Consider the following 144,179-nt stretch of genomic DNA (forward strand, 5'->3'; position numbering starts at 1 on the left):
AAATAATGCATAGTATAAGACTCGAAAATTTCGAAATCTGGATGAGCTGAGGAGGAGATGCAGGGAAGGAACAAAAGAGGGAGAAAGAAGGAAGAAGTTCAAGCCATTTGTTATCTGCAGGAATATTAGAAAGGCAGAATTATTTTTGTTAGCCTAACTGAAACATGGCTGCAAGAACAACTACATCTGTACATCTCGACATACATACAATATATATATATATATATATATATATATATATATATATATATAGATATTTGCTTTGAAATGATGTAGTGAGCTCTGGATTTTCCACATAATACATTTCCTGCCTGGAAGGAGAACACACCCTGAATAATAAGCTCCTTCTATTGCAGAAATGAATTTACAAGAGCAATTAGTCTCATCAATTACCATAGCAGCAAAAATTAATTAAGTTTGCCAGACTCAGATATTGATTTGCCTGTTCAAGCAATGAATGAATATGAGTGTTTTACCTTGTCAGAAAATATCATATTGTCACTTGTGGAATATTATTTTAAAGAAGTCAGAATAAACTAGAAGAAATTCCTTTAATCATCACTAGGATCTTTTGGAGCGATCAATAGGACCGGGACAAGAAGAATAACAAAAATTTAAATAGTTAACTGATATTTTTAATATAGAGTACACATTTACCATGACAAGATTCAAGTAACGGAAATTAATTTTTCTTCACAAGCCAGAATTCATAGCTCATGGGAGGCCTCTTGGGGGTACTTGACATGGGTGTGCATAGAGTCACTTATCCAGGGAATAAAAAAAAACACAAAATCAAAATGAGATGCAAAAAAGGCAAGGTGTAAAACACCACTAAGATACACATGATAGCAAGAAAGAGAGGCACACAATTCAACTTGAGACACAAAACAACCACAAAGAGATATTAATTGTCCAAAAAGATACATAAAATGGCAACAAAGCCATGCAAAATTAGCCAAATTAAAAGCCAATTACCAAAAAAAAGAGCTCAATGATGACCATAAAAACATACAAAAAGTTAAGATGCAAAACAACCAAAACTGGGACAAATGAACAGCAAAAAAAATGTAAAGTAATCCAAATTGGACATGCAATAACCAACATTAGACAATTCTGTCCATTAAGATATGGAAATTATTTTGCTTTGTGGACTCTCAGAAGCATCTTAGCGCAATAAACCGAGACTGCCATCTGCGGACAAGTTTGTGAAACTGCACCAATTCTACAAGGTTGAACCTGAATGTAAAATGAGCCGACATAAATAAAATGTTGTCATAATTCTTTAAAATATTACTTAAACTAATATGTCACGATCACGCTTTATGAACATTTTCAACAAGCAAGTTAGTGTGTGTGGGCAAGTCCGACGTGAGACGCGAGGTCAGTCGGCGTGATGTGCGTGCTCTCATTTCTGAGCCAATCCCATTTTAGATAAACACAGCATTGCGTCATTGTTTTTGTGGTAGTTGGAGCTTCAGCAGCTTACAGACATTTCGCCAACACTCAGGCCCCCAAAACTGTGAAACTACAGAATTGCATCCACTACAATGTCGCTTCAAAAGGACATTTCGTCTGACGAGAGTTTACAAGGTAAAGTATCAAGTATCAGAAAGCTTAGTCATGAAAACACGAGGTAACTAACGTTAACTCACCTAGCGTAACCCCGTTTAGCTCAACAGTTGAGGCTGTTTACTTCGATTAAAGCTTATGTTACTTCATAAATGTATTAACCAGAACTGTAAGAGGACACTTTCGTCGTAGTTACAGTTATTAAGCTTTTTTCTCCCCATTGTAAAAAAAAAAAAAAAAAAAAATCAAAACAAAGTCAAAGTCAGGGATGCCCCCTCCTACACCCCCACCCACCATTTGTTTATTGCTCTACTGTTTGCTTAGCCTGCGTGGCAGTTCTAGCCGATATACACCACTAATAATATCTCACTGGGTACCCGACCAGCATTCATATTTAAAGCATGTGCATTTAACTTAAGGTTCCTGGGTTGAGCTGCATTTCAATGGGACTGGCTCTCAAGGTACAAGCCACCGAGGAAGCCAGGAGCAAATCCCCACGTCCAGCTTAGAGGGCGACTTGGAGAAATTGCTGCTCGAAGCACAGCATGAGTCAGGCAGAAGTAGCACCAGAGGAAGCTCTCAGTGCAACAGGTTCGTGTGTAAAGGGGAAGAATATTTGTTGTGTAATACTTACTATTCAAGAAGTTATGCAAGGAGTACTTTGTCTATCTTACTTGTTGTCTTTTCAACAACAGTCCCCTTAGATCTCAGACCCCACTTCTTCTGTGGAGGGGCTCAGAGGGAAACAGCTCACAGGTACATATTTTTGGAACTATCAACCTTATCAAAATCGTATTATCATCATCTAACTGTTGTTTTCAGAATAGATACCTCTTTCACAACAGGTATTTTGACATGCTATAACAGGAAAGGGACAGGTGTAATAATAACTGCTGCATTCCTCTTAGGGGAGTTTCCTGCTTTTGTGTGTGCAGGGTTATGCAATACCACCATCATTAATATTTTTAATGCAAGCCTCACTTCTACTACTGTGACACATGAAACTGTGCCTAAAGAAAAGGTTATTACAGGTTATTTACACAGTGTTTTGCAGCCTTATGTTGTTTTTATCATTATTGATGGCCAAGCTTGTGCTCAGTGTTGTTTCGAACAGCACTTGATCATCCAAATTGTGTTTTCAGTCTGATGAAGACTTCCAAGAAAGGAGACGGGAAGTAGAAAACCTGATGAAGAAAAATGCTGACTGGATCTGGGACTGGTCCAGTCGACCTGAAAACAACCCACCAAAGTAAAGAGTTGTCTTTTGTTAACATAATCACTTCAAGATTAAAGTCAGGATTCTTCATTACTATGAGCTGATACAATGTGAAGGCACAATGACAGCAAGAAATATGACTGTGATTACCACAGAGGAAGTAAATAAGACTCAGGTTCTTCATGTCATGATTTGTAATTATGATTTGTATACTAGGGTAGTATCTGTTTGAGCAGAGGGGTGACATTAAACTGGAAGTCACTGGTTTTTAATCTCTTGAGAACAATGAAATATTAATGTGTTCCTCTGCAGGGAGTTCCTGCTGAAGCACCCAAAGCGCTCAGCCTCTCTCAGCATAAGGAACACCAGCGTCATGAAGAAGGGAGGCATTCTCTCTGCTGACTTTCTGAAGCTTTTCCTTCCCTCATTAATCATTTCCCACATACTTGCTGTTGGTTTCGGGTAAGCAACACAATCTAACGTCTAATTCTGGGAACGCTAATTTTAGACTGCATATTGCTACGGTATTTTTACATGAAGTACTTTGCCAAACAGATAAAAAAATGTGGATCTTTTAAATGACCACACCCAAAAAAAGGGACATTTTAGTTTAAATTGGCTTCATTAATTGGACGATTACAAAGTTAGTCGCTCCAATGCTACATGAATAATCAAGTGCTTGTTTCCTGTTTATTTAAGAGTAATTGATTTCAGTGTTTTTTTTTATTGTTTTTTTTTTTAATGTTTCCGCTGTTTTAAATTTTGTAGAAAAGGGAAGAACAGAACTAAAGTAGCAAAACGGTTAATAAACTAACAAAAACAGCTTTTGTCTTTCTTGTGTTTAGTATGTCAAATTTGACAAGTAATTTAGTACGCTTAGGGCTTTTTATCACTGTGTGTCTCAAGTAGTTTGTCCTAAAAACAAGAAGCTCTATGTTGAATCTATGGCATCGAAAGAAATTTGCTCGTAGAGATCTAGTTAATCATAAATGCCTAATTATGTCAACAGCTTTTTTTGTTTTCCACGTTCATGGTGAGTGAAAGATGTTTACCACCATCTTACATACTTAAACTGTTACTCTTCTTTTTTTTTTTTTTTTTTTTTCAGGATGTATATTGGGAAGCGTCTAACCTCCCATAACACCTACTAATTAGGTGGTGGTGTGTTGCGACACCTCCACACGACCATGCCTTAAGATGGGACTCACTGAAGATCAAGGGAGATGTGGCCATGTGACGTGGTTCAGTTTTGACTGAGTTTCGAGAGGATGTGTCATTGGTGTTTTCTGATGGTTTCCTATGAAAACAACGGTGACCAATCAACAGCTCCTTGCTGCTGTCCCTGTCCTGCAGATGACTGTTTTGCTGCTTAGTGCTCTATAATTCTGCATGTATTCTCCTTATTGCCTTTTTTTTTGATTGCAGTTATGTTTAAAATATTGTGCTGTGAGACTCTTTTTTTTTATTTTTTAGATCAGTGATTGAACAAGGGAATTGTCTGACGATTAATATTTTCTTTTTTGTGGGCACGTGTCCAAGGGATCATTAGCTTAGAGTTTGAGCGCATGCATTACTTTTTGCACACTTGTGCACATTTAAAATGTGACTAAGAAAATCAAATGTCAGCACGGTAAGCGGACGTGTGGTCTATGCATGTGGGACACAACATGTGTGACCCATATGGATTTACAAACCAGTGAAAGCACAAAGTAGAACACTTGACAAAGGAAAACAAAGCGTGCAGATGAACACAATTAAAATTTTATTGAACTTTGGTCAAAATAATAAGTGAATACATTGCCACCATGTTAGGAATCAATGGACAAAGACAATGCATTATTATGTGTGTTTTAACGTCATCAGTATATGTTTTGTGTAGCCAACCTTCATCTTATGTATTCACAACTACTGAGATAAGATCCACATTTGCAAATATGCGGTTCCAATTTGGGTGACATCCCTAATAAATGAGTAAGGGCACATGTATGAGGCCTGTCTTTATTTCCTACTTATTACATGACTCGGAGGCACTCTATTACATAAACTGTATGGTGTGCAATTTCCCTCCTTTTGTGTTTTCATAGACAGCCACATATAGCAGCAGTATATGAGGACATAACTCTATAAAATAGGATTTACAAATAATGCACATGAGGTTTGTAAAACGTTGGGGGACATAACTTGTAGCTGTCACTGATAGAAGTAGGTATTAAGGCTGCAGATTCCCTTTGTCCTGGACCCCATCTTGTGCCACTCAGTTTTCAGCCTGCACCCTAAGACATTGTCGAAAACCATAACTTAATCTCTTGACACAAACACATGATCAGCTGTTCCCAACAGTGGTTCTAAAACTGATAGCCCCAAATAGTATCTCCTTGACAAGATTGCTTGAGATCTGCTCAAAAGACAGTGGTGTGACTGGACATTTTTCCACCTCTCTACAACATAAAAACATGCAAAGCAATAAACATGTTTTAATACATACTTCTAAATTTAAAAACACATCTGTAGTTTTAGTTTCTTTTATTATGTGGATGACAAGGTGTACTTGAGTAGATACAGTCAGTGAAATTATGTCACCGTATTGACCGGGGTAAAATAAGAGAAGGGAAGGGAGGAAAAGAAACAAGTCCACTTTCCAAATTCATGGCCTTTTCCACCAGTAGTTTGGCCTGAATACATGGCCAACGGGGGAATGTTACAGTTAGGCTTATTGGCCATTAATCCGTGCTTCAGAGGGCCCAAAATCTTTGAAAGGTGGACACAACCTTGACAAGACGTCATTTTACGGACTTCCAAGAGTTCTGTCTTTAAATTGTGAAATGAAGGCTTAAAATGTCAACACAAACACCAACGTTCAAGAGTTTGACCTCTAGGGAGTGCCATTCCGTCAATTAGACCCAAAATGGGCTTTCTGGGTCATGGGGCATGTTGATTGCCCTGGTGCCAAAGGCAAAAAACAACCTAAGCTCATACTCAAAATAAAACAGGCCTATGGATCAACCTCCTGTGGCAAAAAAAGTAGACACGTGCTTTCGAATTCTTCACCAGGAGGACAACAAGGCTGTTTCTTCTTATACAGATAGACAAGTAGTAGGCTTAACTACACAGGTACGGTAAAAGCCCTATCCTCTGGAGACCCATATCTTCTAGTTGATTTTGTCCTGGAAAATGTACAAGTTGTTGGTGGCTGCCACAGCTATCACGTTATCTTTGGGGTGCCAGGCAGTGTGGAGGATCTTCTTGTTGAAGTCCAGGCTGTCCACGCTGATCTCATCCTTCTTCCTCTTGCCGCCGGTGGACACTTTACGTGGCTTGAGCGTAGCCCGCGGTTTGCTGCTCTCCCGGGAAGCCTCCAGTGTGATATCCCGCCTTGTGTTGCGGTCAAACATTCGGAAGAAGTTGTTGTAGGAGCCGGTCATGATGGCACTAACAGAGGGAGGAAAAGAAAAAGAAAAACATTGTATTAACTGTAAAGGGGAAAACCAAGAGTAGCAAAGCGACTGATGGATCTATGAACCAGGGAGACGGAGCAGAATTTTAAAACATATAGAGATGTAGCCAGTGAAACGCTTACCTGTCACTGCCATTCCAGCAGCACTCAAACTTGTCAAAGATGCAGTCGTTCTCATACAATGAGCAGAGTTTACTGCGAAGGTATTCATGGACCTGAAACAACACATCACAAAAACTAAATATCCACTTGAAAAATGTCTCCATCGGTTTAGATACCATGTAAGTATCAAAGAGTGCTTACAGTTTACACAATACTTGGTCTTCTGCCCATCAGCTCATGCTTTTTTTTTTAAAATCTCAGTGAATAGTGACATTTGTTTTTCTAATGAAAGTGCCCTCACATTACATGGCTGACAAACACCTTTGAGGCAGCAGTTTTTTTTTATCAGAGTCACAAGGAGCTTGCGTCTCATTCTTTTTATCACCCCCCTCAGTTTTTGAACTGCTTTGCTAGATTTAAGAAAGAGTTTTCATTCAGAAGATTCCAAATACACAACAAACAAAATTAACCAAAACTGATAAATGGGAATACAAATTGACTGGCACAGATGAGATGAGAGGGTTCACTGAGTTCTGCACAAGCCCCCAAAAAGATGTCTTGAATTAGTGAGCTTTTTTTTTAACTCAATGGATAATGTCAGTTATATCTGAAGACCTCAGTAATCCGTACACACCTGATACGTTTCCACTGGCCTGTTCTCCATGTTGAGGTCCCAAACTTTGACGGAGAGGTAGTCACGTGTCATCATGTAGCGTCCGCTGTGACTAAACTTCACGTCTGAGATGGAGGAGATGATCTCAGAGAAAAAGGACCTGCTGCTTGGGTCCTCAGGTTCCTCAAAAACTAAAAATACACACACACACACACAAAAAGTCCTTACATCTCTTCGTAGCCAGTCTCAGAGTCGCATATTAGTCCGTGCCGAAAGAATGATTTTTCGCAATATTTTCGATAAATTCAGTTCCTAAAATTTTCTGATGAACTCGCAGAACACCCGCAGAACTACAGTGGGGGTACTTACACTTTGAGTGCCTATCGCAGAGAGCCGCTGCTCGCATGTCACACAGGCGGATGGTGCCTTTGCTACTGCTGTACACAAATACATTGCATTGGTGTGGATGGCACTCAGCAGCTGTGATTACTTCTGTCAGTTCCTCCATGTTGGCGGGCTTGATGTCTACAATATCTGGGGAACGCACTGTTAAGGATCTAGCAGTCTCACGTTTCATTATGATTACACATTAGCACATTAACTTAAGCCACGTTGGCAACATCTGCTTCCTGATGATGAAAAAGGATACTAAAACTTCTGTCTGTGATTTCCAAGTGCCATAGATTTATTCTTAGGTCATCTGCCGAGAGGTAAGTTTCGTGATCACTATTTACAGAAATGGAATTAATGTGATAGGTGTGCGCATTTGCAAAGATCCTCCGGGGGCTTGCTTCTACCATAAGATCCATTGGCATCAGTACTGGTACCTGAAATGTACAAGGCATGCTCTTAAATGCAATTTTACAAATATCATCACTTGTCATATATATGTATGAGGCAGGTCTGAGGTGTGGTTGCACATACCCGTAAAGAGGTGATTCTAAAGGGGTCTCTGAGTCGTCCGTCTTCATCTTTCAGGTTGTAACCTTCCGCTCGTTTATCCCGTTCACTTATTTTCCACAATTTGATAGTTTTATCTGACGGGAATTCCAATGAAAAGGGAGCGTTAAGTCACGGTTTCAGATTCTTAAATGGACAATAAATCCGCGCAGGTTGAAAACTCTTACCATTTGTTGAAAGTAGAAAGTGAGCAGCGTTTTGTTGGGGTAGCCATCTTATTTTATTAATTTTTTCTTCGATTTCTAAACTTTTCAAATAGTCAAATTCTGGCTCATGACTCTGAAAAGTGCTATAGACGTTGTACTCCCCACGCAGGTGTGGACGATTCTTAGACTAGAAAAAAAAAGGAGATAGGAATACAGAAAACACGAGTCACCAGGCATACACACATTTAATGCAACGTGGGGCCAGTAAATCACCTCTGGCAAAACACTTCTCTAAATTGATCTTACCTCCTGTTCATGTTGAAATATCACTACTCTGCCTCCTTTGTCTCCAGTTGCAAGTAATTCTCCTGAATAGTTGAACTCAACCGTTGAGATTATGTCAGCTGAAAAAAAAGAAGACATGAATGAGAGTGAATCCTGATTAGCAGCAGTGAACTAAGCTAATGATTTCAACAATCAATAGCCAAGTTTGAGTAAATGGAATTGACGTTACAGAGACCAATGTCATTTGGGGTAGTTCCGATAGCTTAAAATAAATTTGGAAGATATTCGTAGCATCATTCTGGCTACTCAAAACAAGCAGAAATATTTGTGATTTATCCCAACTTGTCAAAATAATAACTACAGATGTCTCAAAGTTCACTGAGACTTGTCCAAGCTGTTTTGGGTTACATTGCTAATGGAAGATTTGCCCAGTAGAGGATTCGAACAGCACTGGCAGAAGCAATGAGGAGAGTATAGTTTTAAATGGCTAGGCTACAATCTCCTATCTTCTGACAGTCATCTGTAGTGTCATTTTGCAGAATCTAGACTCAATTCAAAACACCCATGTGTTATTAAAGCTGCAGTCTGCAAGATTTGTTGTTGTCATACGTAAAGTCCTACTTTTTGGCATTTTAACAGTTTACATGATCTATCAGAACGCTTGAAGTTGAAAACGGTGACCTCCGTAGTCGCAAAATGCAAGAAATGCTTATTTTTTAACCGAAAAATAAAAAGTTATTCAACTTCCTGTCCCGCCCCTTCAAAACACATGAGAACTTGTGCACGTAGACGTGCACGCCAGATGCGCCTACACGACTCCTCATTCATCAACTCACCTGTCATTTGCGATCATGGAAGACACAGTAAGTAGACTAGCCCGTAATGAAGTTCAATAGTCTAGATAAATAAGCGTGGGGACGAGCCTACCTTGTATCGCGCGTGCACAATCGGTGATTGACAGGCAACAGAGCCCAGCTCGTAAACCTGATTGGTTACCTTTTACCGGTCCGGTCTGCAATTTTGTAAACAAACCTGCTGGCTTTGGAGGGACCTAGCGGGACATATAGGGGACCTAGAGAACTCATTTTTTTTTGTATTGGGGTATTTAATATACTACTTTCAGAATCCCCGGACAGTTCCAGGCATTATGCTTGAAAAAGAGTTGCAGACTGCAGCTTTAAAAGCTAAAAGTTAGACTTCTGTAAGAATCAATGCGATAAGGCAGAAATATCCTTGAACACAACTATAGGTTTATTCTGACTAAAAAACTTTGACTTTAGGTACTTGAAATTTCAGGATGTAGATTTTCTGAACTGAGAAAAAAACATAAGACACCTTCAGGAATTAAAACAGTCACAATTCCACTGGACATAGCTGGGACTTTAATCTACAACAGGTTGTAATTAACTTCCAGACATCAGAAATAGGAAATGTAATCATTTCTGGCTGCTTTTGAACATCTACAAAAACCAAAAGTGTCCCCTTTTTAGGCTGCTGGGATCAATGTTTCCAAAATCACTAATAATTTGCACAGACGCGCTTAAAATCTAGTACACGTGAATGAAAAATGGGACAAATATTGCCCAGAACTAGTGAAATTGTGGACATCTAAAATGTGATTATTGACAAGATAGAATTGCATTGCAGGTGTATGCATCACACACCCGAGCTAGTTACTAAATACTGAAAGAGCTAGCCATCATTTTGGCACACCAACAGCGAAAGACACACGAAGTGTACATCCATCCAGGTATGAATGAAAACAAGCCATGATGTCACTCCACAATTTATGGACGCAGCACATTGACGTCATGGACACGGTCGCTCCCCTTTAATAGTTTAGCTGCCACCTAGCATACAGCTAGTTAGCGGCATTCAGCAATTTATAGGGTAAGGGCGTTTGCACAATTGATCCACAAACAGATTTACACCAATCACGACAGCCGTCTTTCACCAAAACCTCTGTGTAAATTTTGTCGATAGCCAGAGTGCATCTTCATGGGAAGCCCACAGGGCATCATCATCAGATCATCTAGCTAGCTGCCAACCATTTTAGCCTAGCCACCGAGCTAACGTTAGCTACATACCTTCCGCAACATCTTCATCTATGGCTCCTTTCACTTGAGAGAAACACCACTGAAAATCATTTCCTCCTGCAACTCCTGTAAAAAGAACACAGCGTTAGTTTGGATCAGGTTCACGTTTCGCTTGGCGATAAGATGACCTGACAGTTACACAGTTTGACAACTTAGCTTGCCAGGGCTACCGTTGGTTAGCCAACTTGCAGATTCAGGCCATCACACACACCAAGAGAGGTGGATCCTTTTCCTCCCTTCAAAAGTAGCTTACCCGCCATTGCTTCATTTAGCAGCTCTTGTTGTACGCAGCTTCCAATACCTAATCAACCAACGCGGCTTGCTCGGGGAAATAGATAGCATCCACAATCAGTGTGAAGACTCGGGTCCAGATCTGTCAAGACCACGGAAATTATCCGTGATTTTTTTTTTTTTCTTCCAAAATGGCGCACAGTACATGGAGAAATGACGTCATGCACACATGCCACATCCTGGCTCCATCCATCCATCCTCCTCCTGTGCATCACTTTCTTACATGTGCATTTCGTGTGCACCTTCCATAGACTCCACTTTATCTCTCTGAAATACATCGTCATACCATGGTATTGTATCATTTTGAAACCAACGTAGCCTTTTTCTGATGAATGAAACAAATGTTTTCCCAACGCTGTACAGCCCTACTGATTAAATCCAAAGCAAACAAAATCAAATTTGAATGAATAGCAAGCCTGGTCATTTTTCTGACCATGTGCTTAAAGAGCAGATATTTCACTGATGTCATTTTCACAGCAAGTAATATTCTAAATGCATAACACATGTCTACTTTCAGATGACACAATTTATGATAAGTAGAACAAGGTTGTTGTTGTTTTTTTTTCTAATTGTTTGTTAATTATCAAGTCATTTTTGAGTGCAATGTCACTTAAAAATATTAGACAGAATGAGGTACCCCCTGCTTTTATTGGATGGTCACTTAGTGACATCTAGTGGCAAAATGTAGACAATCCAGTTCAGTTTTGCTGGGTGTGTTGTGCCTTCAATCAAATGCCTGTTCACCTTCAAGGCATTTTATTTTGCGATGTGCTGTCATAATTTCTGTAAAATCTGAGAGGTCAAACAAGTTAGTGTTCATTTAAGTAGAAATAAACCATTGGGAATAAGGGTAAGGACATGACTTATAATCCTACCACATAGTTGCCACCCATACAGGAGTTAAGAGGGGTTGCAGCAGTTCTTGAATCTTTACCTCAAGTAGGCTTTCTTGTCATGAATAAATGACCGTTTTGTATAATCTAATGAAAAAAAAGACGAAAAAAAGTTTTTCTTTTTTTTCCAAAGAGTATGCAAACGGACCCAAACACGTCTCATTTTGTCTCATTCGGACATCACTTGGGACTACAGCAAGCTCATTTACTGCATCATATTTTGATGCGCATACTCACAGGATTTGGCTTACAGCTCACAGTCTTTTGCAGTTGATTTAGGAACATTCCAGACCCTGGCTGAAGAAATGCATGTGGGTGTGTTTCCAGCATAGATCATGTCCCCACATTTCCCAGAGCGTCCCTTCATCCTGCCTTCACTAAACATTTAGAGGGTTTTTTTCCCCTTACTGTTGCGTGTTATTCCCTTGACAGAGGTACTGTCCCTTACACATCTCATATCCTCTTTCACAATTAAATAAATTAAGTAAGACCTGTTAGGGTTGGTTAAAGGTTTAGGGGAAATATTAATTTCTTTATTTGTCAGCTATAGGAAAAACTTGAATGCACAGCCAGTACATTAGAACTCTTGTGGTTGACAATTTCCAACCTTATTAAACCTTTTTGACTCCAATATAACGGTTTCCAATCGACACCAACCAAGTTTTTGTTAATGGGACAATTTAAAAACAGCGTCGTTCAAAAGAAAAAAAGTGACAGTAACATATTTTGCACTGTCGTTGCAGAAGTAAATCATATGAATGTCAAACACTTATCCAGCAGAGACGCCATGATATGACTTTATGAATAAAAACAACCCAAGCTTGTATAATTTTCCAGACTTTTTGCAATTAGTTGTGGGCTACATTTCCTGTTTAATGGAGGTCCCATCAATCTGCTGCTATGTGAGATCACAATAATGAGAGCATGCAGTTTTATTATGTGATACAACAAGTGCTAGATAAAACAATTTTTTAATGTTCATTAGTAACACGAGGAAAAATAAAAGACAATATTGCTTTCATTATCTCCCATTTGACGCCATGTTCCACTCACCTTTAATTCATTCAACAATTATTTAATGTCCTATGATGTCATACCTGGGATGTTTGTATTACACTGTTTGGGACTCTTCAATAGTATTCAGTCTTCCAACTGAGCATTTTCATTTAACAAGAAGTGGGTTTTTCATATAAACAAAATTTTCAAGCTATGTTCAAAACTAGCCTAAATGAGTCCTGTATGTTTATTTTGTGATATTTCTTTTGTGTGTCCCTCAGCACAGTGGTGAAAAGTGAAAAAAAGGGGGAAAACAACAAACTTATAAACACACACAAACACACGAAAATAGTTGTTAGAGGTGTGGTGGTCATTTTTAGTTTCATACTTATTTCTCTGTGAGAAGCACTCTCTGTAGGATGGGTGTTGTCGTGAATTGGGAATAAAATGATTGCCCATTGGGGTTGAATTTGCTATAAAAAAGTCTCATTCCAAAAAATATGGGAAAAAAAGCTCATGGAGCGTGAGAATGTGTGATATCTAGGCCACATTTGGAGCAGATAAAATAGAATAAGCACAATTGTTCCTTTGAGTGCACCAGTTGATAGAAACACACCATTTATGTGCATACTAATATTTTCATTTAGCTGAAGATAAGGTCCTCTGTTTGCCTTATGCTCGATTTTTACTCTGCAGTAGCGGAGTGGCTTATGAAAAGGAATCATAAACAAAAAAAGAGTTTTGAAAAAGATCGTTTATCTTGTTTTATAAGCTTGCTGTCAATTAAGGCAAACTGTGATCTTGAGCTTGAAGTGTTACACGGGGATGATGCTGTATTGTGCCCATATGTTTTTGTTATGTGTTTTCTGTTTCTGCAGCTTGTCCTAGAGGTGTCAAGACAATAAACAAGAGTGCACTCTGGAAGACCTGCACCAAACCTGACCAAAACCTTCTCTCCAGTATCTCCCGAGCTACACATCTTTCTCATCAATCACACAGTATATCCCATGGGAAGAAGCAGAGCAGAGGCCTCGAGGTTAGGCACACATAAACACACACATTCATGCACACAGCTATCCTTATTTGGACAAAATCTCAACTCAAATCTCAAACCAAACTTTACCCATAGCCACCAGCGATAGATAGATAGATAGATAGATAGATAGATAGATAGATAGATAGATAGATAGATAGATAGATAGATAGATAGATAGATAGATAGATAGATAGATAGATAGATAGATAGACAGACAGATAGATCAAGAATGAAGAATACATGGTGAAATCCATGCATTTGATAATAAAATCTCCACTATATGTTTACCAACTCGTGTACTGTTTCCATTTGTAGTTATAGGAATATCAGTTCATATTATGCCATATTACAGGCACAGAAATTCTGCGATTCCCCGCTGTTTGTATGAGGAAGCGCTCAGATATTCAAAACTGGAACAGTGTACTTATTGATATTTAAGCCTAACCATGAATTATTTTAAAGGACAAACCCCAACCAATCACTACTGAGACAGCAGGTAGAAAAGGCAGGTTATTGGACAAAGTTGGGTCGAATGGAACTTGAGTCTGGTTCTTTCCTGAGTCCTCATCAGCCTTTTTGAGCATGCAACAGTTGTCCAATAATACATTTGTGATGGTATCGTGTGATGCAAAATGTAAACATGTCACAACTTGTAAAGGGAAATGTACGCCTGTAAATTCTTTGGAGCTTTGAAAATGTCATAACTTTCAAACATGTGAGCATGGGTGACGGCATCATGTAATACAAAACACAGATAATTACAATCATGACAAACAGACATAATGACATGATGATTTTGTTAACTACAAAATGTAGTAGTTTAATGAATTTTGAGCCCTTAGCGTCAAAGTGCTACATTTGGCACCGTGGGCCAAAGTAGCTATTGCACATTGTGGAGTGAAACTGCATTGAATGGGGGAGATAAGTTTTAGATTATCAGCAGATGGCTCAACAAAGTTCTGTTGAACAGTTAACACTTTAAGAACTCTACCCTCTAAAACACCTTTGACTTTTCTGCGCACCAAAAGCGTTTGTACTTTGCTGGCTTCAACTTCTGGTTAAATGGAGCACTGTGCATCCGTCTGCTCTTACTTGCCGAATAGAGAACAATCATGTCTTGATTTGAAAGCAATAGGAGTGTGGGTGCGTTATAGATATTCAACTTATGATCAAATTACAATTAGGGGTTTTAAAAGCTGCTTTTTGAATCCTAAAAAAAGTGTGTGTTTTTTTTCCTCACATTCATTTGAATTGGCTCGCGTTTGTCTTCACAACATGTTACAAATTAGAATGTATCAAATTGCGGTCTGAACTTGCACTCCATAATTTAAAAAAAAAGAAATGCCTTCTTTTCCCCAATCAGTGTGTTAAGGTAAAACGGTGGAATTAAGCCTAATTTGTGTTTTAATAAACTGCACAGCTTAATTGTTGTGTACATTAGATTTTTCACAATTGCACAGGTTCAGTGTTTTGGTTGTGATGATGTGTGTGTATTGCAGTGCCGTAGCTTCATCAGGTATAAGGAGAGGTGTTGACTTTATTCCGAGCCTCCAGTAACACCACGGACTCTGATAGTTCCCCATCCCTGTGGGAATTCATTATAAGACAGCTAGAGGCTGCTTGTGGATGGTTACTGTGCTGCCCGTATGTTAACTTGTCGCTATCGCGCAAGGCAAACATGTGGTGCAGCTGCTTTCTCTGGCTGTGGGCAACCTGGAGAGATTGATTGGTGAGCCTTCTGTTTTATCCAGGATCAGGGCCACATTCAGTAGACATGGTGCCTCCGGAGAAGCAGCCATTTTCCCCAGAAAATATGGCTCATTACCAGCACAGACAAAATGAAGGTATATTGACTTTTTAACATCTTACAACACACCTATTCCTGGGCCGTTTAACAACCAGCGTTTGTTTTTCCCTGGTAATCTTTACTCCATTGTATTGTGTGGCTGAACACAAAAGGGGGTCGAGATTTTAACACGAGCTAAGTTTCTTAAGACAAACCAAGCACAGCCACTGTACTCATCTGTTTTGGTTTACTGAACACCTTTTTGAGATACATTACAATAAATACCCATACACTTTCATATACAGCCAACACACACAAACGTAACCCTCCCCCACATGTGGTCCATCAGACAGTTTTTAACACAAACCATTGGCCAGTGGATGTGTCTACTCTGCTCAGGGGCATTAGCTCTGTCCAGACCCTCAGTCTTTACTCACACACACAAACACACACTCACATGTACCCACTCAAACAGTAAAGTCAAACACAATAAATTATTCAAGAGTCTTGTTTTGGCTCATGTGTTTTTTCTTATCATTTTGGTTTATTCTGTTGCTTCTGTGGCATATTCTGGAAACCTAACAGCCAGGAGGACATGTGAGGGAAATGTGAGGCCTCATGACTTGAGGTCTGTAAATGTCTTTGTAATTTAGATAGCAAAGTGTAATTTGCATGCACACCCTTCAACATTGTCTCATTGTCTGGGGGAGATTATTCTTGAGGCTCTCCACAACTGAGGGCTGTCAAAGACCTGGTTTGCCAAGCGGACCTTTGTCTCCTTGTTTATAGCCCTCCATGAGTTGGACATTTTAAGTGTGGTCATTTAGTATAGTTAAGCCTCGCATGGAAGTGCACAAGTGCTCAAAGCAAACTGCCCCTTACTTTCTTTATTTCTTTATCACTGGCGCAGCTCTTGTGCCTTCATGTATGTTTTCTAGTATGTTTAATACAGTTCACTTCACGGACATAGACTGTCATTCTTCAGTGTGCAAATTTGAGCACTAGATGGCACTATGGTACTTATTATTCTGTGCCAGTAGATTATTTCCATTTTGGAGGCTGAATTAATGTGTGTGAGTTTTACTGACACGAGTCGTGGTTACAAACAGCCTGTTTTCCTTAATCCGATGCTGGTAGTTTCATAAAGAACTCCATACCAACTCGTATTAATTAATCAACACTTGACCTATAAGCTCAAGGCAACTGTTATAATTTCAACTGCCCAAGTTTCATATGAAATATGGATTAGAATACTGAGCTGGACTAGTGTTGATCATTAAAGTTTTCATCTGAACTCCAACTCTGCTCTACCTTGACAGGTATTTTTTTAAAGGCTCAGCTGCACATCAAACAGAACACACTCTCCTGAATCAATGAAAACAGAAAAGAATTTCATTGTAGGGATGTATTAGATGTGAATCCGTGCAGTGATGATGTCCTTGTAACAGATCATATTGTAAATAAGATGGGTTAAATTGCACTTGTAGCTTCCCCTCAAACAGTCAAGCTGATTCTCTCCGGGGGGACAAGGGAGTGCTGCAGACTCTTCCTCTAATAACGCAAGACAATGAGATCCCAGCTCATAACATAGGCCTCCACTATATAGAACAAGTAGTGGGGGCTTAGCAGCTAATAAAGTGGCAAGTCTTCAAATCCATGTCAGAGGAGCAGAGTGCCACAGGGACCTTTCATAACACTTGTATGTGCAGGTTCCGTTGCAGTGTAAAGGTTACACATCCACATTGTACTGATCTAACTTGATGAATTGCCTTAAGCCTCACAAATTTCAAGGTTGTGTTTCTTATTTAAAGAAGCAGAACTGAATAATTCTCCCACTCTCTGAAAGATGACAGGCACAGACATGAGTGTGGAATAAATGTTTGAGATCCAGCAGGAACATCCACTGCGCAGGCTTCTCCGCTGAATGTGACAAATGTGAAACTCGGAGTTGAAAATGTAATTTAATTTTGCTTTTGTTTTTATATCTGATAAGCTTGTTTTGGCTCAATTTTCTGGAGGTAATTTTGCTTTTCTAAATTACAATACACGTCAATTTTGTCAGCTGAATCCCGCTGCCCTCTGAGTTCACAAACACACAGTCTCGGTAATTAGCCTTGATTGCCTGGTCTATGTTTGATAAATTGTCGCTCCCGCTTTCTCTCTAGTGAACCTGTCCTTCACTTGAGCACAGACACTCCTCCAGCATTTCCACCCACTTTGTTTGTGAGTCTTTGATCCACAGTATTCCAGTTAAAGTTACACCCATGTGCTGCAAGTTGAAACTTTCAGTATTGTTGCTCAGGGGAACCTTATACCCGTGGCGCCTTCTGCTTTTGTCCTTCCCTTTAGCAACAGAACTCTCCTATGGTCCTGGACAAAAGACTACTCACGACACCATTTTACTATCTCTGTGATGATACCGTTTCCTTCTCCCGCTCGCATGTTACCTCTGTCTGCCCATTTCAATCCACAATGTTATGTCAAAAAACATCATTAGGGGTTCTCCCTTGAGACAATTTTTGATTGGGAGGAAGGGGTGAGGGAGTGAAAAAAAAAAGAGAGGGACATATTTTATTCTGAGATGCAGCATGAAAACAATTCAAATCAGTGCTTTTTATGCAAAATAACACGAGACCATAAAAACAGATGCCAGCAAGTTTATAATTTAATCATGAAACACAAAACTTTATTTTTTCAATTATATTTATTTGCAGTATATCAGCAAGACGATACATATGAGCTTGCATACTGTTGATTGTTTTTGTGCACTTACTTGACATGCATATAAATTTGTTTCAGTGTCAAGTTATACATGCATGTTAGACATAATTGACACAGCATTAAAAACCCTTCTCTCTCGAACAACAACACAATCTGGTGTATAAAACACTTAAAGGCAAGACCAACAAATATAGTATATTGAAGCAGAGTGTAAAGTGCTGCGATGTTTTGCCTCTCCAGTTTGTCTAATCACTATGTGAGTGAAACATTCATGGTACACCAGATCAGTTCAATATTTAATTTCTCAACAAAGACTACATGATGGAACAGATGCTCAAACTTTGTATGTTTCTCAAGAGAGCAAAACTCACTTTCATGGAGCTATTGAGTACAGAGTCTCTGATTGTGTACAAGCTCTGTGTTGACTTCTTTGGGCTCATCACCTGCGTGCACTAAACATTCAGTCATGGATAAAAAAGATGGTCAAACATATACTAAGTGTGCACAGTGAGTCAGTGTTCAAACCATGTACTGAATTCATCAATTGTTTACATCCAGGGGCACTGAACACTCATATGTGGAACCACATTAATGATGCGCCAAGGTTGCCCTTTATGTCACATTTCAAGTGAAAATTTGACTTGGCATGTTTACATAGGATTTCTTCATCTTCCTATTTAAACCCCTATGGGCAAGCTGAAGGTGAGGGGAACTAAGATTATTATCCCCCATATCTCAGAGGAGCTTTTCTTCATGCACACCCTCACAGATGTCGACATTTGGTTAGGCGGTGTACATAGAAGCCCCAGATTATCTTGCGCTTCAGGAAGTCTGTTTAGCTGAAGTTAGGAGTGGTTACTTTGCTGCACCTTATTAATTTACTCTGGTGTTTTGTTACCTAGAGACTTGTGTGCTTAACAATACATCTGTGTCAGAAAGAGTATATGAGAAAAAATTTTAAGATTGAAAATTGCTTTCCACCCAAAACCAGATTTTACTTCTACTGATGTTCACACTGATAGACTCAACTTGTGCAGATGTAGACCTATACTCACAGGAAGCGCAACAGATGGTGTACTATATGTCATAATGCTATAAAATCCAACAAGAATTGACAATTGAAATCCCACCCTGGAGTTTGCCTCTTTTAGCTTTGGCATAATCTCCTCAGGATTTCAATTGCAAAGTCAAAGAGAATAGTCTAGCACATGGGGACTAGTTATCTGGGGCAAATGCGGTCTAAGGTTGACAATGCAAGGGCTATGTTTATGTGCATCACACTTGCTATACTGAATGTTTCCCAGAGTGCAAGAACATCCTCCCCTGAATTCTATTCCTCTTCCCACGTCCCAGTGCTGCCGTGGAAAGTAGGCCAAGTGAGCACCAGGGCGTTGCTTTTTTAAGATGATCAGTTTGTCAGTGTGTTTTTGTGTGTGCTCAGGACGGCTATTCATGTGGCTCGACTCGGTAGAACAAAGAGTAGCATTATACAATTTGCAGCACTTCCAACAGCAAGGAAAAGGGAGAGGTTGGAAAATAGGGACAGGACAAGTGTGGATGAAACAAAGACGAAATCTGGCTTGTACTCTAATTCATTTACTTCCTCTTTTCCACCTCTTTGTTGCAGCAAAAAGGTCCCTTGCCAGTAACACTCCTCTGCAGGTTCATACTGTACTCTGGCTGGCATGGATTATTTTTAGCTATTGCTATGCAGCTTTCACCTTGACTCTGTCTTGACATCATAATTAACATTTCTGTTAATAGTAGCACAGTTCAATATTAATAAGGATCTCTGACTAAAATCAAAATCAGTTGCAGAGTGCTGATGAATTGTGTGGCTTTGCTTCCCGTTGCTGTCAAAGGATGGTAGTCCCTGTAGAAATGAAATGGAGGCACTGATGCAACATGTTGCAAATATACATTTTGATGGGAGTAACTTGAGAATTGTTGGACTCTTGCAGGTGGGTCAGTATGACTGTAACTTGGCAACATGTCCATAACAGGGGTCAGCTGGTGAATTAAAGTTCTCCAGAGTGCTGAGGGAAAGGCTGCTGCCTGTTTGGTAAGGCACAGGTGTTCACAAAAATTAAAGAAAGCCACCAGGTTAAAGCTGATGCTTCCCGTTTAAGAGGCCAGATGCAACATGTGCCCATAACACACTTACTTATGAGAATTTTAAAGGGCTTTCAAAGTCAGGTTTATTTTTCACCTATTTTTCTGTCACAGACTGTTTGGCAGCAGGACTCCCGCATTATAAGCAAATATGGTCCCATTTAAGGCTGAATAATCAAATTTGCCTCACTTCCATCAACGCCAGCGAGAAATGTGAGACGGCGTTGACTTTTTTAAATAAGGAATTTTAGATAGGCCCACAAAACAGTGATGGACACAATCGAGACGGGGCTGCATACGAGCGAAGGTACCCAGGGTATTTGGTCATGTGTATTTTGGTCTAAATTTCCAGGGGATATTTTAGATGTTAATAGCCCTGAAGTGGTCTCGGTTTCTTATTTAATTTCTCTCGCCTTCTTTAAATGTAATTCGCCCACAGACTGCGCCGCGAGGCTCTAAACCGCGCAGAAACTCTCTCATCATTTCCACAGCAGAATGGAAATGCAAATTGTGCGCACGGGCAATGCCCTTGACAGAACTCACCACTGCACACAATTAACATGAGCACTCTGACAGAAGTTGGTGACGAAATGTGAGGTCACACCAGCAGTGAGTCAGAAAATGTGCTTGTATCTGTTCGAGACAATAACACAACAAACACCTAAAAAAAAAGCACAGAAGTAAACTCTGTAATAATAACAGTAATGGTCATAATAATAATGATAATATTTAATGACGTCTTTCTTCCCCATTGTTATTATTTTTTAGCTTTGCACGATCGTATTTTGATTTATTTTTAAATATATTAAAACAGTAGGCCTACACTATTGTCCTATTGTCAGCATTTTTAACATGAAATCTCTTGAAAAAAAAAAGAGAAACCCCCCCCTTTCACTATTGCGGCTGTTTGTCCTGCTCATAAAAGACATTTTGTGGTATTCGGGGGGCTGCAGGAGAAGGACCTGATGGATAAACCTACGCTGAGATTTAGCCATCTTGTCACTTCAGAACACAGCTGCCTCGTATCGACACAATAATCTCAAGTGTAACCAACGAGGGGCGCTGTCCGTCTATCAGCCATAACAACTTGACACGGATAGCCCTGCTATGATTGATCTCATCACTCGTGCCCATTTGTGTTTTACCGCTATAATTAAAAATAACGGGCAAACTGTATTTTAATATGATATTTGAATATGTCAAATCGAATTGCGGACGTGCATTTATCAGGCCTGTCTTTTCGCTGCTGGAGTTTTCAGCGAGGCTCTTATTCTAATGCAGAATTAATCTTCTTCTTTTTTTTTGGATCCTAAATGAATTAAAAAAATAAAAAACAAACAAACAAAAAAAACAAGCAGCGGTTAAATGTCTAATTTCTACCACGTGTGAGAAAATGTAAAAGCACAGAATTAAGCTTGAGCTCTGAACCACAAGCCACGAACAGATGATTAAAATAAAGGGTGCAGGTTATAGCCTTCATATATGGATTTTCTTGTGCGCCGTAACTTGCACCTAACATGTAAATAAAGACGTGAATAGATAAATATCGCAATTAGTGCATTTCGAGCTAAATAAAGTACACCTAAAAATGTGTGTTGAGTTGCTGTAAACAGTAAGTGGGCACACATTTGTTTCATTTGGAACGATGCGTAACTGTAGGCGGATTTGATTAATATTTAATCGAAAAGAAGATCACTTTAAAACAACCTGCGTGATAAAGCCGTGAGCGAGCTCGCTTGCTTGGTGGGTGCTAATAAGATTTCCGTCACCCTCCTCTTTTTGCCAATCAATCCATTAGGAAACAATGCAGGTGAGCATAATGAAAGTGTTGTCCCAATAAAGTGCATCGATGGACAGCTGGGCAGCGGCCGGCTGATTGACTTTGCCTTGACATCTGGGAGGCCCGCTGGCCCCTGGCACGCGTATAGGCTGATGTCGCCATTTACATGCAAATTTAAGGAGATCATGAGGGCCTCACCCCGTAAATTCACACAAAAAAAGAAGACGTCACCCTCAATACGGAGGAGGCTCGTCCCGTCGAGACGGGAGGTCTTCCAAGTCACCCCGTACATTTTTATAGGAGAGCACGCGTCCCGAGGAGTTTGGTTTTGATATCAGTGTTCGGGCTCAAATCTTTGGGGGTTCATTCATTGTGGTCACTGAATAGAAGAGAGAGAGATTACGGGCCCCCGTGTCATCAGCCGGTCATTTAAACGAGCATTCAGCCTGGCTCAGCGCAAAGATGCAAGATATGAGAAACAGTTTGCACTTGTTTCCTCTCTTGTCACCCATCACTTACCCCCAGCATGCTGTTGAGAAACAGGTTTTTTTTTAAATGTATTATTATTTATTTCTTTTTCGGGTGGAGTGATGAGAAAATGGGACAAAGATCCTATAATATCCGCGCCGGTGCAAAGTTTACAAGCATGCAAACATTAAAGCAAACGGGGATCAACACTTCTTTTATTTTGATGCTAACATTTCACCTAATGATGGAGAGCGCATTTTCCACGGTGTAAGCCCTCCACGCAGATGATCCCACAGAATGAGCTGAGACGGATTCAGGCTCCGCGCCTCAGTGTGTGCAGCAGCTGACTCCCTCTCTCCACGTCCAGATGGCTCCTGCACACAGATTTGCATTCATTTCCCTTTAATATCTTCTGAAATAGCGGGACAGCTGCATTTGTTGTCAAATACGGTTTAAAACTCCCTTTCAGGACAGCATCGTTACCTACGTGACGGGTGTGGAGATCCATTTTCCCTCTCCAGTCAACAGTATCAGATCTAAGAGGATTTGTCTCAAAGTCTCCTAATTTGATAATCAGATTTAAATCGCCTTGGTGCGTGTAATCAGGGGTTAAGTTCTAATAAGCGACTTGAAACTGTGCAAAAAAAAAAAAGCACCGTGAGTTCTGTGCAAGAAAAGATATTTGCAATCTCGGTGGAACAGACAAAACATTGACAACACGCGTGTCCTTCCAAGAGAACATCAGAATTATCAAAGAGCACCCTTTGAAATGTCCGTGAGACTTGGATTTCGTTTTTACAAATTATAACTTGTCTTGCTGTTTTTAGACTTAACAACCCCTAAAAAAAGTAAACAACAATAAAAGAAACACACCTTCATTTTGTGACTGTGAAATTTGGCAATAGATTTTGTAGAGGTGAAAGCAACAGCTTATAATTCACTTATCTTTGGCAGCAGCTATTAACCCTCAGCACCAGCTAGATAGATTGCTCAGGATATAGCACACATCTCTCTTCCTCGCACCCTCCCCTCTCGCCCTCCATCCTCTCCCCCTTTTCACCACTAATGAACCGGATTGCCTGCTTGTCCCTCTCGGACAGAGTCGGACATGGAGGCAGTTGGCTCTTTAAAAATGATTAAGATGTTTCTGATGATTACCGATTTTACGGGACGTGCGTGAAATGAGGAGGACACAGAACAACGGGCTCCCCGAAGTTTGTTTAATGCTGTGAGACACCGTTTGGCTCAGATCTTTGGTCCTTAAAAGAGGTCAGAGGATCTGACTTCATCTCCACTAAATAGAAAAAAGGCTGCTTTATCTCAGCGTAAAAAGCTATAGCTCACGAGTCATTTTCAAACTTTGTGCGTGTTTTATTCCCAGCGCAGAAAGTTAAGGAATTCTCTTGGCCACGCACAGCAAAAACAACTGAAAGTCAATTATCAGCTGTCTGAAAATTTTCAATGACAATTTAATGAAAATGAATAGATTCCTAATCACACGTGATCCTCTGCAATCAGTGTTACAATAATGACACATCAGCTATGATAAAATACCACCCAGCGTAAGGTTAAAGTGTACAAAAAGAAACACTTTTGTCAATTATATTAAGAAACACGAGTTGCCATTTGCTGATACATGATTTATGGCCTGTATTCTCAAAGATACTGAGATGCTTTCGATACATCAGTGAACAAACAACCCCATCAAGTCCGTTTGGAATAATGCAAGCAAGTCTAAACGAATAAATATATCAAAATCTATTCATTTTCTTCCCGCACAATAAAACTAATCACGGAAATTGTGATCATTAGGCCAGCTAGAAAAATAATAAGCAATGAATCCTGATCCCGAGTTATTATTATGCATTTTCTTTTATTATTTTTCTCCTCATTATGTTTGATGGTTACAACCGGTTGAATTTTCCATATCATTAAAAAAAATCAAACTCACCACATATAGGGCCTAAGCAAGAGGAAAAGTGGAGCGAATGAGTGTTCTCAGGCTGCTGCACTATAGGGCTGTACCCGTACAGTGGAGCGCCGCTGCCTGACAGGAACAGTCAGAGCTCCATATATGGTCAAAACCCCGCCCCTTCAGCGTCATATTCTGACAGCGCCTCTCCCGTGGGTCTAGAGTTTTGGCTCCCGGGAAAGATTTCAGTCCTCGGGGAAAGAGGGCTTAGTTTTGCATGTTCCCATCCATCCTGCACGACGCGAAAGGGCCCCTTATCCACCTCTCCTGTGTACAAGGAACACCTCCACTGGTGATCAGCCTTTGCCTGTGTTTGTCTTGTGGAGAAGCAGCAGCACCTTTTTCAGGAGTGGGTTTTTTATTCAACAAGAAGTCCTGAAGGTTTTGGATGCGGTGCTTCAGGGATGTGGGCACTTTGAGAGCAGCATCACCCACAAACACAAACAACTGCCATCGATTTTTCTGTGAATAGCACGAAAAAAAAAAGAAAAAGAAAAAAAGAAAAAAAACAGAGGAACAATAGCAACACCAAAAAATCTTGTCTATTGAACAATTCACTTTTCCAGTCTGTGGATACCGCTCTAACTAAGTACAGCACTTTGAGAATTGTTCACATCGGACGGACTGAAGAGGGAGGCAAGACCTGTGGACCGGGTTTTCCCTTGCAAGTCTGAATCGGCTCTCGCTACTTATCCCGAGAAGAAACCCTGAAGGATAACACGCTTGGACGTTTATTTCTTTAATTTCGCAGGAGGCTCTTTTTCACACAGATTGTCCTAAATGTTTGGGATTCAGGAAACTATACCGCGGGGTGGGACGACGATGAAGGAGGAACCGCTGGGTGGACTGAACTCGGTCCGCTCCTGGATGCACACAGCTGGGGTGGTGGATGCAAACACAGCCGCCCAAAGGTACGCATGCCAAAAGCATCTGATTTTTCTCACGCATTCCCTCCTCATCATATCGACCTCTCAATCCCCTGAATACTCTGTATCAATTACGGTCTCCCAATAAATGCCCCCCCTTCGGCTTTCCCTTCTTTCATTACATCAGATTACCCATTATTGTGACAAATCAAGAAATCTCCCCCGTACTCAAGCGTGCTTCTGCATCTTCAATGTTTCCATCAGCTTCTCCATCATCTAGTATCCCCGGTGTCCGCTGCTTAACCGAGATGGTTTCTTGTTTTCTCCCCGCAGCGGTGTCGGCTTGGCACGGGCACATTATGAAAAGCAGCCCCCTTCCAACCTCAGAAAATCCAATTTTTTCCATTTCGTCCTGGCGCTGTATGACAGACAGGGTCAGCCCGTGGAGATCGAAAGGACAGCTTTTGTGGACTTTGTGGAGAAAGAAAAAGTAAGCGCTGCGTTTTCGAGATAAAATGCAACCCTGCACATAATCAGCACATGTATCGAAATTATGTTCTTTGAAATGGCAATGGGTTACTAAGGGAAGTCACGTGCAATATTGATTTCTTTTTTTAAAAGAAAAAACTCAATTCGCTGATGACAGAGAGTCGTTTTAAAGACTGAAGCCGTTTCTCTTCTTTAGCGTAGAAAATGCACATATATAGATACAGACCGGTGGTTGTGGCGGGCAGTTGTTTTTATTGATGCTGATTTTCACAAACTGTTGTTTTCTGCAGGAACCAACCAGTGAAAAAACTAACAATGGGATACATTACAAACTACAGTTATTGTACAGTAATGGTGAGTGAAACTGTCATTAATATTTTGCAAACATGTGCAAAAGCAGCCAACATTAGTTGGGCTGTGTGCATAAAACCACTAATAATAGTAATAATAATAATAATAATAATAATAATAATAATAATAATAATGATAATAACAGAGCAGTCTACATGATTTTTTAATGAATTTTTATCACTATTTGAATTCTTTATATGCACCATGGAACTTTTGGGATTTTCTTCTCCCATTCATTGCCAACAATTCCTCAAAATTCACAACTGCTCCTCTTTTTTTTTCTCTCCCCAGGCGTCAGAACAGAACAGGATCTTTACATACGGCTAATCGATTCCATGACGAAGCAGGTAAGCTGCTGTTACACTTGTTTCCAACCTTGCACACATCCACTGGTGTAAAACCTTTACGCGCCGTGCAAATCGCCACCCCTGAGGTCCACACACCACTCTAAATCTGCCTGCAAAATCTGCAGCTTGTGGCACAGAATAAAATCAAATTACAGGAGTAATAAGGAGAGACAGCCTCCATTTTGACTGTTTACGTTTGACCCTATCATATTGCAAGACTCTAAAGTCAATTTCACTCCGAGTTGGACTCCTTTGTGGGCTGTTTGTCCAGCATTAAAGTTTAAACACCACCTCTGCTCCATGCGATCTGGTTTGTCTTTTCTTGCGAAGAGTCAGAGGTCACGCTCTAAATGTGTCTTAAAAATCTGCATGGAATTTTATATTTTGCGTAATTGAACATAGATGGCTTCGCATAGGTGCGTTTCAGTCATCTTCTTAAAAACAACAACAACATTTGGGTGACTCCTAGTCCGGAGTCCAGTTAAATCCAACGCAAATTATAATTAGTAAATATTATGATGAGAGAAATTAAAACACTCGCGTTGATTTTCCATCCATAAAATTTTTTGGAGGTTATTAAAGAGAGGGTTTAGGTAGGAGACTTTGGAATAGAGCCGTGAAGCCTGGACCACTGGTCACAGACAACATTCCTGTGTGACTGATCCGAGTCAATGACGCAGAACAAGCAATTTATGGATTTCTGTTGCTACAGCTGCAAATAGCGACATAAATCAAACCAATATAGATAATCGCCCGGTTTCCATAAAAAAGGGGAAAAAAAAGAAAAGAAAAAGAAAGGAGATACAAAGTACACGGAGGGAGAAAAAAAATCAGCAGGTCAAATAAGACAGCTTTTAAAAATAAGAGAGTGATGCGACCTGGTTCAGATATGTCACTTTTTCAAAGTCATTTTATCCTGCTGGCCTGAAGCGAAGTAGGGAAAATAAAATAGGGGTTAAAAAAAATAAAATTTACAACAACATTTATTAATGGCAACAGAACAAAATGATAAATTAAGAAAAAAAAAAGCACCACCCTCAAAAAAACAAACAAACATAACATATCTCCGTCATTATTTGTGGTGTTTTTATTCGTTTTATGATGTGCTGAATTTAGTCAATAACGCGGCGCTTTGCTCGCATTTCCACTTGGTGCCGGTTCAGTATGAGGGAGTAAAGTGTCTATCCTTAGAAATGGAGGAAGGAGGGAGGGATCGAGGGAGGGAGAGAAGAGCGGCAGAACTGATAGCTCCACGCCATCTGTTTCAGCCAATGCTCAAAAATTACTCAACCGTACCGCCAGACACCGCTTTTTATCCACAGAAAGATCATTGTTAGCGGCTCAAAATAAACAACAGATTGCCCATTAACACTTTCCCCCAAATATCCCCAGATTATAAGCATATTGATGACACTTCTATTGGATCTCTCCTTATGAAAATCTCTCTGTCTGTCTGTGGGAGCTACAGGATATTATCGAGATTAATACAAGAAAATACTGTTTAATATTATTTTTTATTATTTATATAATGAAACGATTAATCTCACAATTGGATTTCGTCACAACTGATGCTGCGAAAAAATGTTATCTTGTTTTGTATAATACAATATACCTATTCATATTTTTGGCAATTGTTTTTTTTTAAAATGATAGTGTATTGTATTATTGTTTATATAATTTTACATCTTCCATAATTGTCCTGGTAATAATATTAATCTTGTATCTTACTTTGCTCTCATCCTAACATATAACATCATGTATATTCATGTCCTGATTTATTTTTCTTTAGTGCAAAAGCAGAACTTGTGTTAGTCCACGTATCTGCCATTCACTCAAATGGATATGTGTTTAAGAGATGACTGTGTTTCCATCTTTTTTTTTCAAAAGGCCATAATTTATGAAGGTCAAGACAAGAATCCGGAAATGTGCAGAGTTCTTCTCACTCATGAAATTATGTGCAGGTAAGCAATATTCATTTTAATCTTTCTTTTTCACTTCTTACTATTGTTTCTTACTTTTCTTTATGTCCATTTTGCAGACCAATGCAAAAAGTAACCCCCTCCCCTCTCCCGCAATAAGTTTTGACACTCATGACACTCAGCAGTCCAAACTGTCTTCTGGTCCTACAGCAGCCACACACACACTCACACTCACACACACACAAGCGCACACACAAAGCTGCTGTCATTTTCAACTTTGATATGATGTGATTCAACTTTGATATGAATGTGACAGTGAAAATGAACTGACTGTCTTTGTCACTGAAGGGAAATTGAATGTATAATAAACAGCCAGTGACAAAGCACATAAGTCAGTCTTTTTTTTTTGTGTGTTTATTTATTTTGTGTATAAAAGAGCTGGATGCCAGTATTTAAGCCTGCCAGAGACAATGTGTTTTCTGTTATGCACAAACGCTGCATGCTATGTATGATTTTATTTTATTTTTTCACAGAGTCATTTCTCGGTTGATCCCACCTGTCAACACTGATCAGCGAGCCTTTTAGTGTCATTTAACCACATAAATCTCAACTGCTCATATTGCACTGCTATTCATCGGTGTCATTGATACTAAAAGGAAAAACGCCTTTTGTTGTTATTGTTGAGCTCAGCATGAGCTTTGTGAACATTGAATTTGGATACTGTCGGTTAACCTCTGCTTTGTTGCACCGGTGCATTGTTCAAGTTACTGCTTGAGAGCAAGAGCAGCATGAGAGCTGAGAATGATTTGTCTTTTTTCATGCATAAACTCATCACTCACGCTCAATTTATACACGCATCCATCACTTATTTGCGACATCCTGAATATGGTCGTGCTTGAGAGGTAATTTTTTTTCCCTTTTCTTTGTCAAGAGGAAGTGCATTTTGCTGTTGAATAAAATAACTATAAGAACTGCAGCTTATTACCACATACAGTACATACACAAAAAGACAACTCTTTTGATATGCAGTCTAATTCTGTTTTTTTTTCCAGGCTTGGAATACACTACTTCTTAATTCCATATTTTCTTTGATACTCTTCTGTTATAAAGCACATCCTTATTATTGCCTCCTATAACAAGGGGTATTCAGATAGCATGTGGTTGACTGATAGTAGCTCTGCATAGAATCTTTGTTTTTCTCTCTGCACCATATGGCATAAATCAATCTTATTCACATATGTTTTTATGTTTTCATTTCAAATGGAAGCTGGGATGATGTATTTTTTTATTTTTGCAGTTTTGATTTAAGTCCCAATCAAAGAAGTGAGAGGCAGCTAGCTATAGGCTTAGGGTGGAGATGGTTGAAACATGTGCTGGAAGATAGATTAGTGCTTTTGAGGCCATAATTGATAAATGCCCCGCAGAAATATTGGTTGAGGGTGGCACCTTGCATCTCCCTCAGAAATAGCAGCTTGGCAATTAGAGGTAAACAAAAGCTGAAGCTGTGAAAAGTGACTCCCCTGCCTCCTGGCCCAATCCCCACACCCCTCCCCTCCAACACTAAGCCAAACAACACAACATGTTGTTTTCACCATTTTTATCAGCCATCAGCATCAATGGAATTAGATAGATTGAAGGAAGTCTCATGGCAATTTTTTTCTCCCCTTAAAAATCAAAACCACTCAGATGCACTTAGTAAATGTAATTTCACTTCTTTTTAGCATAGTATTTCTTGCTTTTAAAAATACTTTTTTTTCTTTTCTCTCCGCAGCCGATGCTGTGACAAGAAAAGCTGTGGAAACAGGAACGAGACTCCGTCAGACCCGGTGATCATTGACAGGTAGGCTGTGTGCCGCATACTCTGAGTGTGTGTGAACAGGTAATGAGTAAGTGAATGAGTGAGTATCACGCTGACTAAACGGATGAGTGACTGAGTGGATGAGCAGGCGCATGGATGAGATAGTGAACAAATTAGATCCCTCCCCGTGTACCAGACAGCCCACTTGGGCTGACTTGCATCTTACAGCCCACTGTGTGGGAACTGTGGGTGATTCTGTGTGAGCGGCTGAGGGGCGTCTTTCCCAGGTACCTATGCTCCGAGGGGCGGTCACCACCTGGATAGGGTTTGTTCAATCACAGGTGGTTCAATCACCAGAGGATCATGCTGGGAATACATCTAATTAGCTTAGGCAACTTTGCATTTATTTGGCTGGCTTCCTGTCTTTGTTTATGACAGTGATGGTCTCGCTGTCGATAGTTGTTTTTCACTGACTGCTTCCTTTTTTCGAGTAAGCTGTGAGCTTGATGCCATTAAAGTTTTGTCTTAGAAGGAATAAACATTTTATGTCTGCTGTTTTGTTCTTCAGTTTAAGGGAAGTTGCAGCTGCCACGTTTATGTTACCTGCACTACTTTCGAAAGAGGGACAATAAATAGCCTTCGTTCAGGCATTGACATTTTTTATTATTCACAGCAACCAGAACTATAGGTGCTGGTCAGTGTGAATATGTTTGGGCAGGAAGATGAGGATGCATGTGTGCATGTTTGTGTGTGAGCGTGGTGGATATAGAGGTGAGGTAGGGGGTGTAGTTTGAGCTTCGATCTCAATGTTACTCTCACCACGTAGTAGGAGAAGCAGCAATGCTAATGTTTGACTAGCCGGAATCACTGTTTGCTTAGCGGAGAATGCCTGGTATCTGACAGAGGGGACAACTCTCTTATTAGTAATCAAATAGGGCTGAGCAGTTGTTGCTGCCACTCCACTCCAGCGGCTTCTCATGCATCAGGAAGTAGGAGCTGGCTGCCCTGGGAGCCTGGATGGATTACCAGAGCTACTGCTGTCTGAACTCAAACTCACACAGACACACATGAAGATAAACGCAGATACACACTCAGATGAGGACACAAAGGCAGACAGACAGACAGACACCTCCACACAAATGCATGTATACCATATGTATGTTGTTTATGCTGTTTCCGTGGTTAAATGTCTCTGGTGGTCTCAGTGCAGTGTAAAGAGAGAAGGAACCACATTGATTTTCAAATTTATTAGTCAGGTATATTATTAATGACGGGACGATACTGCAGATATCAACATAGAACTTGAGATGTCTTCTCTGTCGGATTTCCGCTGCTTTCATGTTTGCTTTGTGTTGCTCTGCTGCCTTTTTACTCTTTAGAGTTTTGCACACCATTGTTCTTCAATCTGCTGAACAAAACATGTAACTTAAGTACAATAAGCAAAATGAATGCATGTAGAATTAAAGTCAAGAAGAAGGGGTGGGAAAAAAAAAGAACGGGGAAAAAAGAAGCGGATAGATATTGTAAGCTCAACTGGCTCAGGGAGGGCTCGGATTTTCATTGTGACGAGTTTGAATAGGAGTAGAGTATCCCTTTCCTTGCACAATGAGCAGCTCTGTTGAAACACAAAAGCATATGTTCCTCATTAGACCCTCCCATTGTCTCCATGTCGTAACTATGAGCCCGTCAGCTCACCCTAACAGACCCACACAGGTTCCCAGTGACTGAGGGAGGCTTGCAGAGAGGGGTGCTTGTGAAAGGTTGCAGGGTTTAGCAAGAGTTACGGTCATGGCCAGAGCACACTGTAGGCTTACTTACTTTAAGATTATTTAGTGCAATTACTTGACTCTTCCTGCAGTGCATATGGTTAAGCTTTCACTTCAAGCTTCCATGTTTTACAGCCATTTCTGTTACATCTGTCATTTTCTCATGCACATCATTAGAGACACCTGTGCCGTGGTCGCTGCTGGCAGAAACTGATTATTTCCAATTGAGTAGAACATAGTTGAGTGACATAAACTTAGAGGAGAGGTTTGATTGTTGAATCAGGCACGTTTCATCTGTCTACAATTATAGCATGAAAACCAGCTAGCACTGCCACATTTTTCTAGAGAAACAGTAGCATGAGCGAACCTTAAGAAACAGATTTGGAGTGAATCATTGATGGCCTTCGTTCTCTGTAACATTTTCCCAGATGGTAAGAGGGGAAAGCACACACAGCTAGCTGGCATCTAGCAAGACATTAACTGGCGTTCCCATGGATCTGGCATATCCAACGGAGTTTGGGAAACTTATCATTCCAAATGTGTCCTATTTTCCTGCGGTCAAGCCAGACATCTGTTTACCCTATTTTCTCTCTGAGTTTTGATACAGATTTTCACTGAGATTTTTGAAGAGGAAGGATTCTCTTAAAAAGAAGAAGAAGAAAAAAAAGTCGGTTACATATAGGCCCAACAGCTGTCACAAAGTTTCAGCTCTGCTTGGTCTTTAAATATTTCAGCACATTACATTTGATGCCCTTGCATTATTCATAGTCATTTTTGGATGAAGAAAGGCCCTAGTTTTGTTGCATTTCAGTGGCTTTATACGCGCTTTGATTCAAGTTTTTAATATTTTTGAAAAAGCAAGTACACACTTTACTCAAAGAAAAAATCTGTTGTCTGTCAATAATGATAGTGACATTCTTTCCGCCAATGTCAAATGTAAAAACAACAAAAAAAGAATAAAATCAGTGGTTTGCACATCAAATGAAAGAAAAAGGAAATTAATTGACGGACTAATTGTAGCATTGTTGCCATGACCGCATCACTTTGCAGTTTGAATAAATCTAAGAGTGCTACAGATGTCACTTTTATAAGTTAATGGTGCTTTAAAGTAAGTGGGTGTGTAGGTTTATTAAGTCAGTAATTTGACTCTTTAGAGTTACAGTGATGAGGCACCCAATATCTGATTAGATGGTTTTCCCATTTACAGAACACAGAGTGTATATCCAAACATAACTCAATTTACGATGACTATCCTGTTCTAGTATTCACTCTTCTGCATATTGACTTTGTCTTCTCTTGTGTGAAAGATTAGATACATTGCTCAGGCTTACACATGGATTTTGTAATAAGACAGCACATGTTGTTGAAAGACGAGAGAAAATGACTCATTCTGCCTGTTGGGGTTCAGAGGTCACATTTTACTGAGAAGATTGGGCAATTTGAACACGTAGAACTGAGAGGACAGACGTGATGTTTGTGCGTGTGAGAATTCGGATTTTAATACATGTTCATAGAGTTTAACATCCTGTTTCAATTTATGCCACCATTCACAAATAGTTTGTGAAGTAGACCTAAACATGTCAGCTCCATTTATTCTAGTGGCCACGGCACTCCCTTTCGCTTCCTGTCACAAAGGTCAAAGAGCACTGACCTTTGGAGTGCAGCCCAGCCACTGAATAATTCATGACATTGACTTGTTTTTCCCCGTATTTTTTTCCCCTTGTCTCCTTCTTTTGGTGAGCACACATGGTTGTGCTGTGGGTGGCTTTTATTCATTTAGCTCATTTATAAAGGCCTCGCCGCACCTGTTCGTGTGTTAATGCAATTAAAAATTGGCCTAATGTAAATTTTGCTTAGCTTTCTGTTATGTCCCTCATTAGTGTGCCTGTATTTTCCAAATGACTTTGCGTTATCGTTCATTTGTGGAACACCTACGAGGTCATTTCCCAGAGTGCACTTGACTTGTTGTCAAGTTGTTTACCAGAAACAAAAGACCAGAGCCTTAGAACGCCTCACATCCGGTTCCCTCGGCCTTCTAAGAAACAAATCGGAAAATTTGCGTGCGCCCATCTGGTTTTTGCAAAACCGTGATTACCTCCAAAAGCTGAACAAATGCCAGTATTTATAAGGTCAGCCCTTTATGTGGAAATGTGATGTAAATGAGAATCAGCGAAAGGGGACATTAAACAAAATTAAATTCATTGTCTCCTTTAATGTCATTTACATTTTTGGCTAAGCCCTGGACTGTCAAAGAGGATTTCTAAAACCATTTTAATTGCACATCAGCTTTGGAAAAGGGGGTGTGTTTTCACTGAGCGGCTGTCTTGATAACCTGCAAAGAGAAGTGTGTTTATGAAGTACCTAAATGACATGTTTTCACTGCATCTACAGAGGGGCAATTAAGATGGCACTCAGTAGGTAGTGTTAATCTAGCTTTACGCTCCCACTATCTTTAATGAAAACAGTAATGTAGATAGGGTCACTGTTGTGATTCAGTTGATTGCGGCAGGTGCTTCTTTTTTTTTTTTGCATTTTTGCATTGTTCCATTAAGTTGCGGGATTTAGTCTGCAGGGTTTAATACGCTTTACAGTGAATCATTTAAACCTGCTAACTTGTATAGGAAATTACTTCTTATTATATTTACACATGCATGCAAACACCTGCTAACACCTAATAACTTGTGGCTTCATAATACATCCATCTTGGTGTTGTATTTATGGAGGTGTTCGGGATAATTCATGAGACAGATGTGAGTTTGACACCCGTTGAGAAATGCGAAAATAAACTGGCCACCCCTGCCTAAGTCGACGTGATGTTTGAGTGAAGCCTGTCTCCTCCCGAGCCAAAGTAGGAAGAGCAGGAAGTGTTGAGAGCGAAAGCTGTACTTGGCAGCTCTCCTTTGGCTTGCACTTGCCGAAAAATGAAACCCAGACCCTCTCTGCAGCCCCAGAGCCAGAACCTCCTTCCCAGTGCTCCAACATCCAGGATTGGGTAATACTGTTCACTAAGCAAAACATTACCTCAAATTATTCTCGCCCTGTTTTCTATTCCCTCCTCCCTAATGTCGGTTTTATCGCAGTTTGTAAATGTCAAGACACGTACAAAGACGCACAGTATAAATGATATTTTCCAAATTATGCTCACATGTTTGGGTTCACATGAGTGGCGGCTGAATGTAACGTGGTGCCTGATGTTCCCGAGGGACACCCACCTCACTAGGGTAGGATTCCCCAGTGGCATCAGCTAATGGCAAGACTTGACAACAGCAGAGAAGCCGGGGGTGTTGTGTTTTACTAGCGCTGAGCAGGGGTGATGACTTTAACATGTGTGCAGAGAGAAAGACGGAGATGTTTGTGAGCTCTGTGTGTGTGTTTCTGTGTGTGTGCTGCGCTAAAGAGAGAGGTGTGCAGTACGAAAGAGTGGCGCGGGCCAACAGAGCGACGGATTCGGCTCCAGCTTGACGGCAGTGAAAGACGAAACATGGTTCCACATGTGTTGAGAAAGAGCAGTCCATCTGTCCATGGAGACAACCCCTCCCCCCTTCACCACCCCCTTCTCTTTCCCTCTTTCCTTCTCTTCCTCTCCTTCTCCTGCTCCCCCCTCCTACTCTTTACTCCCCTGGTTCACTGCTGACAGAAACAAGGCCAGAGCTGGGGTGATGGGATGAATGCTGGGCCAAGAGTAACACTGGACCTTGTGTACACACAGTCCCACACATATACACAAGCTGAGGATAAGGAAGAAAAGGTTATCAGAGATGTATTTTTTGTGTATGTTTTATAAGTTGTTAAAGTTTAATATCTTTAGTTGCATTCGCTGACTTGGTTTACTGCTGTATTCATGTGTCTTAAATCCAGCTGTGGAGCAATGTAAGTAATCTATTTTGATATTATGAAAGAAAACATCTATTAAAATACATTCCGACACAGCGTTGCAGTAAGCCACCGTAGTGAAAATCTTACATTATTGAAATTAAATCTGAAGTAAATTAAACATGCCACACCTTTTCAAATATTTAGCAGCACTCTTTTATAATTAAACTTTGTAGCTGTTTTAAAGATGTTTGGTTTCTTATAGCGATAATGAAATGATGCAAGAGCTTTGTCAAACAACTCGTGATTCTGTAAATCACATTTATGTCACTCAAACCTATGTTTCTTTCCCCCATTTTTCTCTTTAAAAAAATGTCCCTTTTCTTTCTCTTGGCATGTTCTCACTCCCATTCAATCCTTATTAGGTTTCCCCTAATTGTCAAACAAACTGTTGGGTCAACCTCTGTCGTATCTGGCCGTAAAACAGCACATTAGGCCCTGGTGAGGGATATATGTGGTATTTCATCGGAGACGGAGTAATGCTGGGGTTTTATGGTTAAGTACCAGTTCACGCCCACGCCATTTGTTTCGCATTAGAGTGGAGGTTTTGTAAATCAGATCAATATGTTCGCTGAGATGTGATTCCATGTTGGGATCTCCTGAGTCGTTCTTTCCTCAAGTATTTTTCTTAGGGGACTGGTTGTCGATGCATACTCCTCCGTTACCCCTCCCTGCCCTTCCTTCCCTTTTCCCCCTACCTCTGTCAGTCCCTCCCTCCACCTCTACCTCAATCTATTTCCATTTTCTGAATGTAGCAATTTGTAGTGTGACACGGGCAAGATTAGGATGGGAAGCAGTCTGAAGATTTCATCGGACATGGTCCTGCTCCCGCTGGTGTGAGGTCACAGGACAAAGATGAGGGAATTCAGGGATAGGGTCATCAGTTACCTCGGGGAAACGAGATGGTCTGCTGGCTGCTCTGTGGCCCCAGGGGTGCCTGGGATGTATCGGAGGAGAAGCCCCAGAGAAAGAGCCCTGAACCAGTGTCATTTATTAAAAGTGACAAGTTATTTCTAACTATAGCTCTGTTTTTATTGTTTTACAATGCTGTCGTTTGGAACAGTGCCCCTCTGTTCAAGCATCACAAACAAGTGATGAATGAACCAGGTGACCAGCTTTTTTAACATACACATGCTCGATGCACTTTAGCAACACATGTGCGTTAAATCATATAATGTATCTTGTTGCTGTGTTAAATTAAACAAATGTGCAACTTTAATAAAGATCGGCCATATGATAAGTGTAGCAAAAATATTTCACCATTCACCAGTTTTTTCCCGGACATTTGTTCAGTAAATTAATAACAGCTTACAGTATGAATCTCGGGCTGACCTCGGCATAATCAGTACCAGAAGTTCCACAGAACATGACCACATTGTGTTGTGTGTGTGTGCACAGGGAGTTGAGATTGAGCTTGTACTATTTGACGTGGTTTCTTTTTTATTCTATGTAAAAAAAATCACGACATTCGCGTTAATAATGGAGGGTTTATTCAATGTTTGACCAAAGCTCTTCATTTAGGGTCACTGAGGTACTCTGCTCCCCCTCTTTTTTTTTACTGCTTGCCCCAACTGCGTTAATGATATATGACAGAAATTTCCTTGTGCTGGTTCAGTGGCAAGAAAGGTCCTGGCTAGTCTATATCAATCCATCTGACTTATGTTCCCATGTCTTGAATTACCGCTTGATGGAAACCTGCTGCGGGCTTCTCTTGCCAATTGAAATCAGATCTCCTCCACAGCCTGGTGTGATATTGATCCATATTCAACACCCAGGCTGCAGATCGATCAGTATTGATTTACAATAAAAAACACTCCTCTGCTTGTTCAGCACTGCAATCAATACTTTAAAGCAAAGGGGAAAAAAAAAAAAATTCAAAAAGAAGAAAAACAGGACTGTGCTTTTTTACCATGCAGGGTCCAGCTGGAATACATAAAAATGTGAGGAGATATTTCATTTCATTTCATTTGAGGAGCAAGAATTTAAGTGACCAAAGCTTGACCACACCAGTAACCGGCAACCATGAACAATGGTCCTCTCTTGCCATGTGAGACAAACCAATAAAAATGGTTTAACAGGATGACACTTCTGTAAGGACTCATTTATTGAAAAGGTGTGTCTGTTTCTGAATTAGTGGCACATCTACATTCCAATCGGGAGTGCTAAAGCCGTCATATCAAATCTAGCAGAGAATGGAAATGGAGTGTTAAAAGTGGTGGATCACTTTAGCTTGATTTTAGCGTGTTAACACAATGACATGATTTCCTGTGGTTTTGGTATTAATTCATTTCTCATTTTTTTACTCCACCCACACACACACACACACAAACGCTCGGGCCCTGCCTCCCACACAGTCATCATTAGGACTCGGTACAATACCGAACATGCTGAGCAAGACCAAGACGACCCATTGAGCTTCAGCCAGATCCACTTTCCTCCCTGTCACATCTTAGTCCTAATCTTTCGGACTTCCTCTCCTCTGCCAAATAACTGTTCCCATCCAGCAGGTCCTAGCATTGGCCCGGGCTGCCAACATCTGAAAGTTATTATCCCCAATCTCTGACATCCAGGAGTTTACAGTTATATAATGATGGGGGAAACCACATGTCCCCAGAGGCAGAGAACATTTTTGAGATGCCTCCCCATCTGTTTTGGGGGAGCTGCCCATTTTGGGCCAAACTCAGAATGGCAGGCAAGCAGATAGTTTTTGTAATCTTTATTTTCGACCACTGGAACAGGCCAGTCTGGGAGTCATTATATGGGGTGATAAAGCAAATCCAATTGGGTCAAGTTCCCCTCTGCACAGTGCTGGTGGCACCAGCTCTCCCTGCCTCACTGCTCGTCCCTGACTGTGTAAGTGGCGGTTGTTTGTTTGTCCTAGAGAGGCAGGGATGGGGGACTAATGCAAGCCCGGGGGCCAGCCAGGTCGGAGGCGACGCTAAACCTGAGCTGCCTGGTGTAGTTGCTCTCCCTTGCTGCTGGCTCGTCCTTGTTTGGACTGCAGCTCTGGTTTGCTTTCTTAGAGGGAAGTTGAGCCTCCGTAATCATTGAGCCTTTCGCTCGGGTGGGGAGTACAGCCAAGACCAGAGGGAGTGATGACATAGGTCCGTAGAGGCCTGGCCTGGTCCACCCCTGCTGCTCTTAGCATATTTATTTTCTCTTCTCATTGTATAGTTTAAGTCACACCATATTATGTTCGGACCTTATGCACGTGCATAGGCACTCAGATGTGATGAAGTGCATGGCTTAAGCTGTAGGCTTTGTTTTTACTAATAATGCTAGGGATTAGTGACTTGCTGACCTCAGTGTAATCTTTATTAGTCTGTTAACCACATAGTCTAGTTATGAAGGTCTTACTTGAGGTGGAAGCACTTATACAAACAGACTTCAGGTTAGTGGGAAACTAACAAAACCACACACCAAATTGACTCACTAAGTATGGAACTATTTTATGTGATGTCTTGAAAAATGAATGTTTAAACTGAAATGAGCTAAAAATCTAACTACTTTAGATCATTTATAATCCCATCTTGCCCCCCAAGGCACTCTTCAAAAATGTTTTATTCAGTATTACCACTCTGTTCTGTTTTGTTATGTTATTGAAATGGGTTGTCGATTCGAATAGAGTCAACCTGGTGGGCCAATCTCATTGTAGCCAGTGGAGAGTGAAAGCCATCTCGGCAGCATTGGCTCACCAGAACACACACTGAGATTGGACAAGGGGGGCAGTGAGAGCGAGGGTGCGCTCTCCAGATGGAGATCCCAGATATGGGGGAAAATGTCCGGGCCATTTTCCAGGGTTTCCATAATGGGAATCTACCCCTTGCTTGCTTATTAAGTTGTGCACACAAAGCGGAGGGACAAGAGAGATGGAGAGGAGAGGAGATAAGGGCAGGCGAGGCGAGAGATGGACAACCTGCGTGCCGTCACCTCTCTGTTCCGAGTGTCAAGCAGACCCTGTCGGAGAAATCACAGGTCATGTGGATAGATGATTGTCAAAGCTCTTTCTTTTTTTTTTTCTCTTGGAGCTGGCGGAGGCGATTGATAAGATTTGTTTTTGTTTTCCGTTGGAGAGGGAGAAAGTATGACGTTCCGGTCAGGAAGGTCACCTCAGGGGGTCAAGGGGTCACAGCCTTTTTGGTACCTGAGTAACCTCACATAGCTAAGCCATTTCTCAGCCTCCCTGAAATGATGGTGGGGTGCAAAGGGGAGGGGGTAGGTTGAAGGGGTGGGCAGGAGAGTGATCTATCAGCGGCAGCAGCCGACATGCAGACAGCATGGCAGCTACTGCAGCTAAACAGAGTGAGACAGATAGGCAGAAGTCTCTCATACGTAACACCAGCAGCTTTAAGAAGACAGCGTTGAGTGTTATGGATGCTTGACATTGACCTCTGATGCACAGATGGTGTATTTATCAAGGCTGTGGGACAATAGTGTATTTGTTTGTAAATTATTTAGTTCACTGGGTGAAATGTTACTTTCCTGACATAAAACTTGCCACTTCTGTAAGATGAGAACAATCTGTTTCTGTTCCCTCTTTTGTGCCTCTTGTCAGCTGTTTTCTGCAAGGCTTAGAATTTAGGTGATCATATTTCCAACACTGTCAGTCCTATCAAGTCAAATCAACTTTTAAAAGAAGAGGAAAAAGAGCTCTGAAGCTTACATTTTTCTCAAAGTGAAATATTTGTGTACAGATAGACCTGTCATTCTGGGAAACAACATTCATGATTCTTTTATTGGTGCTATGCCATCACCCCCTCTCTTCCTCTGTGGAAAAAAGGGCTAGTCTACAAAGTGGCTTTTTGTCGTTTGAGAGAAGTAAACTTCATCAGGTCGACGGCGAGGTGTGCTTCACATGTCACTCAGTCGAGCTCTCTCCTAATGAAATGCTGCATACAGATTTCTGCCTGCGGGCTCGGGGGGATAAGACTGTGGTAACAGAATGAAACAAACCTCTTCCCATTGCCTTCACTCTCACACAAGCAAAAACATACACACACACACACACACACAAATACACGCACGCACTCTTGCTGGAGAGCATCCATGTGAGGAGATCCAAATCTGCAATTTATTCAAATATTGATATTTCTACTTGTCAGGAGAAAGGTGCCTTGAAATTTCCTCTGAGTACTCCTGTCAAAAAAATAGCAGGAAATATGTCAGATAATTCATAAATGGAGTTCAGCGCTGCAAAGTCAGTTGGGAACAGCAAAAAATATATATGCTTGTCAATGAAGAATAGGAGCAATATTACAGAGCCTGCTGCTCATTCTTCCATCATGTCAAGCAAACAGCTCTTGCAGACCCATAAGTGTATGTTTCACAGTTGGTGTGTATATTTGTGTATCTGCATGTATATTTGTACATGTCCCCGTGTATGTACATGTGTATGTATATTTATGCATGTGAATGTGTGTGCGCTTTGGCTATGTTTTGACTCTTACTTAGATGTGTTTGTTATCTTTCTCCATCAAGACATCCCATTTCCTGTCCCAAAGCAGCCAATGGGAATGTGTCCTTTTTTTAAAGTTTTTTTTTCTTCTGTAGAGGTCCGTAACCGGACGCTGGCCTCCATGTGGTTTGAATTAGGGCCCCCGAAACTGTGAAGGACGCCTCGAATGACGTGAGGCACTTGCAGACCAAATTCCATTCTGTTGAATGGTGGAGAAAAGAACACTCCGGAATCCTCTGAGATTTTTTAGCTCAGGCTCGCCAGCGATTAAAACAGGGCGGAAACCAATAACTCAATGAATCATGTGGCAACGTCCCATGAAATCTTTCACTGCTCTGTCACACCCTCATGCAAACCCAGATCAACTGGAGCTCCGCTGATTAGTCTTTTTTCCAAAGTGAAAAAAAGAAAAATGGACAAAAAGCTTGTTCTTTTCTCCTGTTTATTGAATAAAACTTTCAACACTTCGAGCAGAAAAAGGTGCAGTTTCCTTTGCTTCTTCTACTTACCTCCATTTTGACAAAGTGGTGGCTTCCTGGTGATGTATCACTTGACTGTATTTTGCCAAGGCAAGACAGAATAGGACCCCACATATCTCCTTCGGTCATGTGATGCCATAGTTCATAGCAGTTGATGAGATGCAGTTTGGCACAGCTTGCGACCCATCTGGGAGATGCAGATACGCAGACATGAGAAGTATTTTACAGCAATGCATCTGCGCGCTTGAAAAGCTATTTAGCATATGCTGCTATACAAGAGACTTTGCTTTGCTTTTGCCAGCTGCAGATTAGTCTCCATTTCACGAAAATCAGACAGAGCAGCTCATACATAGTGAAAGACAAGTTAACGTATAATGTTATTCGATATTGTAGATAAATGCATCTGCATTACTTAGAATAATCTTTTTTCTTCCTTTCAGTTTTTCTTCTATCAACAACAACAATATAAAGCAGTGCAGCTGCCAGCATTGGTCATTTTGTTTCTGTTCGCTCTTGCAGAAGTCAAAACCCGTGCTGCTGTTCTACCTCAAGTGGCTGATATGTTAGGCCATCTAGGGCATGGCAGGCGGTTGACAGTCCATGCAGCCTGTCTACCCACAGGACATCTCCACATAGTGTGTCCACAGTGGGGCCAGTGCTGTCATCTGGGCCCACTATGGACCACTGCTCTGCTGACAGTGAGAGGGTAAACGTTTACCACCTCAATCCCCCATTAACTCGGTGAAGGCACTTCGATCCACTGTGAAAATAATGATATTGATTGGAGCTTGGCTCTACAAACGAAACGGTTGCAACTAAAAGAGGGATGGGCCCTTGCATTAGAATATGGGATTTTCAAGGATAAAAGAGTGTTTGGATCTTGTTATATTTTTGCTCTCCTCCATCTCCCTCCAGCTTTCCCCCACCTCCTTGTCTCCTCTCTTTCTGCATTTTTATGTGTGTGCATGTAGTGTGAGAGCCGGCACATCTCCTAAGATTACCCTCCGCTATCCCTGCAATCAAACAACAAATGACAACATCATTGCTCAGGCCTTTCGAAATACGACACAAAAAGTGTGTTGTAGCTACATTAACTTGCAACAACCCCCTAATAGACCCTTGTGGGTTTTGTGTCGCTCTCCTTTCTCTCTCCTCTCTTCTCTCTGCTAGGCTGTCACATATCCACCCCCCTGACAGTGCGAGCCTCCGAGCCTCGGTGGAGATCAGGAGCTCCCTGTCGGAGGTGCTTTGTCACGTAGCCCAGGGAGCGTGGAACTCACCCAGAGCTGTTGAACAAACACAAGCACAGGGGCTGTCAATAGCAGCTCCGCAAACTAATTGCCTGTCAAATGAACCACCCTCGTTAAGCTGCCCTCACACACACACACAAACATGCACGCACTGTGACATTCATACGCTGACACACACATGTGCACAGAAAGCCGATTTGATTCAAAGAGTAGTGATACCTTGTTAGAAGAGAAGACACACGAGTGGCACTTCTCTGTTTGCCGTCTTGTTTCTGCAGTCGTTACAAGCGTGTGTAGAGCAGTCACCGTGAGATTGCCTTTTTGTTATTATTAAGGGGAACATAGCATTGTATAGCATTACTGATGTAATCCAACCTCATCCAACACACCCTGTAATGTATCAGCTGGTGTAAAATTTCAGTTTTTAAAACCACTCATTAGATGGTAGCAGAGCTCCATATGCCAAATGTTATTGTTTTATGTTTTTGTTTTGCTTTTTTTTTCTTTTTTTTTCTTCTCTGTAGTCATTAGGCGGTAGCAGTGAAGTGCCCAGCGCCTTGTCTGGGTGCCTGTAACAGTGCTGTCGGATTGACACAGCTGGGGAGAGCAGCTTGAGGCTGCACGCTCAGGAATACACAGGGGTGTTCAAAGCCCCTCTCTGAATCCTGATCAGAGCGCTGCCCCGGCCAACTGATGGCCTATTAAATATACATGCGCAGAGGTCAGAGCTGGAGGTCCCGGCTTCCTCCCAGCCATGTGCACTTAAGCGGAAGGGCTGGGCAACAATAAAACCTCCTCTCTCTCTGGCGAGCTCTCCCTTGACACCCTCACCTCCAGTGTGTACGTCAAGTACAGTGCTCACCTAGCGCTATATTACAACTGCCTTTGTGAAAAGGCCAAATGATGCATTTTTTACACAGTTATTATATATTTATATTCAATAACACCAGGCGCACTCTTGAGTCTGTCTGTCTCCCATTATTATTTTTTTATTGTCACCAATAAATAGCCTTGCTGGACACAAGCACATACAGAATTTGAAGTGAGTGTGTAGTCTTTGTAGTTTACCAGAGACTGAGGCAAGGAGGTAAAGGGGAGAGCCCTGTAATGGCTAGTCATGATTAACATATTCAGAGTGACACTCTCTCTGTGTTCGTTCGTTAAGCCCGGTCTGTCTGACTAATGAAGTGAAGCGGCAGTTTATCAATTAATCCAGCTCTGAGCCATTTGTGCTGGGGATAACACTTGTGCTGGGTGTCACAGTGATCCAGTTTGGTGCCCTTTAACCTCCTCGACTGTCCAGTAGGCGAGGAGTCTATGACAATGACAACAAGACACACAAGTCTACAACCGGAGATCCACTAAACAGGATTTCTGCCTGCTGTTAGGGTGCAGATTGATTGGTTAATAGGATCATGAGAAAAGATCACAACAAACTAACATTGGGGGTTTCAGCATTCTCAGACTTTGCATAGATCATAGCAAACAACTTAGTGCTGTCTCTATTAAAGCAAGCCCTCCCCTGCCATTATCTTTCCCCCCACTGCTTCCTCCTCCATTTCACATTGTTTGTGTTCATTAAGACATGGGCGACCTGCCTGATCCACACATCAGACCAAGCTCTCAAGAGTAATTGCGATGGTCTCGCAGAGGATAATGTGGTTTAAACTCAGTATAGCCTGTCTATTAGGAGAGACATGATGGCAACCACAAATAATAAAGAACTATTTATTCCTCTCTTTGTGACGCTAACTAGGTAACATATCAAGGCAGCAACGCTAAGGGTCTCTCTTACTGTCAGAAGTGGCACCCTTCATCCATTCCCAATGGCCCTTGCCTCGACATCTCTGCTCTTCATTTTCTACATGAGCTTGGTCATAAATGCACACACACCTCATATATATTTGATGGTTAATATTTATCCTCGCTGGGGAAGTGCACTTTACATGTGGTAACATACGATTACCTGCAATTCTTATGGCAAAGAAACAAAATCGATATAGATATATAATTCATGACAGAGGGGCTATCAGTTTTTATGGCTCTCTATCCAGACTCATTAAAGTTTTATCATAATTGACTGCAAGCAAGAGTTTTTAAGGCATGTTTCTCTCTCACTTTTTACCTTTAATAATTAAGTAAAGTTTAATTGGTTGTATTTTGAAGCACCTAGTGAATGATAGAAGTCTCCCAAATTCAGAATCATGAATTATAGACCGATATGTTATGCACAAACCTGCCAGTTTGTTCATTTGTTAAGGTAGAACACTGAGACCCCAACCTTCCAAATCACATCTAGAAATGGAATAAATGGCTTGGCATTTCAAAAAATTCCTTTTTTATGTCTTTCATTGCTGTGTTAATGTAGTGACATGATGCTGTCACTCAGAGCGCTCCCATCAACCGCCAGCTCCGAATCGACTCCCCTGATTGGTGGTCAACTTGTTCTCTTGAAGGGAGATTGACAGACGGAAAATTGCACTCTCAGATTTCACCCTTCATTCGTTGCAGTTGTTCTTCCACTCGTCAACTCTCCACCATGCCTGAGACAGACAGAGGCTTTATCCATTAGCTGTTGGCGTGGTGGGTGGGTGGGCAGATTGAGGCGGGATGGAGGAGGAGATGGGGGTAGGAAGACAATCCTACATTTGAGCACTCTGAGGGAAAATCAATCATGTCATCATAAGTGAGAAGTATGGATGAATTTCATCAGCTGGTTCCTGTCCTGTTCACGCTGCTGGCTTTCTGACTGGCCTGTCCCTCTGATTGGCTTTCTCAATGACCCTTAAATCTAAGAAGGGAGAAGATTTTGAAAACACTTTAACAAGAGAATTCGGACAGCCCTTTCAGGGTTACAATTTCCCACTTTCACTGCTGCTACACTGTGGGAAACCTCAAGTGGTTTTGCTTGACAAAGTGGTAATAGATTTACCATATGATTTTGTGCCAAACCAGCATTAGGCCGTTTTGTAAGAAAATGTTTCGCAACTATTTTCCGTCTGCAGCAGATATGATGAAGTGTTATAAAGGGCAGCCTCAGTCTGCCACTGAAAATTTATTTTATAATTTTCTCCATCATCTCACAAGGTCACAGACGAGCACTAAAAGCATCATAGATATAGGGTGTGAAGCAATCAAAAATGGATGAAAATGAAGACATGGGAATCACAGATGAGAAAATGACAGCCGTTTACAGCCTTGTTGTCGATGTGAGTGACAAAGTGAGGGGGAAAGTGAGAGGGAAGGAGTGAGAAGGAGAAGGGGAAAAGTGGTGATAAATTTAATGGAAAAATCAAATACAAAACAAATTCATTCCTCTAAACTTGATGCTTCAGTCATTCTTTTCTTGGCCTGTGCTAAGCCTTAGAATAAACTGTCACTCCTTATCGATCGCATCTGAATTGTTACCGAGATTTCTGAAAAGTAGTCTTGACACCCCCCCCCCCCCCTCGAATAGTAATCTTGGGAGATGAGAACATCCAGACTGAACAGCTAACACCCCTGACTTAAAATAAAAGAGGATTTTCTTCTCTCCACTTTTCAAATCCAAGCTAATACACTTTGGCGAATTACAAATTCAGTGATAAATATGTTCTAGTGAAAGATGTGCCCTGGTTGGATTTTACTGTCTTTGCTGATAACTGTGAATGCGAGGGGGGCTTAATATTTTGTCATGGGGAATGTTTATAAACAGCAACTGAGCATGAAATGTTTACACACCATTTGTTGGCCATTTGTGATGGCGATGACGTGATCAAAAAATCAATTCACTTCACATTTGATTTCCAACAAGTGGTTAAATGACTGCTGTCAACAGCACCCACTAAAATTCATGTATCATGGTATGGTTCATTATATTCCGATGGCGTATTAATTATGGCTATAGATAGAGAGCTGTGCTGTGAGTGGTAACATAGCTGCTGTGTGCCAGGGGGAGCTTGCCTGAGGAGGAAAGCTCTGCTTGTATCCACTCATCCCTCAGCTGACAGGCCTGCTCCAGGAGAAAAGGATTTCTCCGGATTGAGTGCCATTTTCTCTTCTTTAACAAGGAAATTAGTGTGTAAAGGAGATCTGTCAGGATAAAGTGCAGCTTCACTGCCGCCACCCTCCCCTCCTCTCTGTCTTTCTTTCCCGCCCTTCTCCCTCTTCCTCGTCCAGCAACCTGCTCCTCCGCTTCTCTCTTGCTTTTTCTCCCTCTATCCGTTTCTCTCCTTTCCTTCTCTTTCTTTTCCTTTTCCTCCACTCAATGACTCCCTCAGGGGATCTTCCTTGAGCATTAGCAGAACACATCCAATGTCCCAGCTACATGATTTCATGATATGATTTGTACCGGGGATTTGCAATAATCCGCAAATAAAGTTGAAAGTGAATGACTCTCAACACGAGACGCAGACAAGCAAAACCAAACCTTTTAAGATTTTCTTTATCTCTAATGGCATGAAAAATGAATTTGTTTTGCATTGGATCACAACAATTTAGGAATGGCTTGAGTATGTTGTTTTGTCTCTGGCTTTTATGATCATGATTAATTCCTGCACAGGAACCTCGGTGATATACATAATGCATAATTCGCTCATTTAAATGTTCAGTTCCTCTGCAGTTGCAGAGAGCTTGGTAGCTCATTACACATTACCCATGTATGGCTGCATATTGGACTATGCCAGCTTCTCACTTGGAGTCAAAGATTTGGCATCTGCAGCTTTAGCTGGATGTCATGAACTGGCAATGCAATCTCCACCTCACCAGCCTCATTCACCTCATGTTAGTCGTTTATTTTGTCTAGATTTTTACCTCCACTAGATGGACAGGGATGAGCCCCACTGGCACATTTTAATAAGTCTGCTTCAAAGGTGTTGGGTGAGAAAAAAAAAAAAAAAAAAAAATCAAAACATCCTGGGTTAATTTGAAATGTACTCTGCATCTGTGATGGGAAACGGCCTCACAGGTAAGTAAGGGAGACAATTAGGGAATATCTGTAAGTGCAAGAGCTGCATACTAAAAAACGCAAATCACTATTTCCCCATCTGGCCCCTACTGTGCCGAGAACTGCAGCTGAGGTCCGATTTCACCCGTCAATCACGGCCGCCTCGCTGTGGGGTGTGTGTCCTGGTGAGAGAGCCTACCCCCAAGTCATTAGCACACACAGTCAAACTGTACTGAGAACTGCCCTGCATCGCTCTGCTCAGCACCACGGTTTAAATATCCCCAGCCTGTGACAGGATCAGTTTAGCGATCTGTAGGATTGATCTCCTCTTTAAAGTTTTGCCTGAGGCGACTCTAATTGGGAACGAGGCTGCCTCCCACTCCTCTCACTCCCTTAACTGTCAGTCTTGGCTTTGTTTACTGAGGACATGCCCAAACCTATTTACTCAATAATGAGGAGACGTAGTGGGGATGCTGCTGATCACATTGAGGCCCCCAGCGGGACTTCTGCATGCTGAGAAGGGCGGGAACATCAGTTTGGACTTTTTTTTATCTAGTAAAAGTTAGCCTATATACAGTCGCTATAATGTAATGTTGGGGATATTTTTCCACGTTGTTTTTTTTATCTAGCTCTCATGACTTGATTTGCAGAGCACTTTCTCCCTCTGAGAATTGATGTTTCTGTCATACCATGCATTTACCTGCATGTATCTAAAATAGAATTGTATTAAAAGACAGGGCACATAAGTAGCATCATTTTACACTTCTGTAATACCCTCCACATGTTTCCTGTCTTCCAGGATGGATAATAGCCCACTCCAAGCATGTGAGATGCCACCAGTGCCTTGCTCTGGAGTGGGTCTATTCATGCCTGAAGTGTTTTTGGCCTATTGGCTTATTTCCTTGTCTCTTTTAGCAGATTCCTTCGATTCTCACTCTCATTTTGGTTGTTTTCATTTGCACTGAATGACAAAGCCTTTGGTGTAGCGATACTATGGAGTCCATTGATGCCCATTGGGATTATGAATGATGAAGTGGAGAAGCTGCAGCTATCAGAGGGACACAACGCTGCTCTTAATAGAAAAGCATTTAGAAAGGCAGCGGGGAGGAGGTGGTGGTGCTGGGGGCTTTCTGACACTCCACTGATAAGAGGCAGCTCTTCAGAGGTGGTAGTGTGTACAATGAAACACGTTGATGGGGATACAATGACACACATGTTGTGCCTGACAGCCGCGTGATTTAGACGTAGGGTTTAAATGAAAAAAAGTTTAAAAAAAACTGGACCACTCAACTGCATGAGACTTGCATAATGTAATGCCCTTAATGCAGAATCTTGTTGAGTTTGCCTGCGCATGTTGCTACTTATTGGTTTGATTTGAGAGAAAATGCATTGTCATTACTCATATCCAGCCTTCACAAATTGAAGGGGTAGAGGGGAAGGGAGAGACAGGAGTTAGGAGCGTAGTGGCAGAGGAGTGAAAGAGAGATATGTAGAAAGGAAGAGCTGTCAGTTTGAGGAATGAGCCTGATAAGAGGAAGGGACTCGGCAGATGGGCAGAAGAAACCGGCAGCACACTTCTCAATTAAACATGTAAATACCAAAAGCAGGCAGCAATCGAGAAGAGAAAGTTAAGTAAACACAGTACCGTGCTGTGATTACAGGCTCAGAACACTGCCACCTTTGCCACTTATTTTAGTTCCTGTTATTCCAAGGAACACTTTTAATTCAGCTAAACTGCTGTTTTAGCATGTTATATATATATATATATATATATATATATATATATTCATTTTCTTGTTGTTTTATTATCGCCTTCTGATCGCTAAATTGACTTACAGAGAGTCATATTCTTTGGGAAGTTGCACGCCCACCAGGAAATCTTGATAAAGATCTAATTACGCCATTCATCTATTCTCTGTGCCCTTTGTTGTAATTGATCTATTTTAAGATTTTTCTAATAATCTTTGTCCATCATTTCTATATACATGCCCCCACCTCCTGTCCCCCCCTCACACACCCTGCTGTGAACTACAGGGAGTATCTTAAATACTTCTGTAGGCAGTGTCCCTGACATTAATAACAATGAGTTTGGCATAACCACAGTGCGTTCTCAGGGTAGATTCACAGTTTGACATTCAGCCCAGATGCTATCGCAGAGCCTCAGTGTTTAAGACCACAGAGAAGACAGACATCTGTCACTTGTTACCTTTGAAGTGAATAAGAGAGGGATGCAGAAAAACACAGTGGACAAAAGGCCATTCTGACCACAGACCCTCAGTGTTTACAAACGGAAAGAGAGAGTGACAGGAGAAACTCGAGATGAATGGATCACTGCTGTTGATCTCGCCTCCTCATTCCATGTGCTAAGTTATTCCGTGGCTGCTAACCCAGTGGGGGGTGTAGGGAAACAGGAAGTTGAGAGAAGCAGGCAGAGGCAGACAGAATGCCTCAAGGACTCTGGAGGAGCAGAGCACTGCAGCCTGCATGGGAAAAAAACTCCCTGACAACTCACAGTACACTTCTCTAACCTGAGGTATCAAACATTACAAATGTGATCATAATCCACATTCTAATGAGTGGATGATGCTATATTAAGGCAATATTTGCAATAGTGTTGATTTGTCTTGTTGAAATAACTGCATTTATTGCATTAGCTGTAGAATTAGCTAAGATGAAGAATTGCAGCGTAAAGAAATGCATTTTTATACAATTATTAGAACAATGACCGTATTCATTTATCTTCTGTCATGTCTCCTTAGACCTGTTTCTATTTCAGGTTGCACGTCAAGTGAGAGCAGCTATATCTGGCTGGCAATTAAGCTGGTCCTGCCTCCCCTTGATGCTTGATTAGTCCGATTGATGGAGGAGGCCATATGTGGCGGTGTCAAAACTTGGCAGCCAGTCTCCATCCTCTCAAATGAGAGGCAGGCAATAAAGAGGCAGGCTGCCCAGAGTGGGTGCATGTATGCAAGGCCTGCAGCTCCATGATTTGGGCCCCCAGATATGTAGTATTTTCTCGGGGGTCTCCGGGGCGCTGACCGCTCCAGCCAAGTTCTTGTCGGGGCAGAGGTGGCCACCGTCTAGGCGTGTCACTGTACTAAGCCCTCTGGGGCACAAGCTCCAGGCTAGACGTAGGGGGGGTGTATGTGTTGGGGGGGCTGGAGGGGTACCATGGGGAGGGGTTGGGAGGTTTAGAAAGCTGAAAGATATGGCCCCCTTCCCAATCTCACTCGGAGACAACAAAAAGGGAATGCTTGAGAAGGGGAAGCAGCGGGAGGAGAGCACAAAGACAAAGGCGCGGGCAAGGTCAGTCTAGCTAATGGGCCTGAGCTGTGGGCTGCCTGGGGCTAGGCACACTTCTGTTCTCTCTCACACACTGGGCCTTCAAAGACCCTTCAGTCCACCCCTCTCCTTCTCTCCTCTCTTCCTCCATCTCTTCCACTCCTCTTTTACTGGTTTCCCCTCTTCCATTGGTGACACTTCCTCCCTTCAAAAGGTTCTGAACAGGTGCCTTTAACAACACAGGTGCCTTTAACAACACAGGTGCCTTTAACAATACGTTTTCCAAATACTTGTCCTTTGTATCACCAAAAACAGAAATAATTCCACACAGCACTTCCAAAACGACAAAGGAAACATTTCCTATTCTTACGCTAAGAGGATCCAGGTTTATCTATTGCCATCATTAGCTCCAAGGTGGGTCCATGGAAGTGCTGAGAGGAACTGTTGGAAATGAGGAGGAGGTGGAGTGTTGTTGTCAGGTTGGCTGGCTGGCGTTGCCTGGCTCCACTCGAGGGCTCCTTTAATGTGCAGCGGAGTAGAATAAGTGAGTGGCTGTGGGCACCAGCTGAGCTCACTCTCGTCTTCGCCTGGTAGCTGAGGGGTGAGCCGCTGCCACCTGACACTGGGCACACGGCTCAGGGCTCCTCTTGGCAACGTGGCACAGCACACATGTCCCCTCATTTGGATGGAGATTCAGACACAACACACAAAAGCTTTACCCCCTCCTCCCCTCACTCACTCAGTCAGTCTCTCTTTCCCCCTCCTGTTTTTTTCTCCCCTTCCTTTAGTTTTTGACAGCATCATAATAATCTGGGTATCTTCTTGATCATGCCCCATGTTTTTTTTTTTTTTTAATTTTTCTTGTCTTTCCTCCTCATCTTCTTAGAGACGAGTTTGAAATTGCCTGCGTCAGGACTTTGCTAATTAAAGTCATACTTTCAAAAATGCCATAATAACTGTTAATTAGCTTGATGCTATTTTCAGCATAATTTGCTAATTAGTGGAAAACCTGTACAGCGTTTCTCTCTAATTACAGTATGGCTCCGCACGGCGCATCTGTGCCTTGACTCCAAATGATACCATTACAAAGTCCCGTATTACGCATTCTCTCAAAACAGTTAATTGCCTCCACAGATAGTGAGATACTTCAGTCAGCTGATTTTTATGGTAATAAATGGACAGGCACAGACACAAACCACCCTGGTTCATATTTATGAAATATGAAAAAGGAAAACAACCTCCTTATGAGATGCAAGGAGTTAGTTTGGAATATAATCTGGCTGGTTCCGTGATGATTTTGTGCGCTCATGCGTTGAGTTACTGAGACTTTTAATGAAGTTTGATTTATTCTATGTTGTGACCTTGTAAGCAAGAAAGCCATGATGTTGTAATTAAAGCCAAAGAAGTCCCAACATCAAGCTCATATAAGGTAAAGGCAAAAGCTCTGACGGATTGTAGTTTCAGAGGGGGTTACCATGTAAATACAAGTACAAACATAATGTGGCCATGCCACAGCTTATTACTGAGAATGTAACTACCCTTGTCGTCCTGCCAGTTATTTTCATGTAGCCAAGCAAGGGGAGAGAATTATGGACATGACCACAGGTTGACCCTAATACATGTGTATACTAGATACAAATTATGACTCATTAAGTGTGGTGAAGAGCATGATTGGCATGACCTCTGAACTCAGGACGTCAGCTGTGCCCATCCTCTGCTTTGCCCTGCTTTTGACAGCCACCAGTCTGACAGGGGTAGCATCGGTGCTGGCTAATTAATGCACCACTTCAGAGACCCTTTCATTTATGGCTTCTGAAAGGCATTATTAAATTAATTAAACCACCAAGAGTTAGTCATTATGAAATCAGGAGGTTTACATGGATGACAGCGTTTATGAATTAAACATCCCCAAAGTTCCTCGCAGGAGATACCCCGAGCTGCATGCGGGTACCTAGTGCGACAGATGTTTGCCCCCCCCCCCTCCTCGAGCTAACCTGTATTGCAAGCGATTTAAGTCTCATTTGGGGGTTTGAAAACTAAAGGCAGGAGAGAAAGAGGTTCAGGATAGCTAATGAGCAGAGAAAGAGAGGGGAAAAGGAGGTCACTAGCTCTGTTCATCTGTAGACAGTACAGATGGTTGTGTTTTATACAATACAACAATGGCGTGCATCAATTTGTTGATCGCTAATAGATAGCTACTCTCAGAAGAATTGCAGACTAGGATCAGTTGTCTGTGGATTTTAGCTGAGAACTCTACATTTATAGCCTGGAAACATTTGGAAAAACTGTATGCTGTTTTTAACTCATCATGTGATGTGAAAACTACAAATGGATCATGAGATAAATCCCATAAACTTGGGCTTAGCTGAAGAGCAGAGGGCAGAGATGAGTAGCTCACTCAGGAGCCTTGACGATAGACTCCTTTTTATCTGTGGACTGAGATTCACAGATTATCTCAAGAGGCTCTCTATCTCTGTCCTCGTCTCTATTTCTCTTTCTCTGTTGCACCCTCCCTCTTTCGCCTCTCAATTCAGGAAGTTTGCCAGCAACTGTCTTTGTTTACAATGCCAAGGGAAAATGTCAGAGCCGTTGAGAAAAATATCCTTAGAATCTTTTTTTTTCATCTTCTTAATCTAACAGTTTACTGAACTTGATAAGTGTCCTATCAACATGCTAATCAAATTACTTCGGAACCAAAATTGACAGTTTTCATTAATTATACAAGATTATTCTAATTGCAATTCAAATTTATTCATTCCGAACAGAAGGTATTCAGTAATATTTTACAAAATTTGCATATTAAATGGAGGGAGTTGTGCATTATGCATGGTAATGTATGCACAGTTTCTTATTTTTAACTTCACGGCCATATGTGGTGTCGTTGTAGGAGCAGGTGAAAAGTCTAAGTGTGTTTAATTTGCTTGACAAACATTCGGCTGGAGCTTGTCAAGGGGAGTATTGTGAATGCCAATCTTTATTCCCTCTTTATTGATTACCCCAAACTCTAAACATCTGGAGGTAAATGGCACTGAGAGAGATGAACTGAATCATGGGATTAGTACCCTCAATGACTGAATCACTATCAATTACTTCAATAGCATAATTCAAGTGTACTGCATAAAAGCTGCAGTACCTTGGTTTTAGCCAGGATTAATATTGCAATTTAACGTAACAATGGAGGCATGGGAATGATATGGATGGCGTCCAACTTTTTTACATTGATGTCAGAAAGCTAATGCCGTTATCTAAATACGAATGTGTTTAATTCTTAATTTAGGCTTTGTTTGTAGAATGAAAAGGCTCAACGCATTAGGCACATGTTTTAAAAGGTAATGAATTCTGTGAGTAAAACAACCTTATTTATTCACTGAGACGCAAAACCCCCAATTTGCTCTTTGTTTTTATTTCCTAAAGCGGGCAGTGAAGTGCAAACAGCTTACTGGGAAGCTGTTTACTACTGTATATGACAAAGAGTGCGTGTGCGTGTGTGTGCATGAGTGTATGTGTGTGTGTTTATCAGGAAGGGGGGTGGCTCTTCCAGCTCCACAGGCAAGGTCTTGTGTTGTAATGTAAGCGTAATAATTATCAAACAGCATCGGGGGCTCTGGGTATGGGCTTTAACAGGGGGAGAGCATGTTTGATATGTAGAATCAGCCCATAGTGCATCCATAGAGGGTGACTAAATCGCACGGTTCATGGATCACATTAGTATTGCTCTGCATCCACCCTCGCACTATAGGTGATTTCCATTTAGACACACATTTCCACATGAAGATAAATATGACTTGAATCGTAATTTCCCTGAAGTAAATATAATACAAATACAACATAATACAGTGTCAGGCCAGGCAGGCTAATAGATTACTAGCGTGTTTTCCATTTGTATGGTAAGTGGTGAACCTAGGTGGTGGTCTGGCGAATAACAAATTGAATGTTTAATCCATCTCAGTGCAGATTGAGGGTATCAGAAAGATCGGTAGTCTTTGCAGTTCTCTTGTGACTGCTACTATATTAGATATGTTTTACTCTTTAGGGGTTTGAGTTAGGTTGTTGGATTAACAAGAGGTGCAAAGTGGTAGATAAATTCAATTCCTTATCTTTTCTGAAGTCATCTGTTATTTTTCAAATAGGTGTTTGGATTTGACAGGCAGTGTTTCCAGTCACTCACAGGTGTAATCTCTGATGTCGGCTTAAAATAAGACTGGCTGTGTTTGAATATTAAGTTAAAATATTTCATGACTTTTAATTGCAGAATTTTATATTGCAGTCTTGAATTATTAACTAGTCTTTTTCACCACTTATATATGTTAACGTCATTACAGTTACTATTATGGTAATCTTGCAGAGGCTTCGTTCATTTATGTTACCGAAATCATCGTGTAGTAACCATGACAAATATGCAAAAGATGTGCCTCCTTAATGTTACCAAACATTCTCTAAGTACATATTTAATTCTTTAATAAATGTTTGCTCTGGCATTTGGAAAAGCTAGATTAGCCTCAACTGCACAGCATCTTATACAAGTGTGACAAATTGATATTTTTATATAGCTTAATCTGTTTACTATGATGTTTATGTGAGGACTTATTACAAACTAATTAAAGAAATCACTTTGATATAATTAGTCAGATTTCAGGAAGCTCATTAGTAGTAATTTGCATGAAAAATAAGCCCGGTAGTGATGCTTAGACCCAGCTATCCGATCTGTGTTTTATCTGGTTACACATCATCCCCCATTGTTTGTTGTTTGAGGCTGTCTGAAGTGGCCCACAATATTTTCAGTCATTGCCCTGAGAAGCAGTGGGGTGTCTTTCAACAAATTCCTCCCCTAAAGCAAGTCAACCTGTATGGGGAAGCAGACACACGCCTCTGTGTACATAAGGCAGGAGGAGTGAGCGGCAAAACACTGTCTATTTATCTGTCAGATTCCTGACAAAGAACTGAGCTGACAAGTAAGGGTTCCCCTCAGCAGAGCAGGGGGGCTTTATTCACCGTACTTACATGCCCAGTCTATGCCCAGAGACTCATGTTATTTGCAAATCACACTCTTTGAAAATTCACAAACGGGGCGAGACATGCCACGCTATGGGTTTGTCAGCTGCCTTCACAACAGCTAGCTGTATCGCTAACAGTGTGCGGTTCTGTAAGGAAGCAGCTTTCTCTTAGCATTTGCCTCGCTGTCACTTTTTCCAACACATGCGTTCTGTGTCTTCATGCTTGGGGTCTCCTCCCTCAGAGGGTTGCCATCTTCCCTTTGGACTGACAAAACGCCCACACTCCCACTGATATAAAAAAGGAAGGGGGAAAAAAAAAGAGACATTCCTGGAATTACATCATTCTCTACTGAGGCAGTTCTTCCAGAAACTGAAGCTCTAATATTTTATCCTCATGATGAGATAAAAGTAATGGTTCAAATAAATTTCAGTTATTCTAAGTGCTAACTTTTTTTTAATTTTTTTTATGTGATACCCCTCTCTGAGGATGTGGGGTTTCAGAATGCTGGTACAAAAGCAGGACTTGTTTATTCTCTATACCCTTTTCCCACCATGGGCGAAATCCTTCCCTAAACATCCGGACAGAGAAGCACTTGTGTGGCGCTGATGTCACAGACCTACCTGGCCTCCCTCTCACAAAAGCTAAGGTATCATTAGCTAGGCCCACACAATGGCCATTCAACCAAGTCACTGCGCTCCTCAGGACTTAGGAACAATGTTATTTTTTGTCTCCGAATTATAAAGACAGAGTTTTGCAGGAAACCTGACAGACAAAACCTTTTAGAGGTAAATGCTCCAGGCGGCTTTTGGGTTTAATCTTTTCCCATTAGCATTTCGCCCCCTCCTCCTGGCTTTGCTCACACACAAAGGCCATATTTACAGGGTCAAAAGTAAAGGCACTAAATCTCTGGAGACTATAGATCTTTACTGCATATTTGCAACACTTTTTTACTGTTTTTTTTATTTTTTTTAGATTTTGTTTCCGAATGTATCTCATATGGGTTACTGAGTGATTCACTAAAAGCATATCTAGGTATATTTGTGGGGAAATATATAAATATAAACTTAAATATATATTTTCATCACATAATAAATAAAAAGGAAAACAACAACCTAAACTAAATATGTGAAATCACACATTTTCAAAAGAATATTTCAAATTATTAACCCACAAAAGGAAGGGTTTATATAATGTAATAGTTCTACTGTCAACAATACAACTATACTAAGGGTCCATATTGCTACCTTTGTGTGTGCGTGTTTGGTTGCATGTGTGTGCGTGCACACATTCACTTATACTTGTGTGTGCATGTGTGTGTGTGTGACTCCATGTGTGTGATTCATTCCAGGGCAGTTTTAGTCCTTATAAAATATTCATTTTGGTTGTGCAGGGCCCTGTAATTGCCATCTCTCACCCTGAATTATTTATACCTCGCACAGACTGACAAAGCTTTGCCATACGGCCCCAGATGAATCAGAAAGCAGCCATCTCTGCTGCCAACAGCACTGGGCTTTCACACAAATATGGCAGCCACGTCTCTCTGCCTGGCCTCTCTTAATTTGACATTTTCTTTTTCCCCCTGCCTTTGTCCTAGGTGCACAGAAAGGTTACCTGTTAGCTTTAAGCACCGACCTGCTCTCTGTCTTTCTGTCTCTACCCCCCCTACCTACATGACAGTCCACAGTGGGTGTCTGTTTTTTTTTTTAAAAACTCTTCCAAGAATGCGTTAATGTGGTGGCGATGTCAGTGGCTGCCTCATGTTTCATGATGACTGACCAGCCCTGACAGCCACTTTGGATGTATGTATTATACATTAGTAATAATATGATGTAGAAATACACTCGCATAAATTCGAGCATGCATGGACACACAGCAAAAACACTGCCTCACTGACCTAAATGTAACACACACACACACATGCAAATCAGCCCCCGCTGGCATGCTGAGTCCAGCAAGGCTGTCTGTACAGTAAACGGTCACAGCCCCCCTGCTGGCCTTTGCTGTACAACTGTGCTCCTCAGCGTCTTGCCTGGGTCTGATCACTCCAAGGTGCCACAGGAGAGCGCCGGTGCTGTATGGCTCTCATTGTAAACAGACTCTGGGGCCTTTCAGAACACCACGTCCAACACCCCTAAATACAACTATTCACCCAAGCCAGACCCTCCAACATATGCTTATCTTCCATCTCACTAGTGCAGGGAGGTGCTGACTGGTATTTCCTCAAGGCCCCGAGTTCCAGTGCTGACCAGTAATCAAAGCACCATATTTCTCCTCATGTGCAAAAATAACCTGAAGACACCTCTACAGTGTCTAGCTGGTGAGCAGAGTAAATGTTCCTGAGGGCTGTTTTGTTTATGCACATCATTATTTTTATGTCAGCAACCTCGTGCCTAACATTGTTGAGACTACCAGAGTCGTTATTTGTAATAATCATCACTTTTGTGGTGCAGATGATGATTCAGTAACATTGAGGAATTCCACTTTGGATGCAGATGATGCGTGCACTATAGCAGCAACCAGTGTCTGCTTTGCTTTTACAACAGGACAGCGCAAGACAAAACAATGCAGAATTATTTATGTTTTGTGTCTTATTATATTGTGTTCAAAGTCCTGGTAGAGTAAAGCCGTACTCAGTGTAAAACAAAGAACAGTGCGCAACAGTACGCGGTCTCAGCAGTATGTTGATGTTAGGGGATGGAAGAGGCAGAGAGAAAGCTCGGGGCTAAACATGCAGTATGTGACGGGCTGGAGCTAAAAGCTGCATAAAGCACACAGCCTTAGTCCACCGTTAGCAAGTGATGGATAGTTAGCAGGAGCTCCATGTCTAATCTGTTACAGTAAACCTGTGCCAAAACCTGAAGGGAATAAGTGGGGGCTAGCTGAGAGTGGGCTTGACGTGAAACCATTTGTGAAGACGAGCGATTCTCTTAAGTAAGAAACTAACAGTGTAGAGAGCGAGAGAAAGATAGCTGGAGAGCAAGCGAGACAGGAGGTGAGGAGAATGAGTGAGAGTGTGAGGGAGAGTGAAGGAGGAAGAGATACCATAATGAGTCCTGTAGCCATGGAGTAAATGAAGAGGGATTGACAGAGTGAGGGATCCTCAAGTGAAATAATGTCAATGCCACTCTGCCCATTAGAGAGAAAGGGGGATGGTGGAGGAGAGGGTAAAGAGGGATGAATGGAGGGACACAGCTACATCTTACGTTGCAGAGGAAGCACATAAATTATTTGTGACACCCTCGCAACACACATACCTCCAACAAAAATATGAAACAACAAAATGAACTGACAATAGCAGCTGAAGAAATAAAGAAATAAAAGGAGAAAAGGCCTTGGAAATAGCCAATAAATTCTCAGAGACATGTAGTTGGGATATTTGATGTTGAACAATAATAATCACAGTGACATCTGCCTTGCTGCTCTCAGAGGAGGCGGGCAGAGCCCATGAGTGGAAGGGGTTAATCTTCCAAACCCAATAAGGTTGGATAGTGAGGCACTTGTTCCCTGATAAAGAAGTGATAGGATCTGTGGGTCTGGTCCCTTGGCGCTTGTACAGGGGTAGAGCAAATATTGTTAATGTGCTGTGGTTTACTTCAGCTAAGGCGAGAAAAACAGCTCTGCTTGACGAGAGAAGACAGTGGCAAACCAGAATACGACAGAAATGGCCGAGCAGCTCAGTTCGGCCTCCCAGGGACTTAACTGGCATATATATCCGAGCCCACTCAGCTGCATAAATAAGTGTTCGGGAAGATTAAGATCTATAAGTGTCTCTATTTCTCGTTTTACCTGCTCCGCCTTGTCACAACAGGGATCTGAATGCAGTTCACTGAAGTGCCTAATAACTGGAGCAGTAGGTAGGCAAGGCAGGAGGCTTGACATTAAGACCCTGGCGTTTTGGAAATCCGATATGCTATTGACCCGTGTACTACTATCTCAGTGTAGAGATCTGGTGTCAGCAGATTGTAGTCTGGTGTTGGGAGCCGTTTCTTACAGGGCTCTTGTAACAGGGGCCCATTGAGTCTGGGAGGCAGCTGGGGCCTGATGGGCTGGAGCTGGGTGGTGATCGATACTCACCGCCTTGCAACGGATGACCTCACTGTCATGGCTGCCGGCTGTGGACACTGCATGCTAGTCATTAGTGCCGGGGCACCAATCAGGAGCTTAGAGTTGTCAATACCTGCCTCTTACAGATACTGTGGCCATCTGTCAGTGTATTGTGTAACGGCCTAAGTAAATATGGGGAAGCTCTTTTGAACAATAAGAACAAGGTGTACTATCGATGAAAAAAATATGCTCCTTGTTAACTAATTGAAGAAACCAGAAAAATTGGAATTGAAGACATGTGAAAAATAAGATCCGAATAGCTCAAACATAGTTAAATCATTTAGAAGTAATTGAAAATCATGAAAATCTGAAAGATGAATGGATAAAGAAAATGATCAAATCGACAGTGCAGTAAGCCTTTGCTATCAATAGAGCCTTCTTAATAATACAACGTTATCCTTATTTGCCCTCTTCAGTCAAATCAAAAGGATGGACATTTATGCATGAGTGACATCAACCCGGCAATTAAGTTGGCCATTTAAATGAGAGAAAGCCTTCCTCACCTCGCATGTTTGTTTTTTTTCCCCCTCTCTCTTCTCTTTCTATTCCCCCTCCGTTTGATGATGGTAGAGGGTGAGCTCGAATTAGGGCGATGGGTCTTCCTTTGAGTGTCAGCCTAAAATGATCAGAGTAAAGATAAGAGGGTCTAGCAGCCCTCAAATCAGTCAAAGTGCCAAAGTCGGCCTTTTTCTCCTCAATTACCGGGTCTGTGAAGCCAGGGAGTGGAAGGCGCAGAGCCTGCTGCATTACTAAAGAGACAATCTATTTCCCCTTTGACCAGAGGGAGAGAAATCATTATGGCATGATTAGTAGCTTCGGCAGTGGGCGAGCATGGAGGTACTACAGGAGAACCGTATTAATTGCCTTAGACCAAGGCATGAGCAGGATTGTTTTAACGTTGATTTGTGGACCTGTATGACTAGCTGTCGGAGATAAAAGCCCATGTCAGGTCTTAGTTATACTGGCAGACTTCGGGCATGCAGACAGAGGCTTGATGTCAAAATGAGCTTCTGTGGCTGCCCTGGAAGTCTTTCTCTATATATGTCTGTCGATGTCTTCCTCTTTGTCTTTCTTCACACTTCATAGTTTTCCTTTACGCCTCCCACTATCCCTCCCTCTACTCCCCACTTCCCTCAGATGGACTACACCCCACCCCTTCCCGCACTCCTTTTCTCTCTCTCCTCCAACTGATAGCTGCCTTGGCCGATTATTTCATCCAGTGCGGTCCACTGAGAGCCTCCACTCCCGGCTTTGGAAGAGCTTTAATTAGCCATGTTAATATCCCCTTCATTGGCCTTAATATCACTCAACACCTTCCTCCATCTCAGCGGCCACCAGGGTCCCCCTGTCCTGTCAGAACAGCTGATTATTGAGAAGGATAGCTTTAATCAAACCTAATTGCAGTTCATTCTTTCTCTCTATCCCCCTTTGCCCTCCATTGCCAACATCTAATGGCAGCGACGACTTGATATCCCATTAAAAAACAATTAAACAACCTCCTTTTGTCTCTGTGCGTGCCAAAACACCAGCACAAACTTCTGTAGATATTTAAGAAGTAAAGGAGAGAGAGGGGCCTTTTCTTAATTGCTCTCCTTTTCACCAAGGACCAATTTGCACTGTGCTCATGGAGAATCTTAACCAACTCAAATGTAATGGATGCTATAGCACTGCCACTTCTGTGGACTATGAAAATTAAGCTTATCTTTTTAGGAGAGGAATTGTGCTTAATTGCCTTCATAACAGTAAACATAAAGGAGCTACTTTATGATTGCGTGGGCACTCAATTTCTTGTGTTTATTGTTTCTCAACTTTTGGTTTTGCTGTAGTAGGGAGAGTATGTAAAAGCAGGAAAGTATCCAAGAAAGAGACAAAACAAACCCTGAAAGTAATGTGTTTATTTTATGAAGTGAATGTATTACTTGGGAAATATATTCTAGCACTTGCTCTGACATAAATTGTCTCTCAAAAAGGGGATGCATGTGTATGCACACGCTCACACAACCACACCACGGACGCAAACATAAATACACACCACCGGTCTTACCCAATCCGTATTAGAGGCGACAGACAAATAAAAGTCGTATTTCAGGTCTGCTTTCCGCAGATGTCTGCTGCTCTACATTATGACTCTTTGGGGAAATAAAAACAGGGTCAGGGAATTAGAGTACATAATGGTCATTTTGATGATCAGCCAACAGATGCAACCTGAAAACACAGTGAACACAATCAAGCGAAATGCACTAATGACAAGTCAGGTTTTTTATGGCCTCGCCACACACCGACAGGCAATCAGCATTCTGGCATGGGTTAAAACGTCTTTTATTGATGTCCAAGCCAAAGCTCCTTGGATGTGGAGTGAAAATATTTTCTCACCTCTCCTCTGCCTCCTGGGCTCTCAGTGAGGCACAAGGTATAGGAGTCTATCGAAGAACGCTTCTAAATGACCAGTGCATGTGTTAATGTGGCCAGGGTTAGAAGGGTCATTTCAGACTCTGATTTATGGCCTGGCCAGGATCCCACTGGGTGAACGAGAAGTCTTAAGTGTTGTGAAAGCGTCCTCACAGGCCACACAAGCCACTGAATTTAGCTGAATGAAATGGCCAAGCAATCTGTGGTGCAATCTACGGTAATCCAATGAGCCGCTGCGATTCTGTGAGCCAAGTTAGTATTACAGTGGAAACAATGGTATTGCATATTGTGATACGAGTGCAATGTGATGAAAAATAAATAAAACTGCACTGTATTTATAATGAATCGGACAAAGCAAAGATGCAATCAGTCATGATTCTGTGGGGAGAATTTGCAAAAACAACAAGTCAATTTCATTTCTTTATACTTTGTGGTCATGCAAGATTTTACACAATAGGTTACCACGGAGATAATTTCCCTCGATTTTCTCTCACTTAGAAATTTTCCTCTTTAACTATTTTATGTCAACCAGGCCACATCTGATATCCAACTCTAATTCTCAATTCGAGGCCTTATCAATAAATTCAGCAAGACCCAAGAGAAAGGGAGAGAAGAAGGCAGCTTACAAACTAACCAAGCCCAGATCTCACTCAGACGTGACATTTGTTCAGAGACGATTAGCCAGGTTGTAATTTGTGGCATAATTGCCTCACCCACCCACAAGTACATGGGTGTGTGTATGCATTTTGTGTGTGTGTCTGTGTGTGTGTGGCATACAGCGGTCCCAGGAGTGTCCGCCTAATTGCCTGACAGGACTATAAGTTTTGTGGCGCGCTCTCACCTTGTTAGGTCCTTTATCCCTGATGCTCTTCAAACAAGACCTGGTCACAGGTGGGCCTCATTTGCTTCCCTATTGAACAGCAGAACTTTAATTGCACAGGGGGTGTCCTGGGATTAAAGAGGTGGATGGAATATCAAGTGACTTCCTGTATGTTAGTGGCATATGGGTGTTGGGGAAGACCTGTGAACTCAGGTGAGAAGATGAGATCACAAGGAGACTGATGCTCTTGATTTTGACAAAGAAAAAAAAGAAAAGAGCGTGACTTCCCAACTAGAACTAGTGTGATGACTGAATGAATGTATGAATTGTAATGAATTCTTGCACTTTTATTATCTCTTTTGAACATTTCAGCTTTAAGAATAGATCTTATAGTTTTCTGTTTTCTCTTGTGCTCTCTTTCAGATTCTTCCTTAAGTTCTTTCTCAAGTGCAATCAGAACTGTCTGAAGAATGCAGGGAATCCACGGGACATGCGCAGATTCCAGGTGACTGAAACCTATTTCACACATACGCTCTATTTCTGTCGCTGTCTCTCACTGTCTGTCTCCATTCTTTTAGACACACACACACATACGCACAGGTGCAGAAATGCACAGCTACAGCTGCCATAGTATTCTAACTCACACTGGTCAGATTCACATATAAGCATGTTTTTATTATTGGCACTGAAGGAGGCAAAAACCAGGAAAAGAGAGAGTGAGGGATTTTGTTTCCTGTAAGCTCTGGACAGAATATTTATTAGAGAATACCATCTGACACAAATAAGGATACAGGATTTAAGAGTACCATCAATTGTGTTCCTGACAGCTTTCTGAGCTTCAGCGCAGAGGGGAGGACGATGCAACCACATGTAACAACAGTGTTAACTCAGGATCTGTCTGGCAGAGGAAACGCATACCTTCTTGTACACACATATGTGCAAGCATGCACACAAACGCACACACACATATGGATGTGTGCACAAATGCTAGGAGAGCATATGTTTGCTTCTATATCCCTCTCATTCTTAGCCACATATGCATACACTTAATGTCTCACATATGCAATTCTCTGTATAACCATTTTAAGTAATTTGAGATGTGCTGTGCTTTACAGTAAATGACACGAACACTTAGTACTTTCACTGTTTTTTTTTTACATTCTTATCAAATAGCTGCAATCTAATGTGTCAAGAAGTAAGGTCTTAACATGACTGACCCCCTGCTGATCCATTTATCCAACCATCCATCCATCCTATCCAGACACTTTCACCACAAGCAGCCCACTAGGTCAAGGTGAGACAGTGAGAGTTTAGTGTGATATGTCCCATCAGGGCAATGACAAACTGCAGGAGGACGTCCATCACTGGCAGCACTATTCTGTGATAGACACATAAGCCGGCATCCTCCAGGAGGAAGCCCAGACATAAAACGGACAAGTCAGGGTGTCCCCTCCTGATGTCACCACCATCAGAACACCCCTGCCTCCTCAAATCTTCCCCGAGGGTGAATGTGGACTGATGCATGACAGCCACCATGGGTTTTCACCTCTTACTTCTGTGTGTCAGAAGGAATGCGAGAACAAAGTTTTAGCATTATTCTCTCAGTATCCAACACAGATTTTAGTTTTCTATTGTAGTTGATTGTTCGTCATCCTCTGTTTAACAGTTAGTATGCATTTCCCCCAAATAGATTTTCCAGATGCTCCACCATAGGTGTTTCTCTGGCCAAAGTTGTGTATTCTACATGCCTTCCACTCTCCTTATTACCCCCCAAAACCAGCTGGAGGCCAGAAAGGGCCCAATCCATCATCCTCAGCTTGGCCCAGCTCTGAACCTGCTCACAAGAATGGAGCTCTTTCACATCCCCTTCTCTCCCTCTTCTCCCCCTATACCCCCACCCTTCTCAAACCAACCAAAAAAAGTACCCCCCTAAATTCCACCGCTACACCGAGGTCACTTACCGGCGAAGCAAACCTGAGAGGGGCTCTCTGTTTCCGGCTCAGAAACACTTTGGCCATTCACACGCGGCTCACTTTTTGGAATGTGGTAGCAAAAGAAACAACAACAAAAATAAGCATTATGAAATATGGAGTGTGGTTTGGAATTTGATCCTAGTAAAATGTTTGTTGAGTGATGGGATGGAGTATGGCTCGGTTGCTAATGAGTCCAGTAATATTTTAAAAGGGAGGCCTTCCATCCTCAAAAAGGTAGACGAGCTGATCAATAATTTCAAGCTTCGTCTATGATGACAGTTGGTAGTATGCGCAAATGGAGATGGTATTTTAGTGATTGAAAAGTCAATTAGCTGTACACAAATGCAGGGCACTAAAAAGCAAACACAAAATGGATGAGAAGCAAGGTAGCTGTAATGTGATATGTCCAAAGAGTACAATTACTTCAAGAGGTTTGACAATAGTAATCAATAGCACAAAAGGCATGCTCCTTGACAAAGAATAATTTCTAAAACATTCAGGTATCGTTTGTGTATCATGTATAAATGCCTCTGAACTATAACTGAATAATAAGGGTTAGGATTTTTGTCTAGCGAAATCATGTGTTTACTTTTATTCCTGTTCACTTTCACACCTCCTGCAGGTTGTCGTATCAACAACTGTCAATGTGGATGGACATGTCTTGGCTGTCTCGGACAACATGTTCGTACACAACAATTCCAAGCATGGGCGAAGGGCTCGCAGACTCGACCCTTCAGAAGGTACGCCTCCTTATCTGGAGAATGGTAGGCACATTTTTACATCTTATAATTTGCTATGCTCCTTTTTCTCTTAGTTTCTCTCAGCCATTCTCCCATTTTTCAGATCACACCTCTAGCTGCTTCTAGTTCCTTGGAATCTTTTGTTCCTCCATTACTTTCATTTTATACTTTTTAAGTTGCTTTTTTGCCTCACTCATACCTGCTGTTATGCATGGGATGGAAATAGTATGCATTATGCAGCGTGTTATCATTCCAGTATCAGTAACAGCGACGATGATGACACTTAGACTAATTCAAAAATGTTATACTACTTCCAGTCTCCTAATGCACCTACATTTGTCCTAAAAGCCTATGTGAAACATGATCAAATTGCTGAAGAATTTGGCTGTGAGGTCAATTTCCTGCCATTGGGTTCTGCAGATTTAACTGTGAGAGAGCTGAAACAGGGGGAGGAAGGAGAAAGACAGAAAGAAGGGAGAGGGGGTGTAAGGCTGGGTTGATGGTGTGTGTGTGTGTGTATGGAGGGGTGGGGTGGCCTATGAGAAAAACAGAACTTACTGTTTTTCTTCCAACTGATTCCATATGATAGACTGATTGCCTTCTCAGCCAAAAGAGAGAAAATAAGGACCACCAAACCATGGGAAATCCAAAAAGTAAAATGCACTAAACATAACCTTTTGACCCTCGTGGCCTCCACTTGCAGATGGAAGCACACATAGCTGAGAGACTGTTAAAAATGAAAAAAAGAAAAGTGAACTGACTCGGGCCAATTGTGCAAATTGCTTATCTTCAAATTTCAAGAGCCCATTATGGCTGGCCAAACAGTTTATATACACCACTGACTAAAACAAGCTTCTCTACACATTAATGGGCATTAATGGTTCTATCACCAAAAGCAAATGTAATATTTGATACAACAACGACTAATACAAAAAAAAGAAAAGAAAAAAAGGCAGACAATTAATATATCTCAGTGCTCTCCAGTCCTAGTGGGGAAAAAAGCTAATCTATTTGTTTTTGTCTTTATTAATGACTCCTCTACTGGAGAACAAAATCAAATAATTAAAGTCCTGCCCGGAGCACCAAAGTCATTATGTTCGCTGACGTTCTGTTTGTGTGTTTCACGTTTATGACACGATAGGTGTGGATCGCCTAGCAACCAGTTTCTTAATGAGGAGAGCAATTAAAGAGGTTGAGCCCTTGCCTCCATGTTCCCCCACTCCCATGGGACCCCCCTGTGTGTTGTGTGTGTTTGTCTATGTGTGTGTGTGTGTGTGTGTGTGTGTGTGTGTGTGTGCGTGCGTGTGTGTGTGCGTGTTCTTTACAGGTTACCCCAACACATCCTTTTATTCTTCTCTTCACCACACTCTTCAAAGCAGCAGAGTGACGCCTCGTAAAGCAAGAAAAGAAGCTATTGTCAACCGCCCAGTTGAACATGTCTTTGTGTAATAAGTTTAACGCACCTTCCCTCCGCTTAACTGCTCTCACAAGTTGAGATCTGAGCTGCACAACAAACTAATTTATCATGCACCAACAGCGATGGCTCACTTTGTTCGAGTCACCTTTAACAAACAGAGATGTGACATATGAGAAAAGGAGACTCAGTCATAAAACGCAATTCCAGCCATGTGCTCCACAGTGCTCTGACAACGAGCAGGCAGACAGACAGCGTGCTTTAAATTAGCAACACATTCTTCCTCTGGAGTTCACAGGGCGAGAAGTCTCAGATATGCGGCTGGCTTCATCTTTTCTCCAAGCTCACTCCACACTTGTACATTGATCAAGAAGTGCTGCCCCCTGTTGGCACAGAGGGAGGATAGCCTGTGGATGACAGACTGAACCTCACCACGTGACATTTTGTTCACTTGTGTGCACTGTCACACAACAAACATATTATGCATTCAGACACGAACGTGCTTCGAGGCTGCCTGTCACTCAAACATGTATAGATTCAGGCTCAAAGGTGCATAAACACGCTCACAAATAGCTTAGTCTTTCATACACTGTATCACCCCCCCACAAATACAGACACACTTCCCCCCCGCACACACATGCGCGCGCACACACACACATCCACGCACGTTCCTTAGCTCAGTTCCACCATTATAGAGCCCCAGACAATATAGGAGACTCAGCATAGAGCCTGCAGGGCCTGCCTCATTTGCATGCCAAGTGGCTGTAATGCTGTTAGGGTTTATGCAATAAAGACAAGTGAATCCAGACTGCTGGGCCTAAGAGGAAGAAAGAGAAGGAGAAAAGAAGGGGGGAAAGGATAGGAGGAAAGGAGAAAGAGAAGGAGAGAGTATGAGTGAGAGAGGTTGAGAGTGAGACAGAGAGAAAGAGAGACAGAGAGAGTCAAAGGGAACAGATGGCCCAGGGAGAGGTAAAAGGTATAATCCCATCAGCTGCACTATCAACCGACCATCTGGACATCCCACAGCACAATTACAACACATTTCAGCAGGCAGAACAAAGGACGGCTTCACGGGGCCACATCAGACCTGTTTGAGTGTCACAATACTAGAGACCTCCTCCGCTCAGATCTTAGATCAGTTTTGACGTCCTCTACAGCTCACCCTAAACAGAGCAGGAAAAGATTAAAACAGTTTACAGGCTGGAGGCATGCAGCCATTTGACAGCACAGAGGATCTTGAAAGAAATTCAAGTACGCAAAACTTAAAACAAAACATGTCAGGACATCTTAAGTCAAATTGTGTTATTTTCCTCCATTGAAGCCCAAAGTTTGCAAACATTTAGTGATGCAACAGCCAGACTGGCAGAACGGCTCTTTGCATCCTCATCCATCCACTCCTCATGATGCCTATCATCTGCTGAGGGGGCATTGTGCGTGTCTGTCATCAGATCGCCTGTGCTGACTGTGTAATCCACTTCTCCACGGTCCCCATTCAGCACATGCTCCCCGCTCTGTCTGTGCATTGAGACATATGCAAATTTTTAGGCAGAAGGGTGGACGGCTTAGGGCCTCAGTCGCTGCCTCTCCATGTGTCCTTCTGTGTGTGGGAGTGGGCACTGGGATTTCCGAGGTGGCTGTGTCTGTGTTTGTGTGCGTGTTTGCGTGATTGTGTATGCCTGTCATAGGTTTGAGGCTGCAGCTGCCCCCCAACAGTCGCCGTCACCATCAGGCCCTCTTGTTGCCTCCTCCTCCTCCTTCCTGCCCCCTCCCTCTGTTCGCTCTCATCCCCAAAGTCAATTTGTTTACAGTAATTTTGAAGGGTGAATTATTTGCTGTAATCGTCCGCACTGATGAAGGTCAGGCCCTTAGAGGGGGCCCAGCATGCCCATAGAGGGTTGGTCCTCTTTCAGACGCTCTGCTTCGCAATTAAGGAAAGCAAATGTCACTCCTCCAGGCCTCACAAATGAAAATCTGTACAAGGTGATTAGCATGAAGTCAACAGCGCCTGTTAAAGTCAGATTCCCTGTAGTACCAACGTGTGTGTGTGCACTTTATGGGCAGGGAGAGAGAGCAAACATGACCCGAACAGACCCAACAGCAAGGCAAACAAAGGGAGATGTCTTGTCTGAGGTGATCCATACAACAATGGCTGACTGTGATTTACTTACTGGATGGAAAGGATAAAGGAGGTTTAGAAGTGAGCTTGTAAAAAAAATAAATAAATTGCTGCGATAGTTGCCCACATTTTGAGGAGTAGGAAAAACCCTAACAATTCATAGTGTATTAAAAGATATTGATGGAAATAGATTAAATTTGATATTGCTATTTTACGGCTGGCTGTCATGCTATTTCTGTTGTAAACACGGTGTTGTGCTGAACACCATATTAAGGTAATGCATCAAGTGACAGTGAATGTGAGGCACAAAATCACTCAAATTAGATTATAATAACAACCCAGACTGTTGATGAATGGCGTAGCTACATAGCAGAAGTCATGCCAGATGAAAAGCATTGTAATAAACAATATGAAATGGATTGAATCGATCACAAAAAGAAGGAAAAAAAAACTCAATCTGAATAATTCATGAGTGCATTTCATGTTATGAAACCTGAAACTCCACTCAGTGTGCCTGCAATGTACTGTAGAACAAAGGTAATGAAATAACATGAAGCTGCAAAGCTTTAGCTTGTCATTTCCACTTTAACAGCTTGTATTCTTGACTCATTTAAGATGTGTTCAACTTTGAAATTCTACTGTACATGCTGATGCATGCTTAATCAATTCTGATAGCTACATTTGCCCTGACACATAATTTGCTCCATCAAATCACATTCCTGGTGAGCCTGGCGTTTAGCCTTTGTGAAGTGGACCATTTGAAGGGTCTGCTTAACTACACCACTCCAGCGCGCTGATAAATGATTTTGATTCTCGTGCCTTAAAGGACAAATCCATCATTTTTTTTTCTTTCCGGGGGCAATTTCCATGAAGCGTCTTTGTGAAAGAGACATGTAGGCGCTGAACATAGAGGTGATGCATAAATATGTTTGAGTGGAAGGAGACATGTGCTCGAGTGTTATAGGCAAGGTGCTGAATTTGCTCTTCTCTTTTGTCTTGGATAAGCAGCCACCCCATGCATCAAGGCTATCAGCCCAAGTGAGGGATGGACCACTGGAGGAGCCACTGTCATCATCATTGGAGACAACTTCTTTGATGGCCTACAAGTTGTGTTCGGCACTATGCTCGTATGGAGTGAGGTATGATTTTACATCTCTTTATTTGTAACTAAAATTAAGTTGAATTATTAGTTTACAGAGCATTTTCAGGTATTTCAAATCTAAGTGGTCTGTAGCTGTTTTTGCTGAGGGCTCGTTATTTATTTTCCTTTTCTCTGTAATCCAGCTGATAACACCCCACGCCATCCGAGTGCAGACTCCACCTCGGCATATCCCTGGTGTTGTGGAAGTTACGCTGTCCTACAAGTCCAAGCAGTTCTGCAAAGGTGCCCCTGGGAGATTTGTCTATACTGGTGAGTCAAAGCCTTCTCTTCCTGTCTCTCTTTCTCTTTGTACAGGCTTCTACTGTTCAACTTTTTCTCCTTCTCCCTGGATGGAGCCCTTAGTGTTGAGTCCAATCACTAATAAGGAATTGAACAGGCTTGCCGAATGTTAAATCTGTAAGATCTACATAGTCATTGAAACGTGTGTGATGCCAAACTCTGTTCAACCCATGCTGTCAAGATAACTCATTATCTTCATCTGTCCTTTAGTGTAATAGATGATGCTTTCAGTTAATTTGCTGACATTAAAAGTCAAATGGTGGTTTCTTTTTTTTTTGTCTGTACAAAGCTATTCTCATGTGTGAGCAGCATGAATTAATAAGAGTTATATTATAAGATTAATAATAAGAGAAAGTGTGGAAAGATATGAGAGACATGAGCGTGTGAGAGAGAAAGGGAGTGTGTATGTCACACTCTGAGTAAAAAGATCTGATTATCTTGGCTAACAGAAGGAAGTGGTAGCCTTATCTGTCATCATTCGTGAGTAGACAGAGGTTGTGAGGGTCAAAGCCTGTCTGACCTGGAAGCCTATGTCTGTTCCAACTCTGATGGGCAGAATGAAATAGGGGCGCGTCAAAGAACCCTTACTCCCCCCCAGCACTCCAAGGCCTCCAGCACAGCCCTGGCCTTGAGTACAGCAAGGAGCACCCCCAACCCAAAATCCCCATCCAGACCCCTCCATCCTGGGGCAGCTGTTTCTCATCAAGTCCCCCCTCTCCAACTCCCAAAACCTTCACTACTACCACCCCCCCGCCATCCGTCCTCTTCTCCTCCAACCATGCAGTCTGGCCCAACTCTCCTGCATTTAACCTCCCTAGTAGGAGCAGAACAGAGGCCAACAAGGCACAGGGATAATGAAACAGGAGTGTAGTGTGGCTGCGTAAGTGTCTGTTTGTGTGAGAGTGAGAGTGAGAGTGAGAGAGTGTGTCCATGTGTTACTGCACAGTCCCGAGAAGGTGTATAAGTTAAGACATTAATGGCTTCTATAGCACCCTAGTGAAAGTGCCAGGTCCCTTAAGAACAGACCCCATTAGTCACAGAGGCTAAGCGGATTGGGATGATTACCATCAGGTTTTACTGGGGAAACGTGTCCCGTTCGCTCTATCCTTGTTGATTTTTCTCCCCCATTCTTCCTCTCTGTCTTCCCCGGTTCCTTCTCACTTCCAGTTAGTATAAAGATACAATTACCCCTGGAGGCAACGGTGGTACAATTGATTAGTGTGGTGAATTAAAAGAGAAAGTCACCAATAGACAGGTCCAGCTCCTCTGCTCTGCTATTCCCTGTGTGGCTCACCCTGATTGTACGAGGGGTGACGCTTGAGAGAATAAAACTGTACAGAGCAGAATGCATAATGCCAGAATTAGGTATCACTGATTCCATATGTACAGTAATTGCGAGGTGAAAAGATCGTAGCTATTTCTCTAAGACATTAAAATGTGAACTGGGTGAAGCATTAAGTGCAGGAGAGTGGATCATGTATTCAAAAATGAAAGAGCTCATTTTAAACCATAACTTTTCTTTCCCTGTTGCAGCACTTGAACAAATGGCCCTACACGCAGAAATAGACTTCAAATGACCTGGAGTTGCAATAGCACATTATATGAGCTTAAAAGGGCATGAAGTGACACTGTGCTGTCAAAAAGGCACATAATCTTCTTATGTCATATTGTAGAGCACTGCGTGCATATTAAGGTCTAGTTATCAAGGCATATGGCTTCAAGCGTGACCATAGAGCCTGGCTTGAGAGGAGTGACTTTTTGGACTTTCTTTTTTTCACGTTGACTCTTCTTGCACTGCCACCCCAATTGTTGAGATTTAACTTGGTCAATTTAAGAAATTATCACAATTTACCAAGAGTCAACGCAGAGGAGACTGCAGTCAATTCGAACAGCAGAGAGACACGTACTCACTCAGGTTAGCACCCTGGAATGGCTCCAAAACTCACAATCCATTCTCAGAAAGAGAGCACCCTGTAGTAGATGTCAAATAATCCTGTTGGCATTGACTATTGAATGTTTAAAACACTAATGAGACAAACAGACAGACTATATAAAACTTTAGAAGGCTTCAGCTGACAGACTGCTTCAGGGAGCTTACATATGTTCATTAATAAAGCACATCTTTAAAGAAGTAATAAGTTGTCTATTTTTGCTTATTTCACAGTTTTACCTTCTAGCATAGCACTGTCCCTTGGAGCATACTTGTCCTCTGTCTAATCCATGTATTGGTTATCCATTGGTCTGGACAAGACTGGTAGAACCAACTGTCAGCAAGGTTGTAGAAAATCAAAAGGAGAAAGTCGTGGTTGTACCTGAGTCGATACTTTATTATACTTTACACTTTATTAAGCTCTGAAAATAGCACAAGCTGGTTTAATCAAATATCTTGAACAGAAAGTCTCCATTTTCAGCCTCATTTGCCGCCTCCTAACCTTTTTACTGCATAGTTACAGAGCAGTATGAAAGAGTAAATCATAAATAAAAACTTGACCGTACAATTCATCCAATTTAGGCTCCTAATTGCATCATAGCTTTTGGTTTTCTATCTTGGCCAAGTTTCCATGAGAGCTCCCCTCAAGGGGCAACGATGCAGGCCCCTGGTAATATGGTTCTGCAAGCAGTCCTAACACACTCAGCCACTATTTATCCTAATCAGTGACATCCACATAACCAGGATTGCTTAAAATGAACCCCTTCCTCGCCCCAGAAAACGCACATTTACCGGGACCCCATTTGTCATGGGTAAATTGAGGGTCAGTAAACTTCGCCTGTATCCTCCAGTGGGGATCCAGGACATGCATCATAACGTTAGGAGAGAATGATTGGCGAAGGCGAGCTGTCACACATTTGTCAGGGGGAAGGGAACATTATTTGCTAATTTCCCAAGCTGGGCACTGACAGGGTGCTTCGTCTTCAGACCTTTGGTGACCAGCATGGCTTCTCAGCTATTAGTACAAGTCAAGTGTTCTTTTCCTTTTTTTACTCCTCACTGTAAAGTGGAAGTAATAAGAGCCATTCGTTCGACCTCACAAGACTGCAGCACACTGGGTGAAGGATTTTGGATGAAGCAGATGCCCCATACAGAGAGCTGTTCTTGCCAGGCCTTAGTTGTGGCCAGACAGCCTTGAGGGCTGATGGATCACAAAGTTTCCTCGTCAAGGTGACGCTATCGACTCCACTGCACCAAAATCTGACAAAATGGGTATGAGGCAGTCATTCATCAACATAAGGACAAAGGGGTCATGTGTGCTTCACTCAATACTGGTGAAGATCAAGAAATGTCAACCCTGTAAGGGATGGAAAAAGAAGGTGTTGATAGTGGAGAAGTAAAGTCTTCCTATAGATATACTTCAACTATAAGCTATAACTTTATGATGGTGAAAAAAAGTCTTAATGCACAATGAATGTACACACAAACTTTGCAGGCAAGCCTTTTTGGCAGCGATACAAATAGCAATATCCAGTTCTCAAATCCAAAACTAAACTCTATTCCTGTCCCAGAATGAGAACAAAATGTAACGTTGTCTTGGACCCTCCTCTCCCTCCAAAAATTAAATAAACAACCAGAGACGTCTTTATCGGAGCACATCAGATACGGCCCTGTGCTGTCCAAGTGGTGAATTGAGCCTATCCTTGCGTCTCCTCTCCGCCCTGCCGTCACTTTGAAGTCCCAGACTTACAAGCTGATCAGATGGAGAGCTTCCTTTTCATTTCCTGCCCTGTAGGGTTGGGTTTGGTTCTTCTCTGGTTGCTGGTCAGTGATGGGGTGTGGCCTACAGCAAAGATATGCTATAATCAAAGGCATTCAAGAAAGTATGTAAACAGATCAGCTTCTGAAGAGGACTTACACATACACCAAATACTTTATACAAGAGTTTACAATCTTTAAATCCACAGCATTTTGGATTGTTTTGGAAAAGGTGATCTTCAAAAATCCCCCCCCGCATTGTTAAAAATACAGCAACGAGGAAGGATGACACAGGCATTTATAAATGTCATCGCCACAGTCAAGTGGGCTGTAACCAGTTGGCACAACAGTTTTAGCATGTGTCAAAGCATGTTATCCACCAGCCATATCCCCATTCCTGCCTGTCTCATTACAACACTGGTATTTAGCACTAGCTCCACAGGAGTGGAGCAGACACTCTTTGCCAAGTTAGATGGGCCTGGTTTGAAGGCCTTGTGAGCTTGTGTGCAACGCGACAAGGTTCCACAGAGGAAGGTCCTTGTGTCCAATTAGAGGGCTGACGTGACACGTGCTCACACTCCCCCACTGTCAGGCAGCTTGTCAGGTAGGCTTTGAGAAGCACACTGTGGTATTATTCCACAGCGTGTTATCAGCTAGTGACCTGTGAAATCCAGCTCCAGGAAATTGATTGAAATAAGCACTTGCAGTTGAGCATGCATTTTCCCCATTACATCTCTCTGTGAAATGCATTGTGGTTATCTTTCAAGAGAAAAATGAAACTATGGGTAAGTGTTTTTCTTTACTCCCAGGAAGGATAGTATTCATTGATTTAATTTTAATTGGACCCACTTTTTTGTCCCACTGTATCGTTAGGGGTTTGTTTTGTAATGGCTCTTAAAATGGATTGTCCTCACTAAGTCACAGCATCAGTTCTGTACCACAGCAAAGAAAGACAGAGGAGGGGGGCTCTTGATAGACGAGGATCTTTCCCCTCCTCCTCCTTCTCTTCCCCTGTTTTCTACCTCCTCTTCTTGCCCCATTTTCAGCATGATCCACACCCAACGGGCTTTAAAAGAACTCCAGTCCCCAACCCCCTCCAGTGCCGCATTTTGATTGAAATTCATCGGCAAGTTTATTGAGAAATGAATGAGGGAGGCAGCGCGGTATTGACTTTGAGAGGAAAACACAACTCATCTTGAATGAGGGGGAAAATGCGGCCGTAATTTAGCCGTCATCGATCTGTGCCCCGTCCATGTATTGATCTTCATTTTACAATATTAATTTGCGCTTGCAATCAGCTGTGAAGGGAACCCATTTGATTTCTGTTGGCCAGTAATGTGTGAAAGTCCGCTGATGTCCTTAGAGAAGTGGCACACATACTTTAGATGTCATCTAAGAGGATTGAACAGGTGTCTCTGGTCCTTTCTAATAATACAACCGATATGAAGGGAGCCAGAAATTATGGATGTGCAATCTGTAACATTGCTCCCTTTTAACCGCGTTAATTACATTTTATCTGTTGCAGGAGCAATATCTGCTGGAGACTGTAACTGTCTAGCTTTTTTTCATCTGTATTGGCTCAAAGTTCATGAAATTTCAATGAACATTGATCTGTCTCCATTGATTTATCTTAACTGCAGATCTTTGAAATTTTAATTTCCTGTTCATCTTGAGACTGCTGGAGATGGAATCACTGAGTGATAACTGACTGCAGTGGATGGAGATGATATGGTCAGTGTTAAAACAAATGAGGTTTGCCTTGCGTGGGTTTGCTGTGAAAATTCAAATTTGCCTTGGTTTGGTTTGGATTGGTTTATAAGACGGTCTGTACATCTGCATGCATGTTTGTACTCTCTCAACAATGAGACATATCTAGTCTGAGGTTTCTGAATACTTTGCTTCCCTTGTCTGCACTGCATTCGGTTTTAACTCCTTACAGTAAGACTGAGAAGATATTCACTGTTTCTAAATCTCCAACAGACTCCTGTAGACTGTTGAATATCAGGCGAGGAGAGGTCATTATGTGTGGTGAGACTGCTGTGAACTACATCCACCTAACAGAGCGCAGGTGCCTAGAAGGCTTCAGTTAGACTGTCTTGACAAGTCACAAATGCAATAACACAAATGAACTTCTGCCTGTGTTGTTTATCTGTCTCCCCCTTTTCCAACTCCCACTCCCCCTCTAATTTGTGTTAAGGGGAAAGAAAAAAATAACTGCTCAATGGTGTAGGAGGAGTGGAGATAAGCTCGAAGCAGTTAAGTATAATTAGCGAAAGTAATAGCTGGCAAATGGCAACAAGGCTAGGTTTTTATCTCCTGGAAAGATAGAGTTATCGTAATAAGCTGTAATGGCTGGCAGGAATGCTAGTACTCTGTGCAAGCTCCCATTCAGGCTCATAGACTTAACAAGGAACAATTTCCCTTGAATTTACTGCTTTGCTCAAACATTTCCCTATGTTTATACCCTGATACTGCAAGTCAATACATGTGTTCAATCCACTTTCATATAGACTGAGGGCACACAGTTCTGTATTGCCATGTAAGCACTTTTGGCTGCCAGCATCGGCCATGTTACACTGCTCCTGCAGAGCGGTTACTCATGTCCTATTTCTAGAGAACATGGAGAAGGAGCAGCAGACCCCACTCAGATGCCATGTACACTCCATCCACTCTACATTTTAAGTAAAGTGACAGGACTAAGGCATCTAAAGGAGCTCTCAGAAAATGTGTTAGCGGCATGAAAGGATGGCCGATTGAGGCGTCAGATCAAAATAAGATTGGGAAGTGCACATTCTAGCCAGAGGAATTCAACTGAAGACCTGCCATGTGTGCGCATGCGGGATATAAAACCAAAACAAAAAAACGGAAATGATACGGTCACAGCTGCACACCGCGTCATGCATTCCATTTCTTCATATTCTGAAACGTGATCATTCACTCTCTGGAGAGAATTACTGAAATATTCATAAAGATGTTCTTCTAAACATTCACGATGGAGATGCACGCGCCTCAGCAAGTCCGGGCTTTTGCCACTTATCATGTTAATTTTTACCCGCATGTGGCAATAATTCTTTTAGTTATCAGTTGTTTAATTTGAAACATATTTGCTGTCACGCTGTGTTTGAAAAATTTACATCATCTCAGAAATTAAGCTACGAAGCATATCTAACACAAGCAGGGAAAGAAGATATAAGTGATATAATTGAACAAAACATGTAACCTGTCTAAATCTGAGCAGAAAATGAGAGAAAATGAAAATTCTATTAGTGTCTAATGTTCCCTCTGCCCCCCTTCAATGTGCTCTTCATCTCGCCTGCAAAGTATTCAAATGTAAGCCCTGCCTTACCTCCCCGTGTCTCTTTTTCTCTAATTATCCATGAGGTCAGTAAGCAAAATGGGGAAGAAGCCAGGAGATCAATACAAATTATCCCTGAGCAAACCAGTGCTGACAGTTTGAATTGCAGCATATGTTTACCCAAAATCAGGCAATTTATCTTAATATCAGGCGAGTAATGCAGCAGGGGTGAGAGGTCACACAATCTCTCCACCTCATAATTACCCGCCTCTAAAACAGGAAAGTGGTATTGATTGGCCGCGGGCCGGGAAGCGGGCGTGACTGGAGCGTGCCAGCGACCCCCCTCCACCACCACCCACCCCTATCATACCTACACCAGTTTGCTCCGTCCCTCCTCCCCTCGCCTAGACTCCCCACCCAGTGCAGGATTTATGGGATGTGTGTAGAAGGTTTCATGTTTCCTTGCAGCGACTGAGAAGCCTTACAGGAGGGGAGAAACATGCTTTATCCACACCTTCAACCCCGTTCATTCTCTTTCAATACTGTGTTGGAAGGACAAGGAGGACCAAACAAATTTTGGCATGCGTGGTGTCAAGCGAGAGCAAAACAGCGCTAGATTTGCTCTTTATGAGAGAGTAAAGTTTACGAGTGAGAGTTTGGAACATAATGATGTGTCAAGGATTAAAACAGACCTCAAGGTGAAGGGGGTTAAAGTGTGAAAAGGCTGCTGTAAATGTGTGCGCTGCAGGAAAAAGTAAGAAGAGTAGCCCCAATGATTCTTGTAGAAGCTCAGCAGATGAAAGAAAATCTTTGCACAGGAGGAAAAAAATGTGTGGAGCAGTGCAATGACTACACACATAACATACTCACTGCCTAGATTGAATATAAGTGCTCAGTATATATCATCAGCAGCTCTTACAGGATTATTGACATTGTCTGTGTCTGTCTGCAGCAGTGTACATGCTATGACTACAAAACTGTCAACTCATCAACTGACAGCACCGTTTAGCGCTAATGCAAGTCTCCATCAGCTGTCAAAAGCATTTGCATGAAATCAATAGCAGATGGCAGTCTGTGTCACCAATTTCATTACGCCGGGTTGTTACAAAGATCATCTCCATGATAGATGAGATGGCGACATGAAGACATGTGGAGATCATGCCTGATGCTCGGACGACAACTGCAAAACACACAACCCAAAAGTTTTAAACTTTAAAGTCCGCTTTAAAAATAAATTTTTGCTTCGTTAGACATCTTTCAAGTTCTACCTGTCGTGGCATTGAACATTGTATCTAAGCTGTTAATAAAAACACAGTTTAAAGTGTGCTTTAATGATTGCGGATACTCTACCCTCCAAATCACATTCATGATAATTCTTAGGTCTGCATTTACAGTAGGGCATCATTATCATTGGAGAGGCGTGTCAAACAGCACACCTTTCCCAACTTATGCTTTGTCCCATACTGTACGTTTTTCCGGCGGTGTTCCCAGCATGCCTGGCGGGTTGTGTAGGCCCCAGCTGAGGCAGAGGACAGGAGAGCGTGATGTATCACCCTGAGAGAGCCCACTGACAGCCTCTGATGATGGATGGCCTGATTATGGAGTGCTTTTTACACATACACAATTTACATCACACTGAGCAGCGGGGTCTGGCAGGGCTGCCGTGCACATACACTCATCCAGCCAGGCCCTTGCACTCATACACACTCACGTATAGATATATACACATGTACGGGACTGCCACAGTGCATAGATAAAAAGGGGAGTGGAAATAACAAAAGAAAAGGGGGCAAATTCCTTGCTACAGACTTGTCATGTACGATCAATATGGCAAATCAATCCTTTATTAAGGAGAAGATGGCTACCTCCAGATTCCAAAGAAGACCTTTTGTCGTTTCAGGACACATGACATGTCAAATCAGATTTCCAGCAGTGAATGTCGTTGTGGCATGGGTTTATTCAGGTGTGTCTGGTGTATGGGATTGACTGTATCTGTGAGGTAGATCCTTGCTATCGATTAGCATCCTGCATTGTCCATGCTTGAACACATAATTGCTCCATTTGATCACGGCCGAGCTGGCAATTACTGTATTCAGGTTTTACCACAAGTGGTGCATCATGTTCGATTGTACATACAAGTGTGAGTAGGTACAGTATTCACGTCTGTCAGTGGGTTGTGTTTGAGGAATGCACATACATTTAGATGAGATAGGACAAACAACACAAGAAACATACATTTTCCCTGACTTGTGAGCGTGTGCCTCAGCGTCCCGGCTTGTGAGTGAGTCTGCGTGTGTTTGTGATTGTTGGGGGTCGCAATCGCTTGCTTTCACATTCTCTGGTGTTCAGCAGGTTCAGTGAGCTGTGCGGTGTTAATGCTGAAATTACATGCTGAGTAATGAGTGATGGGCCAAATTACAGGCTGAACAATGAATAGAGGCAGGCAGCTCTTATTAGTCTCCATAGAAAGCCATTGATTTATGAAGCGCCTTGCTCGGCGGAGTTACTCTCCTGAAAATGATATCTACATTGAGAAGTGATGTTCTCTATTAAGTCGTTCCTTCCCCTTTTACACCACTCTCCTTCCTTTCTTCCCCTCCTCCCCCCTTCTCTCCTCTGCCCTCCCTTGCCTCACCCTCTCCCTACGAGTGTACACATGATTGTTTAGAATCAGGCGGAGCTGTAAGGAAACCTTCAATTACCCATTAGGACTGTCAGACATAAAACGCCTGGCTCTCACCAAAGTCTGGGTTATGATTCATTTACTTTGTGCCTCTGATTCATCGCCCAATATGGCTCATGCCCCAGATTACTATTTGAGGGGTGGGAGAGATTAATGGCTCCATGGGATCTGCTGCCGTATTTCACAGGCCCAGTGTTGCAGTACAGTTGGTGCAGAAGGGTGAAATGACAGCAACTTACACTAGATCAATGTGTGGACACCCTTTCACAGATTATTAAAGCTCTGTTAGATTAAAAGACCCCCGCTATGTAGTTTGCTGTAGTCAATATTCTCAAGGAGATAAAAAAAAGGGGGAGGGTCCCTCTGAAGGATCCTTAGACTGATGTAGGTCATCATGGCTGTTAATGGAATAGTACTTGGTGACACAAGTGTCAGAGGAACCTGTATCATTTTCTATCGCTTGCTCTCCCCCTCCTGAGCCGCTGATGTTTCATAAAACATTGTATCACCCCTGAGGATTCCTCGAAATTAGGCATTCTGAAATGACTTTTGTACTGTAAACTCGAACAGATTTCTCAATTAGTTTCTTCCTATCAGTGGCAAAATTAGCCCTGAAATGGTTTTAATTTTCCATCTTCCCTCACTATCTTCCAGCCCTGAATGAGCCCACCATCGACTATGGTTTCCAGAGGCTGCAGAAGGTCATCCCCAGACACCCAGGCGATCCTGAGAGGTTACCAAAGGTCAGTAAAGTGTCTCTGCTGTGTGGAAAACAGAAATGACACAGAGCTGTCTGGATTTTAATGTCTTAATACTCTGAATGTGGCAAATAAACAAAACAACATTACCATCAACGCAGAACACTGCGACCCTAAGCACTAACAGCTTTGCTTCACATATGTGGCTTACCCACTAACCAGAGTGGTAATGGTATTGGTTTTGTGTGTGGTGAGAGGCGTAAACTCTCTGTGTGGTAAAATAGCTCAATCAGGCGTTTTCCTCTCCAGTAGTCTGTGGAGATGGTAATCTGGTCAGAAACGACGCCTGCACCCTCATTACCCCACTCATGTTTTCCTTTCATTTTCTGCAGCTCGATTTGGTTTAATCTTTTGTTTACAGAACCCTGTGCCGTAAACCCCCTAGTCTTACTGCAGCTAATAGACAAAGACTGCATGTTATTATGCTTTGGCTTTCTTATTGTTTTCTTTTGAACCCGGGTGAAGGAGTTGAAAGCCACATCAGTTTTCAGACACACTGGCATGGCACATAAATAGGCTTCCATATTGAAAGACCTGCACATGAAAGCTAAAGTGCATACATTTCTTTGTTTTTAACCCCCTCCTCTCAGAAGAATCTCTTTGATTCTTTGATTCTTTTGCTCCCCTTTGATTTTCTCACTCACTCTATTTCCGATTGATAAAATCTATTTGTGTGTTTCCACTAATTGCCACCCTGCCAGTAACCATTTTGATGACTGATGTTCCAGATGTGTCAAGTGTAATAATATGACTGATTAGTCAATTGAAAACCCCTCGGCATGTAGTAAAGTGAAGGCCACCTCAGAGTTTTAATAATACTGTAAAACCTTTAAAGACCATATCTATTAAATCCCAGCATGCAACACAGCAATATCATTAATGTCCAACGGACAATTTAATAAAGAACAGACTGTGTGGTAGCTGTAGATGTTTGACCAAGGCAACGTTTAGAAATGGAACATCACAGCTAGTCCCGGGTTCAGTATATGAAGTGTTTCAATTAGACCCGGTCCCTGCGGAGAAAAGAGGCTATACCTAGACATGAAATGTTACTCTAATTTAAGGTGTAAACGTTGACCAAAAGGAAAAGTACACTTACCTTCAATATCCACAAGACTTTCTCTATCTCTGCAGGCTTCATCAATCTAGCTACACTGTTTTCCTTTTTACAGTCACACAACATCTCAACAAAATCCACATCTTTTCTACAAAGAGAGACACGATGTTAACACAGCGTTATTACAAAGAAACCTTACCTCTTTCCTTGAATATAAAGCAATGTAGGTTGTGAGACAGGTTTTGACACTGAGCCCAAGATTAGTTTCCTGGGTGAGCGTATACTTAATATAGCACGGTCTCCCAGCCTTTGCATGAAACAATCACAGAGTGAGATGAAACCCTGCACTTCCAATAAACAACATAAATATTTGATTTGCTCTCTAATGGACCCAAATATGGGGTTCAGGGGGCATGTAAATGATCCCACCAAGTGATTCGTCATTGTTAAGCTTGCCATCTGAGGGTCAGCTCTCGGGGTCAAAAGCACATTCCCAATAAAACAGCCTGCGGCGGGCTGAGGCTGGCATGTACATTTGAAATGAGAACAGAAACGGCATATAGAGAACAGCCATTACAGGGTGCAGGTGAGGTAGGGAGACTCTATAAAAAGAAGATAAAGCTGGAGGACGCGCGGTGTGCATTAGTAGAAAGGCAAATCGACACCAAGCCCACTCACCGCCTCTATCCCCCCTCCCTCCCATGACTTCACCCTCCAGTTGATAATATTACTGCGCTATTGATTTCCACCAGCCTTCTCCCTGGGACCAGTAAGACACGTGGTAATTGTAAGGAGACAGAAAGCCAATATGGGAGTGCTCATGGATAGCAAGGGATGCACGCTAATATTGTTGCTACACAGAGAAAAAAAGGGGGGAAGCTGCCTCTGATTGAAGTTTACCTCGTAATTCTAAGACAACATCGTAGATGACAGTCTGACCCTGTGGGAGGAGTGGAGATATAAAAATTCAATGCAAAGTCCAGGGTGAATATGAAAGTAATAAGTGTGAGCAGTCAAGTGATGAGAAAGGAGATTGGTTTGCGGGCATCGCGTTAAGTGAAGAGAGACTTTGGAATTCACCCTCCTTTTTAAGATCTTGTTATAAAACAATTTTCTATTCATAATATAAAAAAGACAATTTATAATACCATTTTGTGCCCTCTGGCAGTAATGGACAAATAGACTGGATATCACATTATATCACACTCAATTTCTCTCTTCTGTAACAAATTAGATTCATTATGAAATTAAAAGTGGAAACTCAATATTGTTTTATTATTAAGCTGATTGCTTTGGATTCTTTTCTTTCCCCCCAAAATGAGCACAAGCCCATTCTTTTCCAATTCTTTGTGTAATCCACAAGGAGAAAATATTACAAATGTGTTCATGTCAAGCAATTACCCATGTATTTAAATGAATCTCTCTTCCTGTGCTCTTTGAAGTACCTTCATCTAATGCCCCTATGCTTCTAAATGCATTCATTACCTCAGGCTAGAGCTAACAGAGTAATTGCCTTACAGTTTTATAATGGCATTAGCACTCCAAGCTACATAACCTAGGCCCTCTTTTATTAACTGTGATAATATAAATACAACATTCATGTTAATCTAGTGCTTGAAAAATCACATTTGGGCCACATCTCCTTATTGTTAGATATTTTTTATAACACATAATTTGTTATAGCTCCCTCTCATTTTTTTTTTCTTTCCTCTGCAATAACATAAAGCAGCTTCTAAATCTTAGGTGATCTGTCATCTGAGCCGCTCCATTCAAACAGCTGTGGAGCACAAGACTTTTATGCAAAGCCTCGCGAACAATAGTAGAAATCAGTCACGCATTTGTCACAGCACAACAGAAATCATTTGAAGCCTTTAATTGTTTCAATTTAACATGGTGTGTTCTGATATGTGTCCATGACAAGAAAGCCAATTACACTTATGCTGGAGCAGTATTGAGATTTACATGGAAATGCCCTCAGAACGCTATTCCGTGCTAATCGTATTCACAGCGTGAGCTGATGCGCATGGAAGCGTCTCGTCAGAAGAAAACAAACTTCTTCCTTGATTGGGTGCAGCACTTCTCATCATCCTCGGATATGACTAGGTTGCCACTTAAGCATAGCCCTGCGAGTCAGCTTGGTTAGTTAAGACACCACGCGGTAAACGACAGATTAAGGATGAGAGGCAATATCGTTTTCTCTCCTCCTTTTTCCAAGCTGTCCTTATGTCACTGCTGCAAAGTACCATATGGACAAGGAGGAAGAGGATGTTTCACAGAGAATGAAACATGGCTTGCAAACGCGACAGTCTTAATTGCTTTAATTGTTGTTTAAAATTGAGAGCCATGTAGGAGATCTTGAAATATGATAGAATAGATTATTGGTAATTATTAACTGCAGACAAAAAGAAAGAAAACCACTTTATCTCACTCAGCAAGAGAGAGAGAAATCTGTTCTGCCTGATGAGAACACATCAAGACAGCTGGTCCTCTCATTTAGTCTACCTGCCTCACGACAACCATAATTCTTTATTTGTATGCAAACTAGATGCATGCAACGTTGAGCATACACACCAATTTCAGAGGTAAATGCCCATTCTAAGAGCCACCCATCCGGTAACTTGGGGTGGATTAAGCGATATGTTTCTATAAGAGAGCATGGCATACGCTGCAAGTGGCTTCTACAGTGATTCATCTTGATAAATCAAGGACTGTGCTTAGATATGCTCCTCAGGATGAAAGGGCCCATACACACACTCGATACACGCTACATACGCTGTGCCTTGGAAATGAAGGCCAAGTCTTGGAGGCCGCTGTTTGAAGGCGCGAAGAGTGTGTTTACATTCATTTACGGCAGCTGCCGTCTTAATCCCACACTGCTATTGCCAAGTGATGGAACACTTCAGACAAATTACTGAGGCCTGCAAAAGAAAACACAGCGAATGTGGGAAGAAAACAAGCACCATCTGAGATGTTTCTGGTGACAGATTTGCATTGCTTTTAACCAGGGTTCTAACAGCACAGTCGACAAATCTCTGCTCTACAGCAGGTGACAACAAGAGAGCATTTAAAAAAAAAAAAACAAAAAAAAAAACACGCAACAGCCATGTCTGCAACTTGCTTTTGTCAGATTAAATGCACTCGAAGAGGAGGAGAGGGTTTTCATCGAGCAGCACACAGCCTTCTGTATTATAAAAAAAAAACAAAGAGAGCAGTCTGGTTTCTTGAGAGGGATTTAATTGTAAGTGCTGAATTCAAAGAGCTGATAAAGACACACAGACGGGCCAAACCCCACCTAGCTGAAAGCCCAAAACAGAGTGGGGGGAACAAGATTCAGGGCCAACTCATTTTCAGTGTTAAGAGCCAAAGCAACACAGCTAATCCGCATTGTCAAGCGGGGGCAAGCATGCAGACATGGATAAGACCACATCCTGAGCATCCGTGTCCCCAAGGCAAAAGCACCCAGCTCTTGCTTGGATGGGAAGTCATTTGTGAAGTCCTTTGCAACAGCCAGTCAAAGAGGTTAATTGAAAAATTCCTTAATGTCATTACAACAGAACTAGATTAACCCAGAGCTAATTCACTTTATTGTTCTGAGGAGAGGGGACTCGGCACTGAACTCCGGAGCAAACGTGAAGCCCAGAATCACGGGTGAGGTGTTGTTTTTAAAGGACTATGCCAGTTTAATTAAGATAGGGAACATTATTCACTGCTCTGCATGGTTGGAAGGAGCAAAATGGTAGTGCTGTGTAAATGCAGCTCCGGTGCTTTCTAAATCAGGTGGCTTTTATTTATGTAAACATTTCTAAAGCGCTCTGCAAGCCTCTTGTGCAATGCCACTCTTGGTATTGTTTGTTCCTGTGCTGGGGTAAAATACATAATCTGTTTGGGTCTTAACATTTATGCTCCCTGTTTTCCTCATCAGGAGGTGTTACTGAAGAGGGCGGCAGATCTTGTTGAAGCCCTGTATGGAATGCCCCACAACAACCAGGTCTGTGTCCACGCTGCAGCTTTCAGCATGCTTGTATCCCAGCTAAATAAAAAGCTGATATTTGCTAAATCTACTGATAATACAACCAAAGGATATTTTCACCACAATAATTGGAACAATGTAGGCTTCATGCATCACGAGTTAACTTTACAGCCATGAGCCATTCAAAATAACAAAACTTCTGCTTTTTCTTCTCAGGAGATCATTCTGAAGCGGGCAGCCGACATTGCAGAGGCCCTGTACAGCGTTCCCCGCAACCACAACCAGATCCCCTCTCTCGCTAACACAGCCTCCCACGGCATGATGGGAGTCAACTCCTTCAGCAGCCAACTAGCAGTCAATGTGTCTGAGTCACAAGGGAATGACCAAGGTATGTGATTTGAGGGATGCTCCATAACTCAGAGGTTCTTAAAAGTGGGGTGCAGGAGCATTAGAGGTGGTCCTTAGAGGGTTTCTGGGGGGATTTGCAAGAAGATGACAAACATGCCCTCCTTTTTTTATTATTTAAATAAGAATATTCATAGAAATTGTGTTTTTAAACACAAGATTCACTGGCCCTGTCCTCGTAAGGCAGTTAAAGGGTCCAATTAAGTACCATCTTCCTTTCTTATGAACGCAGCCCCTCCAGTATGTGCTGATATAAAAATGTTTGATTGCGCCACTAAATTTCCATTGTCATTTACTATAATCAGTGAACATTTTACTTATGAATACTACAGAAGGAAAGAAATGAATGAACAATCTTTTTCATCTTCCATCCGTGTTACTCAGTGGGCTACAGCCGGAACACCAGCAGCGTCTCCCCCCGGGGCTACATCTCCAGCAGCACCCCACAGCAGTCGAGCTACAACACCGTCAGCAACAGCATGAATGGATACGGCAACGCCGGTATGAACCTGGGAGTGCCAAGCTCCCCAGGGTTCCTCAATGGATCCTCTGCCAACTCCCCATATGGAAGTGAGTATCGTGCCACTCTTGCACGCTGTAGTAGCACTAAGCTGCTGCTGATTTAATTCCAGCTCTCGCATTCATTTTCTCTTCTATGAATCATTTCTGACGGGGCGAGGATATTATTGATGGTGATAATATATTACTGTTCATTCACAAGGACTTGTTTAGTTTGAGTACTTTGGAGAACACACGTGTGGCTCAGACTTAGTAGAAATATTATGTGTATTTCATTGTATGCCACCTGTATTTGCTCAACCGGACAAGATGTTGATGGTAGGAGCCTGTGAGTACTGATCGTGTGTCCCCCTGGCAGTAATACTATCCCTGTCTTACCTTAACTGCCCTCTCCCTCTCAAGCACTACTCACAGCACGCTCTCACTCTCTCCCTCCCTCCTTCCCTCTCCCTCCCTATCGTCTCTGCAGTTAAACAAAAGAGCGCCTTCGCCCCTGTGGTCCGACCCCAGGCCTCCCCACCCCCCTCCTGCACCAGCGCCAACGGCAACGGACTGCAAGGTGAGCCCCCCTCACCCCCTCATCCCTTCCCTACGGACTACTGGTCAGATACCGCTGCTCAGGCCTCTGTCCGGTTTGGTGAGGGATTAATCATTACAAATATATGCATTTTGACAGGCTAATTTACACCTTTCAGTTTACATTCAAATTTACACACTCTTGCAAAGCATGCCCTCACGCACAACACGCACACAAGTGTAGGATCACAACTGTCTGTGCAAACATTCATGCAAACATACATCCTTGTTGCCCTTTCATACAAATGATCCGCTCTGATGTCGCAGGAAGAGACCTTCCCAGAATTGTTTTAGTAATTATGTTTATTAGGTTTTGTGCATGTGTCATGACCAACATGATTGCTTTGAAAACAAGCTTAGCCGTAGTGTGTGCCCCAAGATTAATAACATTGGGCTTAATGAAGTGGGAAATTAAAGTTCATCTTGCTACACGTTCATACTTATTAATACATGTTGTGCAGAAATTAATGAGCAATGCCTTGCCATCATCTGCGCTGGCAAACTTAAAAGCATTTCAACCATGACTCTACAAATATACTCAGAGCAATATAATAATATATCATCCCAGCACTTCACTAGTTGCCTAATTGTTAAAACGTGTGAAAATACTGAATATATAAACTCTCAGGGTGAGGTACAGTTGCTAATGATATCCTAAGCAGATGGTCTTGCTGAAATAACGGAGGCTACCTTTGATCTAGTCTAATCTCTCTTGGATAATGACGCAAAGGCACAATTTAGGGAATGTGGAAATGCGGGACTAATGTGCTGCTCAGCATTGGAGAGTCGAGGATAAAGAGATGAGGGGAGGAAAGGAAGTGACAGGAATGAATCTGAGGGGAGTCTGAGGAGTGTCTAGTAGTGTAGCATTGTGGCATTGTGGGAAGTGACCGTGTTGTTGCTTTGCCGTCACCACGGCCACGTCTCCTGGGAGTCTGGGCCACTGTTTGCCATTACCCCAACGCCAGGAGAAATATCACACATAGCAGGACTGGCGTGCTGGGGGCTGAAATGTCAGAGCAGGAGAGAGGTTTTCAAACTCTCCTCCTTTAGGAGAACGTGCAGCAGCAGGCTGACGGACATGGCAAACTCTCACAGGCACTTACGCAAACAGGCACATTAAAGGAATACATTCACGCATTTGTGCACTGTCAGATGACTGGACACACACGAGCATGCATTGGCACACACATACACACATGCATGCACTAATCTACAATTTTCTTCTTTTTTTTACATTTATATCCAAATCTGTTTTAGCCCTACTGAACTAACCTCAGTTTTCTTTCTGTCTCTTTTTATCTCCCAGCCATGTCCGGCCTGGTTGTCCCTCCAATGTAAATGCACTTTTGTCATCTCAAGCACCAGTCGACACACTACCACTTGGACATCCCCTCAGCACACTGCAAAAACGCTGGTGTAATGTATAGTCAACCGCTTGTTCTGTTTTTAAAGACAAAGAAAAAAACAAAAGACACACTTTTTTTTTTTTCCTTTTTCGATGACTCGCAACCTTCAGAAAAAAAGGATTCCATGAGGAACAATAGTTTTTCCGTGGGATTTTTTTCTTTAGAATTTTCTTTTTCTCCACATTCTATCACCCCGAAGAGGACACAGGATGATGAAGGGTTTATTTTCTATACCTGTCGGGTTGCGCTTCGGCCTCGGACATGTCCAATCAACCACATGCTCAGTACTGGAAGGGACTCTGTGGACTCACTATCTGGTTGTAAAGTAAAAACACGGATGTACAGTACATTTGCCAACGAACTTGTTTGCCTCAGAAATTGTTTTATTTTTTATTTTTTTTGTTTGTTTTCCGTTCCAATTCTCTTTTAATAGATTCACAACAGTTGTGCGTCTTTATAATGTGACTTTTTTGTATTTTTATGTGTGAGAAAAATACACAGGGGCCAAGACAGTTTGAATTTCAACTGGAAAATATATGAGATATATAATGTAGAAAAATCGATCATAAAAGTACAACAAATACGAGTAAAACTGGGTGGGGCTGGGCGGGCAATGTTGTGTCATGTTTCATTCCTGCATTTTAACTTAAATTTTGTAATTTATTGTAGCTAGAAATCATCTTCAAAAGTAAAAAAAAAAAAAATCTCTTTGATTCAACAAGCACACTGATGTGTACAAAACACTGCTCTGTTGATGAATATGATGTACTTCCACGTCTAGAGCTTCCTTTTAAGCAAGTGTGTTTTGCCATGTTTTTCAACTTTTTTGCTAGCACTGTATATTAATGCATTCCTAGGCTACTGTGAAGTCTGTTTCTTGTTGATGAGGAGCAGTCTCCCCCTTCTAGCTCCAATTCCCTTACGTGTTTTATATGTGGTTAAAAATTGTAGACTATTGTGATATTGCCAAACTTGTGCTAAATATTTATACATCTGTCTTTTTCATGTTCTTTTAGATCAACAAAAAACATTTAAAAAAAAAACAAAATTAAAATCCATTGAGAATGTAGGCGTATAGTAGTTCATAGTCATATTTCTGTTCAAATACACACTTGCGCTCACTGAGGGAAATTTTGTAACATATCAACTATAAATAATGTATTTATCTCTGAAATTTTGTATATTGCTTTTCATTATGTATGTATTAATCGTCATGCCCTTAATATAGTGATGCAGCACAGATAATTCAGCCAAGAACTGTTGCCTTCATTTGTTTTCTTTTTGTATTTGATGAAATGCAATGTGCATATATTTCACGTGTATCCTCAAAATTTGTGTTACTCCGTCAAGACTCTCTGTCCATTTTTTAAAGGGGAAGTCAAACTTCATTGTTTATTTTTATATTGATTTTAAATTATCTATACAGACCATTTTGGAGAAAACTTTGTTGGTTGTATTGTCAAATAAATTGTTTGTGACCCATATGATAGTTGTTAAGATCCAATAGAGACTAATGTGCATGAGGGACAACCCTGGAGATAAAAAAAAACACTCCATTCGTGGTTGTATTTTTTCTGTTTTGTAGAATGTATAGAAGTCATTTTTACTCACCACTTATGACTCTGCCACATAGCTTACATGTGTTTACAGGGAAGAAAATTTAAAAAATGTCAACATTTGGAATGGAAACAGAAATGAATAAGTGATGTTTTATTAAAATTTTCAGTAAAAACACAATAGCTCCTTAACTGTGGACTTTTTCAGTTTTAAGCACAGTTTGGCTGGCAGACAAACTGACAATCAGGAACTAGAAAAAGACAGTAGACATGTCTGAGGAGAAACCTGTGATTCGTCTGTAAGATATAGTGTTTAGAAATTGCTATGGAGATAACTGTTTGAAACCTGTGGAAAAGTGTAACATCCATAAAAGATGAAAACTGCTCTTTACTTATATTCTTTCAGCAAAGCACTCTGACATTGTGACACATTCCTACTGGTCTTTGTATGAGCACATGCTGCATCTGTGATGCTTCAAAGGTTCATTGTAGTCATTCATAAACAGTGCGAGCTTTTTATTCAAAGCACCCCAAATGGGGCTCATTCAAATCCCTCATTTCATTGCATTAAGCCACCTAGTTAATAAAGAATCAATACATTGAAAGAGCAAGGTTATCCTTTGTCTATAAGGGCTTGTATCGTTTTGAACCTCTCATAGTTTGAGTGCTGAAAGGGGGGGCCACTGTGAAATCTATACTCATCAAGTGGGTCAAACAGAAGGATAAAAGTGTTTGAGGGAAGAACAGTGGTTCTCCTTAAAAACAACTGAGCGTCTTATCTGGCATCCTGAGTGCTCGTGAAGCGCGGGTCACAAAATGTCAATTTCTCATCAAGGCAACATTGTCCGAGGCCACCTCTGCCTTTAATGCACAATTAAATGGCAGCAACCTGAGTGGCAATCAGCATATCGCAGCTTATTATGTCAGCCGGCATGCACAGATCTCACGGCGCAGGAGATAGTCCAGGAGCTGCTGATAGCGCAAAGGACAGATACACTGAAAAGAGCCATTTAATTTTCAGCTGCCTTGTGCTTCAAATCATTCCCCTGATAATCCAGTGTGTCTGATAACAATGGGCACACATCTGCTTCCTGACGTTGCATTATCTCTTTCGGATACAGAAGTTTGGATCTATCGCCTTGCCCGCTGCTGTCTCTATCATTTAAGAGCAAATATCGCACAAACTGTATGTTTCTCAATGAGAAAAAAAAACAAAAAACGACGGCGCAAAAACAGTCATAGAGTAAGAAAGAAAAAATCTCGAGGAAAAAGTTGAATTTTGCTCAGTTGTTTTGGTTTTAAGAGCCCACGAAGCCCGGCAGGCAGGCTCAAGGAACAGTATATAGTCTCAGCAGGTTACTCTGTACCCAACAAACAGCCACTAGCTCTGCCACACCATTCAATCATTGTGAGAGCCTCTTTTATTGGAGAACTCTAATGGCCACCCTCCACCATGATCTTAATGTGTGCATTAAATATTTATAAATCCTGGGTCAATAATGCCCCATAACCAGAGCCTGACAAACCCCCACCGTACCATGTGGCTGCCTCGCTCTCAAACTCAGGCAAGGGTCAGCGGGTCACACAATCAAAAGAGAGCAAGGCTCACCACATCCATATGTTGCCACTCTTATCAAGACTTTCCTCAGTACTTGTTATCTGTCAAAGGAAAGAAATATTGAAAGCAATATCGATCTTAACTAGCCTTGTGCTGCCGAGGGCCACTCTTCAAACATCTGCTCATGCATTGTTATATTTCAAAAAAACTCCTCTCAATAATATAAGCCTGAGCCGTAATATTGAACAGGTCTGTGTGACAAAAGGCGGCCTGAGCATGAGTAATAACAGCGTTATTGAGAAGCATTACTGAACTCTGTAAACATTTCTTAATCAGCGTTGGGTTACTTTTGCAGCTTGGCATCTTTATGGGTGACTCGCTCCTTTTTTTCTTCTTTTTTTTCCAACGTGACCACATCCACGCTGCGCTCCTGTGCTGTTCAGGTGAAAGATTGTGTTCCAGTGATAGAGCACACAAAAGAGCAGCTGGACAATGAGCCAGTCAATGGAGAGCTCCAGTTGAAAGAGCCACAATGGCCGTGCATGCTGGGAATTGGGCTGGATGATATAAAGGAATGAAACCTTCATTGAGGCCGTGGAGGACAAGCATTCAGAAAAGAGGTTTTGTTTGCTCTTTATCAATCTGCCGTTTCCCATGAGAAAAAACAATTCGAACTGACCTTAAAAAGGGAATATTACCTTACACAGCTTCTCCCTATGTAAACCTTATTGAGAGGCTAATACATTCACTTTTAATGCCATTATCGAATGTTGTACAGTATCAAGGCAGGCCGTAAAAAAAAAAGAGCTGGACGACAGTTTGTCTTCTGTGCTCATTGGGCAGTGCTGAGAAGTACTTTTTAAGGATTTCCTCTTGGAAAGATAGGATTTGTGTAACTGCTGAGGACAGGAAAAAAGTGGTTGAAACTGTCCTGAAGTGTATACATGAGAATGATACTGCGTCTGTGACACATAAAAACTAAACAAGTAGAGATCATAACTTTGAGATGACGCAAAAAAAAAACAGGCCGACCTTTTTGAACAATTCTGCATTTGAATCGAAACAATGAACCTGACCCCCTTTTTTTTTCTTTTTTTTTTTTTTTTAAACAGATCACATTAGCGCAGCCTCCTGTCAGTGAATCTGTACATCACATAAGATACGGCTCCCCTGCTACTCTACACTAGGAGTCAGCTTTGCAAGAAAAATTCCACATCCTTGCAAAGATTTCCACTTCACTCGCAGTCAAGAAGGATGAGCAAAGTATCCCAGTGCTTCAGCATCCATTAAACTTGTATTTGGGTGTCATTTGATACTTCATTAATGTTTAAATGCATTTCGAACCCACAAGTGCAGGATTTACCTCTGGTAGAATATTTTTCTTCTATGCAAACTTTACTTAGCCTAAAAATTACCGTGTGAGGATTGCCTGGACAGAGAGCGTTGAACTACAGTGATAAAATAATATTACTTGAACTATATTTTCGGCCACAGTCTCCACCACATAGAGCTCCTTTCATAGTACTCCTCTGTAGTGCTTTGTCCAGTAGTTCTGGATATGATATCATCTATTAATAATGTATTGGCAATGGATTACATAAAAAGGGAGCAGAAATAACATCCAATATTCATGCCCCCTGAGCTTGACTGTGTCCAATCCGTTTGGCCCATAAAACCTTAGCCCCATTTCCATATCCGCTGTGGGTCACAACAGGTCTGCTGCACAAAGGCTCACAGAACAGCTCAACTCAGGAAAAGGGCAGTAAAAATCGGGTGGATTTCTGAACCCTTATGAAACAGCCCCCCGTTGGAAAAAAAAAAAAAAAAAAGTGAAAAAGCCCTTTTCCGATTTCAGCGCCTGTGAAAAACCTGGTACTGTGTTTCCCTCTTTAATTGTGCCACTTGAGAAATTGACGTGCCTCTGAAACATGGCATGAATCTCACAGTTATTGCAGTCCCCTTGGCAGGGAATGTTGATACAACATCTGCATGCTATAGAAAGTAATGGAAGTAGCAGAGGTGGCAGCTGCAACTCTACAGGAAGTGTGCCATTTTCAGGCAGCGCTGCTGTGAGAACCACTAACTGCCAGCCTGGTCTTGCCGGCAGCTCTGATTGCCAGGACACTATGACAAACACGCAGGGGCTGGGAGTGTTGCATCCTGGGGGATGACAGCTTCTGTTTGATTGTCAATAAGGCTCATTAGCAGAAAAAATGGAGAATGCGAAAAGAGATTAAATGGTTTGCGACAGGGTCCCCCTTATGTTTCATTACGGTGGATTTATCATAGCCTTTATTCAATAAATTTTTTGGGGGGGAAAAAGAGAGAAAAAGCATTGCACTTCCTCAAATGCGGCCAATTCTACATTTGTAAAATTCTACACATTCCAGATGTATTTTGCAAGCAATTCCACTTTATCAAAACATCACCCACACCTTACATAAACCTCTGTCTGCCTGCTCTGGACGATCTTAAGAACAGTGGCGGATGTTACCCTCCATCTTAGTGAGGAACGGCCAACAAAGCAGCGTGTAAGGGCCTTTCCCTGAAGAGTCCTTGTCACGCCGCGCCAAACCTCTGTGATTATCGTTGTTTTTGCAGAGAGTGTCCACGCCTGCCAATACCGCTGTTCCATAAATGAATTTGGCCCCTCGTCAACGAATTACCTAACACGCAGAACTGTGTATGTGTCACATCCAATTCCAACTCACCGGCTTTGGTGGTGTGTGTCAGCTGGAGGACTTAATCATCAATCGTCAATCATAATAAGCAAAGCACATTGATAGGGGTTCTTTTTTCCCTTCTTCTCCTACACAGTTAAATAAAGTGTAAAGGGAGAAGTTAATACTGACCTTGTTAAATTGGGACCACAATTTATATTCCTAATTTAGAGTATGGATTAATTAGTCTTGGCAAGTGTGTGTATTGGTTTCCATGTGGCAGAGCTTTGGAATTATACCCACTTGATCAAATCATTGCTCACTTTCATAAAGAAACTCTGGAAGGATATCTATCAGTCATGTCTTGATGTTTTTGCTCAGTACCAGCTTTGCATATTTTTAGCAGCACACTTTTAATTAATTCCTAATTGGAAAGTTTATAAAAAAGGACTTTTCAAGCATTAGGCACTAATCAATAACCCCATCTCATGTCATATGAAATTAATCACTATGACCTGCTCTTAGGGCTTACACATACACACGTTACATGCTAACTGGCAAAGCATGCATTTTGCACAAAGCTGAGGAATCTGGCTCATATTTTCCCTCGCCCTGATCCAATGCACTCCTCTCTCCCGTCATATAGATCGGAGTCTGCAGGGGCCAAAGGCGCTGACAGAGCCCAGATGCTCCCAGTCTGTCTGGGGGACTGGGGAGACTGGTGCCATGGGGTCCTGGAGCCTCTGAAGTGCCGCCCCTCCATCAACATGACCAAGGCTAGACCTGCACTTTCTCCAGGCTGAGACACTCTCCTTACCACGCTGACAGCCGCACTGCATAGTCACAGATTGATACATGCAGGGATACACACTCACAAGCAGCCGCTCTCACGTAATGTATGACCGTTCATCAGCCGTTCTTAATTAGAGACCCCCAGACCAACGCTCGAGTTCATGGGGTTACAATGACACGCTGATACAAGGTTACACACACACACACACACACACACACACACACACACACTGGTGCTTGCATGAGTTTTTCTAATTTAATCCTGCTCTATCTCACCATCACTGTCTTAAACTTGTTCATGTCGAGGAGAGTCTCTTTGTTCTAAAGAAACAAACGTTAAAAAAGGGGCACCGTGCGAATCCTCTGTCCTCCTGATTTCTCTCTCAAAACACAAAGATCATTACAAGAGCATCAAAGTATGCCATGTTTGAAATGATGGTTCTCTTTGTAGTTGTGGCGAAGCATGGAGTGTGTTGGTATTAGATGCTGCTGTGGCAGCTGTTGTGGCTGGCTGCGTGGTGCCTCGGTGTCAGGGCCTCCGAGGCCAGCCTGTCCCGGCAGACAGACAGAGGGGGAGGAAACCTGATACCGCTGCCAAGCCCCAGTCTAATGTCTGTATATCCAGCTATCTATCCCTGTGTCTATCTGTCTGACTGACTGCTGGACGTAGCTTATCTACATGCTGGATACTCCTTTGGCTCCCTTCTACAATGTACCACTTTCAGCTGTGTTGATATGTTCCAAAAAGTTGTACTTTTATTTATTTTAAGCACAACAAACTTCTCTGGAAGAATAAAAACAGCTATTTATGAATCAGTGATGTAGCTGTGGGAATAAGTTCTGCAGAGTCCTCACTAAGCTTGCGACTTGTACCGAGGGTTGCAGGTTGCGATAACAGTAGAATTATGAGGCGACATGTATGAAGAGAAGGAGATGGAAGCAGAGAGTAAGTTTGTGTTTGTGTTTGATGTGGGGGCAGAAAATTGTTCCATAATGAGGACGGGTGCCAGGATATGAGATGGGAAGTAGGGAGTTGGAGACAGGATATAAGTTATGAGAAGGAAACTAATGTTTGGGAATGCAGAGGCTGTTGTTGCTGTGGCTGTATAAGCTAAAATGTATCTTACCACTATCGGCCATGATTAATACAGCCCGGCCAGGTCAAAACCCCACACTAACGCTACGGATGCCACCAACCGTATCCCCGCTCTTTCTGTGGCTCAAACGAGTGTGTGTCGTGTGTGTGAGAGAGGGCGTGTGTGAGGGGGTTAATAAATGTTGAATCAAACGCCGCACGAGACACTCACACTCCTTAAGGGTTGCCCATTAGCGGTGTGTGGGTGCATGGGGAGTTTATCAGTGTCTGGGTGATTTATGAAGTCAGACTCAATATCATCCACTTCACCCACACACATATGGACATACACATGTGCGCACACCAACATGCATGGCCCGCGTGCTCACGCTCTCACATGCACAAACACACATGCATGCACGAACACGCACTCGTGTAGTCTCTCTGTGAAATGGAGGCAGATATTAGGCCAAAATTAAAGGTTTCACAGAGATTAACAGTGCGGATGATGAGATCGTCTCAGCCTCTTTTAATCTAATTCCTTTTTTATCTCGGAGCCAGCATGATATAAAGGTGGTCTGCATAGTGGAAAGACAACAAAATAATGCAGAAATATTCACAACACTTCTACTAATGGCAATTACTACAAAAATATTGTGAACATTGGAGAAAAAATGGGACATTAAATCAGTGATTTTTCTTCTTTTTTAAGGCGCTCTTTGGGTACCTATGCAGATAACACAGCCAATTACAGGCAGCAAGCCTGATGCTTTGATGCTGGACTTTTAACATCAACCGCACAACTCTAAAGACATCACAATCTCTGGTTGCTAAATTCATTGCATTCCATAGAATTTACTTGGCCACAAGCAAAAAAGGAGGGTGCTTACAGTGCACTTCAGAGTGCGCCTGGCTTAAATGGGACCCCTTGTGGCTGTGTCACAGCTCCCTTCGTTAGGGGGCTGACTGTAGCCTGTAGTCACCACAGGCATCATTAGCCCTCTGTGAAACCACAGACTGAGTCTCATTCTTCATCTGCCTGTCTGCTGCCTCAACATTTACGCTGCGATGCTGCTCCAATGGCAGAGTAACTGAGTCCAGCAGCGCAGCAAGACAGCCACAGAGAGCTGCTCGCATAAGAAATTCAAGAATGCAGCAAAGTTCAAATGTATTCAGCGAGCAGGCCCCTTGAACTGTTTCTGTAAAGGTTAAAGCTGAGGTTATTTTTGGAGAGTGGATTATTAGGCTACCTGGGTTAAAAAAAGAAGAGGAATAACTGTGGGCAAGTATGGGTCACTCCAGAGCTGCAGAAAACAGCGAAAAGAATCAAGAATTTAAGGATTTAGAAGATAAAGAGCTACACTGTCACCTTAACAACAGACCACTGTGAGAGAAATAAAGAAAAAAGAAAAAAAAAAGTTTAGGACTTATCCAGTAAAAGCAACTGAATATTTCTAAACCCACACAAAGACTGCTGCCGTTGCCATATGGTCTTTTTAAGAATAAATGAATTATCCCAAAGGGATGAAACAGAATTGTCATGACAATAAAATAACAAACAAACATTTAAATTACAGATCAAATGTGCAGGATGAATTCAAGGTTGAAATGCTGATTTCTGTTTCCCGTTCTGTACTGCCCTCTAATGGAAAACACCACTCGGAGAGAAAAGAAGGAGCTTTTTTTCATACAGAGCTGCAGCAAGGAGAGAAGACGTACAGTATAATTAATCATGAGCTGAACTGAGTGGATTTTATGTGAAATAGGTGTCTAAATCAAACAGTAAAATTGATGAAAAGCCAGGATTTGTCATTTTGAGATTTATTTAAACATGTCTAACGTAACAAGAGAACAGTATATTATACATAAGACATCTACACTCTAGGTGGATTATAAGGCAAGTGCAAACAATGAGATCTAAATGAAGACAAAACAAATGCTTCACTACAAAGCTTTGTAGCCATAAAATTCAGAGCCTTTATCACTGGATGTTGAACAAAGCATTCACTTGGCAGGAAATTAAAAACCAACGAGAGGTACAAAGACTAATTCTGCTTAGGAAAAAAACAACAACAACAATGCACAAGACATATTTTTAAGGGAATAACAATTCTTTAGAAAAACCATTCCAGCACTATCTGGCAAACGCAACGGAGACCCACGGGAGCGTATGTTTGTAATTCCTACTGTTCTCTGTTTAAGTTATTTTTGCACATTCTAATTCTGCAACAACTCTGTTTTCCATTAACTATGCACGGCCTCTATTCTTAGATTTTAAGAAAGCACAAAACTGAATATTTACAAATAACTCCAGTTGTTCCAGAACGCCTAACTTTATGGCACTGTTTTGTGTTCCTTAAGTAAAAGCCAAAAAAAAAATAAATCCTGGCCTTGCGTGTGTGTGTGTGTGTGTACTGAATGAAGGACATTTGGGCTCTGTCATGCTTTAGCCTTCCCCTCCCTGCCTCTCATGGGTGAGCAGCCATTGTTTGAGATGGTCGCCCTTGCCGCTCATGTACGGCCCACTCTGTCCACTGCTGGAAATTACTCGGTGACAAGGAATGAGGAGAGGAACCTGGCACAGGCGGACAGAGAGAGGGGTGACAAACTGAGGAAGCACACATGCAATTTCTGCAAATAAAACGCAACACTTTTACATGCAAACAAACTTTTAAAAGTAGGCACCTCTATTTCTTTAAATTGACAAACATTTAAAGGTTCCATTTAAAAATGAAGACAGTAGGCTGCGAAGAGCACATTTCAGTTCTGCAAGTTTTAAATGCAGATTAGAACTTTTCTTACTCTCAGGTTAACATTTACTGTCACAGCAACACAATACTGGGAAGGTACCGAAAGTATGTATGAATTATGTATGAAAGAATCTCTTATTCGCCTCACAAACAATGTGACTTAAAAGTAACCAACAAGCACAAAAAAAAAATCAACTGCTATTTATTATTTATTTCCTTTTTAATTTTTTGCACTTTTCATTTTCATGAACCGCATGAAAACAAAGTGCCACACCAGATGTGTCTGGTTTGATCCTGCACACATCCACATTCGGGGTGATGGCTCAGTCTTTTGGTATAAATGTTTTTTACTCTTTAATAGTGAAAAGCAAAGAAGCAATCAAAAATTAATGGGCAAAAACACCAGCAGGATGAATATTCAATCGAGAGGGTGTCAACATTAAGATCTGATAACCCTGTGATCATTAAAAAGAGGAAGTCGGTGGAGCGTTTACTCTTGTTGCAGACGACTGCCAGGGGGGTCCTGAGTTCTTTGTAAACTAAATGGCTGGAGAAAGATTAAACAAGCAAGCCTAAAACACTTCGATCATTGTGAATTCAGAACAAGAAGAGTGGCAATGGTTGGAGAGAAACACAACAATTAATTCTTTTAAAATATTCTTGATGTTGCCCTCATTTTGTTCTTCTCACGCTGAACAGAACACATCGCAACCATTCCTGAATGTATCCCTCCAATTTAACTGAGATGTACACTGAATTGATGGTTGCTCCTCCAGCCTTTCATATTAAAGTTGGACATGCAGCGTGTTTCAGTTTCAAATCCATCATTAAACCCGCTCCCATATCAACAGCAATAAAACTTTCCGAGCCCCAGATTAACCTTGCAGACAGAGAAATACTGCTCGTGTATTCGGATCAATACTGTTCCCCGGGTTTGGAGGGAGAGCAGGGTACCCTCAAGGCCTTCGGATCTGCCTCTTCACTTGGGGGGGAAAAGAGCACTACACCAGGCTTATCAATACTCAAATCCTGGTGAAGAAGAAGTGCCACAGAGAGGCGAGGATCGATTGAGCACACTGAGCTTTTCACAGCTGAAGCCTGAGTGGAGCAGTGCTACTGACAAGTAATTGACACTGACAATCTGACTCTGGATCTGAATCAGGAGCTGAGGGCTCAGGCTCCCAGGCTCCCTGACGAAAGGAAAGAAATGTCTGTAAAACATGAGACTGAGAAGTATTATACAGCCATCTAGCAGCATTGCCACTGGCTAATGCAATGTATCAAGCATACTGAGAATAAAGTGCATTGAATAAAAATCCCAGAAATTCAATTGCCATGGTTTATTTGTGTGTTTTTCCTGACCTTAATTAATTACTTCCATTATAAATGAATTTTTCTTGTAAGTGGAGTCACAAAACAGCATCAGAGGAACAACACAGCACTGAGATGAGAATGTATACATACTATTTCATATCACATATGAGGAAGATTTTCTCACAGGCTGCACCTCTGTACGAGAAGTGCTCTCTGCCTTTGCTGAGCACACCGGTGGTGCCCACAGCACTACATGGGCAGAGTTAAACAGGCTTTGATCAAAGAGTTTGATCAAAAGGAGACACACCACTTGCCCTCTAGCCCTCCATTTTGTACACAGTGGATTCATGGGCAAAATGATGCAGATCAGGTTTCCTACAAGAACCTGAGATTTGCTGCGAACGTCTACAGTAAAGACATAAGAGGACAGGCAGAAAAAGTGTGGGCTTAAAATCTTGATGTAGGTAGAATTTTACTCCTCTGCTGTTCTCAGAGGGAGGCGTTGATTTCACCAAGCGCGTGTTGGATCACACCTACAGTTAAGATTACATATCCTGCAATGCGGAAAATGCTTATAAAATGTATTTCATTACAAAACTCTGGTGGTATACACAGCTGGTTGTCTGCAGGTAATGCTTCCTTAAAAAAAACAAAAAAAAAAACGGAAGAACAAATCAGGGCTGAAAATCAGTTATATATCATCGTATTTTACATTTTATCAAAAAGGAAAAAAGATAACGCTGGAAAAACCACCTAAAATGATTGTTTCAGTGTTTATTTTCAGCTATATAGGATCACATTTGTTTAAATTTACTACTAATAAGGACTATATTCCTTTTAATTTATTCTACATGATGAAATATGACTAAATGCATCTAAATCTATTCTAAGTGACCTGTAGTTTCTCATGATAAAAACTACATTTAAGAATATTTGATCAGACTAATACGATCACTTAATTATCACTTAATTTTCAACTCTCAGTTAATTTGCTGATAATTCTTTCAAATAATCACCTAGAAACATCCACCTAAAGCAGCACTTTAACCTTAATTTTCCAACCAATAGTAAAAAAAAAACAATAAACTCAATTGATCAATAGTTTCTAAATTGTTGCATATCAGTTTTTCTGTCCAATGATCACTTAGCAATTAACTATTCATTGCAACTCCACATGCAACACTGTAGGTTACGTAACAGTGTGTAAAAAAAAAAAGAAAGCTTATGAAACAGTTCGCTACCCATTGAAAAAAAAATTACAATTATCTTTCGACTACAGGCAGCTTCACTATAAAAACAATTACTCCGTATCTGATGAAATAAAGTAAGTAAAGACAGACGCCTGTCAATCAATGTCAGCCACACTCACCGGGTTCCTCCTCATAGCCCCTCCCACCGCCCGCACTGCTTTGGGGTTTCCCGCCATTTCGGCAAGGCGCTTGTATGAGACCGTCTCTCCAAACTTCACATCCCTCAGAAGCACCTGCAACACGCGGCTGGTGAACGCATCTTTGTTGCAGAGCAGAGGACACAGAAAAAAACAAAGAGCAACAAAGAGATTTAATCAATCACTCAGACGGCCGACCGAGAGCTCGAGGACGCTTTAGACATCAATTGTACTAATATTCTAGTGTTTTCGGAGTGAAGTCAAAAGTTTGAGACGATACAACAGTCTTTACTAAACTTAATATAATGCACGTTGTGCATATGATTTGATGTCCATCCTTACTCTCCCCCTTTTTTTTTCTTTTCTTTCCAACACTCATTAAACAACTAAATACTAAGAAGTCCCCCAATTTGACCTTAGAACCAATATTAACATGCTACAAAGGGTGATGTGAGAAAATTATTCCTATGGCAGAAAAATCTAGGTTATGCTTTGGAAAGGTCAGAGCTAAAATTAAAAAAGTTCGCTCCTTCATTTAAAAGGATTAGGAGAGGCCAAAAAGACTGCAAATCTGCTCCAGATTTTTAATAATAATAATTTGAATGTTGCATACCATTTGTGGCAGTGGGATGACTTTGAGGTTAATCAGACCAATTTGTCCTTTTAATTGCTTTCTATTCAGAGTAGATTCATTATATCATCTTCACTTAAATGGCGGAATTCTTCAAATCATCCGCAGCTTAACCGACCACATTAACAGCTTTGATTTCATTAGCACTTTAGCAGTAGCATTATCTTTTTTCTGGATTACCAGGCAGTGACTGAGAGGCATGTTTGTCTAGCTCTGATAGCTGGAGAGAAGAGAAGAGAAAAGTATTTGAAGCATCTCGAAACCTTGAGACACTGATGCACTGAGCTTGTGTAGCGAGCAAAAAACACTTTTTTTTTTTCTGCACAGAGGACAAGACGGGGAACAATAGTCTCGTTATCAAGAAGGGGGTGAAATTCTTCTAGTATATACATGTACTCAGTCATGAAAATTCAATTAGTGATCTCCCATTCTCTCTCATTTATATGGTCTAAGAGAGCACATGACAAGTGATCTATGTGAAATCCCTCTAAATTGGCATTGTGTGAAAACATGTCACACCCCTGTCTCTCTTCTACAGACTGAACATCCTTTGCTCCCCAGGCTCCCTCGCTACCTTATAGTCACTCTCTGCTACACAAAGCCACGCGAACAAGGCAATTTGCCTAAACTGGGGGGAATAAGTGTAAAACCTAAAGGGGATAGATCTGATTGATGCACACCCATGTGAGTTCTTTGTCTTCAACAAGGCCCGTAGGTACTGTTTAATAATTTTTCAGGTAATAATCACGCTGTCAACGAGAGGACGGGCTCTTACGCAGACAGCCTTAATGTTATGAGGAGATAAGGTACACCCCCAAAATCTCTTTTATGAATTACCCTCCATCCTAAAGCTAAGTTTTGGCCTCATGATGCGTGTGGTGCATTTTGATATCGCTCTGTCACTGACGGATGGATGACAACCTGCCCACACTGAGGTGATGACAATTCCCCGTTGATGCAGATGTTATCGACAAGCAACCAAAGTCGGTGTCCCACCAACAGACTGAGCAACAAGCTACGGCGCTGTTTGCATCTCTTCCAAATCTCAGGCAGCTGTTTCTCCCAAATGCTTTCACATCTCCAGCGGTTCTGGATTAACAAAAGGAAAAAAAGAAAAAAAAAAAAACAAGTGTCTGCGCTTTCAAGTGCCAGTATAGAGGTTAAAGGACTTTGCCCTCATCAGTGTCTGTGACAGAGACTTCATGCGGGTCGCTCAAGGTGACCAGCAATGATTTGGAGAGCAGTCCCCTAGCCCCATACTTCATAAAGAGCCTAATACGGTGTGTCTGGGGTCAGGACCCTCTTTAGATAGGGGTGCAAAGATGTCAATTGTTTAAATAAAACTTGAGGGGAACCACTTACATGTTTACAGACATCCCATAATTATGTCACAGGTCATTACCTGCCATGAGGCCAGGTGAGAGGGCTGCTGTAGAGGCTGAAATAGATTTACCCCAAAGAAAAATCGAACAAATCTAGTGATTATGAGGATATTGACATATATGATTGATTTGCTCATAATTTTGTCTATGAAAGCAATTTCAAAGACAAATAAAGAAAACAATAAACTGATTTCCATCAGCCTTACTAATGACAGATTTGGAGAGACGACCTCCAGCTGACAGTCACCTCTTACATGATTGTGAGAATAAAAAGACAATAGTGGAAATGCAGCTACCTCATTATCCTTTGTGTCTAATGGGAGGGAAGACTTTGACTCCCAGTCAAAGTGTCTCTTGAGTCTTAAGGGATCCATACTTTTGAAGGCTGACGGGGTGCTGATGATTCTCTGATTATTCGATATTCTGAAAACGTTCATTTCCCTAATTCCTCTCCACATTACAGGGGCGAGTCCTGGTGAGTGTCTCATCTCGCCCTGCGCTGTGCACAGGGGGAGGTTCAGGCTCCTGCAGGAACACAGTCATTTGGGCTTTGAAGAGCGCCCTTCCCCCCTTTGCCCAGCCCCCTCCCCGCACATTCCCTGCGCCGCTTACCGAGACTAAGATCCTCTCGTCTGTTACATATGGATGTATAATTAATGAGATAAGAATATGCATCGTTTTAAGAACCCACGTTGGCGTCTGTGTTTTTCTGAGGGAGCAAATACGAGTGCAGACACACACACACACACAAACAGACACAAGCTAACTGAGCATAAAACCCGCATGCTCTCACCATTACTTTACCCCTGTTGACCAAACTTGCGTGTGATGTTGTGCATGACAGTCAGACAGAACAGAAAAATGCGCCTCGCTTCTCCTTTCATGTCACCTCTGTTTCTCAGGTATGTCGTGACAGCTAATATGAAAAGTGGCTTGTTTTGTCAGAAATGTGTAAATAAACATGGCAACACTTCAAGTGAAGGTCACAACTCAATATTACATGACAAGTGCTGCAAGAGCGCTGTCGCGTTCAGGTTGTCCCCAAAGATAACTGAGCAAACAAAAGTTGGTTGTCACAGATTGTAATGACCTGATTAAACTTGTATTTTTTTTCCCAGACAGGCAGCGACTGTACGACTCGATTGTGGAGAAATTTGTACAGCGGTAAGGCGAAATCTAATCAGTCGTTTTTGTGAATCAATGAGTCAAAAAAAAAAAAAAAGAAAGAAAGAAAGAAAGAAAGAAAAAAAACCAACCAAACAAACAAAAACTAGCCTCCTATTTTCCCTCCTCAAAGGACAAATACTCCTGATGCTCACATTTAACATTTTTATACTGGCTTGGCCTATGGTTCTGACTACTGAGAGCAATCCAAGCCTAAACCGTGTATTTACGGAGCCCCAAAACAACAGGCGAGGGAAAGAGGTGGAACACAGCACAATCACCTATTCAGATCAGGTACTAATGAAGAATTCCATCTATCCTGAAATTTAATTAAAACCCCAAAGACTTCAGATGAGATGCGATTTGAAAGAGCCTGGGGCTGGTACACAAGCACTTGGTGGCGAAGGGAATCACACTGAAAGTTGATATCGTAATTGGTCCTGATGTATTTCTGCATTGCCTTTGCGGGAGCGTGGGACTCATAGCTGTATACAGGGTCTCGATGGAGTACCTGCTCATTGAAAATGCCATCACTCAAGCACTGCAGATCTGCATGAAATTAGAGAGCAACTAAGGCCTGATTGCAGGGGAAGGGAGGCACAATTGTTAAATGCATATATTAGAGTTATTTTTTTTCTGTGTAGGTGTGCTTGTGGGTCTAAATGAGCTCATCTGAACATCCTTAAGTTAAAATGCAATGAGCATCTCAGTGTGATAAAGAAATTGTCTGTAATTGTTTTGAAAATTGCATAGATTTATGTCTAAGATTTAAAAAAAAATGAGTTGTCAGGATACTGACTGCTCTACTGTATTGTTGTGCTTCCTCAAAACAAAACACAAGGGAGAATTAATTCCTCTCCGTTTTTTCCTCAGCACCCTCAATCATTCACTGTGCAAGCACAACTACCAGTTGAAAAGACACTAATTGTCCATTTTTGGGGTGCATTAACTTTACTCACCCTAAGTGACTGGTCAAGCCAACAATAAGCCCATTCAAACTTTACAACCATTCACATGTTCTCATTAGAAAAAAAAAAAGAAAAGAAAAGAAAAAAGAAAGCTTCCTGTCTCAAAATGTCAAGAGTGGAATTCGATCAGTTTCAAAGAATGTGCCAAGAATCATGGAAAAGCTTGCCAAGACTAACACGCGTGGTAAGAGCTGCCACAGATTACTGAACCAAGTTACAGCTCTGTGTTCTGTTCTCTCTCTGCCGCTCACACACCACCCACTTTTCCTCCACTCTCCCTCTCAGCCATAAAATACTTCATTATAACACAGTGAGCCAGTGAGTGTAAGTGATGTAACTGACAATTAAGAGTGAAAGTCTGATCCCAGTCATGGCTCTGCAAATATTTATCCATGACAGACCTCCTTGCAGGGCGGGGTGGTGAAAGGCAGGGAGCGGGAGACTCCCAGCGGTCTGCGGCTCACTGAAGTACGCCTGGAGCCATTCAACGCAGCGCTGCAACTCGGGGCTCGTTTCTGCCGGGCTATCGTTGACCACACAGCTCAGGGGGGCCTTGCTGCTCCTGTGAGGGATGTAAGGCAGGATGGGGAGGTAAGATGGGGATCAGAGGAGCAATCATAATATCCACTTCTTGGTTGAACAGTGCTAAAATATGTCACAAGAGTGTAATAATATGTGACACAGATGCAAGATGACATCATTTGCAGAGTGTAACTTAAGCTGTTAATCGAGACGTGTTTAAAATTGAAAGTTATACAAGTCGAGGTTGCTTCTGCTGTTTGGCTGGAACAAATATCAGAGACCTCAAATCAAGAAAATATGGGAAGTAGATACACAGAAGACGTCAATGAAGCATGCAACATGATGATACACTGTTAGACTATAGGTAACTGTGCTACTGAGGCGGTAAAACCATTTTCTTCTTGAAAAAAACGAGAAAAAAACGGAGCTTTCAGAAGCATACAGAAAAAGTTGAGGGGGCAGCCTTTAAAACAGCTTCAACTTTGCTTGGGCTTAGTTTAGAGTTCATGACAAGAACAAATGGATTTTTTTGGGCCAGAGCAGTTCTGGCCAGCAAAGCACTGCTCTTGGATGTACATCTAAGAATGAGTAGATGCTTGGAGGAATTTGCCGATGGTTGAGTTGGCATCACTTAACAGCTGAGTTTCTCTCTGCTGCTGACCACCCCCCAGGTCAATGCATGTAGGCTGACCCATATTTGACACCTAAAGACCCTACTGGGAAGGTCCTCTCTTAGCATGTGCATTACTCCAAAGTGGACCTCAAGCTGTGTTGTGGATTCTAAAGCAGGCCGCCAATTCCATTAACTGGTGTACAGGACTTATAAATAAATAATATCACCATTTAAGTGCCCCTTTTTTCAAAATTGGCTTATCCTGTATGATATTAATAATAGACATTTACTTTGTTAAACACACAGACTGTCTCTGTTGGCTGCCGTAACAACATGGCCCTAAAGTGTTTTTACACTTCTGCAGGTCACAGTTTGAGCAACGTTTTATATTGGACATGTGAAGCTGAGGTTTACTGGAGTGTTATGACTGAGCAGGTCACTTTTCAGAGAACCGCTCTGTCTGCTAGTTTGTGGCTGTGTGATGAAAATCTCCTGGGTGCTGTTTAACAGTGGGTGTAAATACAGTAAAAGGTGTAAATACTCTCATTTCTAAATAAACCACACAGCAGTTTATAGTTGAGTGGTGAAAACTCGGAAACCCACCAGCGGGCTCTGTGCTGAGACCCGCTCAAACAATGGCCATGGCTCATGGCAATCTCTGTCGGCATGGGTGAGTGCCCAGCCAGCCCCTACTTGTCATTGTCTCTCCTCTCCATCCCTCCCTCCCCTCCCCCGTCCCCCCAGCTCTCCCTGCTCATTTCCTCCTCTCTATTTCTCTATCCTCCCACTCCAGCTCTTTTGGCTCACCACCACCTACACCCCGACACCTACCCACCATCCACCCCGCCCCACCCCCCCTCCCCCCACCCCCACCCCCCCCCTCCCCAACCCGGCCTCTCTTTCTCTCAGCAAGGATCTTCAGGCCACTGTTCCCTTTCTACCCCCCACCCCACTCCCAACTCGCATCCTCCCACCACCTCTACCCCTTCACACCCCCCCTTTCTCTCTGAGAGGATGTTCCAGCCGCTGCACACTGACAGCTCGGGGATATTGTGTGTGGAAATGTTCCTGTTGGACCCGCAGGCCCTTACAATCTACCGGACAAAGGCTAGTGCACCTTTGCTTAAGGCTCGGCACCTTTGACCTCCTGCTCGCACTTCAGACTTGTCACCATGGCTAATTTTGCTCACCCTTTCGTCGGCGGATGAGCCGGCTTTAAAAGGTGTCTGTGCGATTCAACATTGACAGTAGTAAAAGTTAATGCAATGCAGTACATGTTGTGGCTGGTAAACAACAGCAAAAAATAAATAAATAAATAAATAAATAAATAAATAAATAAATAAAAGGGGAACAACATAAGAGGAGCTGAAGTCTGTCACCTCTTGGTGCAATGGGGGATCGTTTTTAAAGAGCATGCGGGCAGTGGAGATGTAGCTCCTGCAACATTTCCAGCCGCTTCAGTGAGTCAGAAATCCAGCAGCGTCATATGTTCTTTATGGAGTCCAGACTGGCACATTTGAAAGCTTGCCCTTCAATTGAGAGATTAGAGATGTGCAATAAATGTCGGACTAATTACAAAGAAACCCTCAAAGGAGGAATAATCTATATATTGTCCTAAAGTAACTGCCATGTCCTGTATGAAAATCAAGAATCATAATTGGTAGTGATTATAAAGAGTACTTTAAAAAGTATGTTTTAGTTTGAATAAACAATTCAAACTAGGTTAAAGCAGAATCATTCTTTTATTATCTTGTGAGTGCATAAATCATACAGTTTCAATGTCCTTCAGCCATTTACTATTTCATCACAGGTAAGGAAATAAGAAACTAATTCCAAACTAGCCAAGGATCTGCTGCACTTAAAAGAATATTTCCCCTGATGCAAGATAGTGATTTGAGAAAATTTCTAATACTGTGCTCCTGTCACAATCAATTTCCAATTACCATAAATCATTGTTGCGTAAAGTGGGAGTCATTTGGAGTTCTACCTATTTTCCAACTCTAATATAAAGAATGAATTGAGAATTTATATAATGTTGGAGGTTATTTCATTCATCCTGGAAGAAACAATCAAAGGAGACAAAGGCAAAAAAAAAGAAGAAAAGTATTAAATTTGACAATTTCCTTTAGAGCATTTGGTATCTCTAGTTGCACAAGACTTCAGTAAGACTTTTTCTATCAGCTGCAGACGTAAGAATGAAACAGGTTAACCACTGGATCTAATTGAAAGGAATCTGGCGAAGGGTGTAATGGTATATTGCACAAAAAGGGGAAAAACTCAGAACTCAAGCCTCCATCCTGTGAAGCGTGATGGCGCTCATCCTGACTCGATCGGCTGTCACTTTTGACACAGCCTGCCAGAGTTCTCCTTCACCGATCATGGGTAACATGGCGGGTCAGAGAATGAAATAGAAAAGGCCAAGAGAAGTCCAATATTTTCCTCAGCCTTATAGCTGCAGATACTTAACTCGGAGACGTCAAAGACTCAAGAGAGCATGAAAAAAGCCTAAAATGACTGTCTAAAAAGGGAAAAAAATACAGCATGTCTCTATGAATGTCAAGATCCTGATGGTCTCTGAGCAAAAGGCTGTGATACAATTGTAAGCCACTTGCTCAATGCAGCGCGTTCAACCATTTGAACATCATTCAGATGCGTATCTATCCACTGCAGCACTAAAGTCAAGAGCTTTTAGAGTGATAAGCTGTAAGGAATGCTTCCTCTTCGGTTGTGAGGGTGCAGGTTTTGTGCTCCGCTGTTTCAAAATAAAAACAACTGGAGCGGATAAACTGCTCTCCAGATATTCAGCAGGTCTTATTAGCAAATGTCCACCAAAGAGGCTGCAGCGCTCAATCCAGCGCATAAAGGTAGTGGTAAAATACTGCAGAGTAGACAACAAAGCACACAACAATTAGGTCTTCTCCCAACTGGCTAGCCACAGGAGTCAGTGAAGGCATGTATTACTAAAGCCTTTACTCTTACTCCATTATGTAGTGTATCCACACCCTAAGTCAACGCTGCAATGTTTATCTACAATAGACTACTGAGCAGTTTTAAATAACGTTTTTAGCCTCTATTCTCAAGTGCCACAGTAAGAGATTCCAATTACCCGAATGGTAAGGAGCCAGTGAGGGAGGCACAAAGTACATTAGGGATCCCCTGTAACTGCAGGGACCTTTTAGAGCCTCAACTGAAGAGGGCCAAGAGACTGAGGGGACAGTGACCCCGCATGGATAGCCTCTGTCAAAATTTGACCACGTCAAGCACAAAGGCATTATGGGAATCCAGTGTCACCAAGTCCTAATTACTGTCTGTGTTCAGAGCAAATTACTGCCTTGTTCCTCTGATTAGCGAGGAGGCTAATCTTCACCTGTGTACGCCAGCACTGCTGAGGGCCCTTGAGTGTTAGCGCTTCGTCTTCTGTAATTTATTTTTAAATCAGTGCCCGCTCCCAAGAGTTTTGAGTGTTTTGTTGTGAACCGCTTACCATGATCCCCACCACCACCCCCTCACCCCTAAATCCTTGACTAAATCCTTGTTTGGTGCCGCAGGAAGATAAGCAAGAACAACACTTGGGCATAATTGACTCGTACTCCTCTCCAAGATGTCAGAGTCGAATCATCTCTCTGCATATTGCCTTAGTATGTCACACACTGTACACTTCTGCATGTTGCAGATATAGAATCCAATCAAGTTCTAAAACAAACTAGCACAGCCCTCATGCCAGAAAAACTTCCCAGTCGACAGCAGGGAAGGAAAAAAAAATTGCAGGAGCTGCTTTTAGCTGCATCTCTACAACGAGAGGCAACTCTCATTTGGCTTCCAGCCTCACCCTGGAGGTTCTGCTTTAAAACCACGACATTTGCAGATTTTCATCTGAGTGAATGTCAGTGTCTCGTCTGCGTGGGGCGGTTTACAGGTAGTGTGTTACACAGGTGTTGGTTTACAGAGGAAATGGCACATGCAGCCTGATTGGGACAGTCCCGAGAGACAGAGGCATAAACATAGAGCACAGATGGGTCCAAGGGCCAGTGGGAGCAGCACCTTAATGAATACGCAGCTGAGTACTACACTTCACAACATGCAAAATAATATTCCAAAGCCGTAGTAAAAAATAGAACAAAAATCATCTGAATATCATTACACAATGAATTATTCATGCCATTTCTAAAGGGAGTACGTCAAATAGTCTCCCCTTTGCTTTATTGATGATTTCCTTCAATATCTCAGCAGATAACTGTTTGAATGACGAAGCATTTTAGCTACTAATGTAAGCAGTTCATTCAGCACACACGTGCGTCTTGAGATATATTTATATGTGACAAAAAAATTATTTTAATGAATAAAAACTGAAATAAAGATGAAAGATCCAGAGAGAGAGAACAGGCGAGGAACGGGAGTGAAAAACTATGACTGAAAATAAGTTGTTGTCATCGTTCCCGGCGTGTGAGCACATCATGTAAACAGGCACGACAAGGGAGCGCATTTACCATACTGCTATTCAGTGTGAACCAGGACATTGATTCACAACACTACATGAGTGTGAGAAAAACGATAAATGCATCACCTCAGATATTTCACACTAGCATTGGTAGTGTGTAAAAGCTGTTGTGACAGCTTGGGTATTAGGGCTAGATAGATGGAAAATGTCTGGCTGCTTATGAATGCCAATGTGACTAGGGTGACGGGTTTGACACAAAAACACTCCACCTAAGAACAATTAGGCTGTTCTCAGGCCCCATCCAGTTTTGTCAGTGATAATGGAAAGCTGTGAGGATAACTGGTGATAAACAGACTTTAACACCCTCCTCCTTAAGAGCAGTGCAGACCTGCGGTCCTCTCATATGCTTAACTAATCATGACCATGGCCGGCAAATTCATACAAAAGACTAATTACTGTTGTACTTCACTTCAGTCTCAAAGGCCTCTTATATAAGGACTTGGGGGTTTTCTTGCCTCTTTTCTCTTCTTGATGGGTATTTTTTTTTTTTTTTTACAAGTAGGCCTCATGCTAGACAAAAGCATTTAAAAATTGGTGATTGCTTTCATTCGTTTTAATTACATTCAGAAATGGCATTTCTGCCACATAATACGCCCCTATTGTTTCAGAATTATCTGGCTTGGGGAGTAAAATCTACAATACTTGACGATGCAGCCGAGCTAAATCGCCTCTTGAAATTGAAATATGCTGCAGAAATGCAAAATAAAAACCCAGCCTTTGCAGCTGATATACTGGAAGCTCCTTGGCTTTCCGCAGAATGCTATTATTATGCATATCCAGGTAGAAAGTTAATTAACCCAAAGCTTAAGCTAATTATGGTAGCAGGATGCTATCAACCAAACGCTTTCAGTCAGACAGCTGTCCAGAATTTCATTTGCTAATCATTTGTCTTTTGCCGGAGCATATGGTACATTTCCCCGCTATCACAGCAACAACAAACAGATGAAAATCATTAACTAAAAACAATGTGCAATGTGAAAAATCAGACACAGATTTAAAAGGCTTTGTGTCAGAGAAAAAAAGGGGGATTTATGGCCTGGGAAGTATAATGATAATTTTGGTTTTAGCCACTTAGGATTTTAGGCAGATCACATGACCTGGGTGTGCTGGGAATTCAGATGCACAAATATATTGTTTATATCTATATGCAAATGAGACAGAGTGTTTATCCGTGTAAAATTAATTACAATTTTCTATAGAAGCATATGCAAAGCGCTTTTTTGCAACAATTTTTAGACTCTGACACATTTTGTGCCTGTTTTTCAAACACAACATTTTTTATGCCGTTAAAAGTAGAACTCCCTCAGCCAAGAATTCAATTAATTATTTTCCAAGAAATGCTTCATGCATTATTTTTCTTTTCTTCTCATAAAAACACATCATACTGGCTGTTAAAGGGTGATTGATATCAGCATTGCCTGGCGACATTATCAGGCAATAAAGGCTACTCAGGTTCTAATGCAACATGTCATACACAGGCTCCAGCAGTACATTTCTATTGAGGACCTCACAAGCTAAATTGCTTTTTTCCCTCTCCCCCACATCTCAGCCAGCTTGACAGACAAATTGATCAAAGCATTGTAAAATAATATGCTCACAAAATGTCTCGGGGCAGGAGTCCGGCCCTTTTTTTCATTTTTCACCCTAATAAAAAAGTGCTCTACGATTTCCTCTGTATTATGTGTCTGTGCTCCATGTGAAAGAGGCAAGAACCGTCATATTTCAGATAACAGTAATCTCCTACAAACAAAATGCATATCATTTTTTCTGTGAACGCTGAGGCAATACTAAAACTAAAGAGGGGAAAAAAAAAAAATAAAAAAAATTGTTAACAGGGAGGCTGGTGCATAAGGCCCCAACAGGGGTTGTTGAGATGTAATGAATTTGTTCATCTGATGGTGCCTTCAGGGCTGTCGTTAGACTGGCAGAGGAGGTTGATTTCAGGAAATGTTTCTAAGATCAGTTAGGAAGCAAAAGGGGCTTGAGACGTTTCTATTAGAAAGAGCTGACGGTCATGGTGTGTAAGCAATACTTCAAGGGCGTTTACGTCGCTATAATGGCATTTATCAATAACTATCTATCAATGCCACAAATGCTTTTTGTTGCTGCTCAAGCTTCTCAACACCAACAAATAGTGAATCTAGAATAAAAAAAATGAAAAAAACTCTTAAAGCAAACGTAAAAGGTCAATTTAAGCCTAAAGCTGTGGTTGCCACACATATATCTGCTGTAGGTCTCCCTTTTTTTTTTTAATGCATGGACATTATCTACTTCTCTTATCCAAAATATGCTCTTAGAGATCATTTATCACACTGACTTCTTAAGCCCGCGCCACACCACATCCAAAGCTGGAAAGAGCCTTGTTTAGTATGTCATAAATAAATCAATGAAAATGCCTGATCTGAACTATTACTGCTACAGGCAGGCTTTTGTGAGATCTACATGTAAAGCCCGTTGCAAAGATAAGCCTGTATTTTGTCACTTTATCTCGCCTCCCTTAATGCCTGTTTACTCTGAGTTACTCCACATATCTGAGGTGGCTCTAGTTCCCGCGTCCTGCGACAATAACAAGCATATTCAACTGATCGAGATAAAATCTAAACATTCTCCTAATGATTTCTTGTTCACACCTTAGAGAACATACAGAAAGGGATGTGATCGAAGCTCCACTTGTGACCAACATAGCAAGTGATATTAAACTGAGAAATGATCTAGTGATGCGAATCATTAAATTCATTTGCATATTCCTACTGAACCTGAACATACAAATTAAACCCTGTTTGCGATGAGATGGGAGAAAGGTGCTTGCGCATGGTTACAGGACATCTTCCATAATCAAAATTCCATATTATTAATTTTCTCCCTTCAACTCATTAACAACAAGTGGAATGTTTTTCCTGCTTGATGAATTTTAGGAAATAGCAGACAGTCAAGAAGGAAACACATGTTGAGGTATAATATACAAGGTCATTAATGGGTTTCCATAAATTAGAATTTAAACATACATTTTGAAAAGGATAACTTCTTATCCGACTGCATTTGAAATGGTTTAATTTCCCAAATCATTCAAGTTTATCAAATGCGAATCTGGGATACATGGACTTTTAATTTCAATCTAATCAAAACTAATCTGAGACGTAGGATCTGAACCTTTAAAACTAAGGAAAAAGTACTTATTAATACTGCCTTTAATCAATTTCAGTCGCTTCACTAAGACTATCTACATTCTGACAATTTTGAGGGATGGGCAGGCCATGCAATGCAACCACATATTACATTTCTGAGTGTCAGTTGACACTCTAAACCACTGCCTACAACTTGAAGGAAACATAAAGAAACAGGAGAGAACAGTCCATGCTCCCTGTGGCCTTAGCTGACCTCCTAGACATCACTTCTAATCAACTCCCTTGAGGGTAATAAACAAGTTATTTTTCTGAAATTTCAAATATACTGCAGGAAGAATCACAACCACATGCCATCAGAAATCTAATTTCAAGCCCAACTGTATTCTAGTGCCCCTCATATTTCTAGTGCCTGCTCATATTTGCCCAACTTTCTCCAGGATATTTCTTGTGGGATCTACAAAAATGCCCTGCTTCCGATGAGGAATGGTGGCACTCCATCACAGGAGTGGATTCTGTCTGCCTGTAAATTTCACACCTTTGTTTATCACGTCACCAGCCCGGCTGTTGTACAGTACCTTTCAGCAGGTGCGACATCCATTAGGATCTGGATGGTGTGCACACCATTCTCACATCCACTGACTTGGATCGTCCCCAGGGGGCTCAGCAATGAGATGGTCTTCTGAGTGCACTGACTCTCCCTCTGCTTCTTCATCTTGCTGCGCTGCTGAGGAAGTACAAATTACACTGTTCACTGACATATTCATGTGGCAACTTTCACTATTTCCCACACATATTTGCATTGAATGATCTATTGAAAACCAAGTGTGCCACCAACAGAAGATGACTTACATATTTGAACACCTAGCCTCCAAACAATGTCATGATGTGACTTGATCCCTACATTACTCTCAAATATTTCTTTTGTGCATGGGAAAGAATACGCCTATCTAACCAATAAATCGGCCATTTTTTCCCCTCTTTCTGTTCTATATATCACATAAATGAGAAAAACAATGCAGTCTGTTCCCGTGTCTGGTGGGGGATTCCCAAGATAGCTCGACATTATTTTCAATCCGTCATTTTTGGTTGATGGCCGGGATGTTTTTCTAGCATTAAATTTGTTCCTTAGGGTGCTGCTCCGATGGGATTCTGGTTTCCAGCCCTTAACAACAGCAAAAACGTGCAGCTTTTCTGACGACTGAGATGGATACTGGCAATAACCAGACAGCAGTTCCTTTTTTATTTTTACTTTGAGGGAAGGAGAGATGATTGACTATGTTATATGTGAGTTTTTGAGAGATGGGGGTTATAATAAATAAAGGTCACATTGATTGTAAGAGTTTCAACCAAGGAAACCTTTACTTCACGGAACCTTGATCTAAAAAGAATAAAGGGTAAAACTGCAACACCGAACGTATTTTAAATCTTCTAATACATATTATCCATACTCACAAATATCCTTAAATATTCATATCAATTGTGACTTTTGTGGAGATGCAACTGGCCATTTTTTTTTTATTCTAATAATTTCCTTAATCTATTTTTACATCTCAAATTTGTAAAAAAAGCTGTTTAATGAATGGAGGCTTGCAGATGTGACTCAAAAGAAATATCCAAGAGTAGTAAATTGAAAGTATACAGACATTGTATAATAGAACATTTTAAAAAGTTTTCATATGTTGGTTTTCTGTTTCTCAGCAACCAAACTTTTAACACTGCAGTCTTCTGGGCTAGCTATCTAATCTGCAATCATCAGTCAAACAATAGAGAAATTAATCTTTACTTGTAACTAGCAACAACTGTGAAAATTACCTTTATTTTCTTGACATATTGTCAATCCCTGGTTTTACCTTCTCAAAATTTGATTGTTTTCTTTGTTTTTCTTTGTCTTAAGAGATAGTATACTGAATTTTGGGGAGCTATGCACTGTTAGTCATACAGTAAAAAAAAAAAAAACAACAATTGGGAGATGTCAGTTTTTTCACTCCCAACATTTTTGATGGATACTTTTCAACCAATTTCTGATACCAGTCCATCATTTCTTAAGACAAAATCACTAGCTACATCCCAAAACCAAACAAAAATAAAAAAAAACCTCTAATACCGGATACATTTTATTTTTAGATTACCCATTATCCCCCTCCACCCCATCACAAACGCACACCACCACATCTGTCATGGTATGTGATCACAAATGCGTGTGCTTCAACTTTCTTGTTTCTACTCTTGCAGCTCTCACTGTATTCATCAGGGGTTTGCCTGAACTGACAATAAAGGCGAGAAATTTCTGAGCCAAACAATGGTACAGTGCACTTTGGATAAGCGTTGAACACACTGTCTGCCATTTAGAAAGCTGGTAATAGACTCATAGATAGAATAATGGACTTTGGCAATGATGGCCTTAGCTAATGGCCTGCGCTGATTAAAAATAATGCTATCGTGTTTATTCTGTTTCGTTTTCGGCGCAGTTCACGAGTGTACTTAGTGGATGCTTGAATGTTTGATGTTTACCCGGCTCTTCACGGTGAGGAACAACAAACAATAAGCAGCTTGTGTTGTTAAAAATCGCTGGCAGCATTCTCGAGCTCGTCAATCATTTGACTCGTTTCTCATTAGACTAGTTCCCGGTCAAACCTGCGTGATTAATTGAGTAGAAAGCGCTCAGTGACTGCGCAGGTGTGAAAATGCAACATGTGCTCTTTTATATTCAGGAAATTCATGCCGAAATACAGAGGACTATTTGCTGCTACCCATGCAATGGTATTTTCCCTGAAACTCCTCAAACACACCTTCAATGCGAAGTGCTAAAGTAAAATGTCGAAAAGATAAGTATAGGGTCGCACGAGGACCGACATTTGCTAAATTTACAGATAGCCCTTGAAAGCTTTAAAATGCGGGGATGTTTTGAGGCTGTAATTACAGTGAAGCTTTCCTGGAGTAAGTTTAACGCTCTTAATTAGTGTTGTAGCTTACAGATAAAACCTTTTCCATCCCCCTCAGTGTCAGTGCAATGCCCAATCTTCTTCCCTCTGCAAAACAAATGACTCTTCCTGTTTCTCCGGGCAGCGTGGTTTAGTCGTCCAATTACGATCGGCAAAAGTCCGCTCTCGCTCTATAATTGGCCAATAGAAAGTCTCCACTCCTCCCCTTACCAGGGATCGACATAATAGAAGAGTTCTCTAATAGGCTTCAAGTTGGGATTTGGGGTCCTGTAGGGGGTCCCCAGTACACCGAAGACTTGAATTGCAAGTGATTTAGATATTTGATTTGCTTGATGTTTTTAAAGCAGGAAAAATACGATAATCCATGTTTTGAACATTAATTTCAAACTCTGTTATTTTTTCACTTATATAGCTGAGACATTTATCCAGTTTTGTATCTCAAGTGACAGCTTCTCAGTAAGGTCTTCAGGGTCCCGGGCATAATGTGTGTTGATAAAAGACACCTATGTGACTGCAACAACCAATAATATCTTATGTATTACCAACTAATAAAGTCAGCATGTTATTATGAACAACACATGGGGCACTTCTCAATCCTTTTATTAGAGTTTTATGTTGTCAAAAGGAGAGGGAGTTGCCTTTTGTTGCCTGGAGCAGTCTTAGATTAATCTGAAGCATATATTTCAGTCATTATAACAAAATGTGTAGCATCAGTCATGTATTTTTTTTTTAAATGTCTGTTGTCCTCTGCAGGTTTATTTTTTTTAATTTTCTGTGGAGCCCTCAGCTCTCTGCACGCCTCCGTTTGGAATGTGTAGGCCAGCATGGGCCTGTGGCCCACAACCCATCTCAGCGGTGAGGGTGGGAGCGGGGGGAGAAAACGCCACCCCTGCAGAGACCATTTTGAAATCTGTGAGGATTTCCGTGCCATCTGGACCCGCTGCCAGTCTGCCCCAGATAGTAAGGGTTGGCAACGGTACCCGACGGTGCAATATGGCTCTCTCTTTAATGAACTACTAACTGTCCCCCGTTTTAATTGATGTGACATTTGAGCCATTTATCTCTGACATTTCAATGAAGGATGATTCTCAGCCTTGCCATTTACTTTTTTGTGCTATTTTCTAAGAGTCATTTGCATTTTTCTGCTCTAAACCTGCTTTTTGTCTCTCATTAGCTAATTAGAGAGCAACATGCACTATTAAGAAAAATGAACATAACCTAGTTTGATATAGGCTTGATGAGGGATAATCAGAAAATCACTGTTTTCTTAACATTCATCACAAATGATGTGAAGGGCTACCTGTGGTAAAAGGTGACTTAGATAAAGCCTCATAACCTTTACCCACATACCAACATGTAGCCTACAGTGTGGGACAACTTATGTTCGCAGCATGGGGAGAATCAAGCTCAATTAATCAGCATATGATTGTAGTAAGCAGCCCCCTCTGCTGGATCTTCTGAGCCATACTGTTTGAAACCATTTTAATGCTGCATTCAGTAGCCAAACCATGATGTGAATGTGTCACACATGGATGCATTGTGTTGGTTTTATTGCATTTAATTTTAAAAAAATGCCAATGAAATGTTTAATTGCATATTCATAGAGGGACAAATTTAGCTTCTTTTTGCAATCTATTTTTTTTTTTAAATATGTTAGTTTTAATTATCAAGGCTGACTTCCACATTTTACATTGTATTTTTTAAGTCATATATCTTTTCTAAACTGTGCAAGTTATGTATTTAAAAACAGGAAATATTTGAGCCATTATGTGATGAAGCAAACAACCTAAAGTGCGTGTGAGTGATATATAACTTTGAATACTAAAGGCTCCAGGCACAATTGTTTTCCATAATGACACATATTTTCAATCTTTTTAAGATATCCTTTAAAAACACGGCTCCATTGATGACGACTGTTCCTTTGATTGTGAGTGGTATCATTGCCAAGGTGTGGTGCCCTGTCTGTGCTGGCAGCCGGACTGATATCTTTTGTTTCGGACTCAAAGAGCTCCTTTTCCTGCTCAGTTTCCCTCACTATTTTTGTTTGTGTGAGGTGTTGATAGACTTATATGTTTCACAGCTTCCTTTTGGTGTACGACACCAGATGTTTGTGAGAATAACAACCCTAACCTTTTTTGTCATAATGACATAAATTGTTTATTAGCAGTTTTGTCCATCCGGTAATGCATGATTGTCATAGCTCAATCATATACAGCCTGCATGCCTCTTGCTCTCTTTTCCTGTGTTCGCAGTCTCACTCTTGTGTTGGCGTGGGAGGAGTTAAAGTCATTTATGATATCAGATATTCTCTTGGAGAGCAGAAACGTCCTGACAGACTGAACAGCCACTATCCTCTCACACAGGGGTGTGTGTGAGTATGCATTTTAATCAGAAAAATGGCTCTGTGGGCCTCACATTGCACATTGAAGAGGTCTGAGGGTTCTCATTGTGTATTTCCAGAGTACAGTAGATGTTATGTCTGTTCCTCTAAATCAAACCTTAACCCAGGCATGAAAACAGCAACCAGTTATTTTGTTCTTTTTTACTTTGACTATTTGTAATTCCACTTCTCTCTAAAGAGTTTGCCTGATCATCATGTAACCATCTCCATGACCACAAAAATGTGACAGAATTTCTCTGTACCCTCAAGTGCCCACTTATTTAGTGTGCCTGTGTGCTTCTGTCCCTCCATCCCTGCTATGATGTGGCTTCTCTATTTTACTGTTGACACAGTGCTATGAATGTCTGAGCATTTTGCAAATGAAGAGGCTTGAACTCCTGACAGGCACTGTCGCCGGCACCATGACACACTGGCCCGCACATGCTGTGCGGCATAATGATGACATTAGGATCCAGTGATAATATCAGGACGCACTTCAGATAAATGACTGATAAACCAGGGGTTGTGCCTCTCGTATTACACGCTTGACAGAGCAGCTAATCAGTGTCCAAGTGACTGCTATTACATAAATCATGAGCTCGACTTTGATGCATATTCCATCGGTGTTCCCTATTCATCACGTCATCTGGGGGAGACTCTCTGGATGACTGGCTGCCGGGCCAACACACATTTTAAGAGCATATTATGTTTTCATTAGAATTTGATATGATCCATTCCAGTGTTGATTTGATTTTACGTGCTTGGGTCATTTGATAGAAGGCTACCAAGGAGAGGGAGTGTATTGTTACACTGTGTGAGCTGTTTCCTCTCACTGACCACATTTATTGCCACAATGCCTCTTCATAAACAGTCCTGTTTCTTCATATAAAAGTGTGATTTTGCTCCTAATTATTTCTGTATATTTAAGAACCCAGTGACCCTACAGGCTTGGTCACGAGAAGCTGAGATGAGTATTACTGTTTCATTTGACAATAAAATCTAACTAGTTTCAGGGATGAAGTTGGAAGGCAGATGCAGGGTGTTGAAGTGAGTCACCATGTATGTTTTATTCTCCGGTATTGGGGTCAGAGGATGTGAAGGTGGGGGTGTTAATTTAATCCCCATTCTTACCCAGAGCATGGCCACACTCTCTAAGGAGCTTTATCTCTGACAACTGTGTCAAATTAGAGAGACCACGAGCCCCTCATAAAGAATATGTCTGTCAGACTACATTGTTCCTGGCCTCTGAAATATACGGCCGAGAGAGACAAAAATAGAAGATAACACCGTAGTCCCACAGTTGGACTTGAACATGATGAAATAATTTTCAAGCCATGTGATCCTGTCAGTGAAACAAACCGCTAATAAAAACTGATGCTCACATATTATTCTGTACCTTTAGTGCTTTACCATCCATAGATTTGAATAAGTATTGTTGTGTTCAAAAAGCCTACGTGCTCTAACATGGTTATTAATATTTGCAGAGGTTCTTTTTCAAATGTATTACATTTTTTTAATTTCCATTTTTTTCTGTTATGATCATAAAACATTTGCACTAAACATAACTTTAGTGGACGTTAATTCATCGTAATTGAGCTTGGCTGTATAATTGATGGGAGTGTTACATTCCATTAAACATGATACATAAATCCAGGTCAGTCCAGTCTAATAAGTGCCCATCATTTATCTCCCTGGTATCATCGCTTTACCACAGTCAAACATGTAAAACAACTCTTAATGTTCTCCCTGGTCCCCTATGGGTGTTTCTCCCTGTTATCATCATTGCCTCTACTCTACGGGGACTTCCTCTGGAGACAACATTTTCATAGACCTTTGACCTAAACCATATTTTCCATTTGAATGGTCTGACTAGTGAATATTTACAAGCATGTTTAATGTATAATAGATCTCATCTGTGAGTATCAGGAGTCATTTTCTGCTCAGTCAGGTTCTACTGTTGGCCTTGGCCCCCTTGCTTGCGGTAATATTGACCCCTCTTAAAAACAAAATGACCTATGCCTCATTTAGGCCAAGTAGTATGCATACATATTGCACAAGTCCTAAGGGTATACATGTTTATAACAAGAAAAGCTAGTGGTCTCGAATGTAAACATCTTAGCACTGTAATATTATTGTATCAGTAAAGTCCCAGAAGGTGGTAGATTTAATAATGTGGGTGGATTATATAAGAGAGAGAAATAAAGCAGTAATTTGAAATTGTTTGGGGACCTTTTGTGTCAATGGTTATGGAGGCTAAGGGACAACTCTGTTCCCCCAGGCCACTGTTAAAAAGGCAATGACTTTTCTTGTACATGCACAGCATTTTGGAATCTACATGCATTACTAGCACCACAGGCTTTTATCGTGTGATTAGTAATACATAATACATTTGATTCTATTATCATGCATGGGGAAAAAAAATGAATGAAGGAGGTGAAAAAGTAAGAACATGTTGATGAATAACATCTGCGGTGAAGTGCTTGAATATACATTTACAAGTGAAACAGATCTCGGTTTGCTTCTCTGGTGCTTATACAACCACAGGGTTTTTAATCTCTTTCTTGCCGATGAAAGTCCCAGTAATTGCTATATTTCCCTTTTTGTTTCAAGGACCTTTGATGATCCCTTGGCTTGCATCAGAGGGCAAAGTCATTAGCGGAGAAATGAGCTCAAGTGAAGAGAAAGAGATTGCGGGGCTCCCAGCGTGATTGGAAACTTTGGCTCACATTGCACCCTAATTTGAATTCAATTTTCAATATGTGTTTGATAGATAAATGACAATTAGATAATGTGTACTTTAAAAAAAATGCTGACTTTAACTGCCCCTATTTAGGATTTGCAAGCAGTATATAAACATTTATTGAATATTATCGTAACTGTATTCAAACTGTAAGGAGACAGAAGATACATATTAAATATAAATGTTGGTATCATTTGCCAACAAATTAAAACTTAACAAATGCATTCATACTTTGTTCTGGGTATAGGTGTGTTGTACATAGTAATATTATTAGTTGTTTGCACAGAAGTACTTTTAGTTTTAAAAAACACTTACATTGGCATACAATTACATTATAGTATATCACGAACCACTTAATAAAATAGTATGTACTGCTCCCAACCATAGCATATAACAATAACCGTAAGTAGGCATTCACAAGACAGTATTGGTTTTAACTGATGAATGGAGACATTGTTAATGTATTTTTAATCATTTAGAATATGTTATTATAAAGGAATTTATTTGTTGGCAAATATTTTACATAAATAATTTATTTTAATATCATTACATCTGCTTAAAACTCCATTTTAGTGTCAATTTATTAAATGCTCATATCCTGCAAATCCTCATAGCTGTTTTCTTTTATTATATTATAATTAAAATATGATTATTCCTCTTATCCTATTATTAGGCTTATCATTAATTTAAACCTACACTTTATAATTCATATTTTGCATTTGTCACGTTGAAACACATAAAAAAATTACCATCTGCATCACAAGTTAAATACAGAGCAGTTACATTTCACAGCAGCCAAACTGGCAATATGTTTTATGTTATAATGCTACAATCATCATCAAGTTGTTCGGGGAGGGAGTAGGGGGTGCAGGGACATGTGAAATATGAAATCCTGTCAATCAAACTGCAGCATACAACACTCTGTTGCGGTTGGGTGACAGTGGTTCTTTCATGTAAATCACAGACATTAGAATTAAAAGACAGGCCTGTTGACTTGCTTCATGCTGGGAATTGGTGGCCCAGCATGTGTTGCTCTGTCTGTGCTTCACTCTCCTGTGGAACCGCTGTCCCCTGGGTCCTAGCACTGCTCCCCGGGGTGCACTGCATATAATTACCCACAATCCACCCTGAAACAGCTCTCATTTACAGTAATCAACAGTCTGCACTTCAAAGGAATCATGTGGCATCAGACATCCAAGAGCCAGTGTGTGCTATTACAAATTATTATTATTATTGCCTCAGAGTTACCTTTATATTCTGGAGCTGATGAGTATGTTAACTAAGGAGATGATGAGATGCCTACATGTTTCTTTTTGCCCATTACGGGCTGATGAGGGCAAAGATGATATGCTATATGCTGTTAAGAACTTCAAAAGCTGGCTTAGTTCAATATGGGGTCTGAACAACAGCCGCAAAAGCATCAGATGTCTAATATTATACAGGAGGGTGTGAAAAAAAAATTGGGGGATAAGCTTCATCAAGGACCTAAATTTACATGACTAACAAATCCAGACGGCAAGCAAGAAATCCAAGATCATTTGATCATTTGGCAGACATGATGGTGGTCCGTGTGATAATGGTCATTATCATAAACAGAAGCCATCATTAGGCTTGATTTCAGATAATGGTCAGTGTAAAAACCATTTTATACTAAGAAAAGCCTCTCCCCATTAAAGACATATTAAGTGAATTAACTCACATCATGAGTGGGGAACCACTGTGTGGTATTGCCTGGAACATAATGTGCTTATAATGTGAAGTGATTTCTCCTGACTGGAGACAAGTCAGCCAGTTTACGTTCATAATAATTTGCTTCAAGCTGCTCTTTTAAGCTCCTTGATAAAAAGAAAAAAATGTTTCTTTATTGTAACAATGAAGAAAATGCATGATTATGATATATTAAGCATTAGAATCATGTATTTTAATAGTTCAAATTTTATTTAAAAAAAAAAACTGTGTAGCTCTGTGTTTTGCCAAATATACAAAAGTTTTTTCTAATATAGAACTGTTTTTTATGATAAAGTTACCACCCACACTGTAGAACAGTTAGAGCAGATATTTTACAAAAGACATAAAATATTAGAATACAAAGCAAACAGCTGAAGTATGAGTGCTGTCAAATATAACATTTGTAAGAAATCATAAATATTGTTTGTCCATTAATATTTTAGAAATTACATAATTCGCATCATGATCAACTGTTTTCTGTTTTTAAAAAGGATATCTTTGTGCATTCAAAATATACAGTGCTCAGTAGCTCAAAGATTACTGTCCCATCTACCTATCGGCAAAATGGCTGCTGTGCGTCCAGAGAGACCTTCAGACATGACATCCTCCGCTCTCTGGTGGGAAGAGCAGCGTCCTCCACAGAAGCTGCCTCTGACCCTCTGGCACTGCTGGGCCTCATCATTGCCGGTCCATTAGGGATGCTGGAGTGGATCTCCAAACAGGCGAGGCTGCACCACATTACTCCTACCACTCACTGCTGGCAGGTCCCCTAGTGGCCAGGTCATGTCATGGCATGGGTGCCCTGTGAGTGAGCTTGTACCAGGTCTGCCCTTGACATGCTTCCCCCCCATACCCCTCCTCCGCCTTCCTCTCCATGGAAAAGAGAGAGCAGACCGTCCGGATGGGGCACTGGGGGTGCCAGCTGGTGCCAGCTGCGAGGGGAGATATCCAAGGTGGCGGACACCTGTCCTAACTCGAGCCCCCAGCTCCCACAATGCATCTGGTGCGGCCCTGCAGACCCATCGTGGGGAAATGAGGCGCTAACCTTGAGGAGAAATGCTCCCAGCGTCGCATTAAGAGAGGCCCTAATTGCTGAGTGCTAGCACTGCCAAATGACATTAGGAAGTGCTGTCGTTTACTTTAACATAATGGCTCAGCGTGTTTTTTGGCCAAACTTCCTTCGCTTCTCTGAGGTGTTTCACCACAGTGGCCGTTTTGGCCCTGTCATGACCAATCAGTGGTGGACTTGAGGATGACAGCGATTCTTAAGGACATTCTTTGTAAAGACATTAGAGAGTTGGGCATTCGAATGTAAAAATCTAACACTATGGTGGGTAGAGAAACACTGCAGAATTCCACTTGATGGCTCCATTCTGTGAACTCACTAGTCTGTAAATGTATACGGCTGCCATTTGTGAAGGAGCAAGAGCATTTACTGTACAGACTGGTGTAAGATATATTTAAATATTTCCTTCTTTCTCTTAAATCAAACCACCTGCTTATATGGCTTGGTCGTTTCAAAGAAATACTAACACAGTCCACTCAGTGTGATTAAATTAAACAAGCACGCTCATTACATTATGCATACTGTAATAAGAATAGCCCTGACCGGTCTGTAGCAGTATAGCAGGCTCCACAGAGACTGATCACATGTTTCGCTGCTGCACTAGATTTTTGGGGCACCCATTAGCAGAACAAAAATCACCTTTGATTTAATGAAAGGTCCTCATTTGCTTACCGGCTCCCCTCACTTACGGGCACATGGTTAAATTAAGCACTTGCATCAACCCCTCCTACCCCGCCACCCCCCATCCACAGTTACCTCCATTCGAAGGAGACACCGTCCCCTATCCTGCCGTATAATGCTGTGATGATTCTATGATCTGGTGTTTCAAGTCTGCGGGAGTGTCAGAAATCCACTGCAAGGTGCTTCTAATTGCAGATACACCTCAGCACTTGAAAGTAATGAATGTGAGCATGGTGAAACCTCCAAGGATCAAACGCTAGTAATACATCATCAGTTCTGAAAAGGGTAATTCGTTTCCCTTCGCCAAGCAAAATATTAGAAGTTCAGATAGGGGGTTTTATTATTAATTTATTCTTCCCCCAATACATGATTTTGTAATTGAAGTGCTATGAATAAAGTAACCCATATATCTTAGTGAGCCACCGTGCATCCGTTGACTAGACATGGGATTTGAGTGTGTAAATATTGTCTGTGGCAAAGTGCAACAAGGATTATTCTTCCTCAAATACACGTTAGTGGTATCTTGATTGGATTTGGAGCCACGTTTTTCCCAGGATCATTACAAATCACTCTTTATTGTGTTTCATCTCACATCTTGTTATTTACAGTACTTCCACCAGCTTAACTCCTTAAATTTGTTTGAAGTTTTGTTCAGATAAATCTTCACATTGTTGGAAGGTCTTTGGTAATTGTTTCAGTCTTATATTGAAGTGGCTGCAAATTAAGAAAACAGTTGTAGCCTTTTCCATTGTCATATACTCAGAAATGTTCATGCAAAAAATCCAAATGTTATTTCTAAACTTTGCTTCACCTGATCCTTCTGTGGAGTATCACCTCCAGTCACTATGGGGTAATCGTGCCACTGGGACTCAGTCAAAATAACTCCAGCAGTTCACGAGAAGGTGGCCTCTTACTGCTGGTTGACCCCTGCGGCCACCAAGCTGTTGACCCCAGGAATGCCGGGGTAAGAAGTTCAAAGCCCAGCTGTCCGTGCATGATCTCTTCGTATAGGCCATGGTCGTGCACCACAGGGGCCACTTCCCCCGCTGCCTGAAACTGGTCTTCACTCAAACAAAATCAGGATATGCTATGCTCCTTCAATGGTGCTCTAAACTACTGAAACTCAGTTGAGCGCATAGTGTTTGTGTGTTCACGGGATGTAATTTACAGCCTTGTGCTGAATGCAAGCTACCAACCTTGTGCAGGGACCGGTGCTGCGGCTGCTCATGGCATCTGCTCAGACGGCCGCTGAGGAGCGAGCATAACAATGTGCCATTCACGGGCCAGATGACGTCCAACTGCGAAGAAGCGCTCGGACAGGAAGGGCAGGAGAAGGGCAAAAAAGACAGGGGAGGTTGATGGACTTTATAAAAAAAACTAAAAAGACCTATTAAAAAAAAATCTAAACTTTGAAAAAAAAACACACATAAAAGATACTAGATATATCTGAGAGAAAAGACAGTAACTTCAGGTGCATGGCATATTAATCCGATATTTACTGTTGAACAGCAGGTCACTAGACTACTTACACAACTACTTCCATGTTATTTCAAATGAAGAAACAAATCAGAGTTGCGGTCTGCAGTTAAAGCCAGGTCTCAGCGACCTGTCATCTATGGTGTACAGTCAGGAGGTGGCTAACCCCTTGGGGAAGGGAGAAAGTGCTGGGGGGTCTGAGGTGTAAAAACCAAGGAATTTCAGGAGCTGATAAATGAGGCTCTTCCTAACTGCATATGGTATGTGTTTTAAACTGACTCCCCCTCGGCCCTCCTCGTAGCCAGCCATCCTTCATGAAGAGTTCAGGGGCCCTGTGCTGTATGGGGGCCCTGTTTTGTTGCCAAGACAGGCCCCCTGCATAGGCTGCATATGGGACTGTATGATGATGGGCTTGGCTGGCTTTCATGAATTGTTATGGTGGTGTTATAAAGGCTTCACGTTGGGTCATTGTTAATTTACACTGACTTTGTAAGCCATTAGTTTTACAAAGAAAATGGTTTGTCACTCAGGACATACACCTGCTACCTGAGAATAACAGAACTGAAATTCTAATATATCTTAAAGGGAAACAGGCAAAAGCCACAGAATGAAATGACATCTGTCTGACAGTTTCTTAATGTATTCTTGAGATAAGCACAAACCTGAAAACAGCTTTGACACCACCTTCCTTTAAATAGAGTCCACTTATCGAAGTGTGCAGTCACTCGCTGTAGAAAAAAATAAAGACTGTGCATGAACATGACACTGTGAACTTTCACAACATCAACAGCAGCACTTGTAAATTTTAACTAGTGACATTAAGGTGACCTTTTTGGAGCAATGGGCACTTAGTATTAGTCTTTTCTGCACATTACAGTCAACTATTGGCCATAGTGGTTGTTCACTGTCCTTTTCTATAGTCTTTTAACCAGCCAGCTGGACACATATGCCCCCCGGTTATTCTACTGGACCTTTACCTCCTCTCTTATAATAGCACCCCTCTCCCTCAGTCTTTCGAATGTATTCTACTCATTGTTTACTGTACATGCGGGTCCACAGTAATAATAAATAAGGAGCGTGTGTGCCGTGCCAACATGATTGATTACGACAGGGAGGCAAGGTCAGGATGGAGGAACAGGCTAGGGCTGTCCGACTCATTGAGTTAACACTGTATCCGTATTGTATGAATGTCACCAGCGATCCTGTGATTTATTACTACAGCCACTGCTCAATTCTCCTTTTCTACCTCCCCCTTCTTTTGGTACCTGACCGAGATAGAGGATATGAACAGGAGTGCAGACAAAATTCTGTCTGTCAGTGAGCAGCTTAGATCGTTGTTGGGAATTTTTTTTGTACTTTTTAAATCTAAAAATCGTCTTTAAATTACTAAAACATAAATGGAAATTTATCAAAAAAATTATAATTATTGACACTTTTTTAGATACGTGCCAATGAAATGTCCATATATGTTGAAATATTTTCCCCTTCACTTCACTTTACTGGTTCAAAAAGGGGTTTACCTCTGTAAACTTAATCTCTATTCCACATGAAGCCGTAATAGAATAAATCTACCTTAACATACGCATTCACATGGTACCCACACACAGCAGCTCTGCAAAACCACAACAGGAAAAAAAAAAAAAATCTGGAAGGACTGACTGAATTGTTTATTTGCTTGAATAACACACCAAAAAACAAAGAAAAAAAAGAGTCATTGTCACTTTCAACAATATATACTGAACTACTCTTTCTTTTCAGAGGATCTAACCTTTCTTCTTGGACTGAATACACAATGCCCCTCTGGACCTCTGGACTGCTCACTCTTTAGTGCATGTCAAGAAGACACCAGTCTGGACTATTTCCTCTGGGAGGTGGGTAAGCAAGCGCCACGCTCTGTCAGTTAGCGTAAAATGTTTCAGACTGAAGATGGATGGAGACGACGTGTCACTATGGCTCAACCGGGCTTTCACTGCTGCCATGGCCATGTCCTGGTCACATCAACCCAAGCGACCGAATCGCTAGGACCTGTCCTTCCTTTTGAGTTAGCATATACACTACATGACAGAGCTTGTGGCCTTCACTCACTCGGGGCAGCAAAAGAGAGAGAAGGTTCTTTTGGTATGGCAGGTCATCTGGATGAAACAGAATGCTTTGATTGATTTGTTTTGTTTTAGTGAACTTTCACTGTTTTGCTTTCAGATGAAAAACACATACAGTAACATGTCAACAGGAACTTATTTGGGTTTCAATATTTCAGTTGTGAGAGACGGCGTCAGCGAACATATTAATATTTTCGCACAGCTTGATTTCCAATCACAGAGCATCACAATTAAAACAAACCACCAGTGTTAGAAAAACTTGGAGAACTCTGACGAGAGAGGGCCTTGACATGGAAAGTCTTGGAGTGCTGACCTCTGTCTTTGACCTCCTCCTGATATGTTTCCACAGGCAATTCCATAACTCTCTAGCCAACATTTAAATGCTTCCTGTTTGACAGGAAGTTCCACATCACTCTGTGGGACCTGGGCTAATGCTCAACTGTGCGAAACGGCAGCACGCAGAACCCTGAGTTAATTTATATCATGTCTCATCACCTTTTTGTGGAAGACTGCACTCACACATGTACGCATTCAGACAGGCTAACATGTGAGCACAAGTTTTTTTGGTCATGCCTGTGTGCAAACACACACTCATGCTGGACTGGTAATGCACCCCTCATTTGAGTCATGGGTACAGTATGTAGTGACCATACACTTGCTGAAGTAAAAGTCTCTGTATGACAAGATATTTTTCTCACACTTTTACTCTCCCTCTTTGTGTCTCTTACTCACTCACTCACTATTTCACTGTGTTGTTATTGGAATGTGTGTGTGTGCTGGTGCGGACTGTGAAACTGATGAATGACCAGCCATGGCAGATTCATAGTCCGGATCCTGGTGCAGCTGGAGAGGAAACTAATGGCAAGCTGGGACTATGGAGGTCTCAGAGCTAATACCTGTCTCTTCCATCAGGAGACCTGGGGGCATTTTTTTACACCCAGCCAAATAAGAGCCACCCCCCACCACCACTAGCACTCCTACTTTTAACACCTTCCAACCCCTCGCCGCCACCCCCATAACATAAACCTTTTCTCTCATGCACATGCACATACACATGCATACAGGCACACACGTGCAGTCAAGCACGCGGGCATGCAGCCACACACAGATGGACACGCACACCCCTGCAGAGCCCCCAAACTGTCCAAACTGTGGGGTACTCGGGGAAGACTTTAATAGTGAATGGGTGGCCTTACAGGTACCGGGCATCAGCTGTCTGAGAGTAAATGTGCGGCAAAAAGACAAGGATGGGCACTTTACTGGACATTGGCTTTTGCTCCCTGCTGATCAGCCACACCATGAAACACTTCCTTTGTATGAGAGGTGAAGTCATGCAGTTTGAAGTTGTGCCCATGGAAATGTTGTTGTTGTACCCATTTCCCCAGCAACCAAGTTTAATATTGAGTCCATGTCTCGCTATATATATTAATGTTTGCAGTCATACGCCTCCCAGAGTTATCCTCATTAGTGTTCTATACTATGCTCATCCTGAGTGCAGGCTGTGAAATAGAATCAGAGCGCTAGTGGAAGTCATTAGTCAGTTTTGAGTGTGCATATGTTCAATTGACCTGCAGTATGTAAATTCCTGCAATGCTGGCCTTGCATATGGGCCGTGTGCCTCACTGGAGGCCCGTCCAGCATGGTGCCTCATTACAGAGCGGCTTTCCAGAGTCCTCTCTGTTAATTAGAGAGCTTTTGTCTGTCACGTGACTCTCCTGGTCTGACACTCTGAGGTCACAGTAAGGACTTATGGATCTTCCTCCTGCAACTTCTTCCTCCGTTTGTCTATCTGTCAACTTGCTCAGTTCTGCCTTTCACATTTTTCATTTTTTGGTGTGCTTGTTGGACAGTTCTTCGATTGAACGTTGAGCTCGTTTGTCAACTTTTATGGTCAAAGGCTTGAAGAATTTCACCAACTTCCAAAGTCAATGTTTTGGTTGAACCTGTCTTTCTGTAATCTGTGAGACAGTCAGGTCACTCTTGTTTTCTTGTAATAGTCCAATCAGTAAAAATATCCATTATTTTCCCATTTCTGCGTTTTCACCTGCTTGTCAAACTTGCAAGGCACTGAGAGAAATTATCTCCAGGGTAACAACAAAGCACTGTCAGATACCCAGCATCCTGCGGCTTAATTGTTATTAATTTACCGCAATTAAAATGTGTCTCTCTCTCTGTTTTTTTTTTTTTTTTTTTCATGCCTTGACAAGCATGGATATTGTTTACACGCAATGAGAAACTGTTGAAGAACATTTCCAAGCGATGTCAATGTCTGTGCATAGCTCTAAGCAATTCCGGCACACATAGCGATAAAGCCCATATTTGAATAGGAGCGGATATCAAACACATTCATTAGGTTACATGCTTCACTTGATTAATTATATCTGAAGAAAATTGCGGGCACTTCGGATCTTAGTCTGGTAGTATCGCCATGTGCCACGGATCCCTAATTTCCAAAAGAAAAGGGAGGGGGGGGGCTGAAGGGGATTTTTTTTCTCTCTTAGTCTATCCCGGACAGCCTGCCTCTCTCCCAAAGGAAATGAACGTATTCAAATGTATCTCCATCAATGAGCACAGTAATTATGAATTCAGCACTAATTAGTAGATACACTACTTTCCTTGCATATTTGATTTCCACTGTGAGATGTTAATAAGGGAAGTGCCCATTTTTGTCCTATCTCATAAAAATTCCAGAGTGTTGGAGAGGGGCGGGGGGGTGGAAGGGTTGGGGTGAGGGAGGGAAGGAGAGAGGGCGTGGGGGTGCAGTGGAAGGGGGGGCAGATGGCGAGAAGGAAACAGGGGATGCATTAAGTATGCATGGAAGTCGAAAAAAATAAGTTTACAGATAATTGGCGTGGTTACTGAGGGGCTAAAACAACACTGCTTACCTTAGTTAACATTCTGCTGGCTAAACACGCCTTTTAAAAGACATACATGCATTGTGTTACTCTTCTCTAATTTACTTGACAAATAAAAGCTCTCCAGCAGGAAAAAAACGGGACCAAATATACTAATAATGTGTTCACCCTTTTCAGGAAGTGCACATTTGCATATGAAAAACAGACAACACTGATTTACAGTGTTTTTTCTTTCAAATTTTATATCTTTTTACAAATTAAATGAAAGAGTAAAACCCCAAACTGTTTTGCTCCCTCACAACACCAAGGGGTAATTACAACATTTTCCCAGAGTGAGAGAAATAAGAGAAACCCTCCCCTTCTTTGATAATGTTGCAGAAACATATTTACAGAGCACCACTGCTTGTGATTTATTAATATTAGAAGACAGCTTTAGTTGCACTGTTTCCACAGCAAGTGATTAGCACAGGCAGCTACAGTGAACAAATTCGTAAGTGGATTGAATTATCAAAGTGGAATGAATCTAATCATTTAAATGTTTATTGGAAGTGAAGGACTTCATATTTCCAGTGCTGTCAGATTAGGGAGCAGATGGTCACCCTTATGCCAGTGTTATTGTGTGAAAGCTCAAGTCAGAGGCCATACCTTTACCAATAACATGAACATATTTCTGGACAACACACAATTGCATTGGATACAGTGGATTTATCTAATTAATCCAATCATCTCTTTTGAATGGGGGATTTCTGTGCCCATTGGTGTCCTCCTTTTTGACTGAGATTGGCGTCTTTGTGCCAGGCTGCCAGGCTGCCAGCCTAAGAGGCTGGTCTCCTTCTCAAGGAGACTGTTATGACCATGTGGTGTTCATGCCAACCTCTGGCTGCGGCAGGGAGATAGGGAGAACGGAGGAAAAAAAAAAAAAAAAAGACTGAAAAAAGAAAACCAGTGACAGAAATGCAAACACATAACTAAACAACAATACATGCAAATTCTCACAAACACAACTGTAAAATCAATGTATGCACAGCTATAAATACTCTCTCAGAAATACACACAGGTTACGGGCGAACAGGGCTGCTACGCTACGATCTACTTAATCTGTGATCAGATAAACTACAATAAAGGCAAGCCTGGCAATAGAGGGCACGGGCTATTATGAATGATCTGTATGTCACTCAACCACAAACCCACACACACAAACAGCCATACAAATACATACACACAAAAGAGGCCCCCTCACACTCTTATTTGACTTTGTGTGTGCTTCGCTGGGTTTATTATGACAGGCTGAGCGGCGGGGAGGGAATTAAACTGTTAAGCAGACATCAGAGGCTGTCTAATGTTTAATGCAGGAGCTGGGGCATGTGCTGACTGATAATGAATACAAACAGGCCAACGTCTTATTTGTTGTGCTTTTCATTGGAAATGACTCGGGTGCTTGACATCCACAGCAAATGTACTGTACGCGGCTATTGTTCCAATCCCCCTCTCATCCTTCCTCCATATCTCTCTCTGTCTCCCTCTCTCTTTTTATTTCACTTGTCTTCCTTTATTGTGCTGATTCTTCAAAGCTGCGCTGTCACTGCCATCACACAACAAGCCCGTCTTGGTCTCGATGTGACAGGATAATGTTGTAATTCTGGTGGAATCACAATCTCCATCATGATAATGTGTTGATGGGATGTGGTAATAGTTGTTAAAAGGTCACCCAGTGTGCTGTAATTGGCTCTTTCATACTCCAGTACGTTTACTACGACAGAAGGCATGACCTCGCTGGCAGAGACGGTAAATATGCCATCTTGAGAGTGTAATTATACAAGCCAAGCCTTCTTGGATCCCTTTCTCTCGCCTCCTTTGCCCTCTCTTGTTACTCGTTTCCTTACAGTCTCACTTTAGATGTCCAAATGTAACTGTAAGTTGGCATGATGAATGAAGCAAAACTGCAGTACAATACTGTACGTATGCCATGATTGGCAACGGTACAGTATTGTTAGGAATGGCCAATTGTAAAATGAAGACCTAATTTGAGGAGGCATCCATTTTTAAAAACATTCACACACATGATATCCTACTGAAGAGCTTTGTGCACTTTATTTGGATGAAAAGAGGATAAATTCACCAAATTACATAAACAATAGAGCACTACATCTGATGCTTTCATAAATTAAACATTTAAATATATAAGCAGATGTACAAACAATTTAGTATCATTTGTATTTCACCGTGACAGCCCAGGGAATAAATAATAAATAACAATCCTACATAAATAATTATTTTTCAAAGACAACGGCCTCAGCTCTGCTTTTTAATTAGTTCAAACACAAAATTAAGAGGAAAATATGATTTAGCTTTTTTGGGCATTATGTGTTAGGTTGAATCAATACTGTAATTAATATGGTGATACAAGGGGACCGTGTGAAAAAGGCATAATTGGTCTAACCTCATCGAGACACTAAACAGATGTATAAGACTTGTGGAGTCTTCCAGGTAACTCACGAGTGTATTTAGAACATTTGCACTCGGGTCATTAAAGTTTTCCTTCATATTTTGTCATTGATAGTTTTTTTATATATATATATATATTATGATAATTGTGTTTTGTTTATGTAAGATGATATCTGGGTTACTGAGTCAGTTGCTTAATAGTTTACTGCATTATAAAAATACTCCAAGTGTTTCAAGATTTCATCAATAGTTAAAAACTGTCGCTTGCAAAAATACACAAAATCATTACAAAGAAAGAAAGATCTGGAGATAGCTCAAAACCTTTTCTTTTCACTGAAGCTACTACATTTTCTGTCTTTTTCTCAAAATGAAGTAAAAGTATAGGCTGTATACACACAAAGAAATCTGTTGTTATTATTAATAATTTGATTTTTTAAATTACTTTTTCCTTCTTTTTTTTGTCATAAAGATAATGCCCATTTATCTGGTTTCCTTCTCCAAAATCCTTTGATGACATTTTCCATACAGACTCGAAAGCTTTATTTTTTTTATCCAGCTTTAAAATAATTTCTTAAATACAGTACCATCATTTGACATGCTAAATAAGTAATACAAAACATCTGGCTTAAAAAATGTATTTCAGACGCTGTTGAAATTTTTTCAATTTACTTTCAAAATTATATTACTAAAGTGTATGTGCTGGTTGTAATAGGGATACAGATCCATAGCACCTCCCTGTGGCACTGACCATCTTATTCTATGTGATGTGAACTGATTCCACTTTCAATATCTTATCTTATATCTCTTCTACTTATAGCCCCCCTTATGTACCTCATGAGAATTTTCTTGCCATCTAAAGATTACCCTATTAAATTACAGCATCATAAAACATTAAAAAAGAGTGCTTCTTTTAGAAAACTTATCATCCAGTCTGACAATATGCTTCATTTCGTTTAGGCGGGTATTGAAAACTGCTGCCATCATTGTAACATTGTTATGGTAACTGCTTGAGTGAAGTCACCAAATCTTATTGTAAAATCTCCTACAATATCATAATAACACTTGGAAGCGGGGGCAGCAGAGTTTGACAATAATATATCTGTGGAAATCTTTCCCCCTCTCTCCAGATCCTCAGTGAGAGGCACATCAGAGGAGACATTTGCGCTTTATGAAGTGCATTCATTTGGCCATTTGCCATGTTTCCTCACCAGAGGACTGCTATGATGAATGAGAGAAGAGAAGAAGCAGATTTTCTCTCCCACCTCTCGGCTCTCCCCTGTGATTACTAATACAGAGCCCTGCAACCTCCCACACTATATGAAAACTGTAGGCTTGCTCTCATATCCTGGGTAATCCTCAATTTCCCAGAATCATTAAACTGAGACTAGCATCTCTGATGGCTGGAGATACTTGACATATTATGATTATTATCATACGAATTTCTTGTTGTTACCTCAGAAATGGTAAGGTTACCTTAAAATCGATGTGGAAGACTGGCATAATAGCCTTTCTAGGTTGCTGCATTTGAAAATGAAAGCTCCTGTTTATGTGCATAAGACAAATCACTGGGAATTCTTCCCTTAGCTGTTGTTCTGATGGACAAAACAAACATCCACGTAGAATCTGATGCACTGAGAAGTTTTGAAGCAAACTTTTAAATACTTCTGCATTCAGTTTCACAGTAACAATTCTTTTTTTTTTCTTTTATTGTTTTTCAATCTTCCACGTCATGGTTTGTTTCACAGGCTCATTCCTGCTACCACCTAGAATCCAAGCCTATGTCCTTGGCCATAACTATCCTAAGGATCCTGACTCCCTAACTCACACAGCTACCACGGGCTCATGGTATGGAAACACTAAAAGTTTCAAATGCATCATTTACTGTACACATAAACTCATGTTCCTTATTATAAATGCTACCCTTAGGTGGAATGGATAACACTTATAAAGTTGAAATGCTGAATTCAGATAAATAAAGTCAACTGCTACTGTGTTGGGGGTGGTGGTGACTCGGCTGTGGAGGGCGGACTGGGAAAATTTATGTGGGAGAAAAATGTATGTTCAGCGGATCGGCTCCAAAACAAACATATAATCTGTTGGTATGCCCTCCTCTTCATAGCCTCAATCAGTTGTTCACAGTGTGTAATCTGCTGACATCTTCACCATGCAGAGACTTCGGAGAACTTGCTCTACCTCTGAGGGAAAGGATACTGAGCTGATACTGTAGCTAACCTGGCACCTCTTCAAACATTCAACACAGTTTACTCACGGAAAGGTTTTTTCTTTTTCTTTTAAAGGTAACACAAATGTTAGATTCAAAAGCTGGAATTGTGTTTTCTGCTTCACTAGTACTGCTTGGTCCACAATGTACAGAGTGGAAGGTTTTCAAGACCTCAGGCTCTGTCTTCTGCAAGTTAATGACTAAAAATGTCCAGGAGCATTCCAAAACTGGAAGTGAGCAAGAAAAACAGTGTGGCCCCTGAGGGTTACATTAGCAGATCTCTGCTCCATCTTCTACATGAGTTTCTAGCGACAATTTTGGAGGATGGGTCAGATGAAAGACAACAGAAGGAAAGAAGGATCAAAAGCCACATGCTTTCCTGTATCCCTGCTTGTTCTAAGGGGCATACATAGTGCATTGGATTCATATCAAGGTCTTTGTACAGGGAGAGTCGGCCAACATGCAGTGGCATTATTATTCTTTACTTCAATAACAAACCCACGTCTTCCCCTCTTGCCATCAAAGGCACAGATCTCCAGAAGTGAAAATACACATCATATATGAGTAATTCGTCCTCCTTGAAATTTAAATAACTCCTTTGAACAATGTCTTTGGTAAGTTGTGGCCAAATATGTAATTCCACATGTGCTGCAATGTATGTAGCATTCGTCTAAGACACTTCAGTGGCAGCCAGACTCCCCATTATCCAGTGTAAGAATCGTGCCTTACTTTTCTTATTCTGTATAAGTACACAACATAACTTTTCATACCTTTCAATCAACTCCCATTCGCAACTCGGTAAGGACATTCACTCCCTTGCCCTGAGTGACAATAACTAAGTTGTCCACATCCATTTCACACAGTTATCCACCCGTAGCCTATAAAACAGAAATAACGTCTAGGTTTACTCACAGTGAGGGGTTACTGTCGGACCGGACCTGGGCAGCCATTTGAAGTGACAGGGCCGCCCATCATGTGCCTCTAACGGGGTCAGGGGGCCTTATGGGGACTTGATCCAGAGCGAGGCCAAGGGGACCGGGCCTTTAGAGAGGATGGATGGAGCTCTGGTAAGAAGGAAGGACAGGCTGATTACATCATTTTTCAGACCCACCAAAAGGCCCTGTAAGGACCTTTGGGCAGCTGGATTGACAGTTGGCCTCTCTGCTAATACATTTTGGAGTGATTTGTCAAAATGAAGAAATTGTTCTCGCTGACCTATCTCGCTCAGCTGTGAGTGACTCTGTTGGTGAGAGTTGACAAGACGAGTGACGTATTGCTCATGATTACCGTGGCTCATGTTGAATAAATGAGAGCTAAAGTCATAACAAGCATTCGTCTAGTTGAAGAACTCTCAAAAGAAAATCTTTCCAGTCTGAAAAAACGACATTAGGGGAAAAATGTCGGGAGCAAACTTAATCACCTCTGCTGTCTGTGTTTTACTGTAGGTGGCGTTTGTTTCTGTTGGAGGGAAATGTTTTGTTTTTGTGCATTTCCTGAATATCTACAAATATTCCCTGAAGGCACGCTGCAGTGTGATGTTGCGCCACCTGTTTTAAAGGCGCAGGCGTTCCCTGGGGCCCCTCAACAAATCATCTTCCTTGTTTCTCCTGCGGGGAAAGAGACACCGTCACTTCAGGGTTTTGGGTGTCATATCATAGCTGAAAGATGCAAGAGTAAATTCGACATTTTCGTCTGTCCCAACAGGTATAGTGAGAATCAACAAAGCAAGGGATTGTGAAATTGTAGACGGGAGTTTTCCTTAAAAAGAATGCACCAGGCTTAAATGTGGCAACAGTATCTTTAAAATTTATTTGGTAATTAGATTGTTGTTTCATTTTGCTTGCTCTTTTTTTTTCTTTAATGTATTAACCCTTCTATTGTGTTCGGGTCAAAATTGACCCGCGAACACCACAGGTGTAAACAGCTTTCTAACACAATATAAGGGTTAAATAGCATCTTACACCTCGACTTAATCCTGTATCTTTATCTCAGCAGTAGACATAATGACTGACCTGGATTCATTCTACTGTTTTCAATCACCATCTTCCTCCAAGGTTATTGGCCAAAATCCAAAGGTTGTTCTGGGATTCTACTTTATCAGAGGCAGAAGCAGAGCAGCATGCGGAGTTAATAATAATTTGGTCTGTGTTTTACAGCTGTTACACAATGGACACTGTGCAAACCTCTTACGACACCAGGGCCTCGGAGCTTTCCATTTTAGAACCAGATCTGTCTCTGTAAGACAGTCAGTGACATACAAATAAAACAACATATCACAGTAAAGAAAAGAATAAGAAAGTGTAATTGGTGGCACCCTAATCTATAATGCAAACAGTGTGTTACAATGTGTTCTTTTGATGATGTAGTCAGGAGGCAGTGACTGTGAGGAAATATTCCCTTAATAGTGCTGGTGTGAAACTTTCTATAGATTTTCATTAGTCTCCTCATATGGTGTGAGAAATTGGAGTTAAGGCTGCAGCAAGTAGGTGCTGCCACGCTGAACATCTGCTCTCTCCATTACAAGCTCAGCCAGAGAGCACATTAAGAGCTACAGGTAAGCATTACAGCAGTGCTCCTCGGCAAAGCCGGGAACGCTGTAAGCTTGCACATTCAATATGGATTAAGCCAACATTATATTAACAAGCTTCATCCAGACAGCAAACATTGTTAAATATTGGAAAAAAGCGAAGTTTCATGTATCCTCCTGCAGAAGATAAAAGGAATTCAGTTATTTACTGCTCATCTTGTAACACTTCTAATGATGAAACTGACGTCTGTCAACAATGCTTTTTTATTTTTCGAGGAATAATGAATATATTTACAGTGTAATTCAGAACTCCAGTTGCCTCTAGACAGTTGAGCTTCCCCTTCATGCACCTCTGTATTTCATTCAAAGGAGAACCTCACCAAAAGAAAACCTTCTATTATCCAGCCTAACACTGCAGCCTGAGGAGAAACACCGGGTAAAACAGAGACTTAATATTTCATACTGGTTAGATTATTCATCCACACAAAGACATTTCCCTTTTTTCCTCCCTCACATTGCAACGCCCTCATTAAAAATGGGACACTGCACATTGAAACTTTTTAAAAATTCAAATATTTTCTTTCAATCTTTAAAGAGCTTATATCTAATGAACTAAGATTTAATTTGGCATGGCTTAACATCCATTTGCACTGTTCATAATTAGGAATGCAGACCTCAGTATTAAAATGAAGGGGCAAAGCCCTCAGTAAGTTCCCAAGTGAAACAAGAATTGGTTCCACTTTAAGTATTAATTGATTGGCTTTGCAGTATCCCTTACAGGAGAAGAGTATACACACGAACACACACACACACACACACACACACATTACACTCACCCACCCACACACGCACAAACACACACACCCACACACACCCACACACACACACACACACACACACACACACACCCACATACACATAATTTACAGAGCACTCATTTCTCATCAATCTGGTGCTGCTTCATTTGCCTGTCTCTCAGTCCCCCAGAGAGAGACAACCTATCTGCTAGCAGAGCTTAGCATTTGATCATGAGTGTCAATATCAAACTGCAAAGCAGGATTACACACTGCTGTCGTCAATAGGCATAATGGTTTTACATGTGTTAAGGTTAACTCAGCCATTTAATGTGCACAGTACCTCCTAGATAATCATTCAAAAAGAAGGACTTAAAAATGTCACACAAACCTCAACAGACCTGAGCCTCTGCAATGATCACACACTATACTCAGAGGGTCTTGTTGCATTTTTCTCTTTTCCATGATTTGACAGCTTATGACTATGGAGCAGACAATTTCTACTGTATGAGATTAGTCTTCAAGGTATTTGACTCAAATTTCTTGCAAGAAATATCGCCTGTGATGTATGATCAGACTGTCTGCAGAGCCACCAGAGATACAATTATTGATCATAGGCCGACCTAATATAAATTCTGTTAACTGTTTATTAAGGAAGAGCTTTAGTGTTGCACAAAGAGTATTCTTTGTTGATCATTTTATTTCACAGTGGACCATTATTCTGATGACTTTACACACATAAAATGATTTCTTTCCCTACTTCTGCTACTGCAAATTTAACTAAATGTCTTCTTGTACTTTTACAATTCTTTATTCATAAGTTTGTCTGTGTGTGTCTGTCTGTGCATGTTTTTGTGGCTGAGTGCATGAATGTCCAAGATGTATGGCTGTGTGCAGGAGTCTCTTACATTTATTTTCACAAAACATACCAGTCTGCCACTGTAAACCTCTGCCCGCGCAAGTGACAGCTAAAAATCCCCCACAATGCTGTGAATTAGGAAGCGGTCTATTAGACACATGATCACATGATGTGGGATTAGTGGACTGAAGTCTTCAAAGCTGCTATTACAACTCCTGAGATGTGATACAGGCTCCCCCACTGCTCTCTGCAGGGGCGTGTGGCTCTTCCTCTGAGAATTACCTGACACTGTCGTGTCTGCGCTCTGGGAGACAAGTGCTGTGGCTCGGAGTGGAACAGCCAACATCAGTCGGAAATGCTCCCTCCATGCTGCGCTGAGCCAACAAACCCTGCATTTAATCCCATGTGTGAGCTGCCATCATGGCTACATGAGTTGACATCAGAGAAAAGGAGTTAAGGTGCTAAGGCTGGAATGATGGGTGATAAAATGGATTACAGATGGGGAAATGCCATCATGCCTGAATAGTAAGTCATGCCCAGAAACGTTAATAATAGTGGTGATCATCCTTGTAAAATTTGGAGATAGTGTCATTTTATTAGAGTTAAAAGTTGGTAATGTTTCACAGATGGTTAGGGGAGAGGTTTAACTGTAAGATAATGTACAAACTACATATTTATATTAATGTATAGTTAAAAGTTATAATCATACTTCAAATAATGTAAAAACTATTTACAGGGTAGGTATCTTATAGATATTCTGCATTGAATAACTGCCTTTCTATCAAGTTTACAGTGTTGTTACAACAGTAAAACCTATTAAACTATATATCTCAACAAAGAATAAAAATGTAAGAAATAAAAGAAAAACAGACATAATTTGTGGAGGGAAAAAAGTGGTTGCATTCTGAACTTCAAGTTACCTTTTCTAAAGCTGAACACTGGGAATTTGGACCTCCCAGCGCAAACATTAACAGGCTGAAATGCAGCTCTGGATGTAACAAAGGAAACAATACCAGGGAAGAGAGCCAAGAAGGCAGAGCTGGCACGCCTGTTCCTGGGACCATGGGAATTTGGCTCCCAGAAATAATGGGGTTGAACAGGGCCCAGCACCACTGCTACTGTAGCTGGGAAAATGGTGCACTGCAAGCCAGGCTCTATCCAGGGAGACTTAAAACAGGGGAGGGAGGGGAAAAAAAAGAGAAATGAAATATACAGTATGGGTTGCACCTCACAGTGTGAAGTGAGATGAGTAAAATAATGGAGGAAGGGAAGCCTGTCTTATGTTTGTCCTGAGCAAGTGATTGTAAATCAAAAACACTGCCCAGCTTAGTGGCTGATGTGAGCTAACATAATACAGTGTATGGACAAACTGCCACCTGGGCAGAAAACGGGGGGAAATAAAAAAATATCAGTGAGCAGGACATAAAGGTTCTTTTATGTGTGCTTTACACTGTGTGGCCAAAACTTAAGGAGAATTATTGGTGTATGTATATTTATAATATTGGTAATGTTAATGCAAGCAGCCCCTCTCCAGCCTAATTAGGACAATAAAGGGTTATGGGCTAATGTATGACTGCCATGCCAAAGCTAATGAATGCCTGGTGTACCTTGTTTCCTCCCAAGCGTCCTTGGACTGTCATCTCCAACCTTTTGATGTTGTATCTGATTATCCAGGCAGCGATTAATCATGATTAAGTAAGCACC

At 41.5% G+C, this 144,179-nt stretch overlaps 4 protein-coding genes across 12 annotated transcripts; 2 read left to right on the top strand and 2 right to left on the bottom strand.

The window, feature by feature from the left end:
- The first annotated feature begins 1,436 nt into the window (after positions 1-1,436).
- LOC142395205 (BCL2/adenovirus E1B 19 kDa protein-interacting protein 3-like) lies at positions 1,437-4,765 on the top strand. Its single transcript, XM_075478426.1, has 6 exons — positions 1,437-1,590; positions 1,989-2,160; positions 2,265-2,325; positions 2,712-2,818; positions 3,098-3,247; positions 3,894-4,765. Exons 1-6 carry the CDS (start codon positions 1,548-1,550, stop codon positions 3,934-3,936), a joined length of 576 nt encoding a protein of 191 aa, XP_075334541.1. The 5' UTR covers positions 1,437-1,547; the 3' UTR covers positions 3,937-4,765.
- Positions 4,531-10,883, bottom strand: LOC142395189 (serine/threonine-protein phosphatase 2A 55 kDa regulatory subunit B delta isoform). Its single transcript, XM_075478425.1, has 10 exons — positions 10,695-10,883; positions 10,433-10,507; positions 8,367-8,464; positions 8,082-8,247; positions 7,879-7,991; positions 7,604-7,781; positions 7,324-7,488; positions 6,976-7,145; positions 6,363-6,454; positions 4,531-6,214 (listed from the first exon to the last, which is right to left on the bottom strand). Exons 1-10 carry the CDS (start codon positions 10,699-10,701, stop codon positions 5,935-5,937), a joined length of 1,344 nt encoding a protein of 447 aa, XP_075334540.1. The 5' UTR covers positions 10,702-10,883; the 3' UTR covers positions 4,531-5,934.
- A 13,794-nt stretch (positions 10,884-24,677) lies between these two features.
- On the top strand, positions 24,678-91,404 carry LOC142395221 (transcription factor COE3). Of its 8 annotated transcripts, none has more exons than XM_075478428.1 (16): positions 24,678-25,407; positions 25,696-25,852; positions 26,142-26,205; positions 26,494-26,549; positions 28,437-28,510; positions 30,240-30,308; positions 64,047-64,128; positions 66,219-66,360; positions 70,872-71,005; positions 71,151-71,277; positions 81,628-81,716; positions 86,711-86,776; positions 86,975-87,146; positions 87,548-87,733; positions 88,152-88,319; positions 89,568-91,404. In XM_075478428.1, the coding sequence occupies exons 1-16, from the start codon at positions 25,277-25,279 to the stop codon at positions 89,597-89,599; spliced, it is 1,749 nt and encodes a 582-aa protein (XP_075334543.1). In that variant the 5' UTR covers positions 24,678-25,276; the 3' UTR covers positions 89,600-91,404. The 8 variants fall into 8 exon arrangements, with proteins under 8 accessions (XP_075334543.1, XP_075334547.1, XP_075334544.1 ...); XM_075478432.1 differs by having other exon boundaries at positions 88,152-88,241; XM_075478429.1 differs by having other exon boundaries at positions 70,875-71,005.
- A 7,717-nt stretch (positions 91,405-99,121) lies between these two features.
- Positions 99,122-118,717, bottom strand: LOC142400026 (methylated-DNA--protein-cysteine methyltransferase-like). 2 transcript variants are annotated; one of them, XM_075484589.1, is made up of 5 exons: positions 118,636-118,717; positions 116,238-116,386; positions 107,306-107,466; positions 102,742-102,881; positions 99,122-99,883 (listed from the first exon to the last, which is right to left on the bottom strand). In XM_075484589.1, exons 1-5 carry the CDS (start codon positions 118,651-118,653, stop codon positions 99,755-99,757), a joined length of 597 nt encoding a protein of 198 aa, XP_075340704.1. In that variant the 5' UTR covers positions 118,654-118,717; the 3' UTR covers positions 99,122-99,754. The 2 variants fall into 2 exon arrangements, with proteins under 2 accessions (XP_075340704.1, XP_075340713.1); XM_075484598.1 differs by having other exon boundaries at positions 116,238-116,383; positions 118,636-118,708.
- Positions 118,718-144,179: the final 25,462 nt, after the last annotated feature.

Source organism: Odontesthes bonariensis, chromosome 2, assembly GCF_027942865.1.
Source record: "Odontesthes bonariensis isolate fOdoBon6 chromosome 2, fOdoBon6.hap1, whole genome shotgun sequence".
In the NCBI taxonomy this organism is placed as follows: Eukaryota; Metazoa; Chordata; class Actinopteri; order Atheriniformes; family Atherinopsidae; genus Odontesthes; species Odontesthes bonariensis.

What these genes read in the sequence shown, in the direction of transcription:
- LOC142395205 (XM_075478426.1), top strand. Translation starts at nt 1,548, where the DNA reads ATGTCGCTTCAAAAGGACATTTCGTCTGACGAGAGTTTACAAG. An exon ending in GGAAGCTCTCAGTGCAACAG is followed by an intron (nt 2,161 to 2,264) that starts GTTCGTGTGTAA and finishes TTTCAACAACAG; the next exon opens with TCCCCTTAGATCTCAGACCC. An exon ending in ATACTTGCTGTTGGTTTCGG is followed by an intron (nt 3,248 to 3,893) that starts GTAAGCAACACA and finishes TTTTTTTTTCAG; the next exon opens with GATGTATATTGGGAAGCGTC.
- LOC142395189 (XM_075478425.1), bottom strand. An exon ending in CTTTCTACTTTCAACAAATG is followed by an intron (nt 7,992 to 8,081) that starts GTAAGAGTTTTC and finishes AATTCCCGTCAG; the next exon opens with ATAAAACTATCAAATTGTGG. An exon ending in GGCCAGTGGAAACGTATCAG is followed by an intron (nt 6,455 to 6,975) that starts GTGTGTACGGAT and finishes GTGTTGTTTCAG; the next exon opens with GTCCATGAATACCTTCGCAG.
- LOC142400026 (XM_075484589.1), bottom strand. An exon ending in GATGTCGCACCTGCTGAAAG is followed by an intron (nt 107,467 to 116,237) that starts GTACTGTACAAC and finishes CATCCCTCACAG; the next exon opens with GAGCAGCAAGGCCCCCCTGA. An exon ending in GGGCTATGAGGAGGAACCCG is followed by an intron (nt 99,884 to 102,741) that starts GTGAGTGTGGCT and finishes CGCCTGTGCCAG; the next exon opens with GTTCCTCTCCTCATTCCTTG.
- LOC142395221 (XM_075478428.1), top strand. Translation starts at nt 25,277, where the DNA reads ATGTTTGGGATTCAGGAAACTATACCGCGGGGTGGGACGACGATGAAG. An exon ending in GAATGCCCCACAACAACCAG is followed by an intron (nt 86,777 to 86,974) that starts GTCTGTGTCCAC and finishes TTTTCTTCTCAG; the next exon opens with GAGATCATTCTGAAGCGGGC. An exon ending in TGCCAACTCCCCATATGGAA is followed by an intron (nt 87,734 to 88,151) that starts GTGAGTATCGTG and finishes TCGTCTCTGCAG; the next exon opens with TTAAACAAAAGAGCGCCTTC.